This window comes from Sphaeramia orbicularis, chromosome 4 (assembly GCF_902148855.1).
Source record: "Sphaeramia orbicularis chromosome 4, fSphaOr1.1, whole genome shotgun sequence".
NCBI classification, from domain to species: Eukaryota; Metazoa; Chordata; class Actinopteri; order Kurtiformes; family Apogonidae; genus Sphaeramia; species Sphaeramia orbicularis.
The window spans coordinates 45236546-45380724 of record NC_043960.1 but is presented as its reverse complement, the minus strand read 5'-3'; the positions used below and the strand labels follow the sequence as shown (position 1 = coordinate 45380724).

Here is a 144179-nt window from a genome sequence, read left to right as displayed (position 1 = left end):
TTTGGATACATTTTGTAATTTTACTTCTGGATACCACCATAATGGATTGAATAAAAAAAATATTGTATTAAGCAATGCTGAATTTACTGTTCACACACAACTCAATATGTATCACAGTGTGTAAATAATATTTAATTGTAATTGTAATTCTATATTTATATAAATATCCAATTTCTTATTTTTCTCTTTATATTCAATTTTTCACTTGTTTGTGGTTTCTGTACCTGTCCTTTCTCTGCACTTGCTTGTTGTATGTTGCTGCTGTTAACTTTGTAATTTCCCCACAGAGAGATAAATAAAGTCTAATCTTATCTTATATGTTAACATTTATAAAGTATTTGAAATTACTTAATTTTGTCTTATGTGAACAAAATGCTCACAAAAAACATTGTCACAATCCAGTTCTAGTTGTGGTCTGGTGGTGCTGGTGCTAGTCGCAAACCTGGATAAATGGAGAGAGTGCGTTAGGAAGGGCATAAAACTTTGGCCAAATTAACCATGCAAATTACAATGTTGAGATTTTCTTTGGGGAATGACAAGGATAGATGAGATTAGGAACGCGCACTTCTGAAGGACAGCTCAGGTTGGACATTTGGGGACAAAGTGAGAGAGGCCAGACTGTGATGGTTTGGACGTGCATAGTGAAGGAATAGTGAAAGCATTGGTAGAAGGTTGATGAAGATGGAGCTAACCAGACAGGAGGCAAAGAGGAAGACCAAAGAAAAGTTGAATGGAAGAGGTAGTTGCTGTGTGAAAAGATGCAAAGGACAGGGACAGATGGAAGCACACAATTTGATGTGGTGGCCCCTAAAAGGGAGCACCCGAAAGAAGCAGCACTCGTAGTAGTAGAAGTAATCTGACTAACATCATCATGTTATTGTTATTAGTGTTTTTATTGAGCTAGCATTAGCAAGGTGGTCAGGTTCACCCCTCCCCAGCTCCAACTTCCTCCTTACATATCAACACAATGACACCTATCTTGAAGCTCCAAATGGGAGTCAGTCCTCAAACCTGTGAAAACGCACAGAGGCGCTGTCCATAATTATCCAGCCTGTAATTATAATGACAGAACATATTTTGCATGCACCCTCTGACTGAGCAAAACTGGCCCCAAGTACAGTGTTGAAAATGCAGTTCATGTACATTACAAAAGAATCTCAGCCTACCTGCAGAAGTCAGGAGGCACCATGCCAAACACGTTGATCTGGTCACACACCTCCATAGCTATGACCATGCTGAACCAGCCTGTGCTCAGCCAGGAGTTGGAACCCCTTCTGGAAGACGAGAGAGCGTTACCATTTTTAGTAAATCCATACTCGAGCAGTGTAAATATATGAAGAGCAGCTGCATTTTCCAGGATATTGACAAACTTAGAACCCTAAAGCAGTTGCTCTGAGATTTTATCTGATGATTCATATTTTTTTTTAGGAGAGGTAAATACAATTTAAGGGTAAGAGTAGACTGAGAGACCAGCAACAAATAGACTCTGACAAATAGACAGACAGAGGCTCATATTTTAGAGAGAAGTAATACTTTAAGTTAATGACTATGGGTAGATGGAGACTAAGGTGACTAAGGTGTGGTCTTACCACTCACATGAATGTTTTATGAAAAATCTGATTCATGTAAAAAAAAAAAAAAAAAAAAAAAATCTTGTTGAGATGGTTGTTTTGCTGTGAGCTCTATTTTAGTTGACCATTTTTGCACAGATATGCGGTAAGTCATGTTCACTGTGCAGAATTTTCTATGTCTAGATTTCCAGAGTGCTCACGGATTTCTTGTATTTTAAAGTAGTTGAATATATTCATGCGATTCCACACATAATCCCACAAAGGACTTATTAAAGGAGGGATATTTTGCTTTTTTTAAATGGAATTATGCATTTTAAAACATTTCCCTGTGGTCTACATAAACTGTAAATTCTATGCTTGGGTCTGAATTCTTCATTAATTCAACTCCACAGGTCCATCTTCAACCCTGTTTTTGAGTAATAACATGAGAGAGGTCATTTTGAGCGCTGGCCCTTTAAATGCAAATGAGCCACTTCACGCCCCACCCCCTCCAGGTTGTTGACTGTGTGCTCTGTCGCATTCAGCCACTTGAGTTTGTTAATACAACCAAAAACTGAACATTTTAGGTAATCGGCTCAAAGTTTGGACATATTTTCAGTTTCTACTACAACTGCTGCTGCTGACAAACAATTATGTCATACTCGGAGAAATGTTCGTCAGAAGTCTTGACCTTATATGAGCAAATGTCATGACATAACTTGTTATAGATGTAACAAATTAAGAAGGAATTAAAAACAGGTTGTAGAAATCCACTCAATTTTTGCTGGAATGAATATAAAGATAGCTATGCAGCACCTGGAGGGTTCAACTTCAAACCTTTTGAACTATTAGGGTCTAAATACACAAATAAATGTACCAAAGACTAATAAAAGTGGGTTTAGCAAAATATGACCCTAAAACATTTACCGGTCAATCCCTGTTTCGTTTTTAAATAGTTCATCAAACTTCAGCATATTGATCGGAGTAACCGTGTAGACTTTGAGTTTGGGCAGTTGGTCCTTTAGTAGCCGCAGTTTGTTGTAAACATGGCCTTTTCCATCTCGTCGCATGCTGGAGTTCGGTCCCCAGAAGATGAACACCGTGTTCTGGCTTGAGATGACCATCTCCTGTCTCCTGAAAAGCACCCTGTACAGGCTGGAATGAGCTACAATGCGAAGGGTTGTGCGATTGCCGACATCCTGCTGATAGCCTACGACGGGGGCATTGTTTGTGCGGATGACGCACTCAGACTGGTCAATTTCTTCACCCCTCTTGCCTCCAATTAGTTGACCAGAGCTGGTCACAAGGGCACAAGTCCTGCAGTGCATCTTCAGAGGCTGCAGAGGCAAAAGGTCAGAGGTCATTGAATTTTTAATCAGAGCGTGCAGTCTCCTGGGTTGCCAGGCAACGATTCCCAGGGATCCAGCATTCATCATCAGTATGCTTCAAAAACCTACAAAATGCTCACATTTTATATCATTCTCAAAATATGAAGAACTAGAAAAGCACTTGGAGAGTGCAGACCTCCACCAAGGCAGATCACACCCCCCCCCCTCAATCACCACCAAAATTTAATCATTGGTTCCTTGTGCCAGTATCAACATTTCCTGAAAATTTCCTGAAAATCTGTCCATAACTTTTGAGTTATCTTGCTAACAGACAAACAAACAAAGAAACAAACAAACAGACAAACCCCGATGAAAACATTACCTTCGCCAAGTCATAACAAGAGGTGCCAGGCACAACAAACCCCAGCCCTCGCACGCATTGTAGCTTATTTTGGCATCCATCCAGCTGATGTCATCATGTCTATGCATGTGCATATGTCAGCATATCAATTGTCTCTATATATGTGCCAAGTTTTAAGTAAATTGAAACAAAATTGATGTTTATATAGACATTTGAAATTTCACCCATTAAAGGGGAGAAGAAAAAAGATTTTAAAAATTCATAAAAAATGTGATCTTTGACTTAATTTTCCCAAAACATAACCAGATCTATTCTGGGTCACGGGTAATCTATAAACCCAATTTGGTATGAATTCAACCAATAGTTTTACTGCTACAGACATGTGAAATTTCACCCATGATAAGTAAATGGGAAAAAAAAAGATTTTAAAAATTCCATTTTTTTTTTTTACTTTGACCTACTGCTCCGAAAATGTAACCAGATCTATTCTGGGTCACTGGCAATGTATAAACCTAATTTGGTATGAATTCAACCAACAGTTTTGCTGCTAGAGTGTTAACAAACAAAGAAACAAACTGAACCAAAAACAATACCCCTTACCTCCCCTTTGGGGGCGGGGTACTAAAAAACAGAACATTAAAAACCTGAGAAACCATAATTGTGTCCTAATGAGAAAGGAATATTGTTCATAATAATATGATGGAAGAAGTTATAGAAATGCATGAGTAAAGAACAAGGACCACAACTCCTAAGTGAAGTCAGTGCTCAAATGTAAAACCACCAACAGCCCTTAAATGCTGAATAGAAATTCACATTGACAAATTCTGATTATGTTTATTTTTTTATATATATTTTTTTTAATTTTATATTTATCTGATTATTATATCTGTATCCATTTCTGTTGGATGGTACATATGTATTATTAATGCTTTCAGTTAGGCCTGTAAAAATCACAATTCTGACGTTGATAAACTTTTACTAAGGCCACCTGTCTCCAGTAAAGCTGACAAAATTGACCTACAGCTGGACTGAACATTTACATTGTATAGCATTATACAGTATTTAACTGGTGGTAAAAGTGGCTGCTCAAGAGTTTTAGCACTAACAGACATATTACATCATGAAAAAGTCAAATCTATCTGTGTATATACTGCATGTGGTCTATGGTATTTCTTTGTGCTGCTTCATCAACATGTAGTGTTTTAAAAAGAGATGCTAATCGTAATTAGTGCATTAAGCTATCAGAAATGGCCCCTAGTTTTCCTACTGAAATGTCACAGCAAACTTTCCAGCTGTTACTTAAGTGGGATCAGGGGTTCCCATGTGTGGGAACCCTTGTAATATGTGTACGTATATAGGCATATTATTTAGCCATTGAGAGTCTGGTTTCCATGGGCTCTATATGCAAAGTGTCATGAGAACTTTTGTTATGATTTAGCGTTATATAAATAAAATTTGATTGATTGATTGCATGTATGCCATAATGCCACTGATTTAAGATCAATGATTACACACAGCAAGACGTCTGTAAATGTCAATTTTCAAATACGGTCAAAACATGTTCCAATTAACAGGCAAAACGGATTAATCTGTAACCTGTAAGCATCAAAGTCAGTCTATTTTGGTTTGACCTTAAAATCAGGCTGCCAAGAGAAAATAACACTGTCCCTGTTGTACAGTGTTCTGTACAACACACACACACACACACACACACACACAAAGGAAAAAGGTCAGACACAAGTTGCAAAGCAGATGATGCAGATGATATTCTCAAGCTTAAATGTTTTAGACTTAATCAGGTTAAGGTAGTTTTTGGATAGGACCCATACAAATTAAAGTTTGTATCTTAACCTTTAATATCTTGAGTATTCCGTCATCGACATCCACAAAGGACTCGCATGAAACAGCAACAGGATTATGGAGATAGACAAGATGGTTTATTTTGTCAAGTTTCCACATTTATGCAAATCTACTGCAGATTAGCATGGTTGACAGGAGGGCAGAGGTATTTTCATTTATAGGAAAATTATGCATACATGTAAGTCGGTATATTTATTCTGTCAAATCTGTTAACATGTTCATTTTTAGTAAAGGAGGAAGGCATATCACATCATGCTGCAGTTCAGTCCAATCAAAGGATCTATGTGCAAAAGATCTGTCAAGGCTTATTGTAGGGGTGTTGTGTTGGTTGATATTTACCAGATATTCATGTTTTGTGTCCATCTGGGTTTTCAGAGTTAAAAAAAGGCAAGCTAGGATTGAATGATCGGACAGCAACAACCTTGAGACTCTTCACATGAATTATTCTCAGCCTTAATAGAGAGCTACATTGGCATTCTGAACTGTGCTCTGAGCTTCACACTCCATCAGGTTCTGAGGTGGGAATCTGTGTGTGTGTGTGTGTGTGTGTGTGTGTGCGTGTAGGTGTGTGTGTGTCTGTGAGTGTGTGTTAGTGAGTGACTGTGTGTGCATACAGGTGATATTACCAGCGCCAAAGGCTGTGCTGCTCCCACTGCTATATTTATAATAGTCTCCCACTATCTCTGTGACCCCACACTGAATGATTGCCTAGTGTGTGAGTGTGTGTGTGGTTGTCTCTCCGTGTGGCATCTGGGGATGTCTTTAAATCTTTGTGTAGAGTTTGATGTGGCCACAGATTTGTAATACAATCACGTTTTCTCAGACAAGACTCTGCAACTGTCGAAAAAACATGGAGAATCAAACCTTGTTATAATTCTCTCTATACACACAAGCGCACATCCTCATAGTCTCTGTGCATCAAAGAACAAGTATTTTCACTCTCCAGCACATTGCCCAAAAAGAAACTATTTCCTGTAGATGTGTGTTCGCTATAGCAGATTGGCTGGAGCGAATTACGTGCTTCACTACACAAACACCTTCCCTGGGAAGAATCACAGTCTTTGTGTTGTTTCTTCTTTTATATACAACACACAGAGTGCATTTTCCCTTTGGCTCTGTCAAGACAATTACACCCCGACAACTTTTAATCATTTGAAAAGTTTGGGAATGTGTAAGACGACTGAAGGTTGCATGGCTGGTGGTGTCACTTCGAGTGTCTGTGAAATAATAAAAATGTCCTTGAAAGTGATCCTGATGTTCCCAGTATCATCTCCCAGAGCTTCTGACAGCTCGATGATGCTTGGAAATAGCCACTTATATGCTCACAGCTAAGAGGAGCTATCAGTATCAGGTGCAGAATATTTCAGAGGGGCAGGCTACAGTGGATGTAGTGACTGAATAAATCTACAAATGTTATACAGTTCCCTTTTGCACGTAATAAGCCTTGAATTAATAGTGCTTTAATTTCTAACCTAACTAGCACTTGAATACACCTGACTCCACATATAGTCTACATTGTATCATGCAGCTTGTCTCCCTTTATCAATGATTTACAACCTTGTAAGCCTCACACTTTCCTGAATTAAGAGAATCTAAGAAGATGGTTAGTTCAACCTTTATTGAACTTCATGTGATAGATTTAAAAGAGCCATAGCATTAGAACCAGCAGAAGACACAGTTAGCACCGGGGCTCCAGTTCAGCTCCAGTCAATTACAGCCCACACACCAACTCCAGACTCATCAGTGTGATCCTGTTTATATACTTCCCAGGGGAACCCGGGATAATAATTGCTTTCAGTGCAATCCCCATCAGTCAGTTTCTAATATTGCACCAGACCTTCCACTGTGCCTCCAATCCTCCAGCCTCTGCTTGAGCCCCATTCACTTTCAGAAAAGTAGGTAATAAACTCACAAGGAGAGAAAAAAGAAAAAATGAAAATGTTTTCGGGTCAGAGAGAAGTCACAAGCAAAGAAGAAAAAGATTATAGATTTAAAGGTCTAATATATAAGATTTATGAGGGTTTAATCATTCTGTTGTAATTGGTGTACAATTACATGCAAAAGAAAATCCTGTTTTAGTTACCTATGACCAATACAGACGTCTACAGAGGAAGCAGGATACTGTTCATGGAGTCTGTGGAGTTTGCTATGTTGTATTGCCGTGTTGCTACAGTAACTCTAGATGAAACTCTACTTCCTTCAGTTTTATAGCAGGTGGCATCCTTTGGTAAGATGCTGTACCATAACCCACTGTTTGAGTTAATATTCCCTTAACTAAAAGGTCCAAAATGGACGAAACAAACACTAGCTCGAGGGTCATTGTTTTAGGGACCACCAAAGTCCAACTTCACCACTAGATATCCCTGAACATTACACACTGAACCTTCAATATAATACTGTAGATTTTATATAATTGGTGGACAGACAAGCTGTTACCTGTTGGTTTATGATCTGCCATTTTGAAGTTAGTTGGTTATGATTTGCCATGCTGGCTTTGTGGAGCCAGATTTGACCAAAGTTTGAAAATTTGGAGAGGGTTGCAGTAGCTTGATGAGTCATGATTGAGTTAATGCTAAATGCTACCCTACACCTTTGTAAAGTAGCCAAATATATCAAGAATAGTGTAATATGTAACTTTAACTGTTTGACTGTCCGGTGAGTGGAACCTATGTTGACACAGTAAAAATCAAAGCCTTCTATTCAATGTAAGATCTTACTCATTGCAGATTTTATAGATGGACCACTGAAACACTTATTAGAGGGTCCAAATAAAAAAACCTGTGACCGGTGACTCTTGGGGAAAAAAAAAAAGATGGACTTAATATTTTTAGAGAATTTAAGTCCATTATTTGGAACTAACCCCAGTGGTTGCCAGTGGTGTTACATCTTAAAAATACTTCAACATAGGCTTTACTTTGGAGCTCAAGTCCTTGCCCCTTGTGTAAAACATCCATTCCCAAAGTGTGGGTCATGATCAAAAAGGTACATTGCACAATATTGTTTAGGTTGCCAAATAAATGTGCATTTTAACACACTTTCAGCAAAAAGCCTGCTTTTCAATGCACTGAACGCTCCTATTATGTTCACTGGCCTTATAATTCAGTCTAAATGTATTCATTTTGTGTAATTAAGTTTGTAAGTATGTTTTCAATAATGTGTAAAACTAAGTTGTAATTTGTGAAATGTACATTTAAAATCCATTCAAAAATGTGTGGTTTATCTATGAAAGGTAATATGGCAGTAAAAATGGTCAGGACATGTATTTATTCCAGCATTTGCCTCTGTCACATTTTATACATTATGAATTTGCCTGTGAATATTTGTCAGTTTTAACAGGGGAAAAGATGTTTGGGCAACATTGTTAACACAGAAAACAGGTGATACAGGGTAAAGATTTGGCTGATGTTGCTTAGAGATGCATTAATTATTTAGATGTTGATCTTTATCTTTATGGTAACTGTACACCTTCAGTCCACAGAATTAGGCTACTGACTCAGCTGAGTGCCAGAACTAGATGTAATACCTGTTCAACAGACAAAGAGTATGAGGATGTGAACTGGTTACTTTTTGTTGATGTTGGATGCCAACTGTTACACTTTAAACCTCCTGCTGATTTACAAAATCATTAAGCCACTCCAATGTCATGCAATCCTGCACCAGTTGTGTTCTCAGTTTGAGAGAATAACGGTGAAGTAATCATGGCACCTGGCTTCTTTTTTCTTCATTTACTAAAGCTCAGGCAGAGATAATGGGAACGGCAAAGGTTAGAGGAGGTGTGCATCTGTCTATTGATTAAAGCTATACCGTATGATGTGGCATTTTTACACTTTTCTTTTGTCATCTTAAAATGCTCCTAATAAGTGTGTGTCAAACTAAAATGTAACAGAAATCCACCAGGTTTTGAAACTCAAAAATGCTTAATTCTCATATATTGCTCATATTTCTGATAAAATTCTGACCAATCATTTTATTCGGTCCGAATGAAATAATTGGCCGAACCTGACTGAGCCTCCTGTCAATCGTTCATTACAGCTATCCAGCATCCAATCCATTACGGCCGTCCAGCATCCAATATGTGTACCTCTGAATCTGCACTCGCGCTGCTTCTCCTGTCACTGACCACAGTCCACTGTCTAAGGATGTGTTTGGATAGGACTGAAATGCACATGTGGAAGGGAAAAAACGGATTTATTAACAGAAACAACAACTAAGGGGAACAAACAGGAGTCCGATGAATGAAGGATGGAGATAAAAGTCCGGAAGTCTGATGTACTGGACTAAACAGACAGGTCTGCACAAAGCTCAGCTTTTATGACCGTGAGACTCATACAGGTACATGTACTTGGTGTCACACAGTGTAGGATTATGTAGGATGATAAATATATGGACTATGAAACCTCAAATGTCCACGGAAAATTTGTGGAGGCCGTGCGTTCACAGTGCGCGTGCCGATCGCCCGGGCACCTCATCAGCTGAAGACACTGACCCAGCACTGTACAGACCAGACCCTTAAATACTGGGTCTACTGATGAAACAGGAGCTGCGGCAGGTGGATAATGTATCTGATTACTGAGGGAGGGGTCCACGAACACGCTGAAGTGGACCGGACCTCTGCCTCCACCTCCACTTCCACCACACGCATCAGGTAAGAGGAGGAGAGCGTCAGAGCGCAACGACACTGAGGGATTTACATGCAGTTCTATCAGGCTGCCCTCCACATCAAAATTCGACACAGAAGGGGTACCCCCTGCGTCAAATAGTGCCGCTAAAGGGCTCCGACCATGCGTCGATTTCTGACGACTTGGGATGAGCGGGCGGGGCTCTGGAGGGAAGCGGGTCATTCATGTTCAAACTTTTACTAAGTGCTGTGAGAAATGCCACATCAGTAGGTATAGCTTTCACAGATGCAAAAGAGTGCTATTTCTTTAGGACCAAAAATAAATCCCATTTAGGTACAGTACATTCATCATCTTTAACTGATAACGGTACATGCCCAACCTGATAATGGCAATATGTTTCCTGAGAATGTGGCTGATTTTCTTTATAGAAACTGCAGGTTAGTTTGAGTTGCTCCTATGCAGTTACATACTTCAGACTAATATACATTACAGTACCACACAAAGGCTGTCACAGCAAGAAAGGGTGTTGGTTATAAAACCAATCACAAATTCCCAGCAGCACAAAATGCTTCTTGAAAGAATCACCAATGTCTCCCAGGCTTTGTGATTATAAAAATCACAACTAATGTGGACGAATTCTGCTGACAGTTCTTCTAAGGTCAATGTCTCATTAACCCATGAAGACCCAGTGCTGCTTCTATGTCACTTACCAAATGATTTTTCTCTTCATTTAACTTCATTCTTCCTTAAGTGATTCAACACCATTTATCAATGCTGTACAAGTTACATACAGACACTTGTCATAAATGGCACATGTGCAGTAGAACCCCCCCCCCCCACACACACACACACACACACACACACACACACACACACACGTGGATGGATAGCTAAGTAAGTAATGTTACAGTCTATGATGTTTGAATCCCAGCAAGAACTCTTGCATTTTTTCAACATTTGACATGTTCAAACAGGGGCCCAGGATGCTGGTAGATGGATTTGCAATCGATAAAGAATTCTAACTAGTCTTAGAAATGTTAGCTTATCTTGTCACTGATGGTCACAGGGATCATGCTAACTAGCTTCTGTAAAGCAAGGTTAGGGTTTGTAAAATGAGCATACATCCATGTGGACAATAGGGGCTACAGACGGAAATTAGCCCTGCTGCTACAATCTGGCATATTTACAGCTGCATTTATTGTAGATGTTCATTAATATGCACTGTCCCTAATAAATAAATAAATAAATAAATAAAATGTACTGTCTTCTGCCATCTTCACTCACTGGCTGAACACCAACAGGAAATAGAACTTTCCTGATGTATTTTTGATTCCTTAAGGTCTCACAATCTTGCTGGGTTTTTTAGAGTTGTGTTTTTTCATTTGAGCAATTAAATTATGGGCGAAAAATGTGTTGCAACGCAAGCGTTATAGAACATGTACCGAGTACAATATTTCTGAAAATTGATTAGTAATGCCTTACACTACTGTGTTATAGAAAAAAGTAATCAGTTACTGTAATGCATTACTTTGTAACACATTTCTCCCAACACTGACATTTATTACAATATTATGCTCTGTATTTTGCTTTTTTTTTTTTTTTAAATTTGGTATTTTCCTATATTTAATTCGCTGATAATGTGGATGTTCATAAAAGCTCAGATTAAAGCTGAGGGTCATTATATCAAAAACAGAGAAAACTGAAGAAAAAGTGATTTTCTCAGCAAAGATTTCAACAACTGAATGTAAAAACAAGTGTCCTCAATCACTGTCATTTATCAAACTCCGAACAGAAGGAAACATGAGGTGTCATTTGCAAAACTTGATCTTATTATTTTGTATAGTTTGTCACTGTTATTCCATCTGCAAAATACCAGATGAAATGATAGGCAAGGCAAGGCAGGCTTCTTCATGTCTGGTTCTGACTCTGGGAACTGACAACAGACCAGATCCAGATGACCTGAGTGGTCTGGTAGGTTCATACTGGGTCAGGAGGTCACTGATGTATTTTGGTCCTAAACCATTCAGAGCTTTATAGACCAGCAACAGAACTTTAAAGGCTATCCTCTGATGGACAGGCAGCCAGTGTAAGGACCTCAGAGTTGGACTAATATGGTCCCCTTTTTTGGTCTTAGTGAGGACTCTAGCAGCAGAAGTTCTGAATGAGCTGCAGTTGTCTAATTGATGTTTTAGGTAGACCTGTAAAGACACTGCTATAATAATCAAGCCAACTGAAGATGAAGGCATGGACTAGTTTTTCCAGGCCCTGCTGGGACATCAGATCTTTTATTCTTGAGATGTTCTTAAGGTGATAGGCTGATTTTGTGACTGTCCTAATGTGTTTTTCAAAACTTAGGTCTGAGTCCATCACTACACCCAGATTCCTGGCCTGGTTGATGGTTTGTAGGTGTATGGACTGAAGCTCTGTGGTGACCTGCAGTCATTTCTCTTGACTCCAAAGACAATTACCTCAGTTTTATTTTTGTTCAGCAGAAGAAAGTTGTGGCACATCCGGTCATTAATCTCCTCAATGCATTTACCGAGAGCCCGTACAGGGCTTTGGTCTCCAGGTGACATTGTGATATAGATCTGTGTGTCATCTGCATAGCTATGGTAACTAATATCGTTGTTCTTGATAACCTGCGCCAGTGGGAGCATGTAGATGTTAAACTGAAGAGGCCCCAGGATGGAGCCTTGGGGAACCCCACATGTAATTCTTGTTCGCTCAGATGTAAAGTTACATAATGAGACAGAGTACTTCCTGTTCTCTAAGTATGTCTTGAACCAGTTTAGTACGGGGCCAGACGGACCCAACCAGTTCTCCAGTCGTTTCAGTAATATAATGTGGTTGACTGTATCAAACGCAGCACTAAGATCCAGTAAAACTAACACTGACATGTTTCCATTGTCTGGATTCAAACAGATGTCATTCATCACTTTGGTCAGAGCAGTTACAGTGCTGTGGTGCTGTCTAAAACCTGACTGGAAGACATCATAGCAGTTGTGTTGAGTTAAAAAGTCCTTTAGCTGATGAAAAACAGTTCAATTATCTTACTTAAAAATGGAAGATTGGAGATCGCACTGTAGTGGTTCATTTGTGTCTTGTCTAGATTGTCTGTTTTTAGCAGAGGTTTAATTACAGCGGTTTTCAATGGCTCTGGGAAAACACCTGACATTAAAGACGAGTTCACAATCTGTAACAGATCTGACTCCAAAATGTTTTAGACCTTTTTAAGAAAACCCGTGAGCAGGATGTCCAAACAGCAGGAGGAGGAGTTCAGTTGATGAAAGATGTCCTCCAGAACTTTGCTATTATTGGGATAAAACTGTGTTATAAGATACACCACTTTTAAGTTCTCATGTCTTTTTCATATACACTGTTGCCCATAAGTTGTAATAATTTTGTTGTCAGACACATTCCTCGGTTGATTCCTATTTATATATATCAGCAATCACCTTTGACCAGGTGTAATGATCACATACTGAGTCCTAGTTACAATTGATCAATCAAGAATAAATCACATTGTCACAATTATTTCATGAGAAGAGGTCAAAATATTATATTCCAACTTCATGGGCAACAGTGTAGTATCATATTGTAGTATAGTAAGACCTCAAAAAGCAGCAAATTACATAAAACTGTTTATGACTAGCAATGCTATTAAACCATAGATGGTATTTGGGAAGCAAAGAGAACAACAGTGTCACTCTTTCAAAAGCAGTTCTTCTGGTTCTTCGCCATGTGGGTGCTGTGGGCGACTTTATCACATATTTGTCTAACAAATCATGTGATTATTTTTGAAACTTTCTAAAGTTCAAATGTAAAGCTGTCAGGAGAAAAATATATTTCATTCAATAAACACAAGCTCTGACAGTACGATATGACAGGTGAGTGTGGTGTCAATTAAAGGCCAACACTGCGGATGTCAAATGTCACTTTCCAGTGATGGTATCAGCTCAAGTCATCCTGACAAGATGCAGCTTTTTGGGAGTTTCCACTGTGTGAGAGCAGGGACCAGCCAGACAGTCAGGTAGACTTCCATTATCAGTTCGCCAAGTTTCCGAATGAATTAATGCAATACTAAAAGTGACTTAAAATAATTTCGATCACAGATTGTTTGAGCCCAAATCATTACTATGTCAACATGAGTGTTTTTCATTATGTTGCAATAAGGTACATCAATGCCTAGCTAGTGGGAAAATCTATGAAAACTAAGCTCCTCTTCAAGTTGGCTCTATCTTAATAATCAATATCAGACTTGAAATCTTGATAACTGTATTCTCACCTGAAAAAAAATCTCAATATAACTTATGCCATGTTTCCTCTAGGTGGTACTGGCTCGACTCGAATTGACTTGAGTACCAGATACTATTCCTGGAGGCCATTTCCATTACAGGATACTAACAACTTTAGAGTGCCTGGTTGTTATAGCAACACTGTGCATAACTTATGTGATGTCTGCTCAGAGATTTGCTGATAAATTTTCTCGTTCCATGTTGCCCCATCAAACTCACACTGAGTCTTGTCATCAGCCACCAAGAACAGAAATGTCTGAACCTCCTCGACCAACCAATCTATTTTTTTTTTTTCTAATGGTTGCACATTGATGACACAATGATGCAGAGACAACTCTGACCAGTCAGTGGTCTGCAGTGTTTACATGTCACATTTTACTATCTCTTCACCCATTTTGAAACCTTGGCCAAGCAAGTATGAAAAAAACTGGACCGGGTACCAGATTCCAGATTCTTTTATGTAATGGAAATGCAAAAAGGTTGAGTCGAATCGAGTCGAGCTGGTACCACGTAGTGGAATCACAGCATTATATAACAACATACGGTAACTCTGTCAAGTTGCAATTGCACTGAGGATGACATCATAGTATGTTTACACTGCATCACAATAACAACCAGCTGCGATGAGGGAGTACTTTACCTGCGCACTGGTGTCAAAACTTAGCCAAGTCAAGTTAAGATGAGTTGAGCTCATACCGACAGAGGAAAAGCTCCATGAAAACTTATTTGAGGAGTCATTTAAAGATACACCATAAACAGACATACCAGAAGGTCCAAATAAAAACAAATGAGACCAGAATGACTCCTGGAAAAAAAACTGACTTAACTCTTTAAAACCTGTCACGTTATCGCTGACACACCCTGCGCACATGCATTTTGGATGGCTGTAACTCTTTCACTGTTTGTGCAATTAGAAAAATTCCAACGTTTCTGAATCCTGAGACATTGCGCTTTGTAGTCTTTATTGGGTCATTCCGATAATTTCACTCACACTTGTACTAGAAGCTGGAGAAGAGGCCTTTTTAGCAGTATTATAACATGCAGTAAATTGTAAATGACTGCCACATTTTGAAAGTTCCAAGTGCTCTGGAAAAATGGCCAAAAAGACTCAGTCACAACATATTTTCTAACCTTTTATAGTCACAAAAAGAAAAAAGTCCACACAGACCATCTTAGGCTTAGGGTTTAAAGGGTTAACAGTTTTAGAAAGAACTTCAAAGTAATAGAAGTTCTAACTTTATAACACAATAATTACTTGACCACAACTACATTGTATTTGTGGCACAATTTGGTTTTCAAAAGGAAAATATGATAAAGTTATTTAGAAATGTATTTTAACTTCTGTATTTACTACGTTACACTTGGCACAATAAATATCTTACTGATACTGAAGTAAACCCTTGGTAATTAAATATTTATGTATATTCCTTGCACTAAAACAGGCCAGAATAATAATTTTAAAAAAGAGAAGTATTGTGATTTACCATAAAATCAATCATAAACAATACTGTGATACATATTTTTGGCAATTCTGCCCAGCACTATAATACAAATATTTTTAACATCTTTTGGTAAGACATCGATGGGCAAAGTAATCACAGTCCACCACACGCCTCAGTGAAACTACAGCCTGGGTAAATAAAATATGCACTTAACTTACTGTAAGCCATAAACTGGGATCCAGCAGCCATATTAGATAGCACTCCACACATTTTCTAATATTCTGAGCTCTGATGAGTACATAAAAATTTAACCATGTGTCTGTCACTGCTGCATTTACATGGGATTGTGAATTCTGTGTGTATGCGTGTGTGTGTCTGCACACTTGTGCCAAAGCCGAGATTCGCAGAGGACCTCAGATGACCCCAAAGTAAACTGTGCAGACAGATCCACCCACTCCCCAGATCTTACAGTAGGTCTGCTCTGGTTAGTCATTTCCACAGCTCTTTGGAAAAAGTACAGCAGCAGAGCCAGGAGCCCCCATGGGATTAGAGGAGGGGGGTAGAGTGACACTAAGCAGTATAAAAATGTCACAGTGTAGATTCATCATCAATCCTTTGTCAGCTGTCAAGCCAGAAGGTGGATGGTCAGGGAGACTGCGAATAATAAAGTGCCTTCATTGCAAAAAAGAAAAAAAAAACCCAACACCTCTGACACTAATGTGAAGCAGCTGCCTCTAATGTCTGGACATGCATGTGACATCGTTTGGCTGTAAAAGGCTCTCATAATGTCATTTCAGAAGAACACTCCACTTTAGATCTTGGTTTACACCAGAGACTTCAGTGAGCCTCATTCAGTTCAAAGCTCTCTCCAAACCCACGTCACTCTCAAGCCGTCAGCGATCATTAGTCACTTATAACCCTCACTGTGTTTCTTACACAAGCCCCTTCACAGTTTCACAATGCTGCCTGAGCAACAAAATGTCCTTTTCACTCTGCTGTGCTCCAGCACAAATCTTTGTTACTGAAGGCAGACACCCCACTGCCTGACTGATCTGTCTATCAGAATGATCTGTCTGTAACACTGCACTGGGTCTGCAGGATCGGCCTCTGCATTCCAGTAACATTGACTTAAACAGCAATTACAGCTCTGATAAGTTAAGCAGCCATTCTGTGATAAAAATGTCCTGTTTTAAGTGCTTTTGTTGCTCAATATTTTATGATGGACACATAAATTATAAATTAAGAAATGGAGAAAACTACTGAGAGGATTTAGTCATACAGCAGGTTCAGCTTTTGTGATTATTTTGTTATTATTACAGTTGCCTATTTGCATTTTATTCAGAGAGTTATGGTAGGAATGATTCCTACATTCCATCTGACACATTTAGAGTTTATCTGTAACATTACTACAAACTAGACATCAGAGTCAGCCATGTGAGCAGCTGAGGGCATAATTCAGTACACGAATCAAACACATACCAGAGATTTTTTTCCAAGTCTCCCCTCCACTGAGGCAATGCCTGAAGCTTCAAAAGCCATTTCAAGTATGTGCCTGAACTCTACATTTACATGCTAGACTCTCTGCTTTACCTGGATGGCGGGAGAATACAAATCAGGTGCAGACTGTGTTAAACATGTATGCAAAAAAGTGTCACAAATAATATACTACTGAGGGGGTTGGTGCTTGACAGATACACATAACTGATGCCAGATAAGTCCAAATACACTGTGTGACTTCATTTGCTGTTGAATATTTCCTACTGTTTTTTTTTCCTCCAGTTTAGTAATACTGCTATCCTTTTCAGTTGTGTCTTTGCTGATACTGTGTGGCTCCTCTAAAATACACAAAATCACCAGCCACTTCTTTTTATCTGCCTTGACATTTACAAAATGTATTCTATTTCCTCTTTACTGTACTGTACTGCACATTTGCAAAATGTACTCTATTTCCTCCTTAATGTAGACTGAACCCAGGTCTGTTTAGCGCTGGTGTTTGAGGTTGTAGGAGAATGTTTTATTGTTTTCTCTCACCTTCGGTTCTCTTCATCTGTCTTACTTATTCTCTTCACATTGAACGGATTTAACTCTCACTTTCAAACCAGGCTGAGTAGAAAAGTCATTTTCGTCTGTGATGCAAGCAGACAGACAGGCAGACAGACAGACAGACAGATTCACTTTGTATTTACCTTTTGATCCAGGAGACCTGTGTAGCCCACAAGGGGTGCGTGGATCTTTTGCTTTTTCACAGTTGGAACAGGACCAACAGAATGCTGGGCAGACGACGATGAGGATGATGGAGATGGCATATATGATCTGTAACCAAAGCTGCCTCTGTACACCAACAAAGTGGTAACCACGGCAACAGCGGTGATGCTTGCAACCCATTGGTACTGCAGAGTTTAAGGGGGAAAAAAATGGAAAACGTTAAAAGTTAAAACCATAAATGCTACATATATGCTCTCTCTATAGGCTATGTAAAATACTCCACAACCATATGGGTCAGCACTAGTGCAATATTTTTAGTCAAAACATTTCTGCTAATTAAATGTCAGCATTCAAAACAGAGGGAGAAAAAAACAGTAATACCAGCTGCGCTTCTTCATGCTAGACTGAAAATGAAATGTCAGCTGTGCCATTCAACATGCTGTCAACAGGACAGCAGCGCATGTTTAAGACAGCGGCACAAAATAGCATTAAGGCAGCTGAATTCCATTTTGCATCGATGATTGCATTCAACTTCAGACTCTCTTATTTTCAATTGTTACAGCTCGTACATAAGGTATCCCAAAGTCAAATTAGGACAGAAGAGATGTGCCAGCGCAGCCTATCCACTCACTTCTGAGCGACAAACCCCCTAAAAGCGCACGCACAAAAGAGCATCCCAGACATGTTTCCAGCCGGTCTCATCCATAATTACCGCTCTTATCTTCATCTTCATTTCCCCTCGTCTCCCAGAGCGGACCGAGCCGTCATCCTACCGGGGCCACAGCTCCCTCTCTCATGTCCGCATGCACCGTTTGAGCGGCGGCGGCATCACCGGGATGAGCGCGCACAGCTCTGGAACAGCCGCCGCTCCACTACTCCTCTCCCATGCTCTCCTCCACAGGGACGCCCCTAACGCAACACTGCGGTCCTCATGGTCCTAAACCACTCAATATCCCAGGTAACCTCCGCATCACGGTCCAAACGACGGTTCAGGAGTTTGGGATTTGTATTTTTTTAATAGTGGTCAACATGTGTCCTTCAGCATGTTGGTGAAATTCCACAAGCATTTACGACGCACACAGCTTGTCTTAAAAATACCCTCTTCACAGTATTAAGTAGTCATGAGAACTGAGTTATCTGTATAATGTTTGTAAGTCTGGAAGTAATTTAGGGCGTCGGACAAATTGATTTTACATCATAAGGCGAATTTAAAAAAATAATAATAACAATAATGTTTATGATCGGGTTTGTACGGGACTGTATAAGAAACAACCTTTTGATTTGACGTGGCTAAGGTGGACAAAACCAACATTTTCTTTGTTTAGATGATCCTGCCAAGTTAAGCCATGTGAGAAAACAATGAGAAGCCTCAGCCTGGATTCAATGTCGTTGTTTTTGTAGTAATTGTATGAATTGTAATGTAACTGACATATCCAAAAATAAATAAATGAATGAGTGAATAAATAAATAAATAAGCTACATTTTATTTCGTATAGAAACTAATTTTGAGTGACATTCAACTTAAATGAGATATGTTTTTAAAGCAGAAAACCAACAACCAGAAAACCAAGACTTACAAAGCTATTAATTCTCCCACTGTCACAGCACAGACATATTTAGAACTTTTGTCATTACCTTTAGACGCTGTGAGACCATGTCAGCAACAAAAGTCCATAAGCTGAAAGAAGTCAGAACCTTTAGCTTCCCCTTGTGTGTCTATCTTTAATTACAATTTCCTATCACTAAACCTGTAAAGCAGCTAAGACATGCTGAGCAACAATCTCTTTACCTTCCATTTGGCAACCGGTTGTGCAGCTGTAATTTGAAGGGTGTAAACTTAAAATGCAGACTTGGAAAAAAAAAAAAAAAAAAAAGGACTCAATGAGGTTGTTTTTTTTCCTGTATCTTTGTAATGAAAGGTTTTTGTAAGAGCCAAAGTCTGATGCCTAACAAGAATTAATGTTTAAAAGTTTATTTGTGTGAAGTTGCAAATTTCTGATTTTCTCTGTTGCTATTTAATGCACCTTCACTGTGTACGAGGGCCGTTCAATAAGTTCATGGCCTCACCCAGAAATACTGATTGTTATAATACAGGATGTTACATTCTTTCATGATGGGATAGTGATGCTTGAACATCGATGGACCAAGTGCATTGCTGTAAATGGAGATTATGTTGAAAAATAAAATATAAATTATCAGTCTGTGTTCTGTTCTGGGTGAGGCCATGAACTTATTGAACGGCCCTCGTATGTGTGTTGCATGACCTCTCAGTAGTAAAGAAAAAGAGAGTTTATGAGTATATGGTTTTTTCTACCGTCTGACATGATGTACATTGTTCTCGGCTTCCGTAGTAAGTTAACCTTTTTTTTTTTTTTGTAAATTTTGGAACGGATTATAGTCTTGTCATTTGACTCATACATGGTTTTTGGAAACAAACGGAAAATCCCTACATTAAGTAGAAAAAAAACTTTTCGCTGGACTATGGATAATTGGTTACTTAACTAGAAAAGCACTCTGCCAAGGCAGACCCCCCCCATCACCACCAAGATTTTCCATAAAAGCGTAAATAACAAGAATGTGTGATAATCCAACCATGATCTATGTACAAGTTCCACTGACATACAATCCCACCACTATATCAGCCATTTCGCCAGATGCACCTTAAACCTATGATGTATAATATTAATGATTAAGGATGAACAATGATCAACTTTGCTCCAAAATCAGTGAATGCAAACTGAGGAGAAGGCTCAGTTGACTACAGCTGTCTATTATACTGTGTCTCAGCTTTTTAGGCCTATTAAAGGATAAAAAACCATATTGAACTTTAGGCCACTTTTGCCCTATTTCTAAAAGCTTATGCCTTCTAAATGGGATTTAGTACTGTGTGAATATGATATGGAATAATGTGCTGTCCATGGCATGGAGGAAAGTAAGTTCATGTCTCAATACATACCCCATTTTCCACCAAAAAGAACCTGGTGCTAGTTCGGAGCCGGTGCTAGAGCCAGTGCTTAACTGGTTCCAATCTGGTGCCTCCAAAGGTTTGCTGTTCCACAGGCCAAGAACCAAGTCATTGTAAAATGTGATCACATGACTGGGTCTGGTGCGGAAGACGCTCGACCAGAAGTAAGCGCTGCTCTTCTGTTTACAAACCTATATCCACAGGCGAAAAACACAAATATTCACTCTGTGGCATTTGTGATAAACATGAATATGTGGGTTTCTATATTATATACATAGACACAGATTTATGATCATATTTAAGTTAATAATGACAGGTTATATGATTTTTTATTTAAACTCATATTCAGTCCACATTATATTGAATTTGCCAGAACTTTTTTGTAAAAAAAAAAAAAAAAAAAAAAAAATTAATAAAAAGCACCAATTTATTTAGGGGAGGCTTAAGAATATTTTGGGGGGCTTAAGCCCCCTAAAATAGGCCTAGTGATGCCACTGGTGCAGACCAAGGCAGATCAGCCCTCCCACCTCCTACAAAATGTAATCATTTGTTCCTTGTGCCAGCACCAACATTTCCTGAAAATGACATCAAAATCCGTCTGCTACCCCCCCGCCCCCCATCACCACCAAAATGTAATCATTTGTTCCTTGTGTCAATATCAACATTTCCTGCAAATTTCCTCCAAATCCATCCATAACTTTTTGAGTTGTCTGGCTGACGGACAAACAGACAGACCCCGACAATTATTTCTTCCACCATTCCTTGGCGGAGGTAATAATTAAGGCTCCGGCTGGATACGGAGGGGAATTCGGTTCTAAGAAGACAGCACTGTGATGTTATGGACACTCCCGACGTGAAGGAAAAACCAAGGAAATGGTAAAGAGACTGAGTTTTGCCATAAAGTAGCTACTGTTTCACTGCATGCACTTAAGATGGCTCCTGTTATTATACGCCATAGAAGATGCTGTGTATTTAACAAGTTGTGACACACATGGTATAAGAAGAAAGTTTTACGCATTTGCACGCAATTTACTCATCGCTTTAACATTAAGATGGCTGAAGATGACAGAGTTGATGCTGCAGATGCTGCAAAAAAGGAAAAGAAAAGAGTTATTTGGCTAACTGAAAGAGCATTGGAAGATAAACTGCAAAGGCTTATTGGCACGCGGCGAAGAATATTAGCTGAAATACATGGCAAAATGAATGACATTCAGAACTTGATGTGTGATGATCACAATTTGCATAAGGTGCAAGAATTCATGCACAACGATTTCCCCTAAGAAAATGGGAGATCTTATGTCTGAAGAAGAAAAGGAGGTAGACAAAAGCATTTGGATATATCATAAGTTACAAAATATTAGACAGTTTATTGAAGAAACTGAGACTTGGATGGAAACTGTAAGTGAAAGCAGGAGTAAAGAATATAAATCCGTTGATGATGACATAGGACCTGAAGATAGTGCATTGCAGTCGTCAGTAGATGTGAAATTAACACAGAAAGAGGGTATGGACGCTTATCAGTCTTGTCTTCCAGATCGTCAGTTTGTGTAAGTGAAGAAGCAAAGCTAGCTAGAATAATGGAATGAGCTGCAACATTAAAAGAAAAACAAGAGCTTCAAATGGAGGAAGCACGTATTAAAGCTAAGTTGGAACAATTGGACCCGGAAACAGCTATTGCTGAAAAGAGAGCTCATGTTAAAGTACAGAAAGAGTATGTGAAATCAGAAGATGGCAGGAGCAGGTGTGTCAGCTCACATGTTAAAATGACGGACAGAGGATTCATGGAAAGACATCAGCCACCCACTAATGTACCTGTAGCCAGTGGTAAGATTCCATCTGTATCGATGCAGTCCATGTACCACAGTGACACACATCAAAAAGATAGAAACACTGATGGCATCCTCTAAGTAATGCTCAAACAAAACACAATCACAGAGATGCTGGTCAAACAACAGAAGCAGATCCAGCTACCAGTCAAAGAGGTTGCAGTGTTCAGGGGTGATCCTCTTACCTACAAGTCATTTATGAGAGCTTTTGAACAGGCCATAGAAAGCAAAGCAGATAATGATTCAGACAAGCTGTACTATTTGCAGCAGTACACTGCAGGAGAACCACAGGAATTAGTGCGTAGCTGTGAACGCATGCCTATTAAACAAAGGATTTAGGGAAGCAAAAAAATTACTTCAAAAACATTATGGAGATGAGCTACTGATAGCTAGTGCTTTTATTGACAAAGCATTTAAGTGGCCACAAATCAAGGCTGATGATGGAAAAGGACTGAATGCATGTGCTGTATTTTTGACTAGTTGCTGTAACACAATGCAGGATGTTAGTGGCCAATTGATAGGTTCATTATTTTAGATTTTTCTTCCTTTTTTTTTTTTGTTTTTATTTTTTGGTTTCTGTTCGATTTTCTTCCCATTTTGTTTTATTGTTGCCACACCCTCTTTTAGGATATAATGAGGCTGATTGCTACACACCTGTTTTGCCACATGCATTTGGGTTGCCACACAGAGCAGAGCAGGAGTGTGCTGAACAAAGAAGTGAGGTGAGCACAAAGAATATTTGAGTTTGATTCGTTTGACACATTATTTTGAACAAATATCAAGCTTGATAGTCATGTGGAATGGGTTGTTTTTTTGTTTTGTTTTGTTTTTTTTGTCAACGCGTAGTTTGGTTTGCATACCCGTTGCTATACACTGGATGAGTGAGGAGTTTGCACCCTTGGTAGGCGGAGCAAGGTATGTGTTAATTAATTGTAGTGGCATGTTTTGTTCTTTTGTTTGTTCTTTTGTTTGAAATGTGTGTATTAAATTACAATTTTAATTATGAGTAATATGTCTTGTTTGTAATAATGTCTGTGCTTTTCAAGAAAATGTAACATAAGTAAACTTTGTAAAATAACTTATGTACAAATGTTTGTGTTTTAGTTTCACGGTGCGTGATGATGAAATGAAGATTTGCACCAGTCGAACTCTACGCCGTTTTATTGATGCCAAGGGCTGCTACACAGAATATTGAGTTTATGGAGGAAATAGATAACTGTACTAACCTGAGAATAGTGATATCCAAATTGCCAAACAAAATGCGAGAAAGATGGTGTAATTCAGCATATGAAATCAAGGAAAGCAGAAGATATAGAGCAAGATTTGCAGACCTGGTTACCTTCAGTGACCATCAAGCTAAAATGGCAATGGATTCACTTTTTGGAGATCTCCAAGACATCCACATAGTTATGAAAGGCAGAGACAAAAGGAAACCCATTAGAAGTGGATTAAAAGGAAGCAGTGTGTCAATGTAACAGAAAGGACGAGATCAGTAAAGCAAACTGGCCTGGTCAAAGCAGTGAATGCCTTTGAAATACCATATCTCTTCTGTCAACAAAACCACACCTTGGTGTCATGCATGAGATATAAAGAACTACAGCACAAAGAGTCTGTTGAATTCTTAAAAACAAAAGGGATGTGGTTTGGATGTTTATCACGAGGCCATCTTATCAAGAACTGCAAGAAGAGGATGGTGTGCAAGCAGTGCACACAGAAACGCCCAGACATTCTACATGTGGAGAAGGAAGCCGCTGTAGTGGCATCAACTGACAATGACAGCACACAAACTGAACAGTGTCTTTACACACAACAACATCCCTGTTCAAAAGGAAAACATCCCCACACAGCAACGCCTCAAACAATGGCCATATCTAAGTGACGTACACTTGACACAAATTGATGCCAATGTAGGCCTTCTCATTGGAGCAAACAACACCAAAATGATGGAACCAGGGCAAGTAATTAACAGTCAAAATAATGGGCCCTACGCTGTGAAGATTGTCCTAGGATGGACAGTTTGTGATAAACCACCTTTTACCAACGTAGGTACTGACTATTTTGGGCCCTTTGACATGAAACAGGGCTGGGGAACTGCCAAAAGATATGGTGTATTGTTCACTTGCTTCACCTTCAGGGCAGTGCATATACAGGGTGTTTCAAAAAAAAGTATACACTCAGAAAAATGCCTAAAAAATGAAAATTTCATAAGTTTCAGAAAATATCTATATGGTTATTGATAGACCAAGGTCTCATGCTTTCATTACCACAATGGCAGGTATAAGCCGTTCCACGTGAGTGAGCACGGTCCTTGCACTTTATTGGGATAGAAAATGGCTTGCGCACAGATATGAGAGGGATAAAACAAGCTCAGACACCACAATTGGAAAGCTTAGGCAGGTGCTTTAATGCTGTGTAATTTACAAGAAAATTCAGTTAACCCTTTGTCTTCCAGAAGCCTCCAAACTTTGCACCCAGGTTGAGCCATCCAGGCATGACTACGTAAATTTCTCGGAAGCTACGAAGCACTGTTTACATTTGTCAAACCACAGTCCATTTTAGGCCTGTGGAGAGCTAAGGGCAAATTGAAATGGACTGTGGCTGTGTCTTCTTTGACAAATCAATGAACCATGGCCTTAAAAATTTGCACTTCCTGGCCTTCAAAATTACTGAACCATGGCCTTACAAGTGAACGGCTAAATGGACATGTTTATGTAATGGGTAGTTGCATAAGAGAATGTCTTCCATTTGGGATAAAAAGGGCTCTGTGTGCATTTCCTCTCATTTCTGGCCATGTGTAGGGAATTGAAGACAACATGGTTCTTTGGCATGGACTACGATCAGAACCAGACGTGCAAGGACTTGCTGTTTGAGTGAAGGAAGGCACAGCCTGGGTGCAAAGTTTGGAGGCTTCTGGAAGACAAAGGGTTAACTGAATTTTCTTGTAAATTACACAGCATTAAAGCACCTGCCTAAGCTTTCCAATTGTGGTGTCTGATCTTGTTTTAACCCTCTCATATCTGTGCGCAAGCCATTTTCTATCCCAATTAAGCACAAGGACCATGCTCACTCACGTGGTATGGCTGATACCTGCCATTGTGGTAATGAAAGCGTGAGACCTTGGTCTATCAATAATCGTATAGATATTTTCTGAAACTTATGGAACTTTCATTTTTTAGGCATTTTTCTGAGTGTATACTTTTTTTTTTAAACACCCTGTAGAGATAGCAGAAAGTCTTGATACTAGCTCATGTATCAATGCCCTACGCCGTTTCATAAGCAGAAGAGGCCAGGTTGCCATTATGCAATCCGATAATGACATAAATTTTGTAGGTGCTGAAAAGGAGTTATGAGAAGCCATTGAAGCCTTAAACCAATCACACATTGAAAATGCTATGCAAAGGAAAGGTATAAAATAGATTTTCAACAGTCCAGCTGCCTCGCACCAAGGTGGGATTTGGGAGCGGCAAATCTGTACTATACAGAGGATTCTTAATGTTCTAGTTAAAGAACAAACCCTTACGGATGACAGTTGAAAGTATTATTAATGGCTGACCAATAACAAGTCTTTCAGATGATCCATGTGATTTGGAGCCATTGATGCCCAACCACTTGCTGCTGATGAAAGTACAGCCCAACATGCCCCCTGGAACTTTTAACAAAGATGATCAATATGCCAGAAGACAGTGGAGGCAAGTGCAATATCTTGCTGACTTATTCTGGACTAGATGGACTTGTGAATACATACCTCTCTTACAAAAACGCCAAAAATGGTCATGTCTGCAAAGAAACTTCATACCTGGTGATGTGGTGCTCGTGGTTGATAACACTTCCCCAAGAAATACTTGGATTATGGGAAAGATAATACAAACCTTACCAGACTCTGATGGTATAGCATGTTGGGTGAAGTTGAAGACCAAAACCAGCACATTGGACAGACCCATACATAAACTGTGCCTGCTGCAAGAAGCAGTGTAAAATCAAGAGGACCACAAAATGAAGTGTGAAACAAAAAAAAGGGGGACACTGATAACAGTTGAAAGGTAGTTCATTTGTTTTGTTTGATTTTTCTGTGTCAATGGAAGACCTATATTATTTGTGTTACAGCTGATTCAGTTCTTTCAATGGCTCTTAATTTTGTTTTATAATGTTTAACCATACTGTTTAATCATTAGGGGCTGGGTATGTAAGAGCCAAAGTATGATGGCTAATAAGAATTAATGTTTATAAGTTTATTTGTGTGAAGTTGCAAATTTCTAATTTTCTTTGTTGCTATTTAATGCACCTTCACTGTGTATGTGTGTTGCGTGACCTCTCAGCAGTAAGGAAAAAAGGGAGCTTACGAGTATATATTTTTTCTACCAATTGACATAATGAAAATTAACCTTTTTTGTTTTAATCAATTTTTGGAACAGATTGCAGTCTTGTCATTCGCGTCAGAATATAACTCATACGTGGTCTTTGGACACAAACGGAAGATCACTACAGTTTTTATTATTTCGTATTCCAGGTATTCCTCAAAAAACATGTTACTGACATCACACCATTTAAAATTTTTAAGTTTTCTTTTATAGATTTAATTAAATTGTAGTTTCTGTAGACCTACCCTAAGCTTCCATAGGTGCGTTAAAAATGACCCACATACATTTACAATGGAATTTCATCTGAACCTTTGATTCCTTCTACATTCATTCATTCTACATTCACTCATTCTAACCTGAATAACCTCTCAGCTGGCATGTCTGTTTCCTGCACATGAAATTTTACATCATGGTAACGTGGCCCTATTGTTTATCTTTTGCTGAGTAATCCACTTCAATGATGATTCTATGATTCCAGGCATAGCAATGTGATTGCAAGGCTACTGTATTCCAAAATACAAAAAGTCAGTAGTTGATGTGGGAAACGCCATGTACCTGTATGTAATGATCACAGCCAGACACAGGTAGTTTATCACAAATGTATTCAGCGATGAGAGAGAAGGCAAGAAGAGAGAGAGTGACTCACTCACTCACTCACTCACTCACTCACAAATGGATGTTGACATTGTTCTATTGCTGTTGCCTCACACTACATATACTTTGGTTTTCAAATTTTCAAAATGTTGAAAAAATAATAAATACAAAATATTTCAAACAGGAAATCATTCTTTTGTAGATGAAAATATAATACAAATGATTATTTTTAACATGACAAAATAACAGAAGTGGAATTAAAACACATTGATTTTAACTGTCATTTTTGACTAACTTCCACCTGGAGAGGGTGTCCCAGGCCATTACTACAGACACCTCGTGGACCAAGCAGTCAAGACAAGAAACACTGGTTTAAAGCACAAAAGAGAATATTTATTTACAAGAAAAAATGATTTACAAATAACAAAATTGCAAATATAGAGTTATGGGCCCTTTAAAAGAGGTCAAAATACCATAAACCTCTTGTCTAAATGAAGAAAACCAACTCAACAAACAATCCTACACAAAGATACTGAGATGAACAACACCCCCCATCTGTGTAGCTCTTATGGTTCTTGCTGGGATCATCCCATAAATTTCTGCTCCAACCATCTGTTCAATCTTTTGCCTCGAGACGGGCGACTCATACCAATCAGGAAACTCAAAGGAAGGAGAACAAAATTAGCTAGAAAAAACCCCCCCATAAAACATTGTAGACTAAATGTGCTTTGTGATTTCAAAAACTAAACTCCTTGACCTCATGTGAGTGAACGTTCTATTTCTTGACCTTTAAAAGCCCTTGGGTTGCTTTTGCAGCATGTTTTGGGAAATCTAATCAAACCTGTGAACACCTGTGATGTCTGCCCAGCATTCCATTTCCATCTCAGTAGTTATTCTTCTTGGCAGTTTTATATTGTATTTATTGTATCAATAGTGTAATGTATGATGTATACTTTTATATAGTAATGTGTTGTATACACTGTATTGTGTTGTTTGTATGTTTAGTCTGTTTTTAAATGTTGAGATCTACGGATGGAAAATAGCTCCCAGCTAAATCCAGCATATTTACACAAAGTAATGTTTTAATTTGTGCTGAGTGTTCATTAATATGCACTGTCCTCATCAAATAAACAAATAAATAATAAAATTGTCCAACTGTAATGTGAAGCATGAATTTTGCAGCATTAGTCTGAATCTGAGCAGACAGGATAGCCCTTCTGCACACTTCAGAATTCTTCCTATTACTTCAATCAGCATCACATCATCAATAAATACTAGTGACCCAGTTCAGCTGGCAACCTAAGAGGCCCGTCACATAACACTGCCTCCTCCGTGTTCAACGCGCTGTTCCTTTCCTTCTCCAGACTTTTCTCTTACCATTATTCTGGTACAAGTTTATTTTGGTTTCATCTATCCAGAGAATCTTTTTTTTTTTTTTTTTCTAAATATTTTCTGGTAAATTCTACTCTGTCCTTCCTGTTGAGTGTTATCAGTTTTCACCTTGTTGTGAACTCTATTTATTTTCATGAAGGTGATTGTAGACTTTGATAATGACACACCAAATTCTTCAAGTGTGTTCTTGACTTGCTTGACTGGCTGGATGTTTGGTTTTTGCTGTAAAACCTGGTTGCGGAACTGTTTTGCATTTCTGTGAAGAACACAGAATGTCAAGTAAAAAATTTTAGAAGTTTTTGACTGATTACATGTTCAAGTAAAATGGGATCAATAAGGTTTTACATCTGCTGGTCCATAAGTATGTGGACAGAGACACATATATTGTAATATTGCCTCTGTGGACCACCACAGTGGATCTGAAATGAAACAATCAAGATGTGATTTCAGTGTGAACTTTCAGCTTTAATTCAAGGAGTTTAACAAAAATATTGAATAAATCATATAGAAATTACAATCATTTTAAATGTAGTCCCTCAGATTTTAAAGGCTCAATAGTAAATGGACAACTGACCGACCATCAAGCAGCTTAATGACCAGATGTGGCCTGTCGTCTGGTTATTCTGTGACAAATGCAGCAAATAAAAGGTTTGGAGTTGATTCCAGACATTGAATTAGCATTTAGTTTTCAATATGAGGTTCGAAGAGAAGTGAAGGGAGTCATCATTCAAGACAAGATGAATCAGAGACAGTGAAAACCTCAGAACCTTACACACGTGTCACATTGTTGTTTTACATGACACTTCACTTTAACTTTTTTTCATGTTTTTTATCTTCTCTTTATTTTTCTCTTGTACTTGATGTTTATTGTCTTGTGCTGCTGTACATTTGAATTTCCTCCCTGGGGGATCAATAAAGCATATCTTATCTTATCTTATCTTATCTTATCTTATCTTATCTTATCTTATCTTATCTTATAGGTATGAGAATATCAATATGAAAGCCCTTTATGATGGTGTTTCAGGTGGAGTTATCTGCCCACTCACTTCTGTTGAGACTACGAAATGTGATCACAGTGTGACACCACAAGTTCCATTGTGCACCACAGTGAAAAATACTCGTGCTGTTCTTATCAACAATGCTTGAAAAAACACACATAGGTTTTGTCATTTTCACCCAACAAAAATATCCAAATCAAGAGCTTTAGTTTCCCTTTGTAATGGTTCTTTTCAAAGAAGCAGGTTTTCAGAAGATGCATGCTTAACATATAGGACTAAGCCAAAGTAACTAAGCCATCGTTTTGCTGTTTATCAATTTTATTGCATTCTTCTCAACATCCTGTGTGTGGGAATAATATTCTGACATTTTGTATTTTTTATCTTGCCATATCTTTATTGTGTGCCATAATTGAATTTACTTGTTTAGATTTCTGTCATCTGGGGACATCTCACTTAAAGGACAGGAGACAGTTTGATTGTCTAATTTGTCATGGCAACCTGAGCAGCTAAATGCTCTCAGGGGATTCAGATTTGCTGGAAGCTGTAATCTAGTCAGCAGGAGCTAATGGGAATGAGTCTTTTTATAGACGCCCTATGAGCTGGCATCACAGCGTTCATTGTGTTTGTTTTTTTATGTGTGTGTTTTGAGCTCTGTAGTCATTTGACAGCAAATTACATTTCTCCAACTGAATTACATCTGTTGGCTCTCAAAAACAACACAGAAGATATGACAATCAGACCAGATGCTGAGAGTAAAATCAGGCTGGAAACTCAAAGGCTACACTATGAACAGCATGTCCTCTCTTTTATGTTGCTGGCCCAGATTTACCAAATTTTACACAAATGATGTTAGGTAATTAGTTCTTGCAAGACATGATCTTTCTAAATGCCATAGCATGGTGTGAAAAAGTCTTTAGCTTTGTTGTTTTGCAAGATTGTAATGAACAGATATATTTTTCCCCAATCTATGTAGATGCAAGTAAAACATATGGGGGGAAAAGTGCATATTTTTTAAAACGGGGAAAAAAAAAACTCTACTAAGTGGCTCCTATAAGCAGAAGTCAGTATCTGGTTTGACCTCCATTCCAATAACTTTCCATTGTCCAACAATAAGAAATGTGACGTGTTGAATGAAAACATCAGGATTCTTTTTTCCCCCTGTACTGAGTGATGCGTACATATTGTGATACCCTATGTTAAGCACGTTAAGGGTGTTTTTGTGTTTCTGCATTATGTGGGTATTCATGTTCATGCAGTGCAAGGTTAAAATTAGGGATGCACCGATATGAAAATTTTGGCCGATATCCGATATTAATATTGCTGTTATGGTCGATAACCGATATTTACCGATATCGATATCTGTTTAAAAAAAAAAACTAAGATGATCAAACTTTCTAAATACTGAAATCATGCAAACTGAATTTTTGAATATATTTAATTTCAAAACTTGTTTTACTTTCAAATAAGGAGGATACAGGGCCACCATAAAACAAAAGTAACAAACATTGTTACTTTATTGTAACTTTTGCAACTTGCAGCAAGTGTGTAACAAATAAATACAGCTTAACTTCCTCAACCCCCAAAAGGTTATGTGAGAAACTTTTGATCATAAATCATAATAATCAGAAATATTAATAAAATAATTACTAAGTTAACTTATAAAACATGCCAGTGTCCCTGGCAACAATGCAATAATTAAATTGAAAACATGTTAAACTCCAGTCAACTTCATTTAAACCTGTGAAAAAGTTTAAAGGAAAAATATCAAAACATGGCCTGACTGCCAGCGCACATCACATTGCAATCCTCAAGTAAACATTAGAGTAAACTGAAATAATGTTTTCATCAGGCAAACAAAAAAATCACTATATAGTGCAAATCAGTTTAAATCAATTCCCATCTATAACATTTATAAATCAAAATATTAGAAAAGTGACATAACTATAACCGAAAAGGCATGGTAGTCTCTGTACATGTCAAAACTTAAAGTAGCCACAATGTACTCAAAGTAAATGTCCCACATTTAAACTGTGTTTCCACCTATCACTGTAGGTTGTAGCCAAGGCCTACTTCATCAGCAAAGGCAAGTTTTTTTTGACAAAGAGATGCATTTCTGCTTTCTCACACTGGATCCTGTTTCTCTTATCATCAACAATATGTGATGCAGCAGAGAAGAGACGTTCACTGTCCACACTTGTACATGGTGCCGAAAGGTACTTGCGTGCTGCTCTGGCCAGGGCGGGAAAGCGAGACATGTTGTTTTTCCAATACTGCAGAGGACTCTCATTTCTGGGAGTGGGAGGTTCACTCAGATAGCCATGCACCTACAAGAATGAAAACAATTGTATAATTATGTATGTCTGAGGAATTACCAGCAATCTGGACATTACAACATGATCTTCCTCCCCTTGTTGAACTCTGAGCAGATGACCAATGCTTAAGTTCAAGATCAAGAGGGTAGTAAAGCATGACTAAAAGAGGTATTTATAGCAATCAGTTTGTTCATTTAAGTAAATCTATTATTTCAGTAACTGCATTGAATTTACAGCACATTGATTAAAATAAAAAAATCATTATACAAATTATTTTAACAGGTTTGGTTATTTGAATAAAAGACTGAGTCTGATAATACTATACCTGCACACTTGTGTGGCTTGTTAGGCCTGCCTGCTGTTCCATGATCGAGTTTTCCTCCAGAATTTCATCATGCATGTCAAGCAGCGTCTCACCCTCGTTACTTCTTCTGACCTTTTTCTCTTGCGGTTCTTTTATGTCCGGTGTCTCTGTAGCTCTGTCACTGTGCGTAATTCTGTCCACTTCCTTCTGGAGCATAATCACCACCGTTTGCTTTGTTACTGTGTCAAAATAACGATCTTTGTACCTCGGATCAAGTATCGTTGCCAAGCAGTAAAGTGGCTCAGAGAAAGTGCTTCCAAATCGCTCGTTCACAGCTTCCAGTAGAGTGTTCTTTGCTGTTCCAATCCCATGGTCTGTGTCAGCGGCCTTGCCCAGCAAACGTTTCAGTGCCACAACAGAAGGAATCACGTCCGCAGTGGTAGCCAAATGTGAGCTTATCTCTCTTGTTAATTGTTCAAATGGAGTGAGAAGCACGGTCATGTTTTCAATGAGGCCCCACTGATGTACGGTGAAACAGGTAGGCAGCTCATGATCAGCTCCATACACACCAAGTGCCCACTTCTGCTCCAACAAACTTTTCAACATATAAAACGTACTATTCCATCTGGTTGTGACATCTTGTTGTAACATCTTGGTTTTCATGCCTAACTCTTGCTGTATGTCTCTCAGCCGAGAGGTGGCAAGTTGAGAATGGCGAAAATGTCCGACTATTTTCCTCCCAATAGCCACATAGTCAGAGAGGCTTCGCTGGCTTAACACGCCATCATGCACTGCTAGCTGCAGTGTATGAGCCATGCAGCCCAGGCTTTTAACACCGCACTCGTCCATTGCCTTCTGCATATTTCGTGCATTATCGCGAAGCACGACGTGCACATTGTCTTTCTGTATTTTCCATTGAGCAAACATACAGTCAAATGCACTAGCGATGGCAGCCGCTGTATGCGATCCTGTAAACTCTTGTGCATGCAACAGCTCTCTTCATTTCAAAGTTGTCATCTATCCACTGAGCTGTCAGGCTCAACATACTCATGTGACTTACGTCCGAACTCCATATATCCGTAGTGAAGCTAACGTCGGTCACGCTATCCAGCAACTTGAAAATATGCGTGGCCACCACTTCGTGCAAAGCAGGGAGGGAAACGTCGGAAAAATAGCACCGACTTGGCAGGCTGTAGCGGGGTTCAATATGCTCGATCAGCTGGCGAAAACCCCGATCTTCCACTATGGAAAATGGCTGGTCGTCGAGAGCAATCATTTCCATCACCTTATTCGTTATTGATCTGGCTTTTGCACTGTCTTTGGCAAATTTCCTGGTTTGGTCAAACGATTGCTGTATTGGGCTCCCAACTGTGGCTGCTGCAGTTTTTGTCTTTGCCTGCTGGCTAATGTTAGCAGTGTTAGCTTCCTGCCACTGTTTGTGAACTTCTGGATGGCGGTTTTTTAAATGACTGATCAAATTGGTAGTATTGAATGATTTGACGCGACATCCACCTCGCATTACCTCGCCCTTGCAAGTATTGCATACTGCTGTTCGAGTATCTTGTTTTGACACTGTGAAGAACGTCCACACCGCTGACATTGCTTCTCTCCGCTTCAGTTTAATGCCCCACAAATCTGAGCGGCGCTGCTGTCACATGCCCAAACAAATTCCGCATGGCCAGCCCCCACTCCCCCTCCCCACACACACACACACACACACAAGCTGCAACTAGATGTAAATAAACATCGGGTGTTATCATCGGCCCAGTTTTACTCATCGGCCCGATACCGATATGTTAAAAAATGACTAACATCGGCCGATACCGATATTGATACCGATATATCGTGCATCCCTAGTTAAAATCATTAACAAAAATGAACGAAATTGAGAAAACTAAAATTGAAAAAACATCTTCGTTAACGGAAATAAATAAAAACGAGCTGTTACTAAAAAAAAAAAAAAAAAAAAAACTGTTACTAGCTTCAGCTAGCTGAATTGAAATGAAGCAAAGTTGGCAAATAATGGTACTGTAGATAATTTAGATATGAGATATCTGCTAAGGTGTGTGGTTTACTGCTGCTGAACTGGGTTATATATGTTTCTATTTGGTTTATATATGTTTCTGTGTGGTTTACTGCTGCTGAACCAGTATATACAGTATATATATGTCTCTATCTTGTTTATATATGTTTCTATGCAGTTTACTGCTGGTTGGCTGGCTTATTTATATATGTTTCTATCTGGTTTATATATGTTTCTATGCGGTTTACTGCTGGTTGGCTGGTTTATATATGTTTCTATCTGGTTTATATATGTTTCTATGCTGTTTACTGCTGGTTGGCTGGTTTATATATGTTTCTATCTGGTTTATATATGTTTCTATGTGGTTTACTGCTGGTTGGCTGGTTTATATATGTTTCTATCTGGAATTTATATGTTTCTATCTGGTTTATATATGTTTCTATGCTGTTTACTGCTGGTTGGCTGGTTTATATATGTTTCTATCTGGTTTACTGCTGGTTAGCTGGTTTATATATGTTTCTGTTTGGTTTACTGCTGGTTGGTTGGTTTATATATGTTTCTATCTGGTTTTTATATGTTTCTATCTGATTTACATATGTTTCTATCTGGTTTACTGCTGGTTGGCTGGTTTATACAGGGTGGGGAAGCAAAATTTACAATGAACATTTAGTTGTTTTTTCTCAGCAGGCACTACGTCAATTGTATTTAAATCAAACATATATTGATGTCATAATCATACCTAATACTATTATCCATACCTTTTCAGAAACTTTTGCCCATGTAAGTAATCAGGAAAGCAAACGTCAAAGAGTGTGTGATGTGCTGAATGCACTCGTCACACCAAAGGAGATTTCAAAAATAGTTGGAGTGTCCATAAAGACTGTTTATAATGTAAAGAAGAGAATGACTATGAGCAAAACTATTACGAGAAAGTCTGGAAGATACTATTAAAGAAGAATGGGAGAAGTTGTCACCCGAATATTTGAGGAACACTTGCCCAAGTTTCAGGAAGCGTGTGAAGGCAGTTATTGAGAAAGAAGGAGGACACATAGAATAAAAACATTTTCTATTATGTCAATTTTCTTGTGGCAAATAAATTCTCATGACTTTCAATAAACTAATTGGTCATACACTGTCTTTCAATCCCTGCCTCAAAATATTGTAAATTTTGCTTCCCCACCCTGTATATTTTTCTATCTGGTTTATATATGTTTCTATGCTGTTTACTGCTGATTGGCTGGTTTATATATGTTTCTATCTGGTTTATATATGTTTCTATGTGGTTTACTGCTGGTTGGCTGGTTTATATATGTTTCTATCTGGTTTATATATGTTTCTATGTTGTTTACTGCTGGTTGGCTGGTTTATATATGTTTCTATCTGGTTTTTATATGTTTCTATCTGGTTTATATATGTTTCTATGCTGTTTACTGCTGGTTGGCTGGTTTATATATGTTTCTATCTGGTTTACTGCTGGCTGCTTTGTGCATCTCCTCTCACACTTTGCACATCTTTGCATTGTTTTCACATAAGTGACATTATGTATGGATCACCCCCCCACCCCCAACCTGCTATAGGGAATTTATACATCGTACTGTACATGTGTTTGTGTCTCTGCTCAGTCAATGAGCCGACCTAACCTGACCCCCAAATAAAGTGTCCAGGGTAACCACTGATCTGTGCCTCACTTATTTCTTTGAATAGAATGGTGAGGAAGATAAAATATATGAAATAACTAAAACTAATACTAAAACTAAACTAAACTAAATTAAAACTAAGCATTCAGAAAAAAACGATATCCAATAAAAACTAGCAAACCTGCTCTAAAAACTAATTAAAACTAACTGAATTAGAGAAAAAAAGTCAAAACTAAATAAAACTAAACTATAATTAAAAATCCAAAACTATTATAACCTTGATGCAGTGACTGTTTCGTTCCTGTGCCTTAGCCTTGTGTGTGCATGTGCAGAGAGAGTGGGGAGGAAAAATAAAAAGAGACATACAGCTGTGTGGTTGTTCAGTTGATATGTTATAGCAGCGCAAGTTGTGGCAGTAATAATAACTTGTGCTCCTGTCTGCTTAGTCCATTAATAAAGCCTGAATCCAGTGGAACTAAACTCTGTCTCTGTTGTCATCGACTTCAGGGCTATCACAGTATGTATGGTCATTGTAAACTAACTAAAACAACACACCTAACAGTAGTCGAAGTGTTGGGTATGGCAGCATAAGTCAGCACAAGTTTGTTACACAAAAAAAGGTAAGCGTGATGGCCGTTCCCACAACCACACAAAAGGTTGTAGCAGTCACACTCACAAACACACCACCACATGTTCAGTTATGCCTAGCTGCAGTTGCTTTACACACAACATTCATAGTTTGTCTTGTTTAAAATTGGTTTATTAGCACTTTGATAATACACTGTTGCTAGATGGAGCATGCGCATTTATAATGATGGGCAAATGATACCGAGGCTTTGAAGCTTGAGTCACTCTTCCTGAAGCAGAGTGATTCGAAACACTGTGTCGGAGCTTGTATCAAAACACCAGTGGCACATGACCAATGACGTCTGAAGCTTCCAACATCATCACTGCATCACTTCGCGCTTCGTTGCTTCAAAATGTTGTACTTCATCTCACTCCTTTTTCGAATATGTATTATATGTCTTACGTTTAAGTGTTTAGTTTATTTTCTTCTGTTTTGACATTCATATTCGAAATAAATACATCAATCAATCAATCAATCAATCAAAATGTTTCGAAGCTTTTCATTGGCTCATAGTCTTTCAGCGCATTTCATTGGCTCAGTGTTTCAATGCATTCTGAGCCAAACCAACATTTAACCCTTCATGTCATTTAGATTTATTCTTTGGGTTAATCAACTGCTTGTCAGAGCTGAAGCAGTGGCTAAATGATAACAGCCTCCAGCTGAACTCCAGCAAAACAGAGACCCTCATCATTGCCCCAGATAGTGCAATCCCAGGGATCAAACATCACCTTGGAGACCTGAGTTCCTCGGTGAAGACCAAACTGAGGAATCTGGGTGTCATCTTTGACCAGGACATGTCTTTAGAATTCTACTCCAAACACCTAGTTAAAAACTATTTCTTCCAACTACGCAACATCTCCAAACTCAGATCTATGGTGTCCATAAATGAGCTCGAGATGATCGTTCACGCTTTTGTGTCTTCTCGCTTAGACTACTGCAACAGCCTGTTTACATGCTTAAACAAGAAGGAGCTGGCCCGTCTACAGTTTTTCCAGAACTCTGCTGCCAGGCTCCTGACCCGCACAAACAGGAGAACCCACATCACTCCCATTCTTAAATCTCTCCACTGGCTCCCTGTTCTATATCGTTTTCATTTCAAAATTCTTGTGCTAACTTTCCGGGCCCTACATGGCCAGGCCCCTGCATACATTGCTTCCCTGATCCAGCCCTACAGCTCAACTCGTAGCTTGAGGTCTTCAGGACAGCACCTGCTGATGGTTCCACGCACCTGTTTTAGCACACGCGGTGACAGGTCTTTTAAAGCTGTGGCACCACGTCTATGGAATGACCTGCCTCTACACCTACGGTCCATGGACTCTGTAGAGAGCTTTAAGAAACACCTCAAAACCCTCCTGTTCAAAAAGGCTTTTTAGTCTCCCACCTGACCCAGGACCACCACAGACTGACTACACTCTATGTATTCATCATAAAGTACTCCATGTGCCCCCCCCGCCCCCCCTCTCCCCCAGTCTCTCTATATCTCTATTGCTCTCTCTTTTCTCCTCCTTTACTCTCTCTCTTTAACCCCAACTGGTCAAGGCAGACAGCCATCCTTCAGGAGTCTGAGTCTGCTCGAGGTTTCTGCCCGTTAAAGGGAAGTTTTTCCTCGCCACTGTCACCAATCACAAGTGTTTGCTCCTGAAGGACTCTGTTGGGTCTCTGTAAACTTGATTTGATTTTGATTTGATTCTGATTTGAATTGGTAAAGCACTTTGTGACTCTGTCTGTGAAAAGTGATCTATAAATAAAATTTACTTACTTACTTACTTACTTACTTAATCTGGAATGTGTTTTGGAGTGTGGGTGAGAGGGTCTGCATATTATTATTTTTTTCCTTTTAATAAAGATTTTAGTTGTTGACAATGTAATCATTATTTTAATATGAATGAACAAAACACTTGAATGACTTGAAAGAGTCTTTTCTGAACTTTTATTGCTGACATGGAATTGAAACAGCGTCAGTGCTTCAGTCGTGCTCTTGAGAGGTTGCTATGGCTTCAGTTGTCCACCAGGTGTCACAGTCACTGAAGCTTTGTATCTTTTTCAGCACAATGGGCTCTATGCACAGCACCACTACTTCCTGAACTTCAGGTGGATTGTTTATTTCCTGTCTTTCATTACTGGACACACTGATTAATCCAGGTGTGTCTGCTACTTGTCGGGAAAACTGATTGATTAGGCACACCTGGATTAATCAGTGTGTCCAATAATGAAAGACGGGAAATAAAGGATCCACCTGAAGTTCAGGAAGTAGTGGGCCCATTGTTAGGAAAGCCTCAGAGCTCCAGGAGGCTTCACCTGGCCCACCACGTGTCGAGTAATGGAGGGGGCGTTTCCGGGAAGCACGTGTCGAGGCTTGCTTCATTTAGGGGAGGAGCCACAAATGATGATGTCCGAAGCCTCGCTGCCCGGCTGTACCATGTGACTGCTTCACAAAGTGGTTCAGAGGTGGTTCAATGTGATTCAGGTTTGACAGCAGTAGAAACCCCTCAGGTTCAGTTCAACATGTGGGTTTATGATTGAGAGTTAGGGTCAGTGCAGAGTTTGAACAGAGTTTGGATAGTTTGGTTACCAGAGTTTGGATAGAGTTTATATAGTTTGGAGATAGTTTGAAGAGTTTAGAGAGAGAGATCATTTGAAGATTTAGGAGTGGGAGAAGAGAAGGATGAGTAAGAGGATGGAGCCAGTGACGAAGAGGAGGATTTCCCCTGTGTGTGAACATTTGGATTTGATAACTCCTAATAAGGTAAACTAAATCTAACATTATTTCAGACACATAAGGTTTGTTTATCTGGAGTACTGGGAGAGACAAAAAATTACTGTACCCAAATTTATATAATCTTGTTATTGTGTTTTTGTGCATCTTCTGTACCATGTGAAAGGGTGTTACGAGGTATCAAAGGCCGGAGAGGTTGTGTCAAAAAAAAAAGAAAGAAAGAAAGAAATCACTTCAAACCAAAAACAGTTGAGAAACTGATATTTCTGTATAAAAATGAATAAAATCTCCCCTGTCCTGTACATCGTTGTCAAAGTTACACAAGCATGTTCAGTGCCCTCTTCCTAATTCCACAAGTACTTTCACTGTCTTCTGCCTGTTTAAGTCCATGCCATTTTCCTAATGTGGCGAAAAAAAAAAAAAAAAAAAAAAAAAAAACAGTATACAACCTCCCACATATGATACTACCATTTGGGGGAAATTTACACACAGAGAATACATTCAAAAATATTTTATTATACACATATGTGATAATTTATGTAGAGAAATTACTTGGTCATACATTTTTTGTTATTCGTAGTTGTTCCTAAGAGCCATAACAGACACAAAAATTCAATGCATCACACATTCTGTGGTTCAGATCCAGCTGCCTGTGATTATACACATGGCCAGTAGGTGGTTTCGTGTGCACATGAAGCCACAAGAAATGAACCCTTTCTCGAACCAACTGGCTCAAGTGGTTCAATGCCTCATGAGGCTTCATCTCACCATCACTACCCACCACTAACATTTAGTTTACATTTTTTGTCATTTTGCAATTAATTTATTTTCTTGTCTTTGAGTTACCCGGCTGCTAGGTGGCACTTCCTGCTTGGAGATGTAAAACTGGGGCTGAGGGCGGAGCATGCTTTTATGCTGAAGTCCCTCCCATGGACCAGACCAAGAGCTTGTACATTGGGGGGGATTAGGGTTTCTTTGTGTTAGTCTTAGTTTATGTCTATTTCCTTTCCCCCTGTGTGTTAACTGTGGTTTGATCCATTAGTATATATGTTGCCCCAGGTTGTTAGTGTGCAGGTCTGTTAGTTGATGTCAGGTTTTGTTAGCAATTTCTTCTGTAGAGTTATATATTGTTGACCTCTCTTAAAGGTGTGGGAGACTTCCGTGACCAATTTTTCATCAAATCTGTAAAACCTCAGTCATAGCCTAAGTATCATGAATCTGTAAGTCTTTCTGTGATTACTCACCTGAATCTCTTGAATCACGGTGAACAATTTTGAAGTGCCATCCACTATGAACAAACCATTAATGGTAACGGCTCTGGGCTTATTGTGTAGCTGGGTCAATACAGTTTTAATGTCTTTTGCTGTATGAATGGACACCAGTGTGCAGTTTCTGAAATAGAGTGAAAGCTACATTTTATAGCTGTTATGAGCTTTGGTGTCAGAGTCATACAGCTACATAGAGGAGTGTTGATTATTTCCAATTGTTAACATGTTCTTTTGTTGGAAGCTCCAAGAATAAGTTCGGATTCTTTTCGATCTCATTTTTCTAAATTTATTATTGACTTGATCTGACCACAAACAAAATATAACTCAGTGCTGACGATCCACACACCAAGCATTAAAATGGATCCAGACATTCCAATACACATCACTTTTATAATCCTTGTAAACTGATCTTCAAACTATGGGCTAACCCTTTGTGCTAGGTGGGTTGGGTCACAGAAATATGGACTGGTGTCATCTGACTCTAAAGTCAAGCAGATGTGTTACCTCAACTCTATGTAAAACCCTATATTGACAATGTGTTTACATCTTATCTACTGTGGTTTACGATCTTATGTGGGCATGTGTATTTAAAAGTGTGCCTAAGGTAAAACCTAAGTCCTGTGTTCATAAATCTGTCAGTTTTGTATGTTGACCAAGATGTGACCCATACTATCCTAAGAACTTTACCACTCACAAGTGAAACAAAGAAATGTAGTGAAACAAAAGAATCCTAACTACAACTGACTAATATGTGATTAAATTTAAGACTTCAACTATCTAAATTAAAATAATATTTCATAATACTGTACGTGTCATTCACTTGGATTCCACCTCATATTTTCTGCCACTCCACATCTTCCCCGTGACATCTGGGTATATTACCTGTGGAATCATTTTAATCGCAAAATTATCTGTATCACTGGGATGTGCTGCCTCACAATGCTGCTCTTCATTGTGATTCAGGGGATTAGGAGGTTGGCAGGCTGTGTGTTTCGATTAGAGGTGTCCCAAAGGTCTGAAAATGCATCTCAAAACACAGCTTTGGGAAGAAACACACAACCGTCAAGAGCAAAGCAGATGTCTGTGGAACAAAACCTTTTTTTAATTAACTTGAACCTGCTATTCAGTGAGGTGCCAGACGGCTGCCTGCCGATGCTGAGCCAAACACAACGCAAGTGTGAAATAATCAGCCTCTTTTGCACCTGTTTGCTGTGCCAAGAGCGCTTCAGCTTTTTTACTCATTATGATTATCCACACTTTCAAGAGAACATACCTTCAGGTGTCAATCAGTTCAGTTCAGTTCAATTCACACAACTTTATTTAGACTTCATGGACAATTCCCAGTCCATGTACATTCATGGAATGTACATTCACCAACAAATAAAGATAAAATATCAGAGGAAACATTAACAAAAGCATGGGACAGAAACAATAAATGAGGAAGCAATAACAACAATAAATTAAACAAAAATAAACAAGATATCTTCTGAATTACTCTGCCTATCTTCTGTGTGTGTGTGTGTGTGTGTGTGTGTGTGTGTGTGTGTGTGTGTGTGTGTGTGTGTGTGTGTGGGTGTGTGTGTGTGTGTGTGTGTGTGTGTGTGTGTGTGTGTGCGTGCGTGCGTGCGTGCGTGCATGTGTGTTTCAAGGTTATAATAGTTTTGGGTTTTTTATTATAGTTTAGTTTTATTTAGTTTTTTACTTTTTTTTTCTCTCATTCAGTTAGTTTTAATTAGTTTTTAGGGCAGGTTTGCTAGTTGTTGTTTTTTTATTCTTAGTTTTTTCTAAATGCTTTGTTTTAGTTTAGTTTTAGTTTTTCATATCTTTTATCTTCCTTAGTCAAATTCAAAATAATCCCATATATGACTCTGCTGCTTTCTCCCAACTTTAGTCTCCATGTTACCAGGTAGAGTGGGGATGAGAAGTCGACTCTAAATGATAAGTGACGAGAGGTGATGGAGGCTGAAGTGTTGTATGGGGCCATCAGCTAAAATTGCTTGAGCGAAATAAATCGATTTCATATCAGTCCAACATTGACAGATGAAAACAAAGAGAATTTTATCCATAATTTTTATACATTTTAGTTAGTTTTGTAAGCACACAATACAGTTTCAGTTAGTTATTTTTTCTTTTAATTATAGTTTTTATTTATTTCAGTTAACAAAAAATGTTTTTTCAGTTGTAGTTTTCATCATTTCGTTCAGTTTTCGTTAATGTTAATAACCTTGGTGCATGTGAATTATCTAAATCACCGGTTCCAAACCTTTTCCATGTTACCACCTCACAGATGCATGTTGCATCTCCTCAAGATCCAAATGTATAAATGTGTATCACAAATGACATCTTTTACATTCTTTTCATCTTGTTGCATCATTTATAGTACTTGTGTTTTTTATGTTATTTTCGTCTTGTTGCATCATTTATGTTTATTTTCATCATGACTGAAGTCTCTCATTTACATCTCATGTAGCTTTGATGAGGTCAGTGTTCATAAATACCTCTTGAGTGTTACTTAAGATAATGAAGTAACATACAGTATATTATTCTTATGCATTTAGTGACCCATGTACAAACAGCTCCATGACCTGGTCCTATATTTAGGAAAGGAAGACCTCATTATTTTAAAAGCAAAGACATGTATAATTTATGTTACGTTTCTTAGATTACTGTGGATTGTGTGTCATATATAATATGCAACAAGGTCCTGGGGTCAAATCACAGTGTCAACTGACCATTCAATTTGACAAAGCAAGAAAAAGACAAGTTATTTACAATAAATGTGAAAATTTGTATTTCATTCTGTAAAAGTTATTACAAGCACCTTAATATAAGGTGTTACCTGAGAAGGTACAACATAGAGCGATGAGGAAAAAGCAATAATAAAATGTTCTGGTTGCATGTAATGAGAAGATGCAGAGGCTGAAAGAGCACATCAATAGAAATGACAAATGAAGCCTCTCCAGATGAACTGGGTCTGGTTTGACGTCACAGTCTGTAAAATCTGAGGTGTTACGAGCTCATCTGAGCAACTTGTACTGCATATCAGTGTGACACTCTTCTTTCCTCTTTGCCCCTCTTTCCTCTTACCCCCCCCCCCCCCCCCCCCCCACACACACACACACACACATACACATCCTTTATCTACACTTCCACTCTCTCTTTCTCTCTCTCTCTCTCTCTCTCTCTCTCTCTCTCTCTCTCTTCCCAGGCCTGCTGGTTGTGCATGATCATCCACCACTGATCAGGTTTAAACCATGGCTTTGACAAGCAGGTGTGGCTCCTCTGAAAGGTGCTTTTTGGTGTAATGTGGGAGATGGGGACATGGGGACAGAGAAGTGTGTGTGTGTGTGTGTGTGTGTGTGTGTGCGTGCACGCGCGTGTGTGAAGCTGCTTAAAGCAAAACTTAAAGCTTAAAGAATGATGTAAGTTATATAATATCAGTGTCATCAGAGAACTTTACAGTTTACAATTGTCAAACACAAACTAAAGTATATTTTTAACAGACTGCAAGTGTTTTTATTTCCATAGGTGCTAAGTAGGTTTAACCATATTGTCTCGTCAAAATCTAGACTGGTTTCCTTTAGGCAAACAAAATAAAGGTTTTAATTACATGTTAAAAGCTGAATGGCACTACTACTGAGAGTATTTGGTTTATAGAGGAGAAATGCAAGAACATCTGGATGTCATTGGTGTAACATACAGAGTGATATCAAGGGATGTTAAAGCAAAAAACAAGCACAGACATTTAATTTCTACTAAAAGGGCAGTAATGAGCAGATAACCTTTTATCAGGCAAGTGACTATTTTTGGTAATTTTCACATACATAAGACAGTGTCAACAACAGTTCCAGTGAGGAACAGTGAGTCAACAATCTCAGGTCCAATGTGGTCTACAAGGTCTGGGAGGTCCACCTCTGCATGAACAGTTAAGTACCATGAAGTAATGGTTCTAATGTAAGGAATGATGTTCAAAGGGATAATGTGGATGCTGACAGGTGTCTGGATCAGCTCTTATGTTCTAATATTCTGAAAGTGATGTTCTAATGTTCTAAAATGCATGTTCCTTTCACCTTACATGGGTTTTTCTTGCATTTTTAAAAAAAAATTACTTATTGAGTTTTTTTTTTTTTTTTTTTTCCACCTATGGATAAGGAACCAAATATGGTAACTTCATTGACCTTGATTTTCCACATAACAGTAACAAATTTTGAAAAAAAATCACAATAGTAGTAAAGTCTTGTTATGTCTTCCAATAACACACTAAGGCTGAAATTTGGAATTTCAAAGGATTTCTATGAATGCCCTATAAAGGGTTAATCTCCAACACAAACATCTAATCACTTCCTTTAACGTGGGATTTCATGAATTTTAGGAGTTACCGGGGTTCATTGCCACTTCAGCTGCTGTAAGCAGTGAATAAAAAAAGGATGATTATGTCACAAGAGCATATCCATCTGCCTGTGACAATAAAACCTTCGCTCGAACACTGAACCAGAGGGGTTTATTTTTCCAAAAAGTAAAAAAAAAAAAACAAAAAAAAAAACAAGGCTACAAGCCAAACCTGAGTGCATGTGTTTTGTAGTCATTCAGTTATGTAGTTAGCAAGCTGCTGGCATCCATCAGTTTCAGTGAATGACAAGCAGATGGGCTGGCCACTCTGGAATATAATTATTTTAGGACGGGAATAAAATTGACATGTGAGATGTAACAAATGGCAATATTTGCAGCAAACCAACACTTACTACTGTTTATTGATGGAAAATATGTTATCAGTTGTGTAACCATGATTTATTTCTTAATACACTGGGTTCATTTTATAACAGAGAGCACAACTGGAATAAATAAACTTATGGACAGACTTAGTGTTTTATCAGCTACACTTGTGTACAGCTGTGTTGCATTTATAATGCTGAAGCACACACAGAAGCGTACTGAGACCCTTTTTCTTTGTCTCAAGCATGTTTCCCACCATGCTACAAAAATCCAGCATCCATCTGGTTGTGGTATCATTCTATTTATAGCAGCAAAAGCCAACTGCAGCAGACATTATAAAGAGGAGTTAAAAGGAAAGTACAGACTCAGAAACCATTCCCTGTCTATTGACCATACTGTTTGTAATATCCTTTTCTCTTTCACACCATAATGTGCAGCTGCTTCACAGTTTTTGTGACAGACATCTGGTAGCAAGGATCTCTATGTGTAGTGTCTGTGTTTAGTGTTTTAATAGTTTTATGATTCAGAAAAACAGTATATACCAATGTCACTAAGACACATTTTATCACATTTACTGTATTACTGAATTCATGTGTTCAAAATAAAAAAAACCTGGAGCTGAAGCTCTGGCACCTTTCAGTTGTTGTAGATCTGGTCTTTGCTGCCACTCTCTGGTCACAGGGTGATTAGAGTAGCTTCTCAGAGGAGCTTATTTCCTGTTTGAGTTTGGAATCAAATATTATATTAAAGTGCGATGCAATAATTTTATTGATAATTCTTGTTTTCAGTTCCCTCACTCCACTCCAAGAGGACCATTGCAGTGTACTTGTGCAGACCATTGCTTCATATACTCTAATCTCATAAAATGTCATATCTTTACTTTTCTTTCTTTTCGTGAGCTGCAGTATACATGAATCTCCCCTTACATCTGGTCCATTGTTATTCACAAAGCAAAATAACATTTTGTGCAAATTTGCATGAATGATGTTATCTTCACAAAGCCAATGGGGGATGGTACTGCATGTCATGGGGAATGTTGCTGCCATGGTGGAGGTTTGTGCTTCTCTGAGTGCTTTCCAATTTTAATTTTCTTCCCAAAATTGTCCTTCAGGTACCATAGTTTCTATTTGACTTAAATGCAATTGATTGGTTTACAAATCCTCTGATCTCAGACATGCCTGGGTAAGGAAAATTATCAAGAAAAATGTGACTCATGTTTTGACTTGCTTCCAGAGACTAAGCTTCATTTTAATGCAGATTGTCATAACCTCCTGAGATCCAACAATGCATTTTTTCCATCTGTAGAGGACAAGAGTTTCACTATGTTTGCTCATTCCTAAAGACTTGAAACTTTATAATGTCAAATGAGTATATTTGTGTATTATTGTATTTATTTATTTTACAGTTTTACTATTTATGTCAAATATTTTCTATTTTTTGCTGATTCTACTTTTTCTTTAAAAGCCTTGTTATTATGGAGAGTTGCATCCAAATTTCATTGTGTTTCAAGAAGAAAAAGAAGAATCTTTGACAGTATATCGTACATGTGGACATGCAACACATACCAAAATTGATCCTGTGAATTTAACCCATCACTAGCTGGAACATGCAGGAACACACCACATTCTGCAGACTAGAAGCAATGGGCTGCCATGTGAGGAGCCTGAGGAGCCTTGCTCAAGGGTACATCAGCCAAAAATGTTTCTGCTTGATCTGGGGAATTGAACCCACATCCTGTGGGTCACAAGTCACTTCTCCAACCTTCAGCCATGTTCACAGTAAATCCCTAAAAAAGGAATTCTATTCTATTCTATTCTATTCTATTCTATTCTATTCTATTCTATTCTATTTTGCGGTTTTCTGTTCACTTGCATTGTGTTGTATTCTATTCTGTTCTGTTCCATTCTATTGTTTTCTATTTTATTCTATTATTTTCTGTTTTATTCTATTCTATTCTGCTCTATTATATTCTATTCTGTTGTATTGTATTGCATTGCATTTTGTTGTGTTGTGTTCTATTCTATTCTATTCTATTCTATTCTATTCTATTCTATTCTATTCTATTCTATTCTAAGCTTTACGTAAAAAAAATAAATAAAAAAATAAAAAATAAAAAAAACTCTGCAAAGGACATTTCTTTGAGAGCTGATGCGTCATGCTGTTACCATTCAAAACAATTCTCTAGTGTAAAAAAAAAAACAAACAGAAATTTGGTCTTCCCTGGGTCTCAGGAGGATAAAGAAGAATTCAACGCTCAGGACAGAGGGAGGCTAATATTTGCAATGTCGCCGAGTATCCACCAGGGGTCAGTGCGTCTCCACTGACATGTGAGTGGACAGCTCTAGGCTCAGGGCTCTATTGTCTAAACTAACCCAAAATAAACACACAACTTGGAAGTCACTACTTTGCACGTAGACGTCCAGCCTGGGCCTACTTAGTCCTCCAAAACCCACCCTAACTGAACAAAGCCAGTGTCACCGTCAAATGAGATGAGCGTTTGGGCTGAGGTTTGTGCTTTCTGTCTCATCCAGACAAAGGAAGGACTCACCATCCTCATCTTCATCATCTTCATCCTCATCATCCTCATCAGCAGCGGCGGCCCCTTTAAGACCGTCCTGGAATAATTAATGACGTCGCGCTGTAAACACGACTGACGCTCGGCTGCGTGGCCGAAGCATCCTCAGAAAGACACCAACACCGAGACCCTTCAGGTTCCCATGTTTATTTTTTTCTCCACCGTCGACGGTTTCCCTCATATGCGGTCCCGAAAAGCTTCGCGACAGTGCTGCGTCTGTCCTCCCGCGTGCCATGGCTAGAAAGACGGACATCCCTTCGTCTTACTACGGTCAGTCGGTTTTGTCTTTGTTGTAAATGCCAACATATTTTCCCTGTTGTGTTGTGTTATTACGTTATGACAACAGCACAGAACGGTGTCCTATTAAACCTCCATGGTATTTAACACCTTACTGTGATTTAACATGAAGGGACATGTTAGCATTATAGCCTGATGCTAAATGTTACATTGTCAGCTGCTAACTACTGAAGGTATTTAAACTAACGGCCGTCAAATACGTAGAGTAAAGGGTTAAAATGGTTATTTACGTCGGTGCATGTAACGAAAACCGACTGTTTCGGTTGAGTGTTTGGTATTTTCCACGTTCATTGCCTCTGACTTATATGTTCCCTTTGAGAAATCTGCCTTGTTTTGTTCAGCTGTACTGTAAAAGTGCTCCCAGACTAGTCAACAAAAGGACTTCTTCACTTTCCCCTTCCTCTCCACCACATTGAGGAGAATTTTGACAACATAATCACTGCAGATCAAGTAGTAATGAAGGTTAAAGCATTGTCCTTTGTCAGCAGATTTAATAAAGGATTTATTGTCTCCATGTGGCATTTTGTCTGCTCCAGACGCATGGATATGTTTAATCCGTGGGCAGTTTTGTTCCCAATATAATCCTTTATCACCGCCAGATGCCACACAGACAACAGCTCTATTGAAAGCCAAGCTCACAGATTTTCACTGAAGCATTCTGTTACATTAGCTTTATGTAAACAAAGTGAAAGTAATGCACAGAATGGACAAAGAAGCATACTGGATATTATGTATGTTTTAAGTATGTGGCTTATCTAAGGTGTCATTTTAACCATCCCCTTTCATGAACTGCAACCAGGAAAGTTCAACTACAATGTTATATAACAGTAGCCAGTCTACATTCCAAGATGACATCCCATTGTCACATCAATATGAAAGTCATTATTAAATACAACTGTACATTGTTACCCATCCTTGCCCATGTAATAATTATATTGTGGCGTCTCAGAATGAAACTGCCATTGTCGAGCCTGCTCCTGACAGCCTTTGATGGGAAAGGCGACTCTGTCTTTTTGTTATTTCCCCACTTGCTGACCCCTTGTGTTCCTCACATCTCATGACTCCAGCACTCTGCCAATCACGACTGCAACCTGTCAGCTGTAGATGAGTCTCCCTGCTCTCCACAGGCATGCAGCCTGTCATCAGGGCCTGCAGACTCCAGCACTCCCTGATCAAAGCATCAGGCTGCTGCTGGAGAGGATACAATGAACTTGCAAGTTTGGAGTGAGCATAAATATGAGCCTTTGAGCGGGGCTGTTACAGTTGTTAATACTGATTTTAATACTGACCATAAGTCTTCTGTTAGTTTATAAGACACCTATGACAGCTCTTCAGTTTTCATTCTCTTTCTAACCACAGGCCTAGATATGAATGTTTACTCTCAGTCAGTTTCTCAATTCTGCATGTTTTGTAAGCTACTTTATCTCTAACGATAGCATAACCCAACACCCCAAAACTTCCCAGGACAACTCCAAGGTCTTACATTCTGTCTGTCTTTATCTTATTTTCTTTCTTCTGCTTAGCGACAGCGTCATACATCATATTAACCAATCACAAATAAGCTTAGTGCAGGTTAGTGTAAGTTAGACTGATGTCCTGGACAGGTCAGAACTGACTTCTGAGAGAGGGCGAAGCTTTGTCCATCAGTTTCTCACTTGTGCACAATAAAGGAAGGCCTGATTGACAGCCAATCCATTCTCAAATTTCTTCATCGTTTACGCCTCCATGACACAATATTAGGCTAAAATTGGTGTCAATGATTAATTGTCACACAAATGCTTGAAATTTGGAATGGTATTATTGTCTGTTGTATTCTGTGTTGCATTATGTCACCACAGTAGTATAGGTCTAATAATAGTTGAATTACTCACATATAGCTCATAAAGAAATAACTGAAGAAGAATGTGGAAGGAATTAGTTATTTCATTTTTCCGTTTGACATGGCTTAATTATACAAAGTCCATTTCTGAAATATTGAATTACAAGGCCATACTAACAAAAGGTAAAGTGGGCAGATATGATATAACATAATTGTACAAAGTCCATTACTGAAGTACTGGACAACAACCTCTGGTGTTGTCTGTGTGACCTCAGTGAATTGGGCATTGTGCTGAATCCATAGTCAAGTTTTTTAATCGGTCATGACTCATGTTACCACCTTTTTGCTGCAAATCTAACACTTTGGTGGTTGCCTGTGTGCACAAATACTGCAGTGTTAAAAGTTGGAATTGGACAGCAGGAATATGGCGCAATGTCAAAAATAATGGTGAAAAAAGGTGTGAAGAAATAACAAAATATTGCTGTTAGTTTCCTCCAACTGCTTTTCTACAGGTGAATGGAGATGATTGTCATAATTATGCAAAATTATCATGCTTAGCTCAATGAATGCAATGAGGTGATTATATAATAACTCACAGGCCTAGATGACTAATTACACACATTATATAGATACATATTGGGACTTTGTATAGATTAATATGCACATATACTAGCCTAATTTTGTGTTCTATCAATTCAGGGGCTACTCCTGAGAGTATTGCAGAGAATGTAGTTTAATTAATTAAGTTTAATTATAAGAAATATAAGAGTATCCAACTATCCCACCAGTGAAACTTGGGATTGTATCTTGGTGCATCCCTCTGTTTAGGTGCTGCTTTATACCACTGGCTCCCTGGTGCTTCTGCTCTAATAGCTATCTAAGAGTAATTCAGATTTTTGCTCTCACCACTGAGCTAGGACAAGACAAATTCTACATCAGCATCTGCGCTGTAGTGTTGTTGGTATTTTGCTGAATGTCTCATGGTGTTTGTTTAAATGTGGAAGTTTTAGACTCTGGAAAATTGATCATAGGTTGCCATTTTTAACCTGTATGTTTAGGTCCATTTTATTTCGTGTGTTCCGATTTGTGATAACGATGCTGTCTGGTTTATGATTTCCAGTTCAGCTTGTTGGAAAGAGAAACATTTTTCAACAGTCTGAAATACCAACATTACTTAGTTGTTACACAGGAAGTAACAAATGTCAGAGCAATAAAGTCCTTTATGATCAGCAGCGAGAAGGCATGTTTTTTGTAGAAAAGGAGCAGAACATCAACCTACTCTCCTGAAAGCCATCATTATAAGTTTCTTGGAAATGTCATAAACACTATTTGAAGCAATGGTAGACGAAGCTGGATGACACACTGTCGTGATTTTAATCCTGGAAGATAATAAGCAACATTTTTGACTTATTACTTTCCCATATTAATATTAAGATGTATTTTTCTTTTAATGAAATATAAATAGAATGTATTCTGTAATAAATAGCAGCCAAAAACACATGAGAAGGCATAAGGGAATCAGTGATTTAGCAGCTTGTCCACCTACCTGTCATCCCATCTGTCAACTCCAAGTCTCATCTACTTGGCCTACATCCTAGATTGGAATTTATCTATGAGGCGAGTATATTACGTAACAAGTAATATGTAGCAAGTGTTCAGGATTATACTATACTGCTGTAAAGTTCAGTGAGTCAGAAAAGTAGGGGAAAAAAACTCATAATCATTCTGTGACAGGTTTGTAAGTAACAATTTAGATATGAGTTCCATTCACCACAGAAGGTGTTGAGTCGAGCACACTGTTAATTAACAAATTTCTCGCATGGGCACCTTCCCTAAACGCTGCATTTTTATACTGAGTCAATGCAGAAGCTTGACAGAAAGCCGAGAGCTTTAGAATCAAACATTCACAGCCTCTTCCTGTGAAATTGCAGTCAGAAAAGGTTGTGGCTGAAATGGTTCATTTTCCTCCCAAGACTAAATGCTATTATGGTTGTCCTAAGTGTCTCTGTCCCCTGCAAATATTGTCTTCAAATGGAGACCAATGCTGTATCTGTACTGCTTCTACACATTTTATTAGTCCTCGTGGCATGACTGCTCATTATTTTTAACAGGGTTATATTCTCTTGCTGTTAATTTAGTGCATCTTTTTCCAATAAGTAGTGCCTGGAAGTTTGACTTGGTGTGTTATTCACACTAATGATAAGATGAGTCGGTAAATAATTTCTGCACTGAGTCGAGCGCTAGATTGTTATTTGTTCTAGTCTGTGAAAATGGGACACTTAGCTGGAGAGAGGCTTTATCAGGCACCAGCAAAGAGATTTTAAATTGACAATTTGAGGCACAAATACAGTCAGAGTTTATTTATTACTGGAGGGCATTGACAGTGATTTGTCGAGCATAACCCCCAGCACACACAAAAAGATGACTGAAGTTTTGAATCTTGCTTACACAGTGAAAGGGTTTAAGACAGATCTCTTGCTAAATGATGCAGCTAGCTTCACGGAAACAAAAAAAAAAATCATTATTCTAAGAAAGAAAAGTACATGTTTTGTGTGGGTGATTGCCTTGATTTGCACTTGAGTTTTAGTGATCTGTTTGGAGTGATGTGAATTCAGTGTGTACGCAGAGGCAGAGGTTACTGTAAACTCCTGCTGGACAACACACACACACACACACACACACACACACACACACCCACACACACACACACACACACACACATGATCCTTTAGAGTAAAACATTTTCAATAATTTGTAAAACTCACATCCTACCTAACATAAAAGTTTGATGTGTGAAACAAGATGGTGATGGCTGTATGAATACCCTGCAACAAATTGCATATGTAAATTAGTCCATTACACAGTTTTAACATATAAAAATAAGTCTTAATAAGTTTATTATAGTATCCCTACTGCAGTACAGATTCCCTTATGTAGTATAATTTTGTGATACTGACAGACAGACTTTCAAGATGTGAAGGTTCAAACAATACAAACAAAAAAAAATGCAATGAATTCTACTTCTTTAAAGCTATAAATCTTCAAATCTGTAAATAAAGCTAATTAGCCAATAAGAAATATGGCTCCATGGATATGCCACATGCAGTTATGCATGTATGACCTATTCTGTCACAAGTTTGTATTGGACGGTTGAATCTGAATCACAGTTGCGGTCTGGTTCCACAGGAGCACGGGGCCGCCACTGACATGCTCAGAGGCTTCCACAGAAGTAACCAAGGTCACAAAGCCCTGCCACAATACTGCTACTTCTCTGCTCAGAGCAGCAGGCTAGCTGTCAGCAGCTGACGCTCTCAGATGCTAACTCCCCTCTTGAGGGTCAAATCCCAATCCGACTCTCACCGGTCTTTGCTGTTGAGAGGATTTTAGATAGATAGCGCTGTTTCTTTTCTTCTCTCTGAAAATATAGCTGGTAAATTGTGTTCGTCCCCTGATACGAGTGGGCTGCCAAGTACCAGACCTCAGCCATCTGCTAATAGTTCAGAGGATCCCATAGAAGCCTGAGAAGTAAACCTGCACCAGAATTGTGAGTGTTGTTGTCTTGTCTCAATAAGAAGACAAGCACTTGAAAGGTTGTACCCTTCTCTACAGAGGGGGAATCAGAGCAAGGAAGGAAATATGTTTCTATGACCATGTGAAACTGCACTCGGATTCAACCATATTTAACTTGAGCAGTAAATCTGTGCGCTACCGATTTTTGTACCTTTCAACACTTACAGTCTCTATGCTGTCACAGACCCATTCAATGAAATCACAATTTTTTTAAAAATTTAAAGAACATTTACAAAAGACAATGAGAATTTCTGTGCATTTAAATCTACTACTGTCATATAAATATTAATTGACGGTCCTTTATCATTATTGTCTTCATTGTAGTTTAAAACACGTTTATGTAACATTTGTTTCTGCAGCTCTTTATGAATGGTGGTGTTTTGTCATTGTTTCCACCTGTCATTTTTTAGTTTAGTGTTGCATAAATGCAGAGACATTGCAGACTCCTTATTGGTTAGACACTGATAGATAACAAAAACAGTTTCCTTGCATTTTATTTATTTATGTTTTCAATAGACTGACCTTTCCTTCTGGAGTAAAAATTCTACACACATTGAAAATGTAAATGATGAGGTGACAAATGATGATGATTGACCAACGCTAATGTTAGAGGAGAAACTGACCTCTGCTATGTTTTTAAATACAAACTAGAAAAGAAGCACAAAGCTTCATTTCTGGCATTGCTTTGCACGTTGGATTGGTCAGAACTTTCATCAAATATGAATGAATATACTGTACTGTACACAGCTTTTAGTTACAGACTCTGCATACACTGCAAAACATTATGCCTTTTTTGTTTATATGTGCTTGGATCTTACACTACCTCTTAAGGCCAACATGAGTTGGACAGAAACGCAGTATTACAGCAGCTTACTCTCTCTGGGTCTTATGAATCAGCACAGTAAAAACAACAAAAAAAAAACCTTTCCAAACGGCCCCTCTGACCCAGCCCATGTAGAGCACCTGCAGTGTTCGAGCTGTTTGCCTGACCGTGGTATAAAAGAGGCCTGTGTTGGACAGTGGAGCCTGAAGACAGTGGTGCCTGTGTCTGTGTACTGGATGTGTTTATGGAGACGAGTTAGGAAACGCATACGGGGTGAGGGTTTTATTTTGGACCATGTGCACTACTGTACAACTGCCATACCCTCCAGTTTTATACAGGGCTTGAAAAGATGCTTTGCACACTGGTCATTTCATGGCTTGGATTTTTAAGAGTATTCTGCACATTCTGTTGAATATGAACAATTCTCTTAGTGATAGTGTATATGCTTGTAAATTAGTGTGCGCTTAATCCCTTAGCAGTCTAACCTTATATTTAAATGAGTTAAAGGAGATAAATGTTTTGTTTCCTCTCAGACTGTGAATTGCAGTCCAATGAACTGCTTCTGTGACATTCCCCTTAAGTTTATCGCTTCAGGCTGGGTTGTTACATCTGACTCTTTCCTGGCTCAGACACTCTGAAGTTGATTCTCAGCAGTCAGTCTCAGCACATGTTTCAGAATCTGTTTGACAGGACTTGAATTGAGGTATTTCCTCAGCGCCTTTCAATCTTTTTGGAGAGTCATTATTAAAACTCTGTTTGCAGTAGCCATTTGAACTGATACAATACTTTTATGTGCTTTCAGACATAGTGTGTTATCCTCTGCACTTATCACTGTAAATTTATCCATAGATCTTGTTACTATGGCCATGACTAGCAGCAAAAATTAGAGGATTACTGCTAAAGCCTTTGATCCTGATATGTAATTCATCACCCTACCCAGGCTCATTGCCTCAGATCCTTTGTTTATCACTGATTACCGTCATGTCAATCTTTAAGTCATAACAGGACATGGTGGTATTATCTAACACTCTGTCAATACAGGGCACTAGCAATTTGTGGAGCTAGCAACAACCCTAGCTGTCCCAGCATAGCATGCCTGCCAGGCTTTTTCCAAATGTTGTTGACTACAAACCCTCATTCAAGTTGACTAAAGGCAGCAGCGCGCATCCAACACACCAGCCTCATCTTCTGCACTGACACACTGCAGTGCAGTCTAAACAGCCATCATCTAGTGCAGTGTCTGCTGGTGGCCCAGCTTCATGATTTGCACTGTTTTTAACTCTTCAAGTCAGGTCAGGCTGGTGCAGTACAACAGCAGTTTAACCCATAAGGACCCAGTGTTACTTTTGCGGCAGTTCCCAAATGAATTTTTCTCTATATTTAACCTTCCTTAAGTGATTTATCACCATTTACAGTAATATTATCTTATGTATTTCTTTTTTTTCCAGTGAAAATCAGGTATTTTCTTACATTTAATTTACTGATTATGTCGATATTCATAACAGCTCAGATTACAGTTGAGGGCTATTATATCAAAAACAAAGAAAACGGAAGAAAAACTTACTTTTTCAGCAAAGATACCAATAACTGAACATAACCCAGTGTGTCCATCCACTGTCATTTATCAAACTCCATGGGTTTTACAGGTGTATCAATGTTGTAGAAGATCATGGTGTTTCCACATTCATTATGGAGCCTCTGAACTTCCAAATGGGTCATATCTGATGACCATGAAAGGATGACAAACTGCATTTTACACCAATTATTTACATGTATTGACAGGATTATTGGATCAACACGTATTAAACAGTTTAGATCAGTAGATGGTTTTGGTCGCTGGGGGCTTTTTGCGTCTTTATGGGTTAAGCTAAAGATGTTATTGTGACACTCATGGTCTGTAACCATAGTATTATTGTGATTGAATAAAGGTGTGTATAATCCTCCAGAATATTTCAGTCAGTTCTATACTATATTATGTTTATGTGGCGGCTGGAAGCTTTTTGTTTTCAAGTTGCAGGTTAATTGGTTAATTGGTCGATCAAAATAGGTGTGAATGTGAGAGAATGGTTGTTTGTCAGCCCTGCAATGAATGTCAATCAAATTTTATTTAAATACTGCCAAATCACAGCAAAAGTTATTTCATGGCACTTTACATTTAGAGTTGGTCAAGATAATAATAATAAGATAATATAAAAATAATAAGATAATAAACTGATCTGGTGACACGTCCAGAGTGTACCCGGCCTTTGCCTCTTGGTAGCTGGGAGAGGTTCCAGCATTCCCATGACCATCTTGAGGACATGAATGAATGTTTAGGTTTAATTGGTCAAAGGTTAAGGTCACGGTAACCACACAAAACATGTTTTTTACCATAACTCATTTGCAATTTTGTCAATATTCTGCAAAATGTGCAATTGAATCAAATGATGTGATGACATTTCGTAATCAATTATTTAACTTCAGGTATTTAACATAAGACTGCTAGTATGATCATAAATACATTTTCTTGTGTCCTGTGGTATTACTAGTGTAATAGCCAGTGTTTTAAACAACATAACAACTGTCCTAATTTTTCATCAGTCGACGTTGGGCCGTGCTGACTGTTGGTCCTCTTACAGGACATACTGGCAGACACCATGGCTGTAAACAGTAGGATGATCAGGAAGCCACAGACATGAGCCTGAACAAGGCTCGGCTTTCTGACATTCCGTGAACCACAATCTGTCCACTCACCACTGACTCCTTTATCACAGTGTGAGTTTATGCCTCATCTGACACTCACCATATGGATGATCTTGTATTTTTTGAATCACGGTCACAATAGCTCTGTGAAGATCTCGATTTATTTTTCTCAGTCACATAACAAAAGAAGATCAAAGGAAGAATAATTTTGAAATCTATTTCTCTTTAATTTGGTCTACTACCCATGTACATATGTTGTTTTCTCACAGTAGCTGTACCTCTAATTAGCTCTGATGTGAGTTAATGTGATTCAGCCTTAGGAACAACTGCTGGGATATAAAAGCAACTTAGGGCAGAGTACAGAGCAAGAGTCGAACTCTTTTCAGTACACTGCAATATTGCAATTTTGTATTTTTTGTCGTCATCAAAAATTTCACCTACCATAGAAATACACAGGTGCTTCAAAGCAAAGGTGGCATTTTGGTAGATTCAATTAGCTGTGCGTCTCTATTGCTGACCTTAAAACACTCTCTGACTGTAGTGGCAGCGGTGGTTCACCTGTTTAACGTTAACTGGGACTGTCATTTGGAGTTTGTAGTGTCTAGTTGTATTTTATGAGCAACTTTGGTCATACGAGGGCCGTTCAATAAGTTCATGGCTTCACCCAGAACAGAACAACACAGACTGATAATTTATATTTTATTTTTCAACATAATCTCCATTTACAGCAATGCACTTGGTCCATCGATGTTCAAGCATCACTATCCCATCACGAAAGAATGTAATATCCTGTATTATAACAACCAGTATTTCTGGGTGAGGCCATGAACTTATTGAACAGCCCTCGTAGTGCAACATTATTTTGTAATTGATTAAAAAAGCATCAATTAGTCTATATCAGTAAATTGGATTATGTGAATGATGCATATCATTATATTTGTACTTGAGCTCTCCACTCCAAATTTTACACTACTTAGTTGAAATGCAGGGTAACATTATCTTATATTCAATGCCAGTGCTCTGCAATTGCTGCAGTGAGCACCTGGTCTGGTGACATTATGTCCTTGGCAGAGGAATTCACACACTTAACACAGAACATCTCCCATTTTTTAGACCTAAAACACCACTCAAGCAAGTGAGTCTCAGTGACAGTGAAACAGATGGCTCTGAATGTAGGTTTTTATGAAAAAAAAAGACAAAAGAAAAAAGGACTTCAGGCCTCTTGCACAGAAGTGAAAGATTAGTAGCTCACATTACTTCATTCAGCAGATTGACATGGTTATCATATACTATCACCTGCAACAAATGTCATTATGATGTAGCAGGTGCATCTAATCCAATGTTGGGTTCAGATTATCCAGAGTGGTGAAACTGAATTGAACCTGTCACACATGGCAGGTCTGTGACATGTAATTCTGTGTCACTGATATTATTTTGCTATTTCCTCATATATTATATTTAGCATTTCTGTCTTTCTGATTCATGCAGCATTAGAGGAATCATGGAAAGGAAATGTTAAAGGGTTGGGCAGTAGATTATCTACAGCTACTCTGAATTTGAAGGTTTTGTTTCTGCTAAATACAGGATTCATAACCTTTTAGTCTTTTGAAGTGGTCCACCAGATTTGCATGTACGTAGTACAGCGTAGTCATTTCTCACGCTTTTAGAAGCAAAACTGGCTTGTTGTCTTGTGACTGGATTGGTATGGGAAATGGCCAGATGGGAGACAGGCCTGCTCATGCTGGCCGAAGTCTGTCCCAGCTGCTTGGAGATATTTCCATGTGTGATGATGAAGTCTACAGTGAAGAAGTCTATAAGAACACGTCATAGTGGTTGAGGTCACTTGGACATCCAAGAAGAAGCTGTGATAAGACGTACTGAATAGAAGCATCATCATCACATACTCTCTCTCTCTCTCTCTCTCTCTCTCTCTCTCTCTCTCTCTCTCTCTCTCTCTCTCTCTCTCTCTCTCTCTCTCTCTCTCTCTCAGAGCTGGTCTGCTCACAGTTTTTCCTTGCCATTGTCACCAAGTGTTTGCTCCCACAGAATTCTGTTGGTGTCTGTGAATTGGGTTGTTAAGAGTCTGGTTTAGACCAGCTCTAAATGTAAAGTGTCATAAGATAACTTTTGTTACAATGTGGTATAAATAAAACTTGATTGATTGACTTTGATTGAAATTTGACAGTATATTCAGTTACACTTAGAGGCATAATTACAGATTGAGTTAGCTGACTGATGATTCTCACCACCATGGTTCAGTGTTTACTTGGTTGGGTCAAATGGGAATTCCTACTGTGACCTAGATAAGCTTTTAGCTAAAGAGCTGTTAAAATGATTTATTATATTTTCGTTCAAGCGGTGGTGTTTGGTCTTTTAATATGGTTGCTTAACATGATCGTTACTCTTCATCCTATTCCTGCTCGAGGACCTGCACTGTGAAATGGCCTAGTTTGTATGTCCTGGCCTGTTAAACAGCACATCAGGTTAAGATGTGACACTTGGATCCACTGTTATTGACTGAAATGTTCTCCTGCTTTAACATGTAGTTCTTCCATTTCTTTTTATGGCTCATCTTGACAGTGATTCAGCTAGGTTTTGTTTTGGTTTTTTTTGTTGGTTTTTTTTGAGGGGGGGGGGGGGGGGGGTCCATCTTGTGGGTTTTAGAATGTTTTTTGCCCTTATAAGAAAGGCAAAATTCATTATAAAGTGTTTAGATAGCTAGGAAAAATACCTATGATATTCCTGTTAACATGCAGCCATGCATATCCCATTAAAAATAGTGCTTTTCCAAAAGCTTACAGTGATGGGAGGCTTTCTACTGAATGAACTCCCTCCTTCAAACCTTCTACAAAGGATCAGTTTTCTGACATTTGCTCATATCTGTAGCAGCTGGTGAAATTATTTTTTGGTGGGGCGCAGTATGCAAGTTAGTTTTCAGATGCAGTATAACCACATATCAAAAATAGGATACACATGTATCACTATTTTAAAATATTGATTTAGATTAAAATAAAAATACATGGTATGTGTTTTCAGGCATTTATTTTATATATGTAAATTTCACCCGTCTATCCTGGAAATACATACATTTTTCCATGACTCCATTATTAAAAATCAGGCATGTCCCTGACAAGTGTCTTTTCCATTGATAATATGGCGAGTGCATTTAGACCAGGGGCAAATGCAGTGTGGGTAGATCACATGGAATTAAAAAAAAAAAAAAGTTAGCCTATGGCCTAAATGATGTTGTTACAGATCCTGTCAGGGTTCGAACCCCAGGGTCCCACATCAAAGGCAATAGTATTAGCTGCTGAGCTATCTAACTACTAGTATGTGTCACTAGTGTGTCTTGGTCATTTTAAAAGTAGCTCAAGCTGAAAAAGTTTGGTTTAGATGACCTTGTTACATTTCTGCATTTCTCAGGAAGGTTTTAATTCTTTTCGGGATGTGATGTTTACTCCTGCGGGTGGTGTTTGGCTCTCCTATCTTTCTATTGGAGGGTGTCATTTCAATGAGGGTAATTACCCCAATGGGGTAATTGGGGGGTTATCCCATTGAAATGAATTTAAACATAGTTAATCTGTTCCAGCCCCCTAAAACCACCCAAAAATTCTTGGAAGATGATGGAGGAGAAGGAGGAGGAGGAGAAGGAGGAGGGTTCTCTGGATGGAGAACCTCCTTCCAGTAAAATGTCAAATAGAGGAATTTCTGGCGTTTTCTCTCTTCACTTAATTTGGACTTTCTTGCCTTACTTTCATCACTGTCCGCCAGACCATTGTCATTAAATAAAGCAGCTGCACGACCTGAAATTAATTTGTCTGGATGATTTTTTTCAATAAAATCAGAAACCTCTTGCCACTTTGCCAACACTTCTTTTAATTTACTTGTAGAGATAGCTTCCTCCTCCTCACTGTCTTTGTTGTGGAATTTCAAAATCCCATCCTCCGTCTGAATGCTGGTGCTCCTGAACATGAAGTGAGCCTGCAGAGGCTGCATCTGTTGGGAGGAGCACCTGTTCGTACTGCGGATTTCCACTTGTATTTGGAGACTAAAATTCTTAGTAGCCGCAGCTCATAAAGCAAATTTCTCGTACTGCAATGCACTCGTACAGTGTAGTTCCACTGTACTCATTCAGAAAAAAGCAGCAGAATTTGCTGTTTACACAGTACCTGCCAGATTCAGAATATTGTCATGTTCCAATAGTGGGATTGTAGTTTGGATGTAAATAGTGTAAACACTGACATAAGGCTGAAGCTGCTGTTGTAGCTCCATTAACATGCTGCCTTTTCTGCGGAGGCTGTGTGCACTTTGTGCACCTTTAAAGGACTCTTTTAAGAAAAGAAGAAGCACAATATAAACCATTCATTTATTTGTGATTAGGAGAATCTGATCAATCATGATCATTCCAAAGCTTCTGATCGGAACCAGAAGATGGAGCCTAATCAAAATCCAAAAGGACCATATTTCAAAGCAGACAATAACACATCAAGTACTCTCAATCACTTCTTAGTTAGTATTTCTGATTGATAGATTTATGTGACATGATAAAAAAGGTGTAAGTAAGTGAAGTCTAAAATATCAACAGTCATCAAATATAATATATTACCCTGAAGTATAGCCCAGTGTTGATTGGATTGTGAATTTTCATTATCTATCTTTACTCTGCAACTGATAGTGTTAAGCAGTGACGTGATGGTAAACTGTAAATTTTCCTGCAATAAAACTGATCACAGTATTTAAGCCTCCCACTCTCAGCATGATGTCAGAAAAAAATAGTCATTGTGTGAGTATATTTTAGACAGTTGCTTATGTGGACGATTTACCATATCGCAGGCTTTTAGTTTAATCACCCCTTTGTCTGTTTGCCTTGCAGGTGAACCACGCAAGTTTGACCCAAACTTCAGAGGGCCTATCCACAACAGGTATTACATACACTCAACATCATTATCATCTTTTGCTGAAAAGTTCACTATGTGATATTTAGTGACATGTAGCAGTGAAGTTGCAGATGGCTGCAACAAACGCAGAATTCCCTCATTATGAGAAGTGTTTGTGTCCATTCTGAGCTTTTTTAGTGAAGGGATAATTAACTCTGGTCCATATTCAGTCACAGTAGGTGATGGTAATGAATGTTATGCTGGATGAGTCAAATGTGAAACAAGTTCAATGTATGTATATATGTAAACTCCATGTATCTATGTATGTGTATGTGTGTGTATACAGGTACTCTAACAAACCTTATACAAATCTCTTTTGCCTGTTATATAATCCTAGAATCTAATAATGTTGTATAATCTTTATGGCCCACCCCTCACCACAGCGTTGATAGATTGATCATTTGTCATGCTACGTTAATAAAGATGGAGGCTGAGCGCTGACAGCTCTCTCCGCTCCAGCATACAGATCAATGGCCATAAGTCAAGCGGGTGGCTGGAGTTAGCCCAATGACACACATTATTACCCAGCCAGATACACACCCAAAACAGATGTAGTCCACACATAACTGGAGCTACTGCAGGGAAATGGGGGGGAAAGTCTACTGTTTTTTAACAACCAGCACAGTAAGACCTCTTCTTCTGAAGCACTTTCTGGCTGGCGGGGAATCTCTGTCTGTCTGTGTGTCTGTCTGTCTGTCCATCCATCCCTATACACACCATATTTGATAAAAATGTGAGTCTTAGATAGCTAAGACAACGTCATTCCTTCAGAACAATAAAAAGCAGAATATTGCAATAAAGCAAAATCTCAAGGGTGTCACCACAGGCTTTTCTTGATGATTTAGTCATTTTCTGAGGTTATGTTGGCTCTTATCTCTTTTATGTTCAATGTCAGTTTGGCAGGCTGCTGTGAAGGCATGTTTCAGTCCTCCTGTGTCTCTTTAGCCCAGCCTATCAAGCCCATTTCACTGCTACAGCTGGGTGAAGGCACCAAGGATTCTTTGATGTTTCTGTGGCTCAGAGGCTTTTTCTTAATGAGAACAGGGAGAGAACAGACTCTGTGGTCGTCTTGTTTTCATGCGAGCTCAATGCCTAAATGAAGTAACCGTATCTGTGGTTATTGAGCAGTCCTCTAAAGGCCAACAGAAGTGGACACAGTGTAGTGTTAACTCACCCAACTTCATTGAGGAATAATGTGATGAATCTGCAATTAGCATAGCACATACAGCTGAGTCACAGTGGCATCACTGTATTTCAGTGTAATAATGCATTAGTGATGTGTTGCATTTTGGTTTGTTTGTATACACTCAGGTTCTCCTCTTTCTTTCCCGCTCTCAAACATGTGTGGCATTTACTTGAGGAGCCTTTTGTTTTTGTGGAAATCAGAATGGCCTCTGTGGCTGCTCACTGGAACCAATGTGTTTTGAGTCTCTGGACTGTGAGAAGTATCCCTTTTGTGTGCAAATCTGGCCCTCCAAGTATTTCCTCTGGTTGATGTCTATTACAAAGCAGGGGCAGTCTGGCAAATTCACACCACAATGGCACCCACGCTATTCTGTGGCACTTTTGCCATCTGTGTCACCTTGGCTCCCATAGAATAGCAGACCCTGCAAATGCAACACGGACACAGTTTCTCACTGAACTAACAGAGTTTTCAATGTAGATGTCTCTCTTTTAGAGCAGTACAGCATGTCAGCTCAGTATGTAGGCAGCACAATGCTTTGGTCCTTTGCTAAGTATATGTAAGTGACATCTGAGGAGATCAGAAGTTCTGGAGTGAGGCCAGGTTGGAGTCCGAATAGATTTTCTGTTCGACTTTATTTTGGATCTCCTCTGCAGTCCATGTGGCATGCTATCTTAGGATAAGAGAAAGAAGCAGAATTGTTTTCACTCTCCTCACACTGTCAGCTTTCCCTTTCCTCTCACCTTTGCTTGTTTCAAAGGTGACTTTGTATTAGCACTGTGGTGCTGCGTTTGCACTTTGACTTAATAATGCAGTCCTGTCTATATAAAGAAGTCCGGAACTACAACAGGACTACAGGAACAGTGGTATTACGGCAGACGAGAGGCAGGTTTGCCTTTACAGTCCCACCCCTCTAATTACTAGTGATGTGTGACTGAGTGATAGCTAACTTATCTACCAGTTGAAGGATGGAGGGGGCTGAGAAGATACAGAATGCAACTATTGCCATGGCAACCCAGATAGCACATCCCTTTGTTCATATTGAATGAAATGCAATAGTACTCCCATGTCTCCCTTTGTTAATAATATGCACAGTATCAGTGATAGCTTTGCTGGTAGTGTGACACACTGTATTTTTAATGTAAAACTGTGGCTGTCTTCTGTAAAACTGGGCCCACTTTTGTTTCCTTTGTTTGGTTAATATCACTGGAAATAAATTGCTGTACCAGGAGAAAACTAGTCATTGCATTGATGTGTACTTCAGCCTTCTTCCATAAGGAAACTGATTATTCTTTTAGTTTTTACATCAAATGTTATCCCATAGGCTTGTTGTTTGGCTTGTTCATGAAGATGAACTCATTTAAAGGCCCAGTGCATAGAGACTGTGATATTTCAGTAGTTTTACAAGTTTGTTGCAGCTACACAATGTAACATGAATGTAATAGAATTGAGATTGACATGTATGCAGACTGAACAGACAACATGTCCAGGGTGGGCCCCGTAGGTAGCTGGGATAGGCTCCAGCAGCCCCGTGACCCTCTCAAGGATGGATGGATGGATGGATGGATGGAGGGGGGGAGGGACGGATGGACGGACAGACGGATGGACAGACGGATGGATGGACGGATGGACGAACAGATGGATGGATGAATGGGATAGACAGATGAATGGACAGACAGTATAATAACTCTTACCAAATCTGAGGCTTAGTCAAAGTACAAGAATTAAAAGCCATTGGTGCAAGCTGTTTATCCTTACAGCTATAATACCAAACAATGTAACTAAGCTAATGATCATGCACTTACAAAAATGGTATTTATGTGAAAGGAAATAATGTAAAGTCAAGGGGAAGGCAGAGGATGTGGTCCAGTCATGACCTGGGAAGTGAGGCCAATCATGGATGTTGATTTTGCTTAGAAAGCTTGAGCCTAGTATTTTTAGCTTCGTGAAAATACCTTTTGCAGTGATCAGTCTGTCATATTATGCAGAATTTCTTTTGGTTGTCACACAGATGTAGGTATTAGCCTTAGTTACACTGTGAGATGGTAATCCTAAATTTCTGACAGGTCAGAATTTTGTCCCAGGCTGTCTTTGGTTGTAATTCCAGAAAAGACACTGTGTGACTTTTCCGCACTGCAAAGTAGGACCATCATTTTTTAGCTACAATCAAAGACATCGCTATATTTTCTCCTCTTGTGTCTTGAACAGAGTAACATTGTACATCATATACCCACCGGTAGGGGAAATTAAGAGGCTCTAGTTGTTAAAACATAAGATAATGTTTGTAATATGTTTTCATTAGTACATAGTGATAATAAAGTAAGAAGTGTTTTTGTTACTTTAGAATGAACTGTTTATCATCTACAGGGGGAGTGGGTAATTGTTCAGAGACTGCTGTGTTTCTACAGTAACTCTGAACAGGCCAGGCCTATGTCCCTAAATACCCCAGGGTTACAGGAGGTTGTGATTTGCAATTTCACCTCTATATGTCACTGAATATCACATGCAGAACCTATACGAAGTTGTGCCCAAGTTATGATGGGAGATAATATGATACATTTTGAATTCACAGGGATTTACAGTCTAAACTTAAATCAGAAGAGTGTCATATTATTGGAAACAAGTAGCTTTAGCTGCCCTACTTTCCCGCAGATCCCCAGTCTTACTTATTTCTAACCATTCTCTATTTCTCACCAATCCAATCTTCCAGAGCTGCTTCTTGACATGGATTGCAAGCATAGTTGCCTTTATTAATACAGGACCGTCTTAATTGGAGCTACACTTGCAAACATTCCAGGATAATTACCCAGCTGCATCATTTAAGCAGTCGCCTTTGCATTTACAGTTTAAACAGTTGTTTGTGTTGTAATGTACAGTCATTAGTGACTGTTTTATCCTCCTTAGTATGGGCATCAGAGGCCTAATCTTTCTTGACCAACTGCTAGGATATTACAGAGTTTATTTTTCAGGCTGAAAAGCAGCACATGTGTATGATGTCTGTATAACCATGTAATTATACTGCATACAAAAACAAGGACGATACTGTCTTCAAAGAACTGCACAGCCAAAATGTTGTCACATCTTTGAGCTTGGGCCTCCTTTTGACATTTGCTTTTTTCTTTTGGATGAAAAAACAAAGCGTTGAAAGCAGGAAGGCATGACTGTCTTAGTTAATTTGTGTAGTGTGTGATGTTTGGAGGAGGCAGTGTATGACCCTCGAGTTGTGTTACTTGGAAAAGGCAATTGGACTTGGCTCTGTTCAAGGTTGGGCTCAGTGTGAATAGTGTTGAAAAAGGGCATAGAAGGGGTTGGACTGACATCTTGTCTTGGGGCGGAAGGGAAGGAAAGAAAGCTTGTTATGGGAGACAGACAGTAAGACAGCGAAGAGAGTCACAGAGAGAGTCTGTGAGATGCAGCTTTAAACTAGCATACTGAGGCAGTAGCCTCAGAGAGAGGCGGTCTTCAAATAGCTGTCTGTGTGCCTGTGGGACAGTTAACTCTGTGGGGGATTCAGAGTCTCATTAGAAAGTCAGTAGAGCTCTACACCACTTCCTCTGAAATCTGAGTGTAGAGATGACACCTTGTCAGGCCTGCTAGCAAATATCAGACATAGAGCTCCACACACTTGCAATCCAGCAGCTAGGTCATGATTACCAGCAATGGTTAAGGCCATATACAGTTTTCTACTTGAGGTTAAGAGTGTATAGTTATTTATATTCATCCCCTCATTTTGTCAAAGATTTGGGGATATGCACGAATAATGGATTAGTCAGTTAGACAAAACTGACTAATCCATTAGTTCTTACTCTTATGGGTTCAACAGAAGATGTATGTTTGCCACAATGTCATAACTAATGGACTAATTGACTTAAATTGGCTTGATTATTAGAACAAATAAGATGTCCATCCCTGCTTGCTAAGATTGATGAATCATGGGCCACTTTACATCTACAGCCAAATTCAACCATAATCAACTCAATTTGTTTAATTTAAGCATGCAACGAAACAAAACATATTAAAACATAAGCTAAATAAATGTAAAAAGAAACATAATTGGAGGTTAATCAAAAATGTGAAAAAAACAACCATATGACACTGACAGCAGAGCTACATGAATTGCAGTAAAAAGTAAAAACGAATAGATTGTTGGCAAAAAATATCACTATAAACAGGATGTGAATAAAAGTCCAAACTCAAAGAGCTGCCTCTCAGGGGCTGCTTTTATACTTGAGGAAAAACAAGGCAAGGTTTACAAAACAATGTAAGGCATGTCTGTCTCCCTTCTTAGGAATAGTGTCACCATGATTTATAACTTACTTATTACAAATACACATTATAGTAGGATTTAAAACAAATGTAGTTGCTAATAAGGAGATAAAGGTGATCTCGTCTAAACAGACATTAACATGTGCTGGAGGCCTTGGTACCATTCTAAGATTACACGAGTGAACATCCTGTCTACGGATGTTTCTCTAACTTTAGCACAGACATTGAAAACATCAGTCTAAAGCCTATCAACCTGTTCAAGTGTCTGTGAGAAAAACATACAAATCAACAGTGACCTAAAATAAATATTGATTATGGAACTGTAACACGTTAGACCATATGGACACAGAGGTGCCTGCATCTGTGTGGCATGAATAAATGTAAACCATTATCTAAATGACTAAAACTATTGAAGATTGTGATTTGTGACATAATATATCATAACCTGAAACAGTAGTAGCTTTTTGTTTTTATGCAATATGCATTGTCATATCCTGTCCCCATGCACACAGGGCTTATGCCATCATGAGACATAAGACACCAAGAGACAAGTTCAACTCAACTACACCCAACATCGGCTTGAACGATTAATCTGTGCTGAGTCCGACAGGACATTTTATCAATATTGGTATCGGCCAAAGTTGTCATTTAGAGTAGCCCATAGCTAACATGAGGCTTTGAAACTAAAAATAGTGACCATCAATATTTATTAGTTGAATACTTTAAGACTGATGGTCAACAATTAAATTATTCATTTAAGATTTCTTACTTTATTGTGGTTAAATTAGTCGCTCCGGTATGTTTAACTGTTGTAAGAGAGACTCCATTCAGCTTTGTTCACCAAACAATGCCACATCTCTCTTTACAGAGTTGCATCTGTGCCCTTTCCTTTCTTTCTTTCTTTCTTTCTTTCTTTCTTTCTTTCTTTCTGTCTTTCTTTCTTTCTTTCTTTCTTTCTTTCTTTCTTTCTTTCTTTCTTTCTTTCTTTCTTTCTTTCTTTCTTTCTTTCTTTCTTTCTTTCTTTCTTTCTTTCTTTCTTTCTTTCTTTCTTTCCTAAACTCTTCAGAAACTAATTGTGAGACAAAGGGTGGATGTCTTCATTAAGTCATATTCATACCATTAAGGTCAAGTTAGCCCATACTAACCCACACTGACCCACAATAAGACATCATCAAAGATGAAATCTTCATCAGAATCAGTCTCAGTCTTAAAAACAAGAAGTAAACATAATAATATAATCTGTACAAATATTTCCATCACTATGAGACACTGTCATATCCCCTGGGGACAGATTACTGACTGATTTGGACAGACACAATCAGCTGGGAGTTGTTCCTAAACCACCTTATTTTTCCCATGTCAAACATCTTCTGTTTGTTCTCCCATCTTTATTTCTCAGGAGCTGCACTGATGTGGTTTGCTGTATTATCTTCATCATTGTCATCCTCGGCTACATTGCTCTGGGTACAGTGGGTAAGTTCGACACATTGCTACCAGTTACATCATACAAGGATTGATAATGATACACAAACACACAAATACATCAGAAGTGATATGTTCTGAGCCTGGATATGTTTTTGGCCTGGAAGTGTGGTATAATTTTTTCAGGTGGGTGATGTGTTAAAGTTAATGCATTACTTACAATGATGATTATGCTGCCAAACTAATGAGTAGGGATGAAAACAGGTTTGAAAATGTATCGATACATACACTGAACAAAAATATAAACGCACCACTTTTGTTTTTGCTCCCATTTTTCATGAGCTGAACTCAAAGATCTAAAACTTTTTCCATGTACACAAAAGGCCTATTTCTCTCAAATATTGTTCATAAATTTGTCTAAATCTGTGTTAGTGAGCACTTCTCCTTTGTCCTTTGCTGAGATAATCCATCCACCTCACAGGTGTGGCATATCAAGATGCTGATTAGACAGCAGGATAAAAGGCCACTCTAAAATGTGCACTTTTACTGTATTGGGTGGTCCAGGGGGGTCAGAAAACCAGTCAGTATGTGGTGTGACCACCATTTTCCTCACACAGTCCATGTACACAAAAGGCCTATTTCTCTCAAATATTGTTCATAAATTTGTCTAAATCTGTGTTAGTGAGCACTTCTCCTTTGTCCTTTGCTGAGATAATCCATCCACCTCACAGGTGTGGCATATCAAGATGCTGATTAGACAGCAGGATAAAAGGCCACTCTAAAATGTGCACTTTTACTGTATTGGGTGGTCCAGGGGGGTCAGAAAACCAGTCAGTATGTGGTGTGACCACCATTTTCCTCACACAGTCTTCTTCATGAATTCTCTGAAACAGCTTTGGAGATGGCTTATGGTAGAGAAATGAACATTCAATTCACAGGCAAAAGCTCTGGTGGAGATTCCTGAAGTCAGCATGCCAATTGCATATTCCCTCAAAACTTGTGACATCTGTGGTATTGTGCTGTGTGATAAAACTGCACATTTTGGAGTGGCCTTTTATTGTGGCCAGCCTAAGGCACACCTGTGCAAAAATCATGCTGTCTAATCAGCATCTTGATATGCCACACCTGTGAGGTGGATGGATTATCTCAGCAAAGAAGAAGTGTTCACTAACACAAATTTAGACAGATTTGTGAACAATATTTGAGAGAAATAAACCTTGTGTGTACACAGAAAAAGTTTTAGATCTTTGAGTTCAGCTCACGAAAAATGGGAGCAAAAACAAAAGTGCGTTTATATTTTTGTTCAGTGTATATGTTGGAAAACAGTATGAAGGTTCTACCCAAGGGATCAATAAAATACTATCTAATCTAATCTAATCTAATCTAATATTGTTAATACTCACTGAATATTTTGAAAATGAAATAATGAAGAGTTGGAAGGAGAATGATGATGATTTAAAACGTGTGTTAAAGGTCATCATATCAACTGATCACTGTATGCAGTATCTATCATGTGTGAAACCATATGTGTAGGGAAAAAAAAAACCCATAAAATTTAAAGAATTTAATATAAAGGAACTGAAACATAATGGAAAATTTGAATAAAAAATATTATGAACAAAGATTGAGTTATAATGTTGTGAAGTACAGTAAGACTGTATTAAAAGAAAAAGGGTTCTGCCTGGTCCAGGACATGTCCAGGGCAAGGCCTTAAACTGGGTCAGCGTGTCCTTGGAAAATATTAGAAAAGGTCAAACTGCCTGGCACCAGGATGAGCTAATGGTGTATTCTGATACACGGCCAATAGGCTTTAAATATGTTAGAATGGTGTCAATTTGTAAATCCAATGAAAATGATCAATGGGCATGGAAAACAGCAGTTTGGAGAAGAATGTAAGGCCAAAAACATAACCTGTTGGTCAGAGTTGTTCTGGTGTTGCTTGGTGACTGTGAATTGCTCTCAAATTTTTTGTTGATGATAAATCTTCGTTGCTTTGAATGCCAACTTCTGGTGATGTTTTGAAGACCATAGACAGACTTTATTTGTTATTCCAGATTTTACATCAAAAATGAAATTTTGATGCATTTGGCTGAGGAGGCAGCAGCAATAAATAAAACAGAATAAATATGCACATAAAAACTATGTGTGAAGTATAAAAAAAAATATGGTTCTCTGATTAAAAAAAACCAAACTATTTTCAGTAGTGAATACTTTCAGTAGTGAATATTGCACACTTATATTGGACACTGGAGCAGTCCTGTGTAGGTGAACGTGGGTGTGTTATTTTTAAAGGACCAATTAAAAGTTGGTCCACCTGAACAAAGCCAAGTCTAAGACTTAGGCCTTTGATTTGGGACTCGTGTTCCACATCAGAAGTGTAAATGAATACCTTTCCATGTTAGTGGAATAAACCTTAAAGTTTACAAGTTGAACTTCCAGGGCTCTGCCTTTGTTAAAGTGACTGGTGTGGAGTGAGTTAGCTCTCCCCAGGACACACTAACACTTTAAAGAGAAAACATCTGCTCTTTTTGACTAATACATCATGTTATGAATCATAACTTATGATGCATTATTTCAACAAAATATCTGATTGTTAAAAAGTGTGGAGGAGTTGAGAAATGCAGCTTACCCAGAGAATGGGCTATTCTTTTAATGAGTGGGAGTTACACTACAGCATTCAGCTTTTATGGCTCACACTGATTTTGTCTTGACTGTGGTCCTTTTATTAATGCTGTTTTGACATTCCTATATAGTTTTTTGGTACGGGTGGCCCTGTTTCATCATAAATATGTTTCCATCAGTTCTCTTTCCTTCTGTCTAGTTTTTTCTCTCTCTTTTCTTGACTTTTCTTCTCTTTCCACCTTGTTCTCTTCTTCCAATTTTGGTAATTTGCTTATGTTTTTTTCTCTGACTCTCAAATGCATGTCCTGTTCAGAGGTACCACATTTGATCATATATTTTTTCTCTTTCTTTGACAAATATGCATCATAAATTCAGAGACAATTAAATTGCAGGCCTGTTGCAAAATGACTGTTCCTTGCTATCTTATTGTCAGTGGAGTCACATCTGGAAGTATTGGAAGTTCTCCTCCAATAGTTTCACAGAGCAGGAGTCATGACAATAGATGTGACATCAAATAGACTCTGGCATGCCTGCATTCAACTAAAGGACTTGATGTACTTCCTGTATATTTTTTCTACTTCATTTTCCTAGTTTTTTTTTGTTTGTCGGGCTTGTAGACTGACTTTGTTGTGCACTTTGATGTTCAGCACAATCCTTCATTGACTGGTGAGGCAAAGGGCCTTAACACTGTGTTGTTCAGGTCGGACAAATAAATAAAACACACGAATTGCTCAGCAAATTGAATTTCAGGGTTACTGCTACTCCTATCTAGAGAAACAGCACCAAAACAAATTAAACTGTATTGATTTTTGTTGTTTTTGTGTGTGTGTGTGTGTGTGTGTGAGCGCATGTAGATATACCTTCTTAATTATTATGCATGCACACAGTCTTTCTTATAAATGTCCATTATAGTCTTGTTAACTTGGTGAAGTTATTGCAAACAGAGACGTTCCCTGCTTATTTCTATACAGAAAGCTGTGTTATTTTTAAAGGACTCTCTTTGATCTAACAGGGGTTCTCAAACATTCTCAGCTTGAGGCTCAAAAGATAAATATAGTGTCCTCCTGGGACCCAAACTTAGCAAAGTCCAAACTTGTAAAAATCTTGAAGTGCTTTATCTTATTTCTGCCTTTATAGGCTACTGGTAAAACTGGCACCACAAAAATGCACATTATAAAAGTATATCACTGCAGTTTGCTGAGCATAAATGTCACATTTTGTACTTTTTTTGTAACTGTCCAAAATTAACGTTTTGACTCACTACCGAAGGGAACTAATAGATTAAAAAAAATGCACTTACCAAGCATATTTTTTCTAACCAAACTGTAGGTGAATAGGACATGACTAATGAATTATTTTAAATTAAAAATAAAGATTAATAAGACATGTTTTAGAAGAATAGCTCACTGATAATGACTGCTTTTTTTTAAATAGAGTTATAAAAATCAGCCTATGCAGATATGAATAGGGATAGTTTTTACCCCTCAGCCAAGGGGTATTGTAATCGTTTTGTCATCTATCCGTCTGTCTGTCCGTCCATCTGTCTCTGTCCATTCAATGACATAATCGCATTATCTGAAGAATGCATTGATATATTTGCACCAAATTTATACTGTGCACGCATCATGGCATGGAGCAGAAGCCTATTGAAAATAAGTGACCTTGTCCTACTTTTTCAAGGTCAAATGGCCTTGTGCAGTTATAATATCTGAGTACTTTCACATATAAATATGTATGTAATAAGTTTTACACAAAGACAATCTAATCTAAATTATAGGGCAGTAACTTTCAACACAATCTTACACTGTATTTGGCCGAGTGCGCAGCACGTTATGTGTAATGATTAAAAGGGCTGTTGTGAAAGAAGAAAGGAAAATCAGGAAACAGGAAAGGAAAGTAGCAAGGAAAAAAATAAAAGAACTTTGGCTTTTAAGACAACTTTCACGGTTATTTGAGTATGGATTTCTCAGTTTGTGAGTGAGTGTGTCTGTGTCTGTCAGATCTCCACAGAGAAAGCAAAGGACAGAGGCAGCATGATGGGACATGATGTGCATGAGTCTCAGCTTAGGTTTTAGTACATAAATATTCTATACAACCGTTTACCCACCAGCGTGACAGATAACCATTGAAGATTCACTCATCAAACAGCAGAAAATCTTCACACATTCGATCAGGTGTTTGCATATCATAGCATTGTTGTGCGTTTTTATTCTGAGAAGCTAAAAGTCATAAGGGCTCTCTGATTTGCAAGCTCCAGCTGATAGAAAGTTCACATTCACACCGAAGGCAAAATTCTTCTCGCTCATGTGTGACTCAGATATTTTTGTTATGAAAATGTGAACAGCACAAACCACATGGAATTTGATCGGCTCAGTTCTGATCTGGGTCACCTCCATGTGTGGTCTGAATTCATTCAGATACAGATCTGATTAGAATTCATGCTGTGCCAGTTTTATGTCACCCCCTATACATTTGTCAGTAATATGAATCCAAAAAAATAATTTGTAAGAATAAAACACTGACTTGGACCATTGCACAGTGACTATTTGTCAATACTTACATGAGATCAATAAATCTGAATTGACTAGTAAGGCTGGTAATATGAACATGACTGAAAACCAGTGTAATGAGATGGTGAAATGACACTAGTATTAGCATCACTTCCTGTTTTAAAAGGCAGTTTAAATAGAAATATGTTTTATGTGTGTTTTTACAGCCTGGACCCATGGTGACCCCAGAAAAGTGGTATATCCCACCGACAGCCACGGCCAGTTCTGTGGCCAGCAGGGGACCCCCAATGCGTAAGTGGAAAGTTTTTGCCTCATAGATTCTCATAGTGAAATAATTACATTCACCATTTTGTGTGTCAGCTTTCCATACTTATCTTTACACTCACAAAAGACTTGGACCACAGCACGATGAGACAGATTGTGATTAATTATAGCAAGCCTTACAACACAGTACACTCTCTATTTGCGTGTGTGTGTGTGCCTGTGTGTGTGTGTGTGTGTGTCCTTGCTGATAAAACATTCCAGAGTAATGGATTGAATCCTCCTAATCTGATTGCACTCTTTGTCTCCATCATTTGTCCCCACAGAAACAAAGCCATATTATTCTACTTCAACATGTTGAAATGTGCCAATCCTGCAGTTATAATTAACCTCCAGTGCCCTACAACCCAGGTGAGAGGCTGAATGAAGCGCCTTCTAGCAATTTTACATTGTTTATGTTCTTCTCCTACTATTTCTCCACACTTGACTGTGAGATTGATGGGCTTACTCATTAAGAGAATGTATTCCCTCCTCCAGCTCTGTGTCTCCAAGTGCCCTGACAGATTTGCCACTCTCCTCGATGTGCATAATACTGCTAACTGGGAATATTACAAGCAATTCTGCAAGCCGGGCTTTGACATTGGTAGTAAGGTAAGACTACATTTATATGTATATCTATTAAATGGGGTGACCATTCGTGCAGCTGTTATGGAGACACCTTAAGACTGCGAATTTTAAAGTATAACACCCATTTCTAAAAAAGTTGAGATATTTTCTATAACACAATATAACTTTTTTAATTTGCTTGAACCTTTATATAACTAACAAACTGTATTTCATAAATACAAGCAAATTGATATTTTGATGCCTGCGGCTCAGTCTGAAACATTAAGATGTTTTGAAGCAAATGAAAATTCTCTCTTGACGTTTGACACTAGTGTTAAGTCGATTCACGTTTGGACATACTTTTAAAACATCTTCCATTTTGTGTATATCCATTTGAACAGGAAAAACAGAGATTAGAAAACAATGACATCACACATCAATACACAGATGGATATGTGTGGTGTTTGCATGCTTTTATCATAGCATGTAACTTCCTCCATGGTTTTCTGGTTTAGCCCGCTATTAAAAACATATATGCAAGGTTACTTCTCCTGTCTTAAGTAAGGTACTTGTTCAGATCTGTAGTTGGTGGTTTGGATATGACCTTCAGTGGCAGTCTACTCTTTGTTGTGTGTGTACTGGGATTAGTTAAATGCAGAGGTTGAATTTCCCTGTGAGGAAAATAAATGTAAACTTTACTCATTTTACATGCTCCTGACACATCCTATACGTGTCATATAGGTGTATAAGTCAGTGTATTATGGGCAATAGATCAAGGTCCGGACAGACACATGCCCCAGTATTGTGGTAAAATCTATATAATATAAACAAGAAAGTCAACTTATTAAGTGTGAAATGTAACTTTTTGTGGCTGCACAACCTGCTCTTGCACTTGCTCAACTAAACTGACTAAAGGTACTAAATCCTCTGCATCTGATATATAAATATACCCAATATCATCTGAAGTCTGCTAGTCTATTATCTTTTATTGCACGGGGTGTTCAAAAAGGCTCGTAACAATTTAACAAATGTATTACAAAAGCAAATGAATAGACAAATCTGTGGAAATTATTGCAAAATGAAAAGTAGATATTGAAGGTTTTTTTTGTCTTTTTTAATTCACCTCTATATGGGCACCATTATTTGCACAAAGCACATCCAGACAGTACTGGATTTATTTCCATGTTCGGTTGTATCATAGCCTCATCAACGGCTTCAGTGATCTTTTGCTTCAGGTCATTGATGTCCCATGTCTATGTTCGATACACGATATCTTTAACATATAGACATACATAGAAAGAAATCCAGGGGAGTGATATCTGGTGAACAAGATGTCCAGGGGAGTTGGACCATCCCCACCGGTCTGGAAATGTTTGATTTAGGAACCCACCAACATGCAGTCCCCAATGTGGTGGTGCACCATCTACCTGGAAAATGCTGGTTGGTTGAAGGTCATCCAGCTGTGGTGCCACATATTCAGTCAGAAGGTCCAGGTAAACATTTGGAGTAATTGTTCTCTCGTTGAAGAAAAGTAGATCAAGGATTCAATTGCACGTGATCCCACAATGTGATTAAAAACTATAACCACTGAGGACATAGAACAAATCTGATTAACATGTCTCATCAATTGCTTTTATAATAAATTTTTAAAATTGTAAAGCGATTTTGTGGACACCCTGTATTTCAGAAAATGTTCCAACTTTTCTAGAAAGGTGGTTTGTTGTTTTGTTTATTTACCACAAATATTCATCAATCTGCAAATGCATCCGTTTTTTTCTGTACAGTCATTCTAAATGACAGCTCATCTGAATGTGCTGTAGACATCACAGGCCCACTGTGTCAGGTGGCAGCAGTTCAATGCCAGTGACGCTGATGATGTTCAAGCCTCATAAAGTGAGGTGGTGTGTGGGAGCGCCAAACTCAGTCATACTGTTTGAACTGAATCATTGATTTCCCCTCCTACATGATCTCAAGTTTGACAGAGTTACATCAGACAGGATTCAGTCCAACTGTTCAGCATCAATCACTGGGATATGGCTAAACCACACTAACCACTAAAACTTAAATATTGCTGAGGTAAACTTAACTTGTTCCTCTAAATAGGTAATGCTTGTGCTATAAAAGTCAGTCCTCCAGTAATTGCCTGCTTTATTTCTTTTTAGTCTGTTTCAGAGGTCTTAAGAGATGAAGACTGTCCATCGATGATTGTGCCAAGCAGACCTTGTATGTAAAACCTTATCACTTTAATAGCTTGTCCTATGTTTACCAAGGCATTAAGGCCCTTTTTAAAAAATGTCTTTCAGTTCTTCAGCGGTGCTTCCCTGATTTCCTTACAAGAAATGGAATTCTAACCGTAGCCAATCAGACTATCTTCAAAGATGGCAACAACAACCAGAGGAGTGTCACTGACCTCAAAGATGCTGCAAAGTAAGTCTCACCTCACTGCGGTTTTTATCTGTATCTTTGTTGTGTTATTGTTGTAGAGTGCCTGATACTACATGAGATCAAGGATATCCATTGTGTTTTAAAACTTTCATACGTTCAATAGGGCTGTCACTTCTGCACCCAGAGAGCTCTGGACAGATATTCAAGGGTAGGACTAGAGGGCATGTCACTGATGCCCAGGAATGTGTCCAAACACATTCAGAACCATTTGCATGTGTATTGCATGAACAGACAGCTTACCCTACCTACAAGTTCAAGAGGAGAACTTTAGGGGTTTCCACAGGCTTTCAACTGGCTGCTTTGTACTATAAATATATGCTCATTAGGCATTTACTTTAAAGCAGATACATCATGTATTTCAACTGAGGTGAAAATGCTAAACATGATTCCATGTTTGCCCTGATTTACCTTGAAATATAATGTGCTTTGGTGCTTTTCTCTTTGTAGCCAAGTTACCACCTTGCAGCAAGGAGCGGAAAGGTCTTATAAAATAATTAATGTAGCTTTTTAACTGTGCCTCAGCTGTAGTCGATCGCTGTGTCTAGACTAACCCTTTCACCTTTGCTGTTCATCATGCAGACTCTTCCCCTGTATCCATCCAACCTGCTGTAGTGGACAGCAGTTGGAACGGATTAATGACAGTGTTTGTGGCATATACTGTAGCTACCTCATAATATGAAGTCAACCACTTCATGTATTGACCAGGTCTGTGTTGGATGAAGTCAGAGTGATGTAGTGCCCCCTGGTGGTCAGTATATTTTCTCCCTTAAAGTAGATGTAAATGCTGGGTATGATCCAAACGTTTCCTCTCTTTCGGACAGAGTTTCCTTGACCTTTAAGAGGCTAAATAAGTGCTTTTCATCATGATCAAGTTGTTTTTCTCAAGAATGTTTTCAATGCTATGTCCGTCCCTTTGAAAATCCTCCTTTACCCCTCCTCTGTGTAGTTTAGAGGTTTTTCTAAGTCACAGGGAAGTCAATCTGCAGTCAAGTCTCGCAGTAGTCGTCTGCTCTTTGATACTCATTGTGAATTTTTTCTTCAATTGTTTTTCAAAGGCAAGTGAAGCTTGTGAGTTGAGTGTCTCCTGTCCTGTGCCACTGTATTAGCCCTGACGTGGAAACAGTCAGATGAAACTTTTATAATACTCTTACATCATGTTTATAGTGCAGCAAAATACCATTGTTGCATATATGTCAGATTATTTGTTTGTAATGGAGACATTTACCTAATCTGTGGGAGGGATTTATTCTAAATGTGTATAAAAACATATGACAGGGCTGTTTTAATATAAATTCATTCAGACAGCAAATCAGGAAAAGCTTAAATATTTTAAATTATGAAACAAAATAGTCACGTACTTACGCTAACCTCTTCATTTTATGTGCTAATTCCCCCAGGTACACCTCTGTATCATATAAAGTAACACGCTACCATTACTTTAAACTGACCCCCATAGTGTGTGAACTGTTGCTCAGTACTGCTTCAGTAACACTAATGTTGTGTCATTGCTCTTTGATATTAAACTATAATAGAGCTGTGATCATCATTTTTGTTTGACACCAAGAACATTTAAGATAAATTACGTTTTCTGAAAACCGTAATGAACTAAATGAAGTGGCATAACCAAACAGTCACAACCCCCCTCAATTTTTTGTTATTTTTTCTCATCATCTTTTTCTTTTTCTTACTTTTTTTCTCATCTTACCTTGTTCTGTCACAGAGGAATCAACAGTCTACTAAATGCCAAAGAAGTCGGCATGAAGATCTTTGAGGATTATGCAAGTTCCTGGTACTGGATCCTGATGTAAGAATAGTTCCCTATAAATTGTTGGGTGGGAGACTACTGAATAATTTTTTTTACTGTCTTCATTTCTCAAAGGATTTGATCTGTACTGTATGAACATGTTTGTGTTTCTGTGTGTTGGTGCAGTGGTCTGGTGATAACCATGGTGGTCAGTCTACTCTTTATCTTACTGCTGCGCTTCACTGCTGGTGTCCTCCTGTGGCTTATTATCTTTGGCGTCATCGGTGTGATTGGCTATGGTGAGTTTGCACTAGTGTTGAAGTCAAGATCACATAAACTGAGACCAAGACATCACAGAGACCAGGGGGTAATAGGACTGAGACAAGACCTTGAGAACTTGCAAACCTGAGACTTAGAAATCAATAGAAGTCAGGATCAAGGACGTTTTTACACCTTGAATTTCAAAGTAATGTCTGACGCAAGGATTATAGTTTTTAGCTCATAGCTGAGAGGCCATGAGCTATTGTGAAGGCGCTGTGTCCGGTCTCATCTTTGTCTTTGTCGTCATTGTTGTCTTCGTTAGCAATTTCTTCAAACATCTTCTTTGATGAAGCTACTGGCACATACATTTCAAATTTTATTTGTAGCTTCTTTGGGACAATGTCTCCAAAGTTTGTTAAAAGTTTTGAGAAATTTAGTTTGATTTATTTTTTTTGAATTATTGAAATATAAAAAAATGCCTTTACTTATAATGGGTCATATTTTGATACTTATAAAATGGAAATGGTTACAGATATCAATATAGTTACTCTTGATCACTGATAGGAAGTCATGTATGGGCTTTCATTCAGTTACCCTCCAGTGAAAGTACCACCCATCAACACCACAGAACTCTAACATAGCAGCAGAACCTGACAACCTCATAAATTCAACTTGTTATAAATTCTTGATAGAACCTGCTGTTGAGCAACAGGGACATTGGTCCTATTTTTTTAGCTTGTACTGCATCTTGCGTATTTGACATAGATTGGTTTACAGACATGCCAGCTTCGGATGTTAGCATGTAATCTGGTTTACGTTTACCTTTTTTGGCCTTCTGCTTCTTCTTTTTTTTTTTTTTTTGTGTAGTTTGTTTTGGTGTTTTTTTGTTGTTTTTTTTTATTATGGACGTTACAACCCTAGCTTAACTTCCTTTAACTGGTCCAAAAGTCTTAACATCCAAAACATGTTTCAGTGCTGTAAAGACCGACTGTTATGTTTTTGATCAAACTAAAAAGTTGTGGACCAAATGAGAATGGTGTAAACATGTTCCAAGACCTGACCAGATCCAGAACAAGGGTATTATGGCAAAAAATTACACAAGATTATGATTAATATTGTATAAAGCTATAGTTCAGCAATTACGCTTCAACCAATTAATTTTTATGAAAAGTTTGGGTTAAGCGGGAGATTGCTTACATTAGCTAGCTTTGCTTGCTAGAATTTCCATATTAATGTGTGTTTTGTTGTGTTTGGACACTGTTGTCTAGTTGCCAAATTGGTTCGATGGATTTCTTCTCCAGCCACAGTGTCTTTGCAGGAAATTTCAAATGAGTTAGAAATAAGTGGATAGTAGTGGTTGCATTCGGATTATAATGTTTTACATCAACATCATAATAAGAATGTAAACACATGAGTCTGAGACAAAGATGAGACTGAGTTAAAGTACTCTGGTTTCTGAGACGTGACAATGACCTCCAAAGAGTGGTATTCAAACCAAAACTAATCTTATGTACTGTAATGGTAATTTCACATATATTTTATATTGCATATAAGATTGTTTGAACTCTGAACTCTGTATTATATGAGACTGGGTTTATTCCTGTTAGACACATAGTTGTTTTGTACTCTGTGTTTGGTCTGTTTGGTCAAGGACACATGGACACCTGTGTTCGAGAAGAGGTGCTTTCTCACAGAAGTTTCTCATAGAACTTATATCTTCCTGTACTCCCAGACATTCCAGCCTGGCACAGACTTTTTTTGTTAGTTTCACATAAGAGACAAGAGACATGACAGACTGTAATCTTTGCACACTCCTGCAGACAGCTTTCGCCTCTGTATGATCTGTACCTTGTAGCTTCAATTAAAATACACAGAAAGACACTGATCGTCTAATGACCATTTTTTTATTCTGAGGACGAATAAGCAGAGTATTCTGTTTTTTTCCACAACAGTACTACACTACTGCTATATGCAAATTATATACTCGTTCTGGTTGTGGTTAAACATAGCACACAAGGCAGAACTGATACCATCTTAATTGAATAACATGTGGGAGGGAATGACTTGGTTTTCACATGTGACTTTAACTACTTTGCAGTGAGCTGTTCTGTTGTCATGGTAAACTGTAACAGATTTAGATGGCTTTGACCCTATCGGCTTCTCGGTTTTATTCTCACTTTTTTCTCTTTCTCTCTGTGTTGTTCAGGTATATGGCATTGCTACTGGGAGTACAGTGCCCTGAGTGGAAAGCCAGGTGCTAATATCACCATCTCTGATATCGGCTTCCAGACGGACTTCAATGTTTACCTTCAGCTCAGCCAGACGTGGCTCATCTTCAGTATGTTTACAGCCATAACCATAGCTTTATGTGACACGTGGTGTTTCATAGAGCTCAGTTTCTTTATTCAGTTTGCAGTACTTTGAATGGATGGAGTTTTGCTTGTGATTATCACAGTGGAGCTGAAACCCAAACCCTAACACAGTGGATTGTTTAGCATATACAGAACCATAATTGCCATCTTTCTAGTCTCTACTGTTGAAAAATATAACACCAAATAAAACTTTAAATGCTAAAGAAACCTGTTACACCTGCCATATGTTTATTCATCTGTTTCGTAGTGAGTGCACTTTCTGTGATTGAGGCCATCATTCTGATTGTGCTGGTGTATCTGAGGACAAGGCTGCGCATTGCAATCGCATTACTCAAAGAGGGAAGCAAGTAAGTACCAATAACCGCTGTGTTGTCATTGTAAAATATAGTACAATTGAACTTGTGTGATTTGTCTATTTTTTAGGGCCATCAGCTACATTATGTCCACGCTCTTCTACCCCATCATCACCTTTTTGCTTTTGGCCATCTGCATCGCTTACTGGGCCGTCACCGCAGTGTATCCTTCTATGTGCTGCTACATCAAGAAAGAGGTTTACTCTGAATACACAAAACCTGCTCATGCCCTGGAATCGGTATATGTTTACACCTATTTAGTCACAACATCATATAAACACCAGTATACCTAACAGTGCTGTTGTAGTTCAAATAGAATAGAATAGAATAGAATAGAATAGAATAGAATAGGCTTTATTGTCATTACACCAGTTGTGCAACAAACTTGCAGGTGGTCTCTGCCAGCGACTGTACACCTATGTCTAAATAACAACACAAAAGATACAGACATATATTCAAAAATGTAAAATATAATATAGCCTGCAATCGAAAATATGTGCAAACAAATGGTGCCAGGCACAACAAGCCCCGCCCCTCACATGTATTGTAGCTTATTTTGGCATCGATCCAGCTGATGTCATTATGTCTGTGTGTGTGCTGATGTCAGCATATCAATTGCCACTATATATGTGCCAAGTTTGAAGTAAATTGAAACAAAATTGATGTTTTTATAGACATATGAAATTTCGGGCATTATAAGTAAATGGGAGAGAAAAAAAAAGATGTAAAAAATTCATTAAAAATTGTAACTTTGACCTACTTTTCCCAAAATGTAATCACACCTATTTTTGGTCACTGGCAATCTATAAACTTAATTTGGTATGAATTCAACCAATACTTTCGCTGCTACATACATTTGAAATTTTTGCCCGTTATAAGTAAATGGGGGAAAAAAAAGATTTGAAAAATTCATAAAAAATGCAAAGTTTGACCAACTGTTTCCAAAATGTAATGAGATCTATTCTGGGGCACTGGCAATCTATAAACCAAATTTGGTATGAATTCAACCAAAGTTTTGCTGCTAGAGTGTTAACAAACAAACAAACAAACAGTACCAAAAACAATACCCCTTGCCTCTTTTTTTTTTTTTTGGGGGGGGGGGGGGGGGGGGCTGAGGGTTGATTAGAGATGTACTGTATGAAAGGGTAAACATTTTTAAATATAAAAGTAGTATAAAAATGCAAATGTAACAGTGTAAACATACATGTACCAGTGTAAACAGTGCAATGAGTAAAGCTGATGAATGTATAGAGAGCTGATGATGTGATACATATTATACATATTAACAAGCTGTTCTTGTGACTTATGTTTTATAATTGTTATGTAGACATACACATCATGCAGCTTGGAGAAATGAGGTGGCACTACAGGTATTTGTATAAATCTTATTTAATTGTTTTGTCTATTAGTTCCCTTCACATTGTCCTTGACTGGTCTGCCTTCAGCTCCTTGGCGTCATCTGGTGACGCCGTCTACAAGGTCATGTCTAGTGACGGTAAATGCATGTACGACAACATCACATGCAATCCTCAGGTTAGCCCCAGAGCATTTTTTACTTAATCAATCATATTTACTGAATGAATACCTCACTTTGTGACAGTGATTTTTGTATTTCTTGGTTTTCTAACCCCTCTAGCCGCTCTACGCTCTGTGAAATATTCCTCTGTTAGATTTTCTTATCACACTTCATTGTGATCAATCAAAGTAACTGTATAAGCGTCTCTTTACTGTGGTAACTGGCAGCAGGGTGTGTGATAAGTGTTAAAATCAATGGGCAGTGATGTAAATAGTGTGAGTATTATTAAGCAAGATTGCCTGACATTTATAAAACGCTGACAGATGCCATCCATGGTTTTTGTAAGATAAAAAGCTGTTTATGTGCTGCATAGTTAGGCAGCCTTTTTCAAAGCACTACATTAGGTTATTATTCATAAATGTGCAAAATAGGAAGAGAACTAAAGTAAAGTGACACTGATATTTGCATTTAAGTTGTTAAACTTGTTAGAGAGGTGTCTGGCTTTTCCCTAGTTTTAGTGGCTGTGGTTTCTCAGGTCTTTTCCCTATTTTTCTGGAAAATTTCACACCAAGGCAAACCCTGTGTAGAGCATTGCAGGTAAAGGTTGCAGTAGTGTGAACTGGTCTGTCTCAGTCTGCCTCACGCTGACTGATGTTGTCTTCAAATCAACACTGGCAGGTTATAGAAGGTAGCATTACATAGTGTGTGAACCACGACCGTATCAGCTGTTCCTCCATGGTTGGTGTTTTCTCTACTTATTGGAGGTGACACAAAGTCTTCTTAACAGAACTGCTCTAAGAATAGGTGTCAGAACCTCTCAAGCTTCTTGTTTTGATGTTTTAGCCATTTCACCAATACCAGAAATGTAACTGTGGTAAATAAATCTCATTCACACTTTAAGATGCAACAAGTAACATCTGGATACCACAAAGCCTGGGATTACTTTCATGGGAAGACCAAGAACATTTGACCTTTTGCAAAAACAAATGGCTTAAGTGCTGCACCGAAACTATTATGATTATGAATGTATCATGAATGTTATGGAAATGTTACTACTGCCAGCTACACTACCATCATCATCTTCATTATTGTCTTTTTTTAGAATTTCTCTCAGACCAACGTTACCAAAGTGTGCCCAGGCTCAAAGTGCATGTTTGCCTTCTACGGTGGGGAGAGTGTGTACCACAGCTATGTCCTAGTCCTCCAGTTCTGCAACCTGTTTGTGTTTCTATGGCTGGTCAACTTCACCATCGCCCTGGGGCAGTGCACCCTGGCGGGGGCCTTCGCATCCTACTACTGGGCCTTGAGGAAGCCGGATGACATCCCTAACTGCCCCCTATACTCCTCCTTTAGCAGAGCCATACGGTAGGTAGCTGTATGGAGGAGGACAATGATGCTGCAACAGTAAAGTGTGTGTGTGTGTGTGTGTGTGTTTCAGATGGTCAGCTTGTGTTTGTGTGTTTTTCAGGTATCACACAGGTTCCATTGCCTTCGGTTCTCTGGTCCTCGCTATAGTGCAGATGGTACGAATTACGCTGGAGTACCTGGATCGCAAACTGAAAGGTAAATTTTTTTTTTAACAATATGTTTATTAAACTTTAGTGTACATATTAAACATTCAGTATTCATTTGCACAGTGTTGTTTGGAAATAAAATACATAGTCTGTACCCCAATCCACTCAGAACACTATTTCACTCTCTTATGCCGCGTTTCCGCTACATGCAACCAGCTCAACTCAATTCGGGTACCAGGTACTATTCCTGGCGACCATTTCCACTACAGGATACTACTGTCTTTACAGTACCTGGACGTCATAGCGATGCGGCGCGTTAATTCCGTGTCGTCTGTTCAGAGAGTTGCTGATAAACTCGCTCGTTGCGTGTTGTCTCATCAAGATCTTGCTGAATTTTTACATCAGCCATCAAAGACTGAACCTCCTTGACCGACCATGGTGTAGTTTTGCGGGCTGTCATCATGTGGATTAACCTGCCGCTATATTTACTGGAAACTTCCACATCTGTTTTTTGTAAAACAGTGGGTCAATAGATATAGCAGCACCGGACAACTCTCTGACCAGTCAGTGGTCTGCAGTGCTTACATGTCACATTTTAGTATCTGGTCCCCAGTCTTAGAACCTCAGCAGGGGTGATACAAAAAAACTAGCACCGGGTACCAGATTCCAGGTCCTTTTTCATAATGGAACCGCAAAAAGGCAGAGTGAAGTCGAGTCGAGCCGATACCACGTAGTGGAAACGCAGCATTACTCTCAGTGTAAAAGAAAAGAAATGTCAAATACACAGGATAAATACAAATATTATATATATTCAAATACAAACATATATGGTACCTTAATTTTTATATTTTACTATACATTGCAGGAGAAAATAAAACAAAACTAGAAAAGCACTCGGAGAGCACAGACCTCCGCCAAGGCAGATCAGTCCCCCCTCCCATCACCACCAAAATGTAATCATTTGTTCCTTGTGCCAGTATCAACATTTCCTGAAAATTTCATCCAAATCATCCATAACTTTTTGAGGTATCTTGCTAACAGTCAGACAAACAAACAACCCCCCCATCACCACCAAAATTTAATCATTTGTTTGTTGTGCCAGTATCAACATTTCCTGAACATTTCATGAAAATCCGTCCATTACTTTTTGACTTATCTTACTAACAAACAGAAAGACAAACCCAGATGAAAACATAACCTCTGCCATTTCACTTGACGGAGGTAAAAATAACTTTCAGATGTCGTTCACTTTCAAACACCACAGAGCAAAAATGATACTACCATAATACAGTACAGTGGTGCCTACAGTATTTTGTCCTACATTTCCTGTAATATTTGTCCAATATCTGTTTTATTAATAAACTATATAAAAGGTTTCCAGGTACCTTCACATACTTCTACTTTATTTTTAAGAATATATGTTATTTTCTCCAGACACATACATTATGCTGTAGTATTAAACCAATCACCTACTGTAGCTGGATCTGACTTTTTCCACCATAGAGCTATCATCCTTATGGCCTGTAATACTGCAAAGTCTATGAATTTGTATTGTTAGAATTTCGAAAGGTACACATTAACTCTTTCAGATACTAATGTGACCCCTCCCACAGAATCATAATGGTTGATCTTATGTTTTCCAGGTTCTCAAAATAAACTCACTCGATTCCTGCTTTCCTGCCTCAAATGCTGTTTCTGGTGCCTGGAACATTTCATCAAGTTTGTAAATAGAAATGCATACATAATGGTGAGTTATGGAACATCTGCTGTGTTAACTGTTAATTGGCCTGATGCGTACCTCGCTGCTTTATTATCCTCTAAGTAAGCATTTTCTATGGGGTTTTTTTGTTTGTTTTTGTTTTTTGGCTGGCAGATAGCAATATATGGGAAGAACTTCTGCTCCTCTGCCAAGGATGCATTCTTCCTCTTAATGAGGAACGTCCTTCGGTAAGTCCTTCCATATAGGCCTGCATTTAATCATTTCTTCTAGACATGTACTTAATGTAGTTGCTGAAGAGTAAAATGTTCAGATATTCATAGAAAAAAATTAGATTTAAAATTAACTATCATGTCAGGCTAACATTTTTTCAAAACTCCATATGCAGGTTAATGAATTATTCAGTTTTAATGTTCAAAGTGCCATCATGTATTTTATAGCATGTGCACTTTTGTAGATCTTTCAGGGGTCTGTCGGTCAGTGCATGGCAGTGTCTTTTCTCTTTTTCTCTGGTGACTGTGTTTCTCATCCACACTGTTTTTCTGCCTGTGTAGCGTGGCTGTCCTGGATAAGGTGACAGATTTTCTGCTGTTCTTGGGAAAACTGCTTATTTCAGGAAGTGTTGGTGAGTCTCGTGTCACCCACACTGTATGAAGTGCCATTAAACAGAGGCTCAGAAAGAACCTGTAAGAGATGCACAATGAGATATGTTCCAGAAATATTTCAGAGAATAAATAGATATGGCATACATTATACATTTACAGTTTATTGCATCATAACACGTGTTGAAATTTACAGCTTCGCATTTTCTCAGATTTGATGTTCTGATGCCCGGAACAATTGTCACAATTCTTTTCCTGTTGGTTTTAAAGGGGTCAAATTTTGCTAAACCCCCTTTTATTAGTCTTTGGTACATTTATTTGTGCACTTGGGGACTCTAACAGTTCAAAAAGTTTGAATTTGAACCCTCCATGTGCTGTAAAGCTATCTTTATATTCGTTTTGGCAAAAATCGAGTGGATTTCTACAACCTGTTTTAATTCCTTCTTAATTTGTTACGTCTATAACTAGTTACGTCACAACATTTGCACATATAAGGTCAAGACTTCTAACGAACGTTTCTCCGAACACACCATAATTGTTTGTCAGCAGCAGTGGTTGTAGTCCATACTGAAAATATGTCCAAACTTCGAGCCAATTACCTAAAATGTCCAGTTGTTGGTTGAACGGGACAGAACAGCACAGTCAACAACCTGGAGGGGGTGGGGCATGAAGTGGCTCATGTGCATTTAAAGGGCCAGCGCTCAAAACGACCTTTCTGGTGTCATTACTCAGAAATAGGGTTCAAGATGGACCTGTGGAGTTGAATTAATGAAGAATTCAGACCCAAGCAGAGCATTTATAGTTTATGTAGACCACAGGGAAATGTTTGAAAATGCATAATTCCATTAAAAAAAAAGCAAAATATCACTCTTTTAAGTGGAAATATGCTCTTATTTGTATCCTCTCTTGTCTCATCCTTCAAACTGACCCGTATAAGCCTGATGAATATCTCAGGCTGTGTCAAGCCAAAAATCAACAAAAAAATACAAAATATCAGAAAAATTGTGAAATGCAACAAGGTCCCCTAAAGAGTTCTTCCATGAGACCCAGTGTTAATGTAGGAATTATAAATGGCAATAGTTTTGCAGTAATCACAAGAGTTAATACTTTGCTTTTATTTAGTTAAATTATGTTGTGTTTTTTCAGGTGTTCTTGCATTTTTCTTCTTCACTCGCAAAATACCACTTGTTCAAGAGGAGGTGCCGTCCCTCAATTACTACTGGATACCTCTTGTGGTAAGGAATGAAAGTGGAACAGCAGTAATACAGGCTGAGATTAATTGACTTGATCATCTGTTATTTTGTGACTTGGACTGAACAGACAAGACAAAGAGGCACAGATAATACCTTAAGCTCCTCTGAGTGTGATCTGGAGAAAGGCGGTAGGCTGCATTCAGGGTCCCAGCCAATAGGGAGTAAGACAAATCACAAGAAATCTAATCTTTTCACGTCTGATTTGAGACACTTCAGCACAGATACAGATCAGATACAGAGGTTTTTTTCTCTCTAATCTGATCAGTGATCAAACATGGCTTTAGATGGCAGATGTCAAACATATGGCCCGTGGGCAAAAACTGGCCCGCCAAAGGGTCCAATCCGGCCCGTGGGATGAATTTGTTAAATGCAAAAATGACACTGACAGTATTAACAATCAAGGGTGTTATGATCATTTTAGTTCACATACACACCATTATGATCTCAAGTGGATCAGACCAGTAAAATACTATCATAATAACCTCTAAATAATGAAAACTGCCAATTTTTCTCTTTGTTTTACTGTAAAAAAGTAAAATTACTAGGGCTGTTAAAATTAACACATTAACGCAGATTAGTCCATCGTCATGATTAATCTGATTAAAAATTTTTATGCAGTTAATTCATCTGACTCTGAACATCTCTGCCAACGCATTTGGGGCAGTTTGTCCAAGTAGAGTCAGTGTCACGCATGCACGAATGGGCAGTTGATCTGATCGTGACAGGTAGCAGAACCAACCCGTAAAGATGGAAGATGCCTCTGGAACTCGATCTTCGTGCTACCTCATCAGTATTTAATTGTGAACAAAATCAAAGATGTAATATTCAAAATTGTGCATAGATATTACCTTTCAAAAGCAAACATCTGTACTTTTTTCCCCAATATGAGTAACATTTGTTCATTCTGTGGCTGTGAGGGTGAAACTATTGAACATGTGTTTGTTGATTGTTTTCATGTTACTTCCTTATTGTTCCACTTACAAAAATATATTTCCCAAAAGATAAAAAAAAAATATTTTGCTGAGCAAATTTGAAATTCTTCTTATAGTCAGCAATCCAAATTTAGTGGCTAATGAAAAATATAGAATTAATCTAATCATTATTTTAGCAAAATATTATTTACACAAAATGATTTGGCAAAAAAATACACCCCCCTTCTACAAATTCAGAATAACAGATCTCAAAACTTATTGAAACAACATTGAAAATTTGAAAAAGAAAAACAATAAATTAATGAAAGCAATTAAATTGTATCATGAATTTAAATTTAATGTGTAGCAGACCCCTGAGTGTTGATTTATTATTTTCTTTTTATTTGTCTTTTGCTCTTGTCTCTTCTTTCATAGATCTGATCTATAAATGTGTCAGGTGAATATATCTTTTATTGTGTTTGTGTTTAGATTGTATGTGTAAGAATTGTTAATGAAACTTTCTAATAAAAAAAAAAATAAAAAAAAGATGGAAGACACTAAACAGCACGTTGGTCCTTTGGATGGGAAATTTAAGTACAAAAAAAACAGTGGTGGCTGCTTGTCTTTCAGAGAGGGTAAGCGCATTGTCAGCTTACATCAAAAAAAAAAAAGTCAAGTTATTTAAACATAAATTCGGCCCTCCGTTCCTTTTTAAGAAAATGGTCAGTGACCTTATCGTACCAGGTAAACAAGAAAACATTGAAATTATGTTAAATTGAAACAAGGAAGTACAATGAGTGTGTTTTATTTACAGTGCAAGAAATGAACAAGTCATTTCATAGTGGTTTCTCTCTCGATTTCGCAGCAGAATGCGCAACGGTATTAAACTGAACTCTGTCAAGTGAAGGAGTAGATCTCAAAATAGCCGGCAATCAAATGGGATTCAGCCTTTCGACTGATCCTCCAATCAGCACGTGGAAGCTAAGCGTCCAGCTTAGCCAAGGGCCCACAGCTCCATTCACCCCCAGAGACGCTGAGCGTCTGGGGGCGGGACGACATTGTGGCGTTTATCCAATTACCGTCCAGTTTTGAGGCAATGAAAAAAATTGTTCATTGAAGTCCCACTGAAGTGCATGGACACTGAGCTTCTACGGGCAAATGCATTGACCATAGATCGTATGAGAAAACTGTGTAACGGGAATGTATGAGAAGTGAACAACATCAAGTCCATTAATTTGTAATAAAGCTGATTCTGAACAAACTCGTCTTTGAGATGAACGTGTTCTAACACATTTGTAGTCAATGAAATGTCAACACAACCGTACATATCTGACCATTTAATTTACGTAATTTTAGGGGAAGCTGAGCTTCCCTTGCAGTCTGTGAGAAATCGCCTCTGAAAAAAACCGAGGTGGAACAGTCGACTGACATAAAGTATTATGCACACTCTTGAGGAGGGAGTTTTCTTTTTGCCAAAGCACTTCCATCTTAAAATACCACATTAACATGGAGCATATGTTAGTTGGGGATTCTGCTAGCACTTTTCTAACGTGTCACCCAGCTTCCGACAAACACATTAAGTGCATATATATTCCCTTCTTTCTTGAGTCTGTTTGCTCATGCAAAATGAAATGCGATCAATATAGATTAAAAATGAATTATATTTAATCGTTATTCATTGAAATTAATCCACAGCAACCCTGTGATTAATCTGATTTAAAAATGTAATCGTTTAACAGCACAAAAATTACATGAAAACGTTCACATTTACAAACTGCAAAAAATGTGAATAACCTAAACAAATATGAACAACCTGAAATGTTTTAAGAGAAGTGTAATTTTAACAATATTCAGCCTGTTGGTAAATGTTTTATGTCTTTTGTATAAGATAAGATGTATAAGTTGTAATGTACATGTGTAAATGATAAATGGAGGCATAATATTGTTAAAATCGCACTTATTTTTCTTAAGACATTCCAGGTTGTTCATGTTACTCAGATTTTTAAGGAAACTGTGTAGATGTAAACATTGTCACAAAGTTTGTTTGTTTTTATTGTTATTATTTTACTGGTTTGACCCACTTGAGAATGTGGCCCCTGAACTAAAATGAGTTTAACACCCCTGCTCTAGAATCATTAGTCACAATTCTGTAATTCTGTGAAAAAATTCCTATTCTCTTCATCCTCATTCCCAATATCATTTGCTCACAACTCTGCTGGCTTCTTCACAACCTCTGTTTTTACTTCAGTGCAACAGCCAGCTGTGTGTTCTGGGATCTCTTATTGCACACATAAAAAAACAGTGTGAAAAAAAACAGCCAATTAAAGAAAACGAGATCTGAGAAATGAATCTAAATGAAGCACAAAGTCTTGCTGTTTGTGTGAAAGTAGCTCCAGTAACTAAATGAAAGCAGTATTTAAGCCTCTGCTCCAGGTTACATTTTTGCACATTCAAACTAGTTTTGCTAAATCATATGACTCCTGTTTACAGCATGATTTGATAAAGATTGGTGATTTTTTTTTTCTTTTTCAGAAAAATATATAGGTGACTTTTCAGTCAACTCAAACATACAACCCATGAGCTAGTATAACAGCAGAATACCAACACACAGCACAACTCAGTGTCAGTGAATCCAAAATATCACCAGACATGCACTGGACCTTGAAACCACAGTGTATTGCGGTTACATAACTGCGCAAGCTGACACCACAATTCGATTAATTATGCAGCTCTACTCTTCTTCATATTTTAGATGATTGTAGAATGTATGCAGCCCAGCCACAGAAGTCACTCACACAGTACTTTGTTGGACCGCATTTAGCTTTGATTATGGGATTTTGTATTGGCCATGACATCGATTATGACACACAACGCTTATGCAACATCACCATAAATTGTACATCATTTATAATACCATAATTGCATTAATTGTATGCATTTTTGGCCAAGATTTTGCGTTGATTCTCTTTGGGGTTCAGATCTGGACATGTGTGAAAATGATGTCTCATGATCCCTGGACCACTCTGACAGTCTGATGAATCCTGGTCTTGGAATATGTCTGTGTCATCAGAGCAGAAAAGGTCCACTGATGTTCAGACCTGATCATTCAGTATATTCAGGCTCAGCTGAACTCATGTATGGACACATGTTACTGAACCTAGACTGGACCACCTGAACCAACCCCAGATCAGAACACTGACTCCACAGGCTTGGACTGTCGATAGATAGATGGACTTTATTGATTCCAAACTGGGAAATTGCAGTGCAGCAGCAGCAGTAGCAGCAGCAGCAGCAGCAGCAGCATGACAAAGTAAAAATAGAATACAAGAATAAAAAATAGAACACAAGAGCAAACACACTATACATAATAAATTAGAAATATAAAAACAGAAGTGGTGGAAGATCTAGTAGTAAGGCGCAACAATAAACTAATGTGCAAAGTAAAAGTGGACATTTTCAGGGGGAATAGGTGCATAAATGACATTAAAGTGCATAATGGAAATAGGTTTAAACATCAGACAGAGGTGAGGTATTGTAGATTGAAATGGAATCTGACAGATTCTGTTGAAGGTTCTCCGCTGTCTGTCTGTGTGTGGTGGAAAGGGTGCACATCATTGTCCATGATGGACAATGCATGATGGGTAATCATTTCATCCTGAACATATGCTGCAGTAATTATCCAATGGAAGGACCAGAACTATTTACTTAGTGACTTTTTTCGTGCTAGGCTGTGTGCGTCTCATCTCATAATGAAACAGACACAACAGACATAATACTGTAAATACTGACACTACATCACTGACCTCGATGCTTCTGTTTTTCCAGACGGTGACACTTGGATCCTTCCTTATCACACATGGCTTTTTTAATGTCTATTCCATGTGTGTGGACACATTGTTCCTGTGTTTCTGTAAGTATACTGGTTTGATACTGGATAATGGGACTACTTTGGTTATTGGATGTAGACTAAACGTCAGCAGTTGAATATAACTCTCCTTCTTATACTGACTCTGTCTCTAAAACTGAATCCATCTCTTTTGATTCCTGCATGACCTCTACATGGTCTCTACTAAGCCTCTGCTTTCCTCTCTCTGTCTCTTTCTCTTTGTGACTGTCGCTCTGTGTGCTGCCATCCATGCTCCTCCTCCTCCTTTCCTGTTTCCTGCACCGGGGTGTGGTCTCAGGCGAAGACCTAGAGAGGAACGACGGGTCTTCGTCCAGGCCCTACTACATGTCTCCCAGCCTGCACAAGATCCTGCGCAAAGGAGAGGAGGGGGCCAAATTGTGCGCTGCTTCCTGAGCGACGTACAGATTTGATTTTTTTTATTTGAACTGAACTGCTGACTCACTTCTCCATATCTATAATGCTATATGCATGGGGGTCTGGACTATCAGAGCGAGGACTGTAGGGCTACACATCCCCCTCTGGTCCGGGGATAACCTGGACATGACAGGACATGCTTTTAGTTCAGTTCCTTACCAAAAAAAGGCATGGCAGGCAGACTACGAAAAGACCTCTGTTCACTTCCTTTTTCGAGCCAACTCAGATTAACTTGCCTTTTTTTCTGCCACACTTACTTTCCTTTTCTTTCTTTTTCTCCTGTGTATTCTCTGCTGACCTCTGCCTTATTGAGAGGGTACACATCACTACGCAGGACGGATGCACAAGCTGAGACAAATACAGAACAAGCATTTCGACCCCTAACTGTTAACGTGGACCTTAAAATGTACAGTTGGACTTCGGCGTAAGGCGTCACCTGGGACCGCGGTGGACTTACGGGGGCACCCTCTTGTCGCACTTTGGTCTTCTATTGTAAAATTCATGTTTTGTATGCACTTTCACATACAGGAAAAGAACCATGTGATTTCTTTGGTCTGTCTAGCATGATGATTTGCTGGCTGTCGGTGTTTACCATGGGTTTTATCGGTTGCTTTGGTCCACTGTATTTACGCTAACTCAAACACACAAAGACCCAAAAGTAGTGTGTATTCTGCACTTAGCAAAACCTTCTCTCTCTTAATTTAAACGAGTTACACAATCATTTCACTCTGTTCATGGATGTACTGTAAACCAGAGAGAGACTTCATGGGAGGTCAAGACTTTCAAGACATTTTAAGTTTTTTTTTTTTTTTTTTTTTCGTTATTTTTTTTTTTCCTTGCTTACAACTCAAACAGAACCTGACAATTTTCAGGAAACTTCTGAATGCAGCCACTAGTTTATGTGCCTAGTTGTGAAAAAATGTAAAAAAAGAAGAAAAAAAAACTTAACAAAAACAGAAAACAAACAAAAAAAAGATCCTCTTCTTCTGTGGTTTTAGACCTAACACCAGGAACTTTTTGCGATACAGTTTATAAAAGGATGTCAAAGCCATTTTTGGTAAATTTTTTATTGGGTGGTCCAGATGTAGTGCTGTTTTAATACTAAGTATAATACACACATCTGTCTGGAGGTTATTCAGTGTTTCTTTTGTATAGGAGGTTTTTTTTATCAATGAAATCCAATGAAAATGTGAATCCCTTTTTTGAATAAATATAAATGGTTTCAGTCTGGTCTGAATTGTTTTCAAAGTGTCTTCCCTTCAGTCTGAAACTGAAGGATCAACATCAGTCCTTCTCAGTTTTTCAATCAATTTGGCACGTTTTCAGGACCCACATTTATAAAAGATGTCTTGAATTATCAAATTGTTGACACTTTACCGACTCTTCTAACATCAGGACGGTGTTGAATTGAAAGGACTGTCAGAACGTCACAGATGGAAACGTAAACAGTCACTAGTCTGTTGGGGCAGCCATGGCTCAGGAGGTAGACCGAAGGGTCGGCGGTTCAAATCCCGCTCTGTCCTAGACACTTCACCCACCTTGCCTCCAGTGTCACTCACAATGCATATGAAGGTTTGGTGGTGGTTGGAGGGGCCATTTGGCGTGAATTGGCAGCCACGCTTCCATCAGTCTGCCCCAGGGCAGCTGTGGCTACAAATGTAGTTTACCATCACCAGAGTGTGAATGTCAGAGCGAATGAATAATGGATCAATAATGTAAAGCGCTTTGGGTGCCTTGAAAAGCGCTATAGAAATGTAATCCATTATTATTATTATTATTAGTCATTCTGACGGTTAATATCATGTTAACGACCAACACACACCAAACTAACCCGACGGTCCCTCTGTCCACATACTGTTTCTAAGTCTTTTACAACGTTTTTGTCTTTTTGTCTTGTTCCGTCTTTCATTGCTGTCATCTTGTTTTGTCTTATACGGGGTCTTAAAAAGTCTTAGAAGTTTACAAATTTACAAATCTGCATTTAATACCTTAAAAACGTCTTTAAAAGTTATTAAATTTGATATGGTCAGTCTTAACTTATGATGCCTTAAACTTGTTCTCTGTATTATGTTTAAATGTGTCCAAGCTGCAAAGAAAGTAACGTTAGTCAACTCAGTTCCATCTGTTCCAACCCAACAATTTATGTTGAAATTAGGAACCAATTATTGCTAACTTTGCAGCCCCCAGTGAGAAATTACTCGGAACAGTGGCAATTAAGTAAATAAATAAATTTTCTTAAATTTTAGGAGTCACACTATGGACTGCCAGTATGGCCGTGAAATAAGCATTAAATTCTGTTCAAAGTAGTCTTAAAAAGGTCTTAAAAAGTCTTAAATTTAACTTGTAGGAACCTGTAGAAACCCTGCTTTTATGTTATTGATGTTTTGTTGCATATTGTACATAATTTCTTGGCTTTTTATGTGTCATTGCACCATTTATTGCACCTTAAAGATGCATCTTTTATGCTGTTTTAGTATTTTTTTGTGTTTTACATCTTGTTGCGTCTCATCATTTTCTTCATCATGTCTTTTCCCTCGTTTTTTATTGTTGTTACATCGTTTTGGTCTTTTTACATGTAGCTGCGCCCTTCATTTCTCCTTTTTTAGTTCACCATCTCGTGGGCAGCGTCTTCGTTGTCATTTTCATCACCGTCTTCATTAGCAACTTCTTCAAACATCTTCTCTGACAAAACTACTGGTCGGATTCATTTCAGATTTTACATGTAACTTCCTTGGGACATTGTCTGCAAAGGCAATTCACAGTTCTGAGATATTTAGACTTTTGAATTTTTGATGAATTTGCCTTTATTTATAATGGTCCAGATTTTAATGGCTTATAACATGGAAATGGTTACAGATACTAATATAGTTACTACTGAGCACTGATAGGAAGTCATATATGGACTTTGATTGAATTAGTTGCGTTCTCCTCCAGTGAAGGTACCACCCACTTCCATTGGGAGATTGATCTCCTGCATCAAAACCACAGGACTCTAACACAGAGGCAGAACCTGACAACCTCACACATTCAACTTTTTATTGATTCTTGATAGAACATGCCAGTGAGATACAGGGCCACTGGTCCTATTTTTAAGGGCACTGGCCGTGCAGTGGGCTGTGGAGGCCCTACTGTAACTGCGTCATTGTTGTCTTATGTGTTTTAGGTCTTGTTGCATCTTTATATCACTTTTCTCTTTTTATGTCATTGCATCTTTAATGTAAACATTAAAGATGCTTCATTTATGTTGTTGGTCTCTTGTATCTTGTCACGTTTCTTTTTGTTTTTTTGCCTTATGTCTTTCATGTCTTGTGTCTTCTATGTCATTTTTGTTTCGTTACACAATTGTTGTGGTCTTTTTATGTGTTGTTGCAGCTTTCATGCTGTTTTTTGTTATGTCTTGTGCATTTTGTGTCTTGGGTTTTTTTCTTATACATCTTTAATGCCTTGTTGTGTCTTTTACATTGTTTTTATTTTTATGTGTTACATCTTTCTGTTTTTTTTTTTAGTTTTGTGCTTGTATCTTCATTGTTATTTTTGTCTTTTTATGTAGTGTTATGTCTTTCATGCCATTTTTGTCATTTTGTCTTTGATATCTTTTTGCATCTAATGTTTTTTTTCTTGTTATATATTTTATGCCTTTTTAGTCTTTTTTTGCACATTTTGTACATCTTGTTGCTTCCTTTCATTCATTACATTTTTTGCTCTACATTTCATGTGGATTTGATGAGGGCAACATTTCAACAACTTTTCCAGGGAGGAAAATAAATTCCCGTCTAATGTTATTGTTGTGTGTCTATGTATGCATATCACTCTGACAATTGACAACCCAGTAAAAACAGGTCTTAAGTTTGGGAAAGGCAGGTAACTATGATCAGAAAAGTTTTTTGAACTTGGATGTATAAGTATTTCTTGACGTCTAACGTTCTGCTACTGCTGCTGCCTCCTAGTGTGGGACCTGGAGGCAAATGATGGTTCTGCTGCCCGGCCGTACCACATGAGCAAATCCCTGCAAGACATCCTCAATAAGAAGAACGTCAAGGTGAAGAGGAGGAGGAAGAAGTAAAGAAATGAAGGACAAAGGTGAGGGAAGGATAAAGACTGAAGATCATTTACCAAAGCACAGTACAAACCTGTTACAAAAAGTGTTAAACCAAATGTTATTTATTTGTTCCATCAGTGAGTCTGAAACAAAAGTGTTTGATCAATATCCCGTAAATGGGTCAATATCACTATAAGGTGCCTTTCAGAGTTCAAAATGTCCAAAAAAGCATTGAGATTTTCCACTTAACTTTATGTTCAATGTGGGAAGTTGACTGTTGGCTGTTAGAGATGAATGTTGGTCAGACTCAAACATTTTAAATATTTTTTTTGCAAGCAGACAAAGTACAAGCAGACCACTAAATATGAAACAAATACACTGCCCGGCCAAGTAAAAAGTCACACATGCAATATATGACTGCACCACCTTTGGTTTTGATTACAGGAGACATTCACTGACATCTTTTTTGTCACATAATGCTTATGTAGTGTCACAATAAGGTTCATTATATTTTTTCCATCCATACTTGCATTATTTTCGATTAATGATGATGGAGAATCGGATTGCTGCATCAAGTCTTCATCATATCTCAAATTAGAGTCTGGACTTTATGGAGGTTAACCCATGTGTGAAAATGATGTTATTCTCCCTGAACCATTCTGACACAAGCCTGATGATCCTGATCAATTCTGGCATTGTCCAATCTGTTTGACGTTAAAGAAATGAAAGGCTACTTACTGCATCAGTTAGTTACTTTTTTTGTTCAGGCTGCTTATTTAACTCTACCTGGATTTAACTAAGGAAATAGTTCAGATCCTCCCATGGGTAAGTACTGCAGTGGTTCGTAATGGTTCAGCTGGAACAGGTTATTTAACTCTAACTGATGCAGTAAGTAGCCTCTCTTGTCTTGAATGCCAAACAGATTGGACAATGCCAGGACTGATCAGGATCATCAGGCTTGCAGAGGTGGGAAGTAACAAAGTATAAGTACTTAGTTACTGTACTTAGTCTGTACTTTACTTGAGTATTTATTTTTCTGGCAACTTTTTACATTTACTCCCTACATTTTTACGTAAATATCTGTACTTTATACTCCTTACATTCTCAGAGTAGGCTCGTTACTTTTTCGAACTAAACGGATGTGACTATGTAAAATATGCCACTTTAGAGGGAAACTCAGAGTGGAGGAGAGAAGGAGCACAGGCTGTGCACAGGGTCAGTACCAGAGTCCTGCACAGGGTCAGTACCAGAGTCCTGCACAGGGTCAGTACCAGAGTCCTGCACGGGTCCACTTTTTCCAAACTTTTTCACCTGTACCCGCAAAGCTGAGTACCATGACCCGACCCGTGATTAAACACATTGTCTACACAGTGACTCACTTTTAAGGGCTTTATTTTTGGCTCAAACACACTCCATCAATAAATCTCTAATATGTGCTGCTCAATGACGTCTTTAACCATCTATAAACAGAGATGAAGCTCACTTCAAAATAAAACAACCCGGCTGTGGATCAACCACGATCCAATTAGATGATCATCATCATTAAATGTCCTGATGATTATTTTCATCCATGAATCTTCTTTTATTTTTTCACTTCCTTGCCTGCTACCCGCCCACATTTCATTTAATTTTACCCATGCCCATATACCTGTGAAAATTCTTAGAATTTTTTTTTTTCACCCATCCTCGCAGTACCATTCACTGTGGAATTAGAAAACAGAAACTTTTATGATTTTGCCCGGTTAAATAAATATTGTTTCTGTGGTGGCAAAAAATGCAGTTTTACTTTTATACTTTATTACAATTGAGAAGTTGTACTTTTTTACTTTTACTTAAGTAAAGGAGTTGAATCAGAACTTCTACTTTTATGAGAGTATTTTTTCACATAAGTAGCTGCACTTCTACCTAAGTACAGAGTGTGAGTACTTTTGCCACCTCTGCAGGCTTGTGTCAGAATGGTTCAGGGAAAATAACATCATTTTCACACATGGATTAGCCTCCATAAATTCCACACTCTAATTTGGGATCTGATGAAGACTTGATGCAGCGGTCCAATTCCCCATCATCAATAATCAAAAATTAATGCAACTATGGATGGAAAAAATATTAGGAACCTTATTGTGACACTGTGTATGCAACATATGTCCACCCTGTCAGCAATAAATGCAAGTAAAAATAAGTTGATGGTGACAGTTGGATTCTGCTGGAGGACACCGAAGGCATCGCATGGTGATGTTGACCCATATAAGTTTTAAAATCACTTGTATGTCTGGGGATTTTTACATCATTGTTTCCGCCACAACACTCGCTAAGTTGCCAAAGAAATAAGAGATCAGTGATATCCTCCTGAGACCCAGCAGAATAAAAGTTTGGGCTTTTTTACATTAAATAATTGTCTTGATTGGAAATGCCATGATGCAACAGTTTTTTCAGGTACATTTTTTATTTGTATTTTTTAATGGAATATTCGTTGCAGTGGACAGCATTTTTTTTTTTTTTAGTAAAGCTGTGAAACTCTTGTCCCCTACAGAGGACAAAAATGCATTGCTGGGTCTTAGGAGGATATTATGGTTTTTAAATCTCTTGTAGTTGCCACTTTTCACCACATGATGGCGCCAGATGACTTTGGTCCACCATGTATTGAGTGAGATGATAGTTTTGGACCTCAAATTGTCTCACATTGAGACACGTATTTGCCACTTATTTGTCTGCTGTTTTCATATTTGACTGCTAAGGGCATAATGGCAGAGCAGCTCAAAGTCCTTCACTCATAAGTGCCGTCTTCGTCCCACTCCCACGGTGACTGTTTTAATTGCATCTTGTGGCTCGTGGAGTCAATTAAAGCTCTCTGGGGAAGTTTCTGAAGGGTTTAGTCAGCAACCTGTGATCGTATGGGCAGTAAAGTAACACATTTCAGTTTGGTAATTAAAAAGTCGCAGCTTTATTCTAATCAACCATGACCAAAAAAAACACAAAACCTCTACCTACACACACTACACACATGCTTTATTTATGACTCTGATTTTAAAAGTCACAGTGAGTAAAGTGTTGGTTTTAGCTCTAGAGGTGGACAGGCTCCTATATGTACAGACAGAAGAATATCACACATCACACTTTAATTTAGAAATAAACCTAAGATAGTTTTTCAAACATTTTATAGTTTTAGTGTATGCCAGTGTTTCTTAATCATATTGATTTAATGACAGTTTTATTAGTAATAGTAATGCATTGGTTGCTTCATACATATCATGAAACAAAAGCTGTGAAGCTGAGGCTTGTATGAGTGTATTACCAGTAGACGTGTAAACATGTCTGTCTAGAAATCCCACTGAAGTGCAGCTACATATGTTAAATCTTGGAGGCATAAAGAAACATATTGTTAGCCTCATAACATAATTGCCTTAGTCATACTCAAATGGACAAAAGTATGTGGACACGTTGAATTCAGGTGTTTCTTTTCTAACGGGTCTGGAAATATTGATGTTTTTATCTCAAATCATCCAATCCAATCCAACTTTATTTGTAAAGCACCTTAAAACAACCGCAGTGGACCAAAAATCATCATGAATAGGACATCTTACAGCTGAAGCTATGATGTGTCCCAATATTTTTGTCCATATAGTTTATAAACATCAATATTTTCTTAAAGTTTAATGGGAGATTTTTCTTCCTAAGTGAGATGTGAAGAAAGTAGATGGTTAGGTGTGGTAGAAAATTATTATTTACAGTCAGAGTGTGAAAATATTTTAGAAATTTAGAGGTAGAACAAGTGAAAACCATCTCTGAGGCATTTTGGAAGCAAAGATAACAATTTAAACCAAACTAACCAATGCAATGGTATTTATCACAATATAAAACTATATTATGACATTATTGTTTTGTATCCCAGACCCCTGTTAGAAAAGAAACACCTGAATTCAACTTTTGTTCATTTGTGTGTTTTTTGTGTGTATTATGCTATGAGACTACCAACATGCAGTATTTGTATTGTTTGTATTGGTTTGTGTCAGTAACATGACTGAAGCACTGGTAGCACCATAGACCTCTCTGTTGTCAGTTTGGCACCCAGTTGGCGTCGAGGCTGGTCTTTTCTCAACCGTGAACGTACGCGATGCTCACCTTCAGCTCTTTGACATGTAACTCCTATTTGTCAGAGCAGAGAGCCCGCCCCATCGCGATTTTGAGTGACAGCGCCGCCAGAGTTACACACCTTCTGCCCCCATTTGAGCTGAACACGCTGGAACATGTACAACACAACCATTCAATAACAGCAAAACAACCTGTGTATGTGAAGAGAGTGGTGCATGCAGCGCTCGGTGTGGTAAATAACATGAAGCGTGTCGTTGTTTCTGTTTTTTAATATTCACCAACGGGGCTGTTGTACTCCCAGATGCTCAGGTTTATCTTCATTCCCATGAGATGATCTGATAAGCGAAGTAACAACAGTGTTTTTATGTGGCCTCCCCCTCCCTCTCATGTCTGGGAATTAGATTCTTTTGGTCAACCACAGTCAACAAGTAGACACAAGTAAAGCTTCTCTGTTGTTACTGTGTGTGCTTTGGTTTTCTTACCACAACCTTTTAAAAGTCACGCTCTGAAGATGCAATAAGACTCCAAACAGTTTCATCTATTGTATCTCAGAGGCTTTATGTACCATACCCATATGTTTATTTATTCTGTAAATTCACATGTATTGTAACTGAACGTGTTTTTTGTATGTGTATTATTCAAGTACAAGTATTATTTTTTACTTCTTTTAACAATAAAATATATTTTTACTCTAAATCCATGTTCCTATCGTCTTCAGTATGCATTTTAATATTATCTAACCATCATATGCCGTCACTGGATCTGAAAATACCATTTCATTCACTCCAGAAGTTGTGAAATTAGACATTTATTTTCCAAACACACTTCACATACAATAAATAAATTAAATTGCAATATGCAAACACTGTTTTACAAACAATTTCAAGTTCATCTTCATCATGGGTTGAAGTTTTGGGTCTTGCAGCTTTTCACGTATAAAGTAGCGCCGTCAAATAGTGTCACAGACTACACAGACAGATAGAACTCTCAAATGTCATATGTCACAATCCTATGAGGTACATTGACTTAAACCGATCCATTTGCACATTATACAGTACAGAAAGACTGCAAATTATAGTCATTCAACATTGTGCTGTAACAGTGAGAAAAAACGTGTTTCAAAAATACTGGCAGAGCAAGAAAAGAAACGGTCGAATGGTTCACGGAGAATGAAATTATATTCACCATGGAGATCTGATTACTGGGGACGCTAATGTGGGACTGAGGCTACTGCGTGTGCGTGTTCAGGCGTGCGACACAGGCAGGGAGGTCATGGCATGGGCCGGCAGCATCGGTTGAAACATGGACGGAGGGGAGTGGACTGTGGACACAAAGAGAACCGGCGTCACTGAAGTCGATCATACTCAAACCACAATATTTTACATGAATATACTAAAGACTTTATTCATCAAATGAAATAACATTCGCATGTTAAATCAGTCAACAACAGAACCAGCAACAGGTTAAATACTGAAGGATCACCACACATTTAGACTTTATTTCATTACTTTATTTACTATTATTATTACTATTTATGTCATTCTGACACTTTAACAAATTTGTTTTCTATTTTTTTTATTTTTCTCTTTATTTTTCTCTTGTATTTGATGTTTATTGTCTTGTGCTGCTGTACATTTGAATTTCCCCCTTTGGGGATCAATAAATTATGTCTGATATTATCTTTAAAAGGTAAAATTGGGTTCTGTTATTAAATAGATACATACATTCAAGTGAACAATATATACATTCATACCTTGAGAAAATTTTCCCCAGGGGTAAAATGAACCTCTATATTTGTCTGTGTAGCTTCTCCTTTGCCCAGGTCATCGTTCCTGGTGGTTCTTGTAGGTTCAACTAGACTAGTTTTGTTCTTTTGCAAACGTTTCATCTCTCATCCAAGAGCGTGGACTAAACACTAAAGGTTAAAATAAAGGTTTATAATTCCCTTTCCTCCACCAGCAACTACAACTAAAGAAGTCTCTTGGATGAGATATGAAGCATTCTCAAAAACTATAACTAGTCCAGTTGAACCTAGAAGAACCACCAGTAAGAACCCCTGTATTCATTTGTTTTCATTTGTTACTGTATGATGTGAAAACTGACGTCCACAGTCACCGCTGAATACACAGCTGATTGTTTTAGTTTGGAAACTTGGTTTGCATAAAAGATGATGCAGACGCCCACATTTGCTGCCTGATTGGGTCTCTTGAGTCACTACATCCCATTTGATTTGTCTTCAGAAGAAAACAAGAAGTCACCCTTGGCCACCAGCTGTTAGTTCAACATGGACAATGACTTAGAGACAATCCAGATCTTGGCTTCTCTAATGGCTCCTCTACTTTTTCATCACGATGATAATGATGCAGAGCTGTTTTTTGGACAATTTTTCAACAATTCCGATGTTGTATTGTATCATGTTGTATTAACAGTTCCTTCATGTGAGATGTGTTTCATGTATGTTACAATATTCTACAATTATTCATGAAAATGTGTTGTATTCTAGTGTTAAAGTGTATGTGTGTGGATAAATGTTTAACAGACTCCTGGTATGACCTGGGATATTCCTCTGTACTTGAAGACAATGATAGTGTTCATTTTAGTTTTACTATACATACAGTATTTAGGTGCATGGGTAGGATTTACCAGTAGTTGGACTCATGAATATAGAAACCACAGGCTGGTCTGGTGTTGAAAACAGAAAAACAGAAGATGAAGTTGCTGTCATTTTCAATAAATCTAATTGAAAACATGAAAGCTGCCTTCATTTCTTTTGTTTTAGTTTAAGTATTATTTAAAGATCATTAAGGATCTCAGCTCAATATGCAGTAGAAAATAAAGAAAGTCTTTTCATTTAAATACAATAAAATTAAAGCTGGGCTGAGCAGTGAAGTCCACAAACTATGAACACCAACTGGAACCAGTGAAGTCATTAAAAATAAACCTCTACATGTTACTGATCCATATGAATCCATAGAAGCTGGTGCTCACTGTCTATAAAGGAGTGCAGTGCAGACAGCATGGACCCCTCGGGGCCTCCGTAGGCCGTGTACTGCAGCTCCTCGGGGGTGGGGGTGGGCTGGGACAGGCGGCTCGGCTGCAGTGAGGTCATGGGGGTGTTGGAGGTGTGGTTGGGGCTCACGTGCTTTTTATGGCGTGCTCTGCAGTTCTGGAACCAGACCTGAAGTCAACAGAACATTTGGATTTCATCATTAACCCATGAAGACCCAGCGCTTCTTTTGTGGAACCTCTCTCTTTGACCTTTCTTAAGTGACTGATCACCATTTACTGTAATATTATCTTCTTTTTTTTTTTTTTTTTTTTCCTCAGTGAAAATCAGGTATTTTTCTATATTTAATTTACTCATCATGTAGATGTTTATAAAAGCTCAGATTAAAATTGAGGATTATTATATGAAAAACAGAGAAAACTGAAGAAAAAGTGACTTTTTCAGCAAATCTATCATTAACTGAACATAAAATAACTGTCTCCATCCACTGTCATTGATCCAACTCCATGGGTTTTACTGGTGAATCAATGTTGTAGAAGATGACGGTGTTTCCACGGTAACTATGGAGCTTCTGAACGTCCAAATGGGTCACATCTGATGACCATGAAAAGATGACAAACTGTATTTTACACCAATTATTTACACGGATTTATAGGTTTAGTGTTTTAGAAGTTATTAAACATTTTACATCAGTAGATAGTTTTGGTCGATGGTGGATGTTTGGGTCTTTATAGGTTCACAAGGACAAGAAACATCCATTTGTCACAAATGAGATGAGTGTATCGAGTGTACGTTCATGTTACACTTTGTTCTTCATTTCAGTCACTTCACGTCAGCATTTGGTTATTTTTGAGAAACTTGAATTTGCATCACCAGAGAATATTGAAGCACAATTATTATAAGTCATTGTATCTAAAGATTTTCTTATGACAAGTTTAGCAGGTAAAACTGAAAGTCTCACAGTCATTAATATGACCCTGTTCTTGAAATGCAGGAACATGTTTTTCTCAGTTTATTAGAGGAAAAACGTACAACTGGCATCCCTCAGTCCAGGGGTGTCCAGGGGCCACATTCAGCCCAATTTGATCTCAAGTGGGCCAGACCATTAAAGTAATAACATAACAGCCTATGAATAATGACAACTCAACCTGAAAAAAACTGAATTTTTTTAAGAAAAACAAGTGCAATGTTAACAGTATTATGCTTCAATTTATAATTTATACATGTGCATTACAGATCGGATCTACAAAGGCACAAAACATTTAGTAACAGGCAGAATATTGTTAAAATTGCACTTCATTTTCTTTAGACATTTCACGTTGTTCCTATGTGTTCAACATATTCAACTTAATATTATTATTTTGCACGAAAACAAAGAGGAAAATTTGGCATTTGTCATTATTTATGGGCATAATGTAATATTATTTTCATCACATTAAACCAAGAAGAAAATTTGGAGTCATTATTTATACATTATTATGATATTATTTTGCTTGAGATCACATTGGTCTGTATGTGGAACCTGAACTAAAACGAGTTCGACACCATTGACTGTAAATATCTTCAATGTAATTTTTGCACTTTACAAATTCATTCAGCAGGCTGGATTGGAACCTTTGGAGGGCGGGTTTTGGTCCCCGGGCCACATGTTTGACACCCCAGCCCTAGTCTGACAGTCGCTTACCTCTAGATGTACCAAGAGTACCCGCATTAACCCTCATTCTGTCAGGGTGTTTAACCTCATAAACTTGCAAAATATGAACTTATTTCTTCTCAATATATTAATAGGTATATTATTACTGTCACCTGGAAAAAGATGCTTATAATGTTACACTTAATTTGGGAGTTGTGTGTGTACGTGTCAGCAGAGCACATGAGGAAATCTGAGTGTGCTGCTTGTGTGTGTGTGTGTGTGTTGTCCTTCAAAATGTGCTTACATTAAAACACACTCATAACAAACATGAACTCATAAAAGAGCTCCACTTATTAAAACTGCAGAGATAAACAGTGTATATTGTACTGATAGAATAAAGTGTGAGGTATGATAGTTATGACCTCAGTCAGAAGGATTAAGGTTAACCCATAAAGACCCAGTGCTACTTTTGTGGCAGTTTCCAAATTATTTTTTCTCTATTTTTAATGTTTCTCACCATTTATTCTAATATTATGCTCTGTATTTTCCATTTTTAAGTGAAAATCTTGTGTTTTTCTATATTTTTTCACTGATCATGTAGATGTCCATAACAGCTCAGATTAACAATGAGGGTTATTATATCAAAAACATATAAACCTGAAGAAAATGTGACTTTTCAGTAAAATGTATCATTAACTGAACATAAACTAAGTGTCTCCATCCACTATCATTGATCCAAGTCCATGGGTTTTACTGGTGAATCAATGTTGTCAAAGATGATGGTGTTTCCATGGTAACTACGGAGCCTCTTAATGTCCAAATGGGTCATATCTGATGACCATGAAAAAATGACAAACTGCATTTTACACCAATTATTTACATGTATTGATAGAATTAGTGGATCAACAGGTATTAAACAGTTTATATCAGTAGATGATTTCGGTCGCTGGTGGATGTTTGGGTCTTTATGTGTTAATATTGATATCCAGTAATAAATGTCAGTGACAGTACTGTGTGTTTCCCTGTCTTGGACCTTTGCTCTGACCTGGATGACTCGTCGGCTGAGGCCCGTCTGCTCCGCCAGCTTCTGCAGCGTCTGGGCATCTGGGTTGTTGTCCTGGGCAAACTGAGCCTGCATCACCTGAACGCACACAGAGGTAAAACGAAATCACTTCAACATCTGCACATGTGAGATAATTCACCTGCAGAAGAAGATTAATGAAACTAGTGCTTTGGACAGGATGTGTTAAAGCACAAGGGTCATATTCAAAATATGCAACAAAGAAAAAAAAAAAAAAAAAACAGCACAATGGAGTCATCTGAGAAGACACTGGTGGGATTAACAGAACAGCTTTAATGTTTCTTTAGGTTATCACAGTATAAGGCCTCTGCTCTTTCCTTTCCAGGTAAAATAGGCTATATTTCCTTTATGCCTTTTGCTCACCAGCGTTATCATCTGAATCCACTTAAGGTTGTTCCCAAATTTTAGAATCACTTTAAATCGGAACAGTTTCTAAAGCCAAAAAAGAGAGAATGTGTTGCTGTCATTTTTCCAATAGAAGCCTGACTTTAAAACTGAGACATGGGTGACTTTGTGACTCTTATAATTTACGAAAAAATATACACATTCATGTTTTTATCTTGTTTAAATTCATATAAATAAATATTATATATAAATTTTGATTGAGTTTACAGACCAAATAAATATCATGAGGAGTTCTAAAATGTTACATTCTTGGTCCATCCTGTTATGAGTGTTCTATTAAAATCTATCTTTTTTTTTTTTAGCTTATGGAAAAACAGAGTTTACGAATGTGACAAGTAGAAGGTACGTCTCCCTTCGCTTTGCAGCTGAATTCTCTCTCAAAAAACATTCATGTCAGTTCCTGAAAATGCTCTTGGTGGAATGGTAGTGGGGTTTTTTCTGACAGGAACAAAGACCCTGATTTAAAAAAGAACACTTAAAAAGGTTTTTCATTATTTCATTGCCTTTTTACATTTTTCAAATTCAATTCTAATTCTTTATTCATATAAATATTTATATAAACACCAAATTTCTTATTTTTCTTTTTATACTATCATTTTTTCACTCATTTGTGTTTTTTTTATACCTGTCTTTTTATCTGCACTTGCTTGTTGTATTTTTGCTGCGGCTAACTGTGAAATTTCCTCACGGTGGGATAAGTAAAGTGTTATCTTATCTTATCATATCTTATATTTCTTGTGGATGTCTAATGACAAAACCAACAACACAAAATCAAAAGCGCATATTAATAAAAGATATCAAATGCAAAATACTTTGTTTAATGTATATTATCTCTATTTAAAGGATAAACAACCCATTTGCTATAAAAATGGGGCTCATTGTACAGACACATATATAAGTAAATCACCAAAATCAACATATTCATCCAATGTTTCATAATATCTAATGATAAAAAATACAGGTTAAACATTGTCAAGTGTGTTAGAAAAATTAAAAACCAGATGCTCATAGAGGATGGAGTATACACAGGAAGAGTCAGCCTTATCTTTGTGTGTTTTTGTTTGTTTCTGTGTAAGGAGGAGGAGGTTCACCTGCAGCTGGTCGGCAGTGAAGCTTGTCCGTGCTCTTTTGGAGGGTTTAGGTTGGTTAATCTCCTGCTCAGTCGGCACAGCCCCCTCCATGTTAACACTGTTCCCTAAACACAGAACAAAAACACTCCTCAATTCCATTGTACTCGGTACAATGACAATAAAGAGATTCTGATTCTGACTTTAAAAAATGTAATAAGCAGAAAGAAAATGAAAGCTGTAAGTGCTGTTTATTGTCTATGTATTAAATTATAATGTTACATGTTATTTTATGCTATGTTATGTTATGTTATGTTATGTTATGTTATATGTCATCCTTAAAAAAAAAAGTCCAACGCGAAGGAGATTCCATAAATAAATAATGTGTCTGAGAAAACTGTTGCATCATGCTGTTTCCAATCAAGATGTAAATTTATGTAAAAACAGCAAAACCTTTACCTACTGTGTCTCAGGAAGATATAATATTATAATGACTTTTCTTTGTTATTAATATATCCTGGGCTCAGTCTCACCTTTCTCCATGGCCCGCTTCAGGTTGTCCAACATGCAGTCATAGTGGACTCGACAGAGCACCTTCTCCTCCACCAGTGCAAACTCCTCACCCGTCGACAGCTGCCTCTTGCACGAGAAGCAGGCAAAGCAGGCCAGGTGATACACGTTGCCCTTAGCCCGCCGGACCCAGTCTGTGGAGTGGATGTTGCGACCACAACATGCGCACCATGTCCCGTATCTTCTGCAGATCCAGATCATGGACAGTGGGTTACACTGAACTCAGAGGATGGGGTTAAAGAAAAGGAACTGGAGCAGAACTACAACAGTGGGATTAATTCAAAACCATTTTTGTTATAATATGTATATACAATTATTATTATTTTTGTCATTTTTATTGAAATAGGCAATGCATAAACATTCCTATTAATAATTATATAACATGCAAAAAAAAGAAAGAAACAGGATTTTTATTTTTACATGTTTTGTTTCTTATCTTTTTTCTTCAGCAGCAGGTCTTTTTTTACTTTATCAAAGATCTGAGTGTGAATTATGACAAACACATTATTTTACAGATTTAATGGTTATTTTTAATTAGTTGTACAAGTGCATAATAGGTCTGTTCTAGTTTTTATGGCTACTTCAGTGTTGCTAAAATCATCCCTGCTTCCAAGATGCAGAAACATGAGCAGAAATGCTGATCAAACGCATATGCACTATTCAATCAATTAATTAATCAATCAAATTTTATTTATATAGCGCCAAATCATAACAAAAGCTAGACTTTACTTTTAGACCAGACTTTGTTAAAATCCATTAGATTTAATAAATTCATTAAAAGGTGAATTCCCCAAAACGAAAAACACCTGAAGAGCCCTAAATGAGGAGCCTAATTTTGATCATATTAGAATAAATGCGATTTAAAAAAAATCGAATCTACAGGAGAATAGGGATACAGTATGCATTACTGTCGGTTACATTGTAGTGCGTTTGAATTGTTACTTTGTGCCTAAATGTTTTCCGTTACAGAAATGAAGACATTTTCACCATTAATTGAAGCAGAAAATCCACAAATTGCTGTGTAAAAAAAAATACACCTGAATGCAGAAATAAAAACAAAATGACCCGAAGGAGGAAGCCTTTATCGATCCTGAAATTATTATAGTGATGGTTGTCATTATTATCTTCTAAGAATTTGACTGAATTCCTTACAGTTTTTCGTTTCGGTAGCAGTAATGTTCGTATGATTAGTACTGACACAAATCGATGCACATACCTGAAGTAATCCAGTTTACAGAAAACCTCTTTTTCTTTGATGTAACAGCTGGTGTGGCTGCCAAGTGAAGTCTGACACACGCTGCAGGAGAGACAGCGCACATGCCAGCACAGGTCGTTAACCTAAAGCCAAGATATGATAAATTAACTGATGTCGATCACATCTAACTTTGGGCCCACAGGTGAACACCACAGAAACCCAAGAACGATGGAAAGTTAGACAGCTTATGGAAAGACAATAAGAAAAGGGAAAAAAAAAAAAAGTATTATGCGGTTTTTTGTTTTTGTTTGTTTGTCTGGGTTTTTGTTTGTTTGTTTGTTTGTTTGTTTGTTTTGTTTGTTTGTTTGTTTTTACCTTCAACAAATATTTATCCACTATTTCCTCGTTGCAGCTCGCGCACACGGTTCTGCCTAACAGAGGTGCGGATGCCATCGCCTGCAAAGACGACGCGTCCTCATCCAAAACTTCCACCGGTGCGCCCTGAGGGATCCAAACATGAGGTTAGAAAATAACGCACAGGAAGGGCTCCAACACATACCTACAGTTCAGTATAACATGCGGAAATATGTTTGGTCTGTTCACAAGACGTGGAGAAAACATACAGTTTGATTTAAATATGACGGAAATAATTTCGGATTTTTACTTTTTTTAAAGTCGTTGTTTGACGCAAATATATTTTACACAACACTGCGACGCAATAACAGGTTTGTCCTATTTTACCTGAACACCCCATTGGAATGAGAGCGGTTAGTTTAGGAATGTTTTTAAAGTATTTCCCTATTTTCTACCAGCGAAAATACATGAAACCTCCAGTCAAACGCACAAACCAGCGCATTTTTTTTAAATAATGATGATAATACTAAACTATAAAGAAATATTTTTGGATGTATTTAGTCTTCTCTTAATTAAACACAGTAGCTACGCAAAAGAAAAGTTTAGAAAAGTTGCGTCCACTTTAAATCCTAAACCACACATTTCACAAAACCTCCGGTTAGTTCTCGACTTGCTTTACTGCAGAAATAAAGTCCGCTTTGTGTCCAATAGTTGAATGAGCCTACCATGATGTCCCTCCTGTCCTCAGTGCATTTGCCTAGCAGCTCTCCGTCTCCTTTACAATCTTCACACATGTCGAGAGGCTACGGCGGCCGGGGAGAGGATGCCGGAGTGTCAGACGGTCGCAGCTGCCTTAAATGCCCCCTGCTCCTTCCCATAAATATCATGCCTTTCACTTTTCACCATGACAACGCCGGCGATTACCGAAATGACATTTAAAAGAGAAGTATAGTCATTACTTACAAAAACAGACAACACTTGAGCTAATAGTTATCCTATGTGCATTATGTTCTCGAGACCTGTGATTCAGCAACCGCCGCGAGCCGCCCGCGCGCGTGCTTAAACCCCAACACGCCAATTTCACGTGTCAATCAAAAAAGCAGCGCGAGGTCTCGGGGAAAGGGAATTGATTTATTTAATAACAGCAATTAAAACGGCTCAGTTCGACACAAAACGTCTACCCGGGGCAACCAAAAGGTGAAGAGGTCTCATTAACTACTTGAGTTTTAATTGCTGAGTTCGGGGAGGGGTAAATTTCCTCAAATTGTGAAAATACTGAGCTGTCAGCGTGTGGAAGGCCGCTTTTAATGACAGACTGGTTTATTTAACTGGCAGCGACATTTCCACTAAAATTGACTTCTTTCATAGAGTCTACACACACTGGTTCACACCTTAGGAAATATCTCTATTTCTTACCTCATCGTTGGACAAAAGACACTCGTTTTCACCCTCGCTAACAATGCAACATTCAACTTTTACTTCACTCCTCCAGCGCATTTCTCTGTCCTGCAGTTGACAGCAGCTTCAAGGTTTTTAAAGTTGCGTTCAAGAAACGCGCCGCAGCTCGTATTTTTGTGTCTTCTGCGGTCCTCCTGCGTGTGCCGGTGCGCCCTGAGCTCAGACTGGAGGGCGGATCACAGCTCAGGTTCTCCTGTCCTCTGTGGCCGCGCCTCCCCATGGGAATAAGCTTCATGTGTGGTGTGAAGCTTTCGGAAAAGTCTGTTATAGTCATAGCTAATAAATGTTTTCCGTTATCAGTTCAATGTGTGTTGAAAAGAAAATAACACACCGGCACTAGGAGTCGTTTGCAAGGGTCATTACTGTGATGTGTTCAATGAACGCACGCAATAAGAGACCTTCAATGAAAGTGATGTTAACAGTCAGACACTTCAGTTTTGGGGATTTGTGAGTTTTCCTCCAGATTCTATGGATTGAGTTGCATTATACCCAATCAATTATTTGACAAATATACACCACTGCCCATGGAGTTGGGATAAAATATTTGTACCTTCTCATGAAATGACTTTGACAATGTGATTTAATCTTGATAAAGTGTAACTGGGACTCAGTATGTGATTATTGCACCCAGTCAAAGGTAATTTTGTGTATAAATAGGAATAAATAGAGGAATATGTTTGAAAACAACATTATTACAACTTTATGGGCAACAGTGTAGTTAATTAAATTGTATCAGACTTCAGTAGCTTTTATTGATGTAATAAACAAGTAACTGGGCATAACAATAATTATTATTATTTTTACCACTGATGAGGAGGTTATGTGGTCAGTTCTGTCTGTCTGTCTGTCTGTCTGTCTGTCTGTCTGTCTGTCTGTCTGTCTGTCTGTCACCAGGATGACGCAAAATCAGCTGCAGTGATTTTCATGAGATTTGATAGATGGGTAGGCCGTCGACCAACAAATCCCTTTGATTTTGGAGTAAATCCAGAAAATAAGGTTGAACCTGGAATTGTTTTTGCACATTCACATTCTTTTTTTTTTTTTTTTTTTTACTCTGAAGAGCTTAGAAAAATAATATCTAAAGACAAACAAAACAAACTAAGCACAAACTTCATGCTTCATTTTATTTCATTTGACAGAGGGATGACTGAATTTCATTCAGGTGATTAATAAAGTTCCTTTCACTAACACCTCTGTTACTCAGTTTAACTAAAATGAGGCACCATCTGATAAAAAGATTGAAGACAAAGGTCAGAGTATGGGGTTTATCAGAGGTTTAATAATATTGGGGTCCGAGGGCTGTGCTCTGTACATCTGTTTTTTCTTTCTTTTTTTTTAATAAATCAAATCTTTATACACAATATAAGGAATTCTACTTAAGAGGAAGTTACACAACACAATTAAAAAATAACCCAAACCACAACAGTAAAAAACATCACTAGTAGAAGCCTATTTAATGTTAGTACTGTTTGTCCAAGTATGTATTGTTATGCTCGTAGCATAATTGTCATATTTTTGGCCAAATTGTAATATCTGTGCAACTTTAGTCTCCTAACTCTGCTGCTTCATTTTGCATCATTAGCTATGACCTGGAAAAATACAATTTGGGCAATTATGCTATGAGACTAACAATACATAGTACACATATGCATATATACTACATATATGCTGAGAAGTGGAAGTACCTCAGAGTTGCTGTTATTTTCTATCACTGCCTCTAGGCTTTTTCAGTGTTGTTTTTATTCCACAAAAAGAAATCAGGCAGCCCACCTGCTTGAAGTTTGTATGCAAATCATGTTATCCTTCACTCAACCAGTGATTTTAAGAACTTATGCAAATATTCTCTTTTTTTCCAAGAACTGAAATATCACACATGTTGGTCCCCAGGAATAAACACACAGTAGCCTCCTCTTGTTTTTTTTTTTTTTTTTTCGTGTTCTGTTTTTCTCTCATTCATTAACCCACTCCACCTAGTCACTCACGCAATCCCACCCAAAACACACCCTTACACTCCATCGTCCCAACACACACATACACAGAAAGTAGACCCCCCCACCCCCCCACCACACACACACACACACACACACTGCTCCTCTGACAGGATGACGCTCAGACCTGCACCAGCATGAGTCTGAATCTGTATCGCATCATCGCAGAGGGATAAAGGAGCTAGCGTGCCTCCATCTCGATGTGTCCTGTTCCACCTGGTGGAGATGAATGCTCTTTATCAGATTAAAACCATCTCAAACATTGCTTACAGTTGGAGCAGACAGTTGGCTGAAGAAGCCTGGGAGACAACCACACTTTGTTAAATCTTCTTACCTGCAGCAGCCTTGTAACATCTCAAAGTAGGACAGATGCTGGCATTAGTTTTTCCTCCGTGCTCAGGTCAAAGGTGAGAGGACTTGCACCAAAACCAAAAAAGAAACTGAAATAATCTGAGGAGGAGTTGGAGCAGAACCAACTGAGCAACTTATCATCAAAAGTCACATCATTTTTCAGACTTTAAAGTCTTTATCGCTCCGCGTGAACTGCCTGATGTTGGGAAAGATTCACATCTGAGAGTTTAACAGTTGTATGTTTTCCTTTTCAGCATTTCATGGCTGACTTCTCAAATGTTTTACGTGATGTGGACCAGACAAAAACAATGTCTGATCTGTCAGCATATTTTCTAGGTTGCTCTACACGTTTGCTGTTTTACATCTGCCTGTGTGGGAATCTATAAATACTCCAGTCTTGAATGTTGAATGATCAAAAAATTGTTTAATGTGTTGAGGCTGCATTTCTGAACATTACAGCCCGCAAATGAAAACCTAAAACACACTATGTCATTTTTGCTGCTCAGTCAAAATAATAACAACAGACGTCATTCAGTAGAGGTGTGGACCGTGGGAGATCATGATAGATGAAAATCTGTCCGACGTCAATCAGGAAGAAATTATTGAAACTTATTCAAGCAAAGGTTCTGCCATAGAAGTAGTATTTACGGTGGCCGACAAGGGCCAAACACATTGCAATGGCCCAGAGGCGATTTCTCAAAGACTGCAAGGGAAGCACGGCTTCCCCTACATTTATGAAAATTAAATGGTTAAATATGTACGGTTGTGTTGACGTTTCATTGACTACAAATGTGTTAGAACACGTTCATCTCAAAGACGAGTTCGTTCAGAATCAGCTTTATCGCAAATCAACGGACTTGATGTTGTTCACTTCTCATACGTTCCTGTTGCACTGTTTTCTCATTCGATCTCTGCTCAGTACATTTGCCCGAAGACGCTCAGCATCCATTCACTTCAATGGGACTGAGTGGAACAGTTTTTTTTCATTGCCTCAAAACTGGACGGTAATTGGATAAATGCCACGATGTTGTCCCGCCCCCGGATGCTCCGCGTCTCTGGGGATGAATGGAGCTGTGGGCGGAGCTCGGCTGGGCTGGATGCTGGGCTTCCATGTGCTGATTGGAGGATCAGCACATGCTGATTGAAAGGCTGAATCCCATTTGACTGACAGCTATTTTGAGATCTACTCCTTCACTTGACAGAGTTCAGTTTAATACCGTTGCCCATTCTGCTTGTGAAATCAGGAGAGAAACCACTATGAAATGACTTGTTCATTTCTTGCACTGTAAATAAAACACACTCATTGTACTTCCTTGTTTCAATTTAACATAATTTCAACGTTTTCTTGTTTACTTGGTACGATAAGGTCACTGACCATTTTCTTAAAAAGGAATGGAGGGCTAAATTTATGCTTAAATAACCTGACCTTTTTTTTTATGTAAGCCGACAATGAGCTTCCCCTGTCTGAAAGACGAGCAGCCGCCACTGCAATGGCCCGGTGCGTCTCAGTTAGAGAAAACAGCTGCAAATACAGAAATGATGCAAATGTACAAACTCAAACACAAGTGTAAATGAGGTACAAAAAGAGGAACGTGGTGCCGATAAAAATGTGCTGCAAAACACAAAAACACATGCATAATCATCAAATGCTCTGCAAATAGAGAAACGATGCAAAGCAAAAAATGATTCAAAGCAAGAAAACATCTGCAAACGAAAAACACTGCATAACCAGTCACTACAACGGAAGTGCTCCATACCTGTAGGGGGCGCTGTCAGCAGAACAGCTCAATGCAGAGACACACAGCATGGAGAGAGAGGTGGAGAACAGCTGACTGACAGTAGCCAGTAGCTTTCTCAACATGCGTTCTTGTCTGTGCTTCCGTTCTTGTGTTCTCGTGAAACATCATCAGGCGCGGCCCAAGTTCTGTTCCAATTGAAAGTTCGCATAAACCAAGAACGCATGGAATGCCCGGATGTTGTTCTTGTCTGCTAGTTTAAACTAAGGATGCCCTGGTTGGTGACTCATGTAGACTTGGCTGGGAAATAATTCCCAAGATGCAGTTTGTGCCAGCTCAAGTGGGACCCAGACGGCTGTGCCCGGCTGAACTGACGACATGTGTTACAGTTTTGAAAAATATACAAAATATGTAAATACATGTAAAAACGAGTACAAATGTATTGAAATCAAATCAAGTGACACTGTGGTGATTTGAGGGAAATATGTTATGGAGCAGATGGTGTAAATACAGCAGAGACTGGGAGGAAAGTTCACAAGTACGCAACCGTTTCAATTACAGACAGACTTGCGTTCTTAGGAAATACGTTCCCTGTGACTGTTCTTACCAAGACCGTACTCGCTGAGTTCGCAAGACTGTACTCTGCGTTCTCGGTATTGAGAAACAGCCAGTGTTTCAAACTATAGTGGGAACGAATTGAAGTTATGTCGTAGCGTGGTAATGTGACTTTTATTTGATTATATTTGACACTAGTCTGTTGTCTATAAACGCTGGATGGCTGCAGGTTTGGAGTACTTCTGTTGTAGTGGCTGGATATGCAGCGTTTTTCATTTGCAGATGTTTTCTTGGTTTGCATCGTTTCTTTATTTGCAGTGCATTTGATGATTATCCATTTGTTTTTGTGTCTTGCTGCCCTTTTTTTCATTTGCACCAAGTTCCTCTTTTTGTACCTCGTTTAGACTTGTGTTTGAGTTTGTGAATTTGCATCGTTTCTGTACTTGCAGCTGTTTTCTCGTAAATGAGACACATCGGGTCGTTGCAATGTGTTTGGTCACCGTAAGCATTAATAGCAATATGACGCTATTTGCAGGCAAGACATTTTAATACATGTCACATTTAATAAAATAATTGACTGAATTTGGTCATTGTTGGAAATATTTGATATAATATAAGGACATGTGTCAGCAAGATATATGAACAAAAAAGCCTTGTAATTTTTTTACTGTTTTAGCGTGGAAAAGTTACATATTGTATCTTTAGAGCAGGGGTATCAAACTCATTTCTTCCAGGGGCTGTATTCAGCCCAATTGGATCTTAAGTGGGCCAGACCAGTAAAAGTAATAACATCATAAACTATAAATAATGACAACTTTTTCTCTTTGTTTTAGTGCAATAAAAAACATTAAATTACTTATTATATTATTTAGTGACAAGCATAATATTGTGAAAGCAGCAGTTTAAAGCAGTGGTTTCCAACGTTTTTTGGCTTGTGACCCCATTTTAACATCACAAATTTCTGGTGACCCCAGACATTCAAAACAGGACACTTTTTTTTGCTAAAATTAATTTGTTTTTGATAATGTAATAGTTTGCTATATTATGTTGCAAATAAATGCTAATTTTAGATGACATTTAGTCTATATAATATATATTATTATGGACGGAGGCAGAAAAGCAAAGTTGAGATTACTGCACAAAGTGAGAATTTTATTTTCCTCGTTCAGGATATGTACACTACCAGGCAAAAGTTTGGACTCACCTGTTTTTTCTTTATTTTTATGACTATTTCCATTGTAGATTCTCACTGAAGGCATCAAAACTATGAATGAACACATATGGAATTATGTAGTTTAAAAAGGTGTGACAAAACTCAAAGCATGTTTTATATTTTAGATTCTTCAAAATAGCCACATTTTGCTTTTATTACTGCTTTGTGCATTCTTGGCATTCTCTTGATGAGCTTCATGAGGTAATCACCTGAAATGTTTTCCAAAAGTCTGGAAGGAGTTCCAAATGATGCTGAGCACTTGTTGGCCATCTGTGGTTCATCTCATGTCATTTAAATAAGAAGGTGAGTCCAAACTTTTGCCTGGTAGTGTACAGTCAGTCCAGCTCATATTTACAAGGCTGACAATTAATACTGAACAAACAATAACTCAAACTATGAATTATGAAAGAGCTGCAGGATCTTATACCGGCCAAAATGAACATTTGAAAAATGAACAGTGCCACAGTGCTTCAGTTTCAGCTTCACAGTTTGTCATTTCTTTTGTGTATTGCGATTGTCTCTGTCAACTCAACATTTATTTTTTATTAGTAAGTTGATTTTGTTTTGTTTTTGTATCAGTTACTAGAAATTTCAGGGGACCCCATTTGAATTCCAGGCAACCCCACATGGGGTCCCGACCCCAGGGTTGAAAAACACTGGTTTAAAGTGTAGTCAGTGACAGTGAATTTCAGTATTTTTGTTCCACATAAATTTAACCCAGTGGTTCTAAAATAGTTTCAAATTAGGACATGCATTTTCACATGGTCATCATGTCGCTGCTCACTTGTACAGAATTAAAACCAAGAAAATTTATTTTTCAGACAGACTCACATACACACACTAAATGTCCTTGGGAGCTTTTAAAAAAGTGCACATATTTTCATTTACTGCATTCAGAGCATATGACTAATAATTGAGTGAACGTCACAATTACACATCTGTGTTTGCACATGAAATAAGTAAGACTTAGAAAATTGTGTGTCAATCAAATGTCTGTGTTACCATGTGACCAACAGGTCAAGAACTCCATGAGGTCTTGTCAAATAGAAGAACATTATTTCATAGTAAATATAGGCCGGTGTATTTTTGTCTGTGGTCACTGGAAAATACATTATCAGTTATACTTAAATAAAAAATGAAACACGGCAAAAATGAAAAACATACATGGAAATAACCAATCCTGTTCATCCACACATCATAGCAACAACCTGTTGCTTCATGTCATTTATGCATTTCATTAGATAATGTTTAAAGCAATAAAGCTATTGAAAAGCTCTTTTTTATCACACACTTCATGACCCATTTAGGACAAGACCATAACCCCCTTTAAGTCATGATCCATCAGCTGAGGAAACTGAAATTTAATTAAACGAGTTTGTCCATTGCATATATTACTAATGATAATTTTTATTCACATCACATATAACTTTGTATATAAAATACAAAAGGAAATTTGTGCCAGAGGTGTGTATACTGTAACTGAGTCTGAAGCCAGTTCATCTGTGTGTGACTAAAAAGAGAGCAGTTACTTCACAACAGCAATAAAAAAAAGAAGCAACATCTGCACAAATACTCCAGACCACTAAAGTTCAGTTGCATTATTAAAATCCTAACTGGACCATCATTAAGTCACAGACTTGAAACATGGAGAACATACTCATATTTTACATGACAGACACTAACACGGTGACAACAGATTAACCATCAAAACTCCAGAATCAATACATTAATTCATCAATACATAAAATAGAAAATACATAGAAGAAAACACATTGTCAACAAACAGCAAACACAGTGATAGAAAATTCCTTCAAAGATGCACCACATGTATAAAAATATGACAAATATTACAAACTTAAAATTATTATCCCATATCTGAGTTAATATAATTCTATAAACAGCATTATCCTATCATTTATATCTTTGCACAGTCTGTGACTTGTATATATTTAAATTGCTTGAAAACAAAGAACAACAAAAATGGCATAAAAGTACACAGCAAAAATTAAACAAAAAGTAACATCCTGTCGTTTTCTTTATCAACATAGTCGTTTTCAATAACCCACAAATGAAGCATTCCAACAAGACATTTTGCAGTTTCTCTATTTAATGACATTAAACGATAGAAATAAGAAAATGCTACACAGAGGTTACTTAAATAAAGTAAGAACAAGGAATGTGGGAGAGGCTCGTTGAGAGAAGCGCTGACCATTTGGCCCCAGTGAGCCTCCAGAAAATCTCCTAATTTGCTACTTCGACAGAGACCTTTGCTTTCTTTGGGCCTGTAACTACTCATTTATTTCATTGAAATCAGTCCAAATTGGGGTGGTTTACAATTGACACAACGAGTTTGGCATGACCTTTTCTCCTTGCTGTAAATGGGTACTTATTGAATCTGGAGGGGGAGGTGGGATGCTAGAGGAAGGATGGGAGGTGGCGGGTGGCGGTGGCGGTGGCGGTGGCAGTGGGGGTGTCACGTTGGCTGGGGGCCGATGGGGGATTGGGGTGGAAATCACAGCAGTGAAAATGGCAGTGCAGTGAAAGAGGGGCCTGATTGCATTGGGACAGCATGCGAGGGGAGCAGCATGCTCAAGCCCAATCAGAGCGGCATAAGGAAAAAGTGCTCTTATCAAGGAGTAATGGCCCACTTGACAATCACACAGGCACAAAACTGCTCTATTTAACACTGATTGCAAAATCTCTTGCCTCCCCCCACCTCTAAACCGCATGACTCCCTGAGATCTCCCTGCCACCTCCCTGCATACCGCCAAGACCCTTTCCTGAATGGAATTTATAATCACCCGTCTTCTTTTTCTTCACTAATTGTTATTTTATGCTTTACGGTGTATTAGGCGTTTAGTGCTGGTATAATGTCTGCCTTGATTACTGTGTTTATGATGAGCATTGAAGGCAAAGCTGTTTCACTTGTGTCTGTTTGATGGGTAGTGACTTCTTAAACAGGTACACTGGATCTACCTGTCTGATGGTTTTCAGTTCTTGTCTGTTGTCAGTTTGCACCTATGTCTGTTCATTTAAAGGTTAAACAAAACTCTGAAAAGCGCTCCAGAGTCAAACCATTTTTTCTTATCATTAGCTCACCGGCTGACAGGCCATGAGCTACCGTGAAGGCGGTGTGTCCGGCGTCATCTTTGATGTCGTCGTCTTCATTAGCAATTTCTTCAAACATCTTTGATGAATCTTCTGGTCAGATTCATTTCAAATTTTATGTGTAGCTTCCTTGGGGCAATGTCTTCAAAGTTTGTTTACAGTTTTGATGTATTTTGATTTTTGAACTTCTGACGAATTTTTGAAATATTAAAAATTTGCCTCTACTTATTATTGGCCATATTTTTGATGGTTTATAACATGGAAATGGTAACATATATCAATATAGTTACTATTGAGCACTGATAGGAAGTCTGGACTTTCATTTGGTACCATGACCTTTGACCTTGACTGACCAAACTCAAGGTCACCAATGTCTAGATTTCAGCAATCTTCTTCTCCAAAAATATTGATCGGATCTATTACCTCAGCCAAAGAATAGCGAAGTTATGTTTTCATCGGGGTTTGTCTGTCTGTCTGTTTGTTTGTCTGTTTGTCTGTTAGCAAGATAACTCAAAAAGTTATGGAGGGATTTGAATGAAATTTTCAAGAAATGTTGATACTGGCACAAGGAACAAATGACAAAATTTTGGTGGTGACTGAGGGAGGGGGGGACTAATCTGCCTTGGCGGAGGTCTGCACTCTCCGAGTGCTTTTCTAGTTTTAAATGTTTTATGTAGCTTCCATGGGACAATGCCTACAAAGTTTGTTTACAGTTTTGAGAAATTTTGATTTTTGAAATTTTGACAAATTTTGATATATTACAAATTTGCTTTTACTTATAATGGGCTATATTTGGATGGTTATAAAATATAAATGTTAGGGATATCAACATAGTTGCTATTGAGCACTGAAAGGAAGTCATACGGTATATGGACTTTAATTATCTCCGCCAGAAGGCATTGTGGTCACTTTGCTTTGTGCGTTTGCTTGTTTGTTTGTTTGTTTGTTTGTTTGTTTGTTTGTTTGTTTGTTTGTTAGCATGATAACTCAAAAAGTTATGGACAGATTTTCAGGAAATTTTCAGGAAATGTTGATACTGGCACAAGGATTAGGGGGGGGGGGGGGGGGGGTGGGGGGGCAGATCTGTCTTGGTGGAGGTCTGCTCTCTCCAAGTGCTTTTCTTGTTTAATTTATTGAGTTCTCCTCCAGTTAAAGTACCACCCACTTCTATTGGGTGACAAATCTCCTGCATCAAGACCAAAGGACTCTAACATAGCGGCAGATCTTGACAACCAACCAAATTCAACTTGTTACTGATTCTTGATAGGACATGTTGGTAAGATACAGGATCATTGGTCCTATTTTATGTCTTAATGTAGCTCTGTAGAAAAAAACAAATGAGCCAGCTTCTTTCACTGCAATCCTGCTATCATTTGTCAAAAAAACAGCAATATTTTAGGCTTTATTAATGATGTTATAAATAACACTGACACAGCACAGAACCCCTCCGAGGCCAACGCCATCCTTTCTTATTCTTGTTCTAACTTTTTTCCCCCTCTTTCCTCATTTTTTGCATTAGTGCCATAGGTTTATGGCCATTGTGCTCATTTTCAGCTCTCAGTCAGTTAAGTTAAAGGAAGTGAAATGAAGTTTCAAGATCTGTTCTGTTTTTTGTGAAGTTGCAACCTCTGGGGCTGTGAAGTAATGCAATTCAGGTGTAAATGTGTCAGAAGGTGTAGTTTCTATTATTTCCACTTAAGGCTGGTTCCAAAAGTCAGTCAATTCCCATCAAGGAGCAAGGACCTCAGCTCAGACCGAAGCCAAGTATGTCAAAGTTATAATACTGCTGACTGCCGCTGCTTTAGACTCTAAAAAGCCCACTGACTTACATTAAACTTCACTCCAAAAATACAAGGTTAGTCATTTTACATTTTTTCCCAGGAGTCATTCCAGTGTCATTTGTTTTATTTACAACCTCTGCTGTCTGATCTAGTCCATCTTTAAGTTTCTCTGGTGTTAATTAGATCTCAAATTGGACATTCTGGTGTCTGCCTATCAAGTCAGGTTTTAGTTTTATTTAGTAAAACAGTCCTTGTTTTCCTGACAGATATAACTCTGTTGTGGTAGTGGTTGGGAGCTTCCACTGAGAAGACTGTAAAATGACTTGTGCAGTTAAATGAAGTTAAACATTTTACTCTGATTCCTTACACACAGCTCTGAACTTTTTTGTCCAAATTTTGGCTCCAAAAAGCCAACATGGCTGTGGCCAAGTCTGGCTTCAAAACATCAGTTCAGAAACCAGTGGGTGATATCATGGTTCCTGTATTCACTATATATACAGGGTGTCTTTACAATTTAACAAAAATATTACAAAAGCAATTAATGATATATGTTAATCAGATTTGTTCTATGTACTCAGTGGTTATCAAAGTTTTTATTCACATTGTGGGAAGATGTGCAATCGAATCATTGGTCCATTTTTCTTCAACGAGAGATCAATTAGTGCAAATGTTGTGGTGCACCACCATATGGGGACTGGATGTTGGTGGGTTCCTAAACCAAACATTTCCAGACCGGTGGATTGGAAGGGATGGTCCAATGCCCTGGACAACTCGTTCACCAGATATCACTCCCCTGGAATATCTGTCTATGGGGTTACGTTGAAGATATCATGTATCAAACCAAGACATAGGACATCAATGACCTGAAGTAAAAGATCACGATGCCATTGACACCGCTGTTGAGGCAATGATACAGCCAACATGGAAGCAAATCCAGTACCGTCTGGATGTGCTTTGTGCAACTAATGGTGTCCATATAGTGGTGGATTAAATGAGGTTAAAAAAAAAACAAAAACCTTCAATATCTACTTTTCATTTTGTAATAATTTCTACAGATTTGTCTGTTAATTTGCTTTTATAATAAATGTGTTAAATTGTAAAGACACTTTATGGACATCTTGTGTAGTCTATGATCCCCATAGATCCCATGTTAAATGTTCAACTTCACAGCAGAAATAAACACATGAACAGCCTATTACTTAAATAATCCTATCTTCTATAGTTAAAATCTCACTTGTGATAACTTTTCAACTTTTGAGTTTTTATATAATTTGCTCATTTGATTATATTACAGCGATATCATCATAAAGTAATGTATAATTAGTGGTTGTGGATACTTTGAGAGACAGGTGAGCTCCGGTTAGTGTGGCTACAGAGTCAGACATTTTCTACTCAGTGAACAACATCCATAGTAGCCTATATGAACATGTTTTCCCTGTGCCATGAAGTTGAACACAACTTGATTATACACTGTTGCCTGTAAAGTAGGAATAATTTTATTTTCAGACACATGCCTATGTTTTTATTTCAGGTTCAATGATTACATAGTACTGAGTCCCAGTTACACTTCAGGTATCAAGAATAAATCACTTTATCACAATCGTTTCCTGAAAAGAGGTAAAAATAAATAAATAAATAAATGTTTCCAACTTTCTAGGCAACAGCATAATACCTGGCCCTTAATGCAGCTATTAATGTTACCAGTATTATTGAGTGTGTTTCTACATTACAATAAACTGACTTTACTCATCAAACACATCTTTATGTGTTAATATTGCATCACTAAACATAATAGGAAATCATTCCTGCCTGTGGCCAAAAGACTGTTTAATTCCACATTATATGTTTCTTTTAATTATTATGTGAATAATAAATTGTCTTGTGCATATTCTACAAATTGATATCCGAATTCTGTTTAATAGAGTCTTTGAATTTTTATATTTGGTATATATATATCCATATTGGCTAAAATTTACTTAGGGGGTCAAATGAGTGGCCATTTTTGTCACAAAAAAAAGCTGTAAGAAATGCATAGAACTGTGTTGAAATAATGCTAATACATTTGTGCACAGACTGCTGATATTATTTGACAGTGGAAGCTATATTTTCAGAAATATTGGATTTTGAATTGCACGTGTATGTGAAAACTTTTGCTGGTGGACGGACGTGACATTACCCATGACGATCTGGTCAGTACCAGTACTTTATTAGTAATAAACTTATATACTATTGCTAATTATCCTCTTACTCATAAATGTTAGTATTGTGGATCTAAAACAATAACAGTTGACACAAAAACACAAAATGTGGCAGTGGACAGATGTGACATGGTTGTTACAGATCTCATCATACTGATGCTCGGCAGCCATGTCACCTTTTCCACAAATGATCCCTGTGCAAAAACTAGTATCATAATTATTTATTATACAGTTTATCATCATAGTAAAGAGTAAATAACAATATAGAATTGTTATTTATTTATAAAAATGCTTATTATTAGAAAACTGTTGATTTAAAAAGTGATGTGTGACATTCTTAATGTATGTATTGGCTTAACATAAGCAGGATGGATCAGCACCATACTCCATATTCCGAACTGTAAAAATAAAACGTGTGATATGTAGTATAGAATCTTGTAAGAAAAATTGGAGAATCTAAAAGAATAGAATATTTGTTTTTCAGGTAAATTCAGTTAAAATATAACTTGGCCATTTGTGATATGAAAATACAGCATTAATTGTGACATGAAAATTGGACATTTTTGAGCTGAAAACATAGTTCATATGACCATCAACATGTTGCAACAGAACTGAAATCCTGTAAATTTGCATAACTTGCATTTACCAACACAAAGTTCCTTTGGGGATTCACTTATATTGATTTCTTATGTACAAAGACATAAATAAGACCTCTAAGCAAATTTTAGCCAATATACGCTACCAGGCAAAAGTTTGGACTCACCTTCTTATTTAAATGACATGAGATGGACCACAGATGGCCAACAAGTGCTCAGCATCATTTGGAACTCCTTCCAGACTTTTGGAAAACATTTCAGGTGATTACCTCATGAAGCTCATCAAGAGAATGCCAAGAATGCACAAAGCAGTAATAAAAGCAAAATGTGGCTATTTTGAAGAATCTAAAATATAAAACATGCTTTGAGTTTTGTCACACCTTTTTAAACTACATAATTCCATATGTGTTCATTCATAGTTTTGATGCCTTCAGTGAGAATCTACAATGGAAATAGTCATAAAAATAAAGAAAAAACAGGTGAGTCCAAACTTTTGCCTGGTAGTGTATATTTAGATGAATATATATATATATATTTGTATATTTAGAGCTTTATATATCTCTTTATTTTTTATTTTTTTTTTTTTTGTATTGATAATTTCCTGCTACTTTTTATTATACCTGAATGGAACAACTGTAACATACAATTTCCCCTGGAATTAATAAAGTATTCTGATTCTGACTGATTCAGTAGCTGAAATTATTTGACACTGTAGTTCCATGACAGCGTTTGTTGATATGGTTGGTGTTGGGTTAGGTTTAGCCTGGTTAGCTTTAGCCTGTTGACTGTCACCCCTCTTTCCTCCCCAGCTCCAGCCTCCCATCCAAGTGAAACCACTTCTGTTTCCCACAAACCAAGATGGTGGCTGACATGTTGAGACTTCAAAACAGCAATCCACAAACCAGTGTGTTGACAATAACTGGTCCTTGTCCTGAGCCAGGGCTGTCCAGTCCTGGTCCTCGAGAGCTACTATCCTGCTTGTTTTAGATGTATCCTTCTTCCAGCACACCTGATTCAAATGATAAGACTATCATCATGCGCTGCAGAAGCCTGATAATGACCGTCATGTGTGCTGGAAGAGGAAAACATCTAAAACATGCAGGATAGTAGATCTCGAGGACCAGAATTGGGCACCCCTGTCCTAAGCCCTGTCCCTCCACCAAATTTCATGAAAATGCGTCCAAACATTTTGCATAATCCTGTTGACAGACCAGTGGCGATGATGATGGTACATATTGATAAAATGTCACTGTGTATTTAACATGGACAACAAACTCAGCACACATAAATCACATAGAGTAACCTCTGCACTTTAATTATCACAACCAGTTCATAATTAACACTAATACTATCATAGATAACATGGTTCTGTTTGCTTTTCATTTAATTCATTTAAGACTAAGAGCATTTGTTCATTTAAGACCTGTATTCTACACACTGGGAGGGTTTCCCCACCTCCACTAAGAGTCAGCTATGATTTATGCTACTCTCCTTAGGATCCTGCAAAGGAAGAAGCTACTCTGGAAAATGGATAGACAATATTTTTCATCAGCAAGTAATATTTTAGCCTATTCCCATTTTTACAAGGCAAGACTTTAAGAACAGTATCTTATTTTCAATGTCAACCAGTCCAAACACCAGAGAAGACTTAAGGGAAAGGGAAAAGAACAGATTTTTTTCTTTTTTTGTGTGTATTTTGATTATGCAGTACTGTGCAAAAGTCTTACACCACCTTTAGGTTTGTTGTTTCATTGTGGTTGAAATGAGCATACGTATTTATTTCTCATTCTCTTTTCTTCCAATAAAATAAGAAAACACAGGCAATATGCGCACAGCCTTAAAAGACATAAAAAAAACTAAATTGAATGAGTTCTGAGGTTAAAGTCATTATTTATTGTGACCCCTGTCCCCATGACAAGAAGCAGAACAAATAGTTAGAAACATCTGACATGTGATGAATGAAACCTGGTATAAAACATCTGAAAATTAATGCAATAAATCTCGAATTGTCTGAACAATAGGGTTAAATACATGTTAAGTGCAAAAGAAGGTCACACTAAATACGACCACTTTGATTTATAGAAGTTGTTTTATCCCTGAAACTTTTATTTTTTACTGCTGTACATACTTCACATATATCCAGATTGGACTGAATACAGACTGAAATGTATACGATCTTTTTAACTTTATTAAACCAACAAACCCAATGTTGACCTTAGACTTTTGTACAGTTGGTAGCCCCCATATCTTTATATATAATTCACTCTGTTGTGTACGAGGCGTCATAATCAGTGGTAGCTGATATAAAAAGCACATTTTCTACTTTTAGGTATTCCTTATCATACATGTATTTCAATAACAACTATTCTTCATGCCAGCTTTAGACTGACACACAATGGTATGTATTTCTGTGTACAACATGCAAGTGTTTAGAACTGTCTAATTTCTACTGAATCAACAATTAGGGTCTAATTTAGTTTGATGCATAGATTGCCACAATTAAGGTTTATTGGTGTTGTGCACTACTAACTTACAGCTTGTATTCACCGAACAAATGTAATGATTCTAAATGTAGCAGACACTGTATGCTATTATAAGTGAAAATTTACCAAGTAAATTACATGTTTTTGTTGAAACATGTATTTAATCCAAACATGAGTTGAATTATGATATTAAATGGGGTCTGAATCCTGAGAGACTTAATGGGGGTCAGAATAATTATTATTTGTACAGTTTATCCAAGTGTGAATCATCTTGACCAGTGTTGTGCTCAAATGTTTTTGACCGTGAGCCTCTGCAAACTAAAGCCAAGTCTAACAAGTGATTATCCAAGTTTCACATTGAAGATAATGTTTATTTAAAACTGCTTAAAACTGTCACAGGTTTGTGTTTCTATCTGATGTTTCATATTTTAATCGGATGGATAGCCTTGATGGAACAAAATCACAGAGGAGACCCTTTCTTTCATCCTCTGAACAGAATCACAGGTCCATCCTGTTAACATCTTCAAATAGAAACACGGCTCCACTCACTGGTCATTTATGGTACTGACTTCAGCTGGTCGTTATATGAGCCCAAGGAGCAGAGCTTAAAGCAGTGGTTCCAAACCTTTTTTGTCTTGTGAGCCCATTTTAACGTCACAAATTTCTTGCAACCCCAGACATTCAAAACTGAAACATTTTTATGCTAAAATTAATTTGTTTTTGATCATGTACTATGTTGCAAATGGACATTAATTTTAGACGACATTTAGGCTGTGTAATGTATATTATTATGGACGGAGGCAGAAAAGCCAGGTGTAGATTACTGCACAAAGTGAGAATTTTATTTTCCTTGGTCAGGATATGTACAGTCAGTCCGCTTGTGTTTACAAGGCTGACAATTAATACTGAACAAACAAGAACTCAAACTATGAATTATGAAAGAGTTGCAGCATCTTAAACCGACCACAATGAACATTTGAAAGATAAACAGAACCACAGTGCTTCAGTTTCAGCTTCAGACTTTGTCATGTCTTTTATGTACTGTGATTGTCTCTCTCAACTCACCATATATTTTTTATAAGTAAGTTGTTGTTGATTTTTTTTAATTTTTATCAATTACTAGATATTTCAGGCGACCCTATTTGAATTCCAGGAGACCCCACGTGGGGTCGCAACCCCAAGGTTGAAAAACACTGGCTTAAAGGTTGGTGAAATGTGCAGTGTGGTGGTCCAACAGTACATTGGGGCACTGAAGTTTCATTTTTTTAAGCCAGAATTGAAGCGGTAACACCAGACATATGTGTGTCACAAACATATTAGTTAAGCCTCTCACTAAATATACCTTTAAACATCCCACAGTAGTTTGATATTCCAGGTTCTATTAGTGGTTTATGAGAGGTAATATGTGATTTACATGCACTAAACATTAAATACTCCAGTTGTGTCCAAATTAATTCATATGCACACTGTCGATGTCTAATGAACGAGTGAGTGTTTAACGTTGTCCATTTGACAGAATTACAGCTGTGACGAGGCTTTTCTAAAACTTAGATTGTCAATATAAGTTGCTCAACAGATAAAATATGTGTGTCTGTTCTAAAAGATATTATACTTAGCTGCATTTTGACAAACATTTTCTCACATTTCCACAAGAGGGCCCCAGAGGACTATACAGGCCGGCCTAACACTTCACATTTGTTCTGCCCATTAGCTTTTGGATTAGTCAGCAGTATTGTGTGCCAGGCACTTGGCAGCACAGATCTCTGGGGATTTTAACACACTCTCAAGTCTGACACTTTTAATTTGTCTAACTGTTTATTTCAGATTAAGATAGAATGAAATGGCCCTGAGTTTTGAATAATAAAACACTATACAGTAGATACATGTAAGACTAAAGTCCTGTTTCCACATTCATCTGCTGGTGGGTGAACATTTATCTGTGCTTCTTGTTTTCACACTATAACTGAAGGGGAACTTTATGATTCCTGATACTTTATATTGAGAGATTTGTATAAGAAAGGATTCTATTACTTTTTCAGTGGTTGAATATAACTAATACTGACTCAAGTACTGCAATTAAGTATAGACTTTCTTAGAATAAAAGTTCATCTATATTTGTAATATGATGCAATACTTTACAGACAGTCTACCCAGTGGTGCAATGTATCTAAATCTACATGAACCCATAAAGACTCAAACAGCAACTGACAACCAAAACCATCTACTGATCTAAACTGTTTAATACCTGTTGATCCACCAATCCTATCAATACATGTAAATAATTGGTGTAAAATGCAGTTTGTTGTCTTTTCATGTTCATCACATACAACCCATTTGGATGTTCAGGGGCTCCGTAGTTACCGTGGAAACACTCTCATCTTCTATAACACTGATTCACCAGTAAAACCCATGGAGTTGGATCAATGACAGTGGATAGAGACACGTGTTTTTATGTTCAAATATTGATATCTTTAAGGAAAAAGTCACCTTTTCTTCAGTTTTCTCTGTTTCTGATATAATAACCCTCAATTTTAATCTAGGCTTCTGTGAACATCTACATGATCAGTAAATTAAATACAAGACGATACATGGCTTTCATTGAAAAAACACAAAATACAGAGGATAGTATTATAATAAATGGTGATAAATCATTGTAAGAAAGTGAAATCTCTTTATTTGGGAACTGCTACAAAAGTAATGCTGGGTCTTTATGGGTTCATTCATTCATTCATTCATTCATTCATTCAAGCTTTATTAAGGACACAAAAACTAGGTCCACAGGATTAGAAAAAAATCATACACAATAAAAAAGAAAAGAAATAGCATTAATCCATACATTACTTAAACATAAAGGCTTGATCACCAGTGAGACCACATTTTAGATGTAAATGTTAAAATGCTTACATTTATTTGCTCATGATCCTAAATAATGTGTACTGAGTGCCACTGTAACATAAACATTTTGACCTGGTTGGAGTTTTACAAGGTGTTACACTGCCTGGCCAAAAAGAAAGTCGTATATGCAATATTTCACTACACCACCTTTGGTTTTGATTACAGGAAACATTCACTGTGACATTAAAGACATTAAAGACATGAGAGGCTACTTACTGCATCAGTTAGAGTTAAATAACCTGTTCCAGCTGAAACATTATTAACCACTGCAGTATTTATCCATGGAGGGATCTGAACTATTTGCTTGGTTAAATCCATAAAGACCCAAACAACCTCTGGTGACCAACATCATCCACCAATATAAAATGTTCAATAACTTCTAATCCAGTAATCCTATCAATCCATGTAAATAATTTCTATAAAATGCAGTTTGTCATCTTTTCACGGTCATCAGATATGACCCATTTGGACATTCAGAGGCTCCATAGTTACCGTGGAAACACTGTCATCTTCTACAACATTGATTCACCAGTAAAACCCATATAGTTGGATCAATAACAGTGGATGGAAACACTTGTTTTATGTTCAGTTAATGATAGATTTTGTTGAAAAAGTCACTTTTTCTTCATTTTTCTCTGTTTTTGATATTATGACAATTAACTTTAATCTGAGTTTTTATGAATATCTACATGATCAGTAAATTAAATCTGGGAAAATACCTGATTTTTATTGAAGAAACTCAATATACGGAGGATAATATAATAACAGATGGTGACAAATTGCTTAAGAAAGGTTAAAATAGAGAGAAAAATTCATTTGGGAACAGCCAGAAAAGTAACACTGGGTCTTTATGGGTTAAATCCAGGCAGTTACTTTTTTTTCCCAGGCTGTTTATTTAAGTCTAACTGAAGCAGTAAGTAGCCTCTCATGTCTTTAACGTCAAAAAGATTAGACAATGCCAGAAGTGATCAGGATCATCAGGCTTGTAACAGAATGGTTCAGGGAGAATGAGACATCATTTTCGCACATGGATAAACCTCCTTAAAGTCCAGAATCTAATTTGAGATGTGATGAAGACTTGATGCATCGGTCCGATTCTCCATCATCAATAATCCAAAATTAATGCAACTATGGATGGAAAAAAATATTATGAACCTTATTGCAAGGTTATTATCGTTAATGAAAACTAACGAAATGACAAAAACTAGAATTGAAAAAACATCTTCGTTAACGGAATTAAATAAAAACTATAATTAATAGAAAAAATGATAACTAACTGAAACTGTATTGTGTGCTTAAAAAACGAACTAAAATGTATAAAAATTATGGATAAAATTCCCTTCGTTTTTGTCTTTGTCAATGTCGGATTGATTCGAAATCAATTTATTTCGCTTGAGCAATTTTAGTTAGTGGCACCATATGACACTTCACGGTCCGTCACTTCTTGTCACTTGTGGTTTAGAGTTGTCTTCTCGTCCTAACAACATGGAGACTAAAGTTGGGAGAAAACAGCAGAGTCCAGTACGGGAATTTATTTGAATACAACAGCGAGAAAGATAAAAGATAAGAAAAAACTAAACTAAAACTAAGCATTTAGAAAAAACAAAAACTAATAAAAACTAGCAAACTTACTCTAAAAACTAATTAAAACTAACTGAATTACAGGGGAAAAAAAGTCAAAACTAAATAAAATTAAACTATAATGAAAAATCCAAAAACTATTATAACGTTGCCTTATTGTGACACTACATAAGCATTATGTGGCAAAAAAAAAGATGTCACAGTGAATGTCTCCTGTAATCAGAACCAAAGGTGCATGTGTGACTTTTTTTTTTTTTTTTTTGGCCGTGCAGTGTATATTAATCCAGTAATTGTTGTGGATAACAGTGTGTTATTTTCACACTGGTATATTTCTACTTTTACTGCAATAAAGGACCTGAGTACTACTTCCTACCCCTCTGGCCTTCACCCATCTACTGTACTGTGCAAAGGTCTTAGGCCACCTTTAGCTCTGTTGTTTTTGCAGAGTTGAAATGAACATACATATTTCTCATTCTCATTTCTTCAGATACTGCAAGAAAATACAGAAAATATACACATAACCTTAACAGATATACAAAAAATTGAAATATATGGGTTGTAAAGGTTAAAGTCATTAAGTCATATTTAATTTTTTGGAGAACTGGAATAATTATTTATGTATGTTACAAACTCTCTTTCACACTGGGATGGGTGTAGCAGTGCAGTGACTGTACTTATATCAATTGCAACATGTCGAATATGGTGCAAAAGTCTTAGGCCACCTTCAGTTTTGTTGTTTTCGCAGGATTGAAATGAACACACATATTTATGTCTCATTCTCTTTTCTTCAGATGCAACAAGATAAAGCAGGAAATATGTGCACAGCCTTAAAAGACACACAAAATAAATGGGCTGTAAAGGTTAAAGCCACTATTTATTGTGACTCCCTACACATGACAAGAAGTAGCACAGACAGAAACATCTAACGTGTTGAATGAAACTTAAAAATGAAAATGAATGCAATAAATCTCATATTGTCCGAACAAAAGGGTTAAAGATATGTTAAGAGCAAAGGGAGGTCACACTAACAGAAGCTGTTTTTTCACTGAAACTTTAGTTTTTAATGCTGTAAATACTTCACATACATCCAGAATGTATTGTAATACAGAGACTGTGAAATGCATAATGCATATTTTGTCTAGGACTTTTGTACAGTCCTTTAAACTCAGCTGACATCATCTGTAACAGGGGTCTCAAACTCATCTTCTTTCAGAAGCCACATTCAGCCCAATTTGATCTCCAGTGGGCCGGACAGTAAAATAACAGCATAATAACCTATAAATAATGACAACTTCAAATGTTTGTCTTTGTTTTAGTGCAAAAGCCCCCCCCCCCCCCCCCATTAAATTACAAAAATACTTACTTTTATAAGCTATCCAAGCAAAAAAGATATAAATAACCTGAAAAAAAAATTCTAAAGAAAAATAACTACAATTTTAACAATATTATGCCTCAACTTATCATTTCTACATGTGCATTATGGATCGGATCTACAAAGACAGTAAACAATTAATAACAGGCAGAAAATTGTTAAATTTGTGCTTAATCTCCTTTAGACATTTCAGGTTGTTCATATATGTTCAGGTTATTCACATTTTATTGTTACAGGATAGTTTGTAAATGTAAATATTTTCATAATTTAATTTTATTTTTTGCACTAAAACAAAGACAAAAATTTGAAGTTTGTATTATTTATAGGCATAATGTAATTTTTTTTTATTTTATTTTTTTTTTTTTTATCAAACTGAGAAGAATTAAGAGTAACTGTACCAATATTCTGTCTGTTATTAACCCTTTCATGCATGCATTATGAGAACCTTAATCAAGATTTTTTTCCTGAGTGTTTTTATTCCTCTTTAGGCATGCAAAAACAATGTGATTTTTTTATTTTTTATTTATTTATTTATTTATTTATTTATTTATTTATTTATTTATTTATTTATTTTTTTAAACCTATTTTTCATGGAGTTACAAAAATGTCCACTCAGCTGGACACCATGCGTTTAATTTTTGAAGCAAAGAAACATGTATTTACTGTCATACTGTGTGAAAACTATGAAGTAAATTTTTTTTAATGTCACTAATCTGATGTTTTCTCACATTTTAACATACTGTAATAGTAGTTATTGCACACTCAAAAAACATGCAAAAAACAACAAAATACAACAACTTCTTGTTTTTGTTTTTTTTTGAATGTTCATTACAGTCTAATAACAATTAGCAATTGATTTACACTGTGTTGCTACAGATTAGGTTTCTAAAGAACTGCAAAGTTACAGTAACAGTATGAATGCAGTGTATTATGGGATGGTGCATAAGTATCCACTGTGTTGGTTGATATGCAACTAAAACAACAAAATCCATGAATATACAAGAGAACAGCTGTAGAATAACTGTCCACTGCAGTGACCGCTATGCATGAAAGGGTTAAACGTTTTGTGTATTTGTAGATCCACTGTGATCTGTAAATTGTTATGAACATGTGACAATGAGAAGCTGAGGCCAAATAATGGCATAAATTGTTAAAATTACGTTTTAAAAAAAATAATAATAACAATAATTTTGGTCGTTGTTGTTGTTCATGTTTTTCCACATTTTTAAAGGATATTTTGTAGGTATAAAAACTTTGATAGTATACAGTAATTTAACTTTTTTCACTCTAAAACATAGAAATTAGACATACAAATTTTGGAATTGATATTATTTATGTATTATATTGTGTTATTATTTTACTTCAGGTCATTCTGGGCTGTATGTGGCCCCTGAACTAACATGAGTTTGACACCCCAGGTTTAAAGTGACTGTGCGGCTCTGTGTTTATCCTGGCTGACATGTTCGTGGGACTCAGCGTGTAAGTGGAAACCAGTCTCATTGGCAGCATCGTCACGTGATCTCCCATGGCAACCGTCGAGTGTGTGTCATCAGTTCCGCTGTGGTAGAAGTGCAGCCTCAGTCCGGCTCAGCTCTACATTCACTTGTGCACTTTCCAAACTAACTCCTGCTTCCTCTGTCCGTTAGCCCGCACGGCTTCCAGACTGGACCGAGGACAGGACAGACTACCGACACCCAGAGGAGGCAGGAGCAGAGGACCATGAGTCACCTCAACCCGGGGTAGGAGCAGATGATGGAATATTCACCATTTTTACAAGATGTAAACTATAGTTAGACCAGCATATGCTTCATTTGAGTCATGTTTTATTTGTCTTACTTTGACATCCTTATTATCATTAACCGTGCTACATAGAAACACAGAAATTAGTTTCATTTTCAGCTAAAAGTGTCAGCAGTATGTATGGGAACTATTAGCCTGTGTCAATGTTACTGATGAGATAACAGACTAAAAACAAGATAACAAACAAAAATAATTTACACTTAATGTAATGTCACTAACAGCCATTTTCCCAACAAACCAAACATTTACTCTGTATTGTAAAATTAAATGTGTCATAGGCTAAATTTTGCTGGTTTAATAAAAAGTGAATATGTAAAGATATAGAAGCTACCAACCAACTAGTAATAGATTAGTGTTAAACAGTTATTATAATTTATAACCATGCATGAAAGGGGTCCTTTTTATTTGACAAAAGTCTTAGGTCAACTTTAGGTGTGTTGGTTTAGTAAAGTTATAATGACCACACATGCATTTTTCAGTTTCTGTTTTAAAATACAAACTGAATACATGTGAAGTATGTACATTAGAAAAAAATAAACTTTTCAATGAAAAAACAGCTTCACAGTAGGAGTATTTAGTGTGACCTCTCTTTGAACTTATCATGTCTTTAACCCTTTCATTCAGACAATATGATATTTGTTGCATTATTTTTCTAAAGTTTTCTTCTAAGTTTCATTCAACACATGTCAGATGTTTCTAAATTGTGCTGCTTCTTGTCATGGGGTCAGGGCTCGCACTAAATAGTGACTTTGACCTTTACTACCCATTTATTTCAGGGTTTTTGTGTCTTTCAAGGCTGTGCACATACGTCCTGTATTTTCTTGTTGTATCTGAAGAAAAGAGAATGACATATAAATATGTATGATCAAAAACAACAAAGCTGAAGGTGGCCTAAGACTTTTGCACCGTACTCTAGCTACATGTTGCAATTGATGTAAATACAGTCACTGCGCTGCTCCAACCACCCCAGTGTGACAGTTTGTAGCATGTCTAAAATATACATAAACAGGTATTCCAATACTCAAAAACTTTAATATGAAATAAAAATGGGCGACCTTGAACAGAATTTTGTTCACTTTATCACCTTTGTAGATTTTTGTAATTGTTTCCAGTATCTGCCAATGCTAATGTTTAGCCAGTGTGCTTACAGTCCACCATAGACATCAGATGCATCACATACTGTCATCAAACAGCCAAAATGCTTCACTGTCAACATGAATTTGGCAAGGACAGAAAAATGACTTAAACCTGTTAGTGATGATATCAACATGATAGCCCTCTGTGCCTCCAAAAAACAAGGCTGGATCTCAGGATGTCATGCCAAAATTATTTTAACAAAATGTGCATTTAACTGCTGTAAATGATCCAAAGAGAAAAGCAGCAGAAGCAAACAGAGCACAGAGGAGAGGCAGACACCGTTAACAGTGCCATCCCCTGTAATTCCTCTGCGTAATCAGACACCGGTAACAGACCCCATAGTTGTAAGATCCTGTTGTCTCGTACACAAATGCTGGAGGAAATCAAATCTGTGTTGGAAAAAAAAGCCTGCTTTCAGACAGGCTGAGCTGCCGAAGACCTGATGTCACGTTAATGAGGACAAGATGACTGTCAACAAACAAACGTGGTGTTGTTGCCCAGTAAACTACCTAATTAAGATTCCGGGTTTCTGTGTCCTGTAATCATGAACTTCAGACAAAGTGTAAATTCTCTAAGTGAAATTTCGTCTCTGTCTCTTTTGGCGTGGCCTCCGTAGTCTTCTTGCAGCGTACAACAGTCTGACAGACAAGCACCTTGCAGGATACTTCAGCAACACTCGAATCAGACGACACCTGCAGAGAGCAGGCCTGGTACGTCTGTAGGATGATGATGATGATGATGATGATGATAATGATGATGATGGTGGTGGATGTTGAGGAATTTTGTGTTCAGTTTCGTGTTTGTCAAACTAATTAATCCTTCCATAAACTTGTTGCCTTTAGATTACCAGGAGTGGACGCATTGTTCCGGACAAAGAATACAGACATAAGCTGATCCAGAGAACCCACCAGAGACATGTCAGAGAATGTCTGGCACAGGCCATTTTCCACAAGGTGCTGGAGATGGAGGTGGGAGGATAATTGTGCACCAGTGACAAAGACAGCCAAAACACATCAGTGCCGCTTTTTGCATAATAAATTATGCTGATTTGTTGTGTATCCCTCTTGAACAGCGTCTACATCAAATAGAGATCAAACGCAAACTAGAGGAGTTCGCAAGGAGGGAAAGAGTGCATAAGATTAAGGTGCCATTTTTATTTAAATATTGCTTTGCTCCCTGTTTCGTTAAGTGGTGACTCTTGAATCATGAAAGAAAAGCTGTCAACCTGTATTAGAAACTGTTTTTAAAGTCTATTAGAAATCATTTTTTTTTAATGAATGATTCAGATCCGGGGTGTCAAACATACGGCCCGTGGGTTAAAGCCGGTTCACCAAAGGCTTCAGTCCGGCCTGTGGGTTGAATTTGCAAAGTGCAAAAATTACACTGAAGTTATTAACAATCAAACTCATTTTAGTTTAGGCGCTGCAGAAAACTCAAATGGATCTCAAGTGGGTCAGACCAGTAAAATAATAGCATATAAACATATAATTAATAACATCTCCAAATTTTTCTTTTAAAATGGCATGAAAATGTTTACATTTACAAACCAACCCGAACATATATGAAAAACCTGATATTTCTTAACAAAATAGGTTCAATTTTCACAATATTCTGCCTATTACTAAATGCTTTTTACCTTTGTTGATTCACTATGATCAGTCAGTTGTAATGCACATGTGTAAATGATAAATGAGCCATAGTACTGTTAAAATAGATAAATAAAACTATTTTTCTTAAGAAATTTCAAGTCTCTCCTGGTTGTTGAGGTTACTCACATTTTTTGTGAAAAGATAGTGTGTTAATATAAACATTTTCATAATTTAACTTTACTTTGTTGCATTAAAACAAAGAGGAAAAAGTCTGAGTTGTCATTATGTTTTGTTTTATTTATGCTGTTTTATTGCTCTAGCCCACATGAGATCAAATTGGGATGAATGCGACCCCTGAACAAATATAAGTTTGACACCTCTGATTTAGATTGGGATTTTTTTTTCTTTTTGTGCGAGGGATCAAGTATTATTGTAGAGACACACCATGATACATTGCACTAAAGTAAATGGCTGTAATTGTGAATTGTCTTGTTTGGAAGGTGGAGCGCTCTCGAAGGTATGAAGAAGACCTTATCCGCATCCTGTCTCCTCGGCCGCCCACGGGTGCAAGGGGCCTCCGAAAACAGCACTCTGGACCAGAGGGGGAGCACACCGAGTCTTCAGAGTCTGTAAGTTACACCTAGAGATGGAAGAAATACTCAGTTTATTGACTTAAAGTTAAAGCATGTAATGAATAGAATTTCTAATTATGTGTCAGTGTTTTGTGATTTACAAAGTCTGAAAGGAAACTAGACTTCTGCATGCCATCACTGCTGTTTACCAATGTAGAAAATCTCACTGCGTGACAAAAGGTTTGGCTGTTCACAGGTGTGTTCAGAGAGGTACGTGAAGTAAATACATGACTGATAAGGAAGTAGCAGCTCCCCTAACACTTTCTGAAGCTTTCCACCTCCAGCAACTTTAAGCAAAACTAGAAATACCACAGAGTAAAAATATTACAGAGTCTGCACTGAAATCCTAAAGGTACAAAAATATTTGCATCAAAATGAACTAAAGAACCAAAAGTATTAGCACAAATATAACTGATATGTGTTACCAGATGTGTTTATTTTGTTGCACCTGATAATGATGGAGTTCTTTTTAATATAGTGTTGAGTATCTCATTCTATAATAATACTTAACGATATATTTTTTTTGCTTTTATTTAAAATATAGTAGAGTGAAAAGATATGCTTGCCCCCTAAATGCTTAGTGGCCTAAAGATAACCTACGTAAACTGGAGATACTTAAGTACAAGTGTGATTAACATGTGACACTGATCAATGCACATCGGTAAAAAGATAATTTACTGATGCTTTTTCTATTGAAAAAATCTTGTCCTTGATTGAAGCGTGACCTTTAATTCTAGTGTTGCCATCAGGAAAGGAGGAGTGGGGTTTTAAATGTCACAGCATAGTTATAACATTCACATATTTAAGTTACAAAATGTGACCTTTAGTTTAGAGCCTTATTGTTTCACACTAATCTGTATAATTTGTAAGGTTTGTAAGTGTTTTATGTAATAGAAATCTGTGGAGTTAGAATCTAAAGTTTTTATCTGCCCTCATCATCACACCAGCTAAGTGTTACTGTGACTGAAAAAGACAAAATGCAAATTGTTTCCAAATGCAGTCACACATGGTCTTTCTTCTTCTTCTTGATGGCTAAAGTTTTTTATGTTCTTTTTTGTTTTTTGTTTTTTTTTAAGTTTGAACCCAAGTAATATTAAACTGTTTTCATATGCATTGATTTGCAGCCACACGCACACATTTAGCCCAACAGGGAGATTTTTATAGTCAGATCTTTGACCAAACCACAGTGGTTTCATCACCGGTGACAGAGATAGAGGAAAGAAATGTGTCATGAGTCATAAGCAGCAGACTTTCAGGTGATGGAGGTCTGTCTGTAATTGAAATCATTACCTGTGCATGCTGATATTTGCAGTGTTTACTCTGACACTTGAGTTTGAAGAGCTTTGTGTTTGCTCTGAGTGCATGTGAGACTTAAAGTCTAGTTAAGTCTAGTAGGGGTATTAGAGTGTGTTAACTTAAAACATAATAAATCACAAAGCTCAGTGCCAGAATAAATAAAGCTGGCACTGATCTCTGTGTTTACCCAGTGCAATCTCTCTTCTTAAATGAGACAGATTTACAGTTGTGCAGGTCTGGGCTGGTTTCAAATGCATCACTGATGTGTCAAGAAAAATGTCAAGGCACCTGTGGGAAAATAACTAGTGTGCATTTTAACACACCTACTGATAAATTTATTTTTCATATTATGAAACTACAGCAAAGAAAAAAAAAAAAACTGGATAACAACATAAAAAACTAGAAAAGCGCTCGGAGAGCACAGACCTCCACCAAGGCAGATCAGTCCCCCCCCCCCCCCCCCCCCGCCCCCCGCATCACCACCAAAATGTAATAATTTGTTCCTTGTGCCAGTATCAACATTTCCTGAAAATTTAATCAAAATCCATCCATAACTTTTTGAGTTATCTTGTTAACAGACAGACAGAAAAACATACAGATAAACCTCGATGAAAACATAACCTCCGCCGTTCCTTGATGGAGGTAATGATAGTTCAAATTCAATCAAATCAATCAAGTTTTATTTATATAGCGCCAAATCATAACAAAAGTTATCTCATGACACGTTACATATCGAGTTGGTCGAAACCAGACTCTTAGCCAATTTACAGAAACCCAACAGAATCCTCTAGTTCAAGTAAGTCTTACTCTACTTCTAAAATGAAAATACAATATAATTAGGTTGAAGCAAGTCTATATTAAAGTACATTATGAATACACTGAATGCAATATACTTCATAATAGTAAATGTAATAGTTGTCATATTTAAGAATAAAAAACACAGGGATATGTCACAACATAACATCTAATTTTAGATTTAGATTTTGAACTGCAATGACCATTAGAGTTAGTTCAGTAACATTCCATAGAGGTTTCCAGAGAGGGAACAATGTAGAGGGACTTCGGTAAAATAAAAATGAGAGTTAACAAAAACATGGAAATGAAATTAAAACTACAATAAATAACGCAACTATTAAAGAATAGCAAGTAAAATAAGCTCAGTTTTTGTTTTCTTCCAGTATTAATAGGTCAGGTATACTGCAATAAAATGGCTTTCCTCATAATGGGAAAAGCCACCATAGATTTGTAAATCATATTTCATGCCGTTTCCCCTACTATCCCACCTTTTTAAGCTTCTATAAATCAGGGCTTTTCCCATAATAACTGAAAATAACACTCAAACTAACATTAAAAGTGAAATAGAGTTTGTCATTTCCTCAATTAAAAATAAAAGTAAACCTACTTAGGCACTAGTAGAGCTAAGATGAACTGAGATGAAATCAAAAAGACAAACTGAAAGAAACTACGAGGAATGAAACACTATAGTAGCACTATTCCATAGAAACATGTACTGTATATAGTGTTTGTTAGGAGCAGGATGGTGAGTGTTTGTGGTTGTGTGTTCTGCAGCCATGCTCATCTCGACCCAACACTGCTCCAGGGAAGATGCAAAGGCCGGTGCGTTTGAAACCCATTCACAGTAACAGTACCACGGCTTCACTCAGACGCAGCTCCCCTTACCGACTCCATGAGTCGTCCAATGAGAATGTGCCGCCATTCAACTCCACGGTGAGACCATGTCACATGAGACACGCTCTCACTCACTCATTCATTGTTGTGCCTGTTCGTATGCATAATGTGCATCAGATGTAGGACAGATGTGGGTTTTCCTTCACCAATTTTAAGAGCAATTTTTGTTTTTTAAAAAGGCACTTTTGGAGAAAGTTACATATAAGATGAGATAAGATAAGATAAGATAAGATAAATCTTTATTGTCATTGCACCAACATACTATGTACACAGTACAATGAAACTGGAGCACTGCCCTGCACGGTGCAAAGAAGAAAGCACACAACATAAAAAATGCACGCAACAATAAAAACAATATATACACAGAATAAAATCCACAACATGTGCAAAAATATGTACATCTACAAAACAAAGAAATACAATGCTGATGGCCCACTATCCAAAAGTAGAGCAGTGAAACAAGTCTGGACTCAGGATGTTCATTAATTAGGGCTGTCATTCTGCAGTAAAAACTGTTCTTGAGTCTGTTAGATGTAATAAGAATTACTTCCCCCACATCATCATCTGCATAAATGCATGTTCATGAACTCTCACATACTGTCATGACACACTAAAGTTGACTTGCTCAGTTTTTTAATCTCCCTCCCAGATGGACAAAGAGTCGCGGAGGCGTATGACCACAATGGAGGCTTGTGGCGTCTCCCCTTACTGCCTCCCAGTCATCAACAACTTCGTCACCCCGGTGCCTCCCACCACCAAGAGGAGAGAGAGGGGGGTAAAGGTCACTCAGAGCGGCACCCTCAGAGGACGCAGACTGCGCCCCACCACGGCCTCCAGCGGAGCTGACATCACTGAGGTCTTTATCTCCCTTTACGGTTTCCCTGGCAACAGCACTTTCCACTACAGACATAGGAGCTACATCTCTTTGGATTCATGAGAGTCAACAATTAAAAGTCTCAGTAGATGTGTTGATTTTTGGAATACCAACCAGGAAAAAGTTATGTATTTGTGTCATACTATATGCTAATTTATTAGCTCATTCTCAGGTGGAATGTAAAAAAAGAGTTTATGAATTTATGAACTAAGCATAGTTTATCATATATTCCAAATTACACGGATAAACATGCAGAACTAAACAACATGTTGTAATGAAAGAATACATCAAGTTTAGATCTGGGAATGTTCACTGCACCACATTTAATAGAGCTTCTAAATCAGCAACAAACCTGCACTCATACATAGTTTTAAAATCTAATGTGTACCTTTTTACATCCCCCTCATATTCTACAACTGTTTAGTCTCATA

At 37.8% G+C, this 144179-nt stretch overlaps 4 protein-coding genes across 12 annotated transcripts in view; 2 read left to right on the top strand and 2 right to left on the bottom strand.

The window, feature by feature from the left end:
* Positions 1-19453, bottom strand: part of LOC115418401 (alpha-N-acetylgalactosaminide alpha-2,6-sialyltransferase 5-like) — a 21357-nt gene extending 1904 nt beyond the window's left edge. Inside the window, exons 1-4 of one of the 2 annotated variants that reach the window (XM_030132869.1) lie at positions 19296-19453; positions 17642-17845; positions 2478-2887; positions 1167-1274 (exon numbers count right to left, since the gene is read on the bottom strand). In XM_030132869.1, the coding sequence (XP_029988729.1) occupies positions 1167-1274; positions 2478-2887; positions 17642-17845; positions 19296-19316 (743 nt within the window). In that variant the 5' untranslated portion in view covers positions 19317-19453. Of the gene's footprint in view, positions 1-1166; positions 1275-2477; positions 2888-17641; positions 17846-18372; positions 18509-19295 lie in introns of those variants that run through there. The other variant, XM_030132868.1, reaches the window with a different exon arrangement.
* Positions 19454-48026: 28573 nt separating this feature from the next.
* On the top strand, positions 48027-98346 carry LOC115418380 (choline transporter-like protein 5-B). Of its 5 annotated transcripts, none has more exons than XM_030132825.1 (23): positions 48027-48239; positions 62034-62082; positions 68946-69019; positions 74307-74391; positions 74688-74772; positions 74899-75012; positions 77130-77190; positions 77271-77394; positions 77860-77892; positions 79133-79216; positions 79343-79455; positions 81624-81755; positions 82037-82136; positions 82213-82305; positions 83588-83675; positions 84761-85023; positions 85127-85221; positions 86816-86919; positions 87046-87119; positions 87444-87514; positions 88638-88726; positions 93481-93565; positions 97924-98346. In XM_030132825.1, exons 1-23 carry the CDS (start codon positions 48203-48205, stop codon positions 98037-98039), a joined length of 2169 nt encoding a protein of 722 aa, XP_029988685.1. In that variant the 5' UTR covers positions 48027-48202; the 3' UTR covers positions 98040-98346. The 5 variants fall into 5 exon arrangements, with proteins under 5 accessions (XP_029988685.1, XP_029988687.1, XP_029988684.1 ...); XM_030132824.1 differs by lacking the exon at positions 97924-98346 and adding an exon at positions 93840-95201 and having other exon boundaries at positions 48028-48239; XM_030132823.1 differs by lacking the exons at positions 77860-77892; positions 97924-98346 and adding exons at positions 77516-77560; positions 93840-95201 and having other exon boundaries at positions 48028-48239.
* Positions 98347-102895: 4549 nt separating this feature from the next.
* Positions 102896-113095, bottom strand: LOC115418399 (LIM/homeobox protein Lhx8-like). Of its 4 annotated transcripts, none has more exons than XM_030132866.1 (8): positions 112833-113095; positions 111438-111563; positions 111084-111205; positions 109831-110051; positions 109322-109425; positions 107790-107885; positions 105093-105282; positions 102896-104786 (listed from the first exon to the last, which is right to left on the bottom strand). In XM_030132866.1, the coding sequence occupies exons 1-8, from the start codon at positions 112911-112913 to the stop codon at positions 104725-104727; spliced, it is 1002 nt and encodes a 333-aa protein (XP_029988726.1). In that variant the 5' UTR covers positions 112914-113095; the 3' UTR covers positions 102896-104724. The 4 variants fall into 4 exon arrangements, with proteins under 4 accessions (XP_029988726.1, XP_029988724.1, XP_029988723.1 ...); XM_030132864.1 differs by having other exon boundaries at positions 102896-103425; positions 109831-110048; positions 112833-113092; XM_030132863.1 differs by having other exon boundaries at positions 102896-103425; positions 112833-113090.
* A 23340-nt stretch (positions 113096-136435) lies between these two features.
* The window catches only part of erich3 (glutamate-rich 3), a 21191-nt gene continuing 13447 nt past the window's right edge, over positions 136436-144179 (top strand). Inside the window, exons 1-7 of the mRNA XM_030131610.1 lie at positions 136436-136470; positions 138285-138378; positions 138511-138636; positions 138741-138812; positions 139758-139886; positions 142755-142913; positions 143524-143730. Of these exons, the coding sequence (XP_029987470.1) occupies positions 136451-136470; positions 138285-138378; positions 138511-138636; positions 138741-138812; positions 139758-139886; positions 142755-142913; positions 143524-143730 (807 nt within the window). The 5' untranslated portion in view covers positions 136436-136450. The remainder of the gene's footprint in view (positions 136471-138284; positions 138379-138510; positions 138637-138740; positions 138813-139757; positions 139887-142754; positions 142914-143523; positions 143731-144179) is intronic.

Bases quoted from the DNA above. Each gene is read 5' to 3' on its own strand.
- LOC115418380 (XM_030132823.1), top strand. From the start codon at position 48,203: ATGGCTAGAAAGACGGACATCCCTTCGTCTTACTACG. The intron at 79,217-79,342 runs GTAAGAATAGTT...GTGTTGGTGCAG, and splicing joins TCCTGGTACTGGATCCTGAT to TGGTCTGGTGATAACCATGG. The intron at 81,756-82,036 runs GTATGTTTACAG...TCTGTTTCGTAG, and splicing joins CCAGACGTGGCTCATCTTCA to TGAGTGCACTTTCTGTGATT.
- LOC115418399 (XM_030132863.1), bottom strand. From the start codon at position 112,913: ATGCGCTGGAGGAGTGAAGTAAAAGTTGAATGTTGCATTGTTAGCGAG. The intron at 111,206-111,437 runs GTAAAAACAAAC...TCTTGGCTTTAG, and splicing joins TGGATAAATATTTGTTGAAG to GTTAACGACCTGTGCTGGCA. The intron at 105,283-107,789 runs GTCAGAGCAAAG...TGTTGACTTCAG, and splicing joins TCAGCCGACGAGTCATCCAG to GTCTGGTTCCAGAACTGCAG.